The 141614-nt window shown below is 38.4% G+C and overlaps 1 protein-coding gene and 2 long non-coding RNA genes across 4 annotated transcripts; 1 reads left to right on the forward strand and 2 right to left on the reverse strand.

Annotated features, from left to right (window-relative positions):
- Positions 1 to 18574: 18574 nt before the first annotated feature.
- On the reverse strand, positions 18575 to 30129 carry LOC134297863 (uncharacterized). The gene is made up of 2 exons (XR_010004739.1): positions 29699 to 30129; positions 18575 to 25010 (listed from the first exon to the last, which is right to left on the reverse strand). It is a non-coding gene; the product is annotated as an uncharacterized LOC134297863 (long non-coding RNA).
- A 4253-nt stretch (positions 30130 to 34382) lies between these two features.
- plod2 (procollagen-lysine,2-oxoglutarate 5-dioxygenase 2) lies at positions 34383 to 113854 on the reverse strand. Of its 2 annotated transcripts, XM_003226991.4 has the most exons (20): positions 113441 to 113854; positions 87830 to 87921; positions 82152 to 82288; positions 60382 to 60545; positions 57372 to 57484; positions 55956 to 56019; positions 55134 to 55231; positions 54774 to 54875; positions 53928 to 54053; positions 51621 to 51742; positions 49590 to 49694; positions 48490 to 48615; positions 47270 to 47411; positions 46079 to 46141; positions 41821 to 41934; positions 41511 to 41576; positions 40731 to 40835; positions 36468 to 36614; positions 35878 to 36003; positions 34383 to 35404 (listed from the first exon to the last, which is right to left on the reverse strand). In XM_003226991.4, exons 1-20 carry the CDS (start codon positions 113550 to 113552, stop codon positions 35249 to 35251), a joined length of 2280 nt encoding a protein of 759 aa, XP_003227039.2. In that variant the 5' UTR covers positions 113553 to 113854; the 3' UTR covers positions 34383 to 35248. The 2 variants fall into 2 exon arrangements, with proteins under 2 accessions (XP_003227039.2, XP_016852664.2); XM_016997175.2 differs by lacking the exon at positions 46079 to 46141 and having other exon boundaries at positions 113441 to 113853.
- A 146-nt stretch (positions 113855 to 114000) lies between these two features.
- LOC134297864 (uncharacterized) lies at positions 114001 to 115471 on the forward strand. The gene is made up of 2 exons (XR_010004740.1): positions 114001 to 114222; positions 115128 to 115471. It is a non-coding gene; the product is annotated as an uncharacterized LOC134297864 (long non-coding RNA).
- The last annotated feature ends 26143 nt before the right edge of the window (positions 115472 to 141614 follow it).

Consider the following 141614-nt stretch of genomic DNA (forward strand, 5'->3'; position numbering starts at 1 on the left):
TTGACAAACATTTTAGAGGTATACATCAATATAAATGCATGCTAGCATTTCACATGATCGAAATAATACTTTCAAAATCAGACTATGGCTTACACAATTCTAGCAAACACATTTTGATCAGTTAATAAAATAAAAATAAACACAATTAGAAACATATTGACCTCCTTGTATGTACACACTACACTCTCTACTGAACTTTCTGCAGAAATGTGGTTATCTATATGCTCGTAGGCAATTGTAAAATGATTCCATTCCACTACAAAACCTTCAAATATGGTCTGTGCCATAAAACATTCACTAAAATTTGCTCTAGATGTATTAGGACTTCAGAGGTACTAACATATACAATGCATTTTTTGTAGAAACATAAAACCCAACAATAAACTTGTTAACATGAAACTGACTTGATATATTGTCTAGCTCAAGGCTTTCCTAGCAAAACCTGTTAAGAAAGCAAAACAAAGGAAAAGAGCAACATAAATTCTCTATTTATAAAACTGCTTAGTGACATTGAATGGGACTCCAGCGATTTTACAACAATGCCAGCAGAAACATCAACATCTTCTTTTATATTCAGTCCTGCATGTAAGGTTTTTAATGAAATAAAAGTCACATGTGGTTTGATTTTAAGAAAAGATGTGAATAGGCAATGTGGCTGTGCATCAAGAAAGCTGTTACTATTGTGGCTAATATTAATAAGACTTGCTTGTATTCAGTTGAACATATTTGATTTCTCAAGAGTAGACAGTTTCTTCAACAATGATTTAGACATGTCTTTCATCCATTTGGACTGGTAAATGGAAGATTTTGTGAGCACTTTGTTATACTTGCCCTGAGATAAAGTTCCATTTTCTCAATAGTAGTGATAAGCATGATGTAGCATCTATCCACAGATTTAAAAAATCTCTAGTTCAGCAACAGCCACTAAGTTTCTAAAACTACACTTGACTAAACATGTATATGCATGCTAGTAGGAAGACTACTGAAGGTGAATCAGCCTAAGAAACACAAGCCTGGAATGACGTATATGAGAAAATACTCACAAACATGAGCCCAAACTATATACAGTTTGTAAACCTTGGTAGAATTTCGGCTTCTCAACTCCTTCAGGTTTTTTGTTTTTGTTTTGTTTTTAAACTTCATCCCAGAAGCTAGGGTAGCCAGATATTGGACTGCATTTCTCTAAAATGATTGGAGAGGATATCCATGTGCATTCAGAGATACAAAGCAGGAACTAGGCACAAGGGCCGGGTTGCCATATTCCATGTATATCAAATTTGTAATTTTGAAAAGCATGAAAATTATTCTAATGATACAAATTGTTGCATTTCTTTCTTTCACCATATTTCAATTGTCATATCATTTTTATAGTTCTGAGAGAGCCATTACATAATAATGTTTTAAATGCTGAAGTTGGAACAGGCCTATGTCTTATTAATTTTGCAGCTTAAAGGAGCAAGAGGAAGGGAGCAACCTAATCTAGATGAAGCTGAGGTAAGATGTCTATCCTTAGATGACCCACAGAAAGAACTTCAGGCCTGAGGGAATCCAAATATTTTGGTTGCTAACCAGCTGGCCACTTACTGGAAAGCAAAACTTGGGCATTGCCTCCTGAGTCACATGATAGAAGTGGGAAGCCACATAATGTTCATGCACAATTTCTAATACAGTACAAATAATACTAATATTTTGTCATACAGATATATTTCCAATGATATTCTCACCAGATTATTGCCATCATTTTTTCTGATAGAAAAAGTTACAGATCCATTAAAATACCAAAGGAGCCCTGACAATGAGTTCCGTCTGATTCACAGTACACCTGTTGCTTTCACCTAGTACTGTACATTCTAAGCAGATCATCTGTACTAGGATATCTGTCCTCTCACCCAGCTGTAGTTTGTTAAATATTGGTGACTATCAATACTTTTTAGCATTCACATTTTCCTGACCTTAGATTGACTACAATTTATTATTCTCTTTTACTTCTTGATATTCACTCTATTGCTTCTCCCACCATCTTTCTGGATACCCTGTGACTTAAGTCTGGGATAACTCTTACAATCCAACCGCCTAGTTTCTAAGTCACTTGCTGGTTAGACTACAGGACAGTGGGGATAGAATAAGGGAATCTTAGCTATATCCCCATAACTAGATGCAGACTGAGGTCATCTTTCAGGAATATCTCCTAGGGTCCTTCAGAAGCCTCAGGTGATGATGTCATCAGTGTGTGATTGACTATGGAGACAAACCTAAAGGATTCTCTGATCTCCTCCCTTCTCCAAGTGATGGGCCCTTGGATACACTATGGAGGGTGGAAAAGAATACCAACATATACAATGACTAGAAAACACATATGCATGTATAAGATAGAACTACACCTGCATGTGTCACTAACAGTATGCCAGCCTGGATGTGTTAAATGGTGGCATATAAATTGAATAAAACTAGACGTCATATAAAAACGTAAAGGATGAAATACCAACATCAGAGATTTGCAGAGTACATTCTAATTAGATTCCAGAATCCAGCTGCACATATGTATTTAAGTGAGCTTCATCCCAGCATGCCGTAAAATAAATTGGACATTTAAAAAAAGCAAAAGAAAAAAAGCAATATTGCTGATTTAACAAGGGGGAAATGGTAGTTATGTTGCTATTCATTATACTGAATGTCAGTGGTCTGGAAGCTTAGTCTGAAAATAGAAATTATTCTCTACAACTTTACATCATCAAGCATATTGGCTCTGAAAACCTTATGCTTAAAGTTTTGGCATACTGGTATTTTCTGTGCTTGTCAGTCCATGAATAAAGGACTAAAGGCCTTAGCAGTGACTAAATCAAAAGAGGAAAATGAGGAAAAACATCAAACAAGGTGGTCATTTATAGAAACCACAATGAATTGGATGGATTGAGGGGGACAGACTTCCTGAAAAACAGGTAGTTAAAAAGCCCTTTGATTGGCAAAAGACACACAGAACTAATTACAGTACCTGTATAAATTCCTCATGCTACTTCCTATACTATTTCTTCTTAGTTTATTTATGGAGTAATGATTTAGTATTGCCTAGTAGCATGTGAAGGGAGAAACAGAAAGAAAGGAAAGGAAAATAAGCAATATTCTGCTGCTGCAAATTTGGGAACGAGAGGACACACAGAAGAATTCCATCCATATGTACTCAGAAATAAATCTAATTTAAAATATCAGACCAAAGACCTTTCCAGTCTAGCTGGAAGAGTATGTATGCAGTGGCCAAAGGCAGAAGACTAATGTCATTGTGGCTTCTAGGCGGAATTCAAGATTCTAGAAAGATTGTGTAGACAAGAGTATTTCATTGAGTGGAGCTTGCATGAGAGGCAATGCCTGTTTAAAAAGAGTACAGCAGAGAGAATTTCAAGGTTCAAAAGGCCTATCTCTTATTTTTACCTGACAATCCTATTCTACATAGCCTGTGAATGCTAAAGTCTCTGTGAATCTCACATTTTCAAATAATACAGCAATGAGGAAAGGCAAAATCTCCAGGCTTTCAGACAGTACTTCTCCAGTGCCTTACTTCCTTCTAAATCACTTTGCTTACGATATTTTCCCTTGCCAATACTATGCAAGGACATTGCCATTGCTATTCTAGTGTAGTGCACCAATAGGGCTTTAGCCAATGTATTCATCTATAACCCACTCCAACAAAGTAATTTATGAAATGGGACCTAAAACATACTCACCCCCTTCCACCACTTCCTACTCTCATCCCCACCCCAAAAGAAAAGGTAATGTAAATTAGTGAAAGTTTTTATCTCTGTAAACAAATATTTATGTCTTAGAGCATAGTCTGGTTGAAAAAAAAGTTGTTTATGAGCATAATAAACCTGTTTAAAAGTAGAGATTGCACATTTCTACAAAAATTAGAAGCTGCTTAGCTACAATTTATTCTCTTCACTCCTCATATCCTGAAAATCTTTATCTTTACATTATAAGTAGTGAGAGAATGAATGGTATGTCTGTCAATAGTCTGCCTTCAAGAAATCAGTTTAGACAACAGCTCTTCATGATGATCTTAGTAGTTCAAATATGTCTCTGGCTTGTCATATATAACATTTCACTGAAAGAAATATTCTAGCATCATTTATGATGTGCTGTGACCACTATATCTACAACATAGAACCGCTAGCAAAGAAAAGCCATGTTCCTTCATTCTGCTCTGTTAGATCATCATAAACCTCCAATCCTACATTTTTTCTTTGTCAAATTGGTATCTTTGCCTGTCAAGCCAACAGAAACGGCAAACAATGTGACTCTATGGATTGTTCTGTAGACAAATTAGCACAATTCACATACAAGAGAGAGGAATCAGCATGCTAAACAAAACCCCAAGTAAAAAATACCAGAAGCTGAGTGTAGTAATGGATACTACATTGAGGAACAAGCAAGATCAATGGCCACAGAATCCTGGCCAACTATGTGGGGATTGGGAGGGGGGGTAGAGGGATTGGAATCCCTTTGAATAATAATAATAAACTTTATTATACCCCTCCCCATCTCCCTGAAAGGACTCAGGGCGGCTTACAACGTAAATAAATGCAATGAAAAATATATGCAAAGTAAAAATAAACTAGATAATAAGAGGGCATAGCTGGTTAGTTGTTACATGAATAAAAATACTGTGTTTCAGGTCAACTTTTACAAGAAACATATATTTTAAAAGGAAATTTCCATTGCATTAGGCTTGTCTTGTCCTGCAATATGTTCAGAATTCTGTAGCCAACTAGATCTCTGTACATAGCCTGAAAATACATGCATGTTTGTGCATCTAAGCAACTGATATACAGTGGCATTTTTCTGAAAGGAATCTATGGTACACTGATACTTATACTACATCATTAGCAGCTACCAATCAGAGTTTCACTAATGTTCTTTCTTTATACTACATATCTACTCTTGGACTACCTGTTGGCTTGAGGTTCTGGGAGTTATAGTTCAACAAAGTAACTTATTCTCTCACACTGATGGATCAATGTTTTATGGATTTATCCATTTCCTTGAAAGCCATTGAAGTTGGCAGGCACTGCTACATCTGATAATGAATTTCACATTTTAACAAGGCATTGGATGAAGAATATTTCCTACCCTCTTATTCCAAATCTCCAAAGTTTTTAAATTGATTAGATTTTAGCTGTTTTTGTAAGCCACTCCGAGCCCTGGGGGAGTGTTTTTAAGATGTCATTTAAAGATATTTTAAAGATGTTTTTAAATGGTTAGATTTTAGCCTTTCTTGTAAGCCGCCCCAAGCCCTAGGGGAGTGGCGGCATATAAGTTTAAATAATAAATAAATAAAATAAATAACGTGTTTCCTGCTTGTCTAGTCTTTGTATGAATACTGATATTTTCCTGTAACACACACACTCAAATGGACCTGAGTCAAGGAAGCTTGGATGGAACTTAGCAATGTAAGCTACCATGAGGGCAGAGCCCTGTTCACATACAGAAGGAAGAGTAAGTACAGCATGATGAAATCTCTAGATCAGTGGTTCTCAACCAAGAGTCCCCAGATGTTTTTGGCCTTCAACTCCCAGAAATCCTAACAGCTGATTAACTGTCTGGGATTTCTGGGAGTTGTAGGCCAAAAACATCTGGGGACCCCAGGTTGAGAACCATTTCTCAAGGTTAAGGACTAACATATGTCAGGAGGCAGGACTTTTGCCTTTCTGTTGTTCTAAGACACATTGGACAGGTTTGCTTTTTTATTGACTCTCCAAGATGTGCTGGACTTCATATGCAGTCATGCAGATATATAATTGTACACACAAGCAGTTTTCTTATTATCTTTCCAAATTCAAATGTTGTTTAAATTCATAAACATCAGAACAAAGGAATGCTTGCAGAGAATTCTCATTGAAATTGCTTTCCATTTGTGCTTCCATTTAGCCACCTATATGTCCATGGCTCCATTTGTTTACAGCATATATCAGCTGTTTCAGGATTTTAAAAGGTGCTGGAATAGTCCACATCAGAATATAAAATGAAATAACATGTTTTCCTTGACTGCAGGGTTATATAGTCATGCAAATATGCAGAGTTTTCGGCCAAAATCAGGTTTTAAGCACACATTTTAAACCCATGTTTCCAGCTATTAATCCGAATCAATGAACATTTACATAAAAGTCATTTAGCCGCCACCACCACTTTTATCCAGTTTCTTCCACATTTTAGGACATGTGTAGAAGGGTCCTTAGCCTCTCCCTTAGGCACAGGTCATTATTTCCTTGGCTGTGTTGGCCAAATAACAGAACAACTATTACCACACTGATCCTTTACTATCGGTCAGATAGGATGGGGTTTCTGTGAATTGAATTTCCTCACCCCTACTCTACATGTAATGGTAAGGAATAGTGAGCTCTGTACAACTAGAAGAATCCAAAAGGATTTTAGGACCTTTGCTTCTTGCATTTCTGGTTGAGTGTAAAAAACAATTCTTAAAGCAGTGGAAGCTTCATGAGCATCGGCTATAATTTAATGTGCAGACAAAGCATATTTTCAAATACAGTAGGGAAGCCAATTTGTGGCTGCCATTAAACCTGAGTCAGGCAAATAATTTAATGTCAGTTTATATAATGCAAGGTTCAGAAAGGGTTCAAAATCAAATATTTGTCATGCAGCCCAAATAATTGACTTTTATTTGTGAATCATTTCAGCTATATTCCATATAACTTCTGTTAACCTGCAGCTAACACATGTTCCCAAATTCCCAATCATACGGATCCACTGAAGCTTTCATATAGTAATAGGACAGGGATAGAAGCTTTGGATTTGTTCAACAAATATATTAACGATCTCTCTCACTCTCATGCACACACCACCATTCCTTCTTAGCTGAAAATTACACATATCTAGATAGAAAGGTATTGCAATTCTGAAAATCAGATTGTTTTAATAACTCTAAAAAAATAGCTTTATGCTTTGTCAGAAAGTAGAGAAAACACAGGAGTCATCAAGATAGTGTGTCTGTGTTGTTTTAACTTGGAACATCCTAGTGGGGCCATTGAAGTCATACCAAAATATTAGTTTATTCCCGGTCAAATAACTGATACATCAGGTTCAGAGTACAGCTATGCCTAATCAGAAGAATGGTACTATCAATTCACTTATTGACGGACTTTACTATGATAATATTGATCTTTTCTAGTTTTTGCCTGTATTTTTTATTTAAGAACTACAAACCCTAGAATTATATAAGGGGCAGAAACTGGATTTTAAGTGATAAGGCTAATCAATAAGTCCACTTGGACCTCTCTATATAAAAAAGATAAATGTGAAAGCACACAATGAATACTTCCTTTTAGGAAGAAATTCACTGTCTCTGTCTTACAGACTAAGCATTCCTTATCCAGAAACATGAAATCCAAAATATTCCAAATCCCAAAATTGCCCACATGGGTGACGAGAGCATGGCACCATTGCTCTCTGATGGTTCAATATACACAATGTTTTATACACAAAATTATTGATCAGAAATTATGTATAACATTACTTTCAGTCTATGTGCTTTTGTGTTTAGACCTGGGTCCCATCTCTGAGATATCTTATATGCAAATATTCCAAAATCCATTTTTATTTTCCAAAACCCAAAACATTTTTTGCCCCAAGCATTCCAAGTAAAGAATATTCAACCTGTGTTACTGTTTCTTTATTTTATTTGTATCCTGCCCTTCTCTCAGGATGTGACTCAAGCTAATTTACAACATGGGCTAAAACAAGACACAGTTAAAACAAACTATAGCACAAAAATGTTTAAAAATTAAACAGTCCTATTAAAAACATTAATTTAAGGCAGCTGAAAGGACCCTGGAAAGATAGCAATGAAAATAAAACTACAACACCTTCTATTAAAACACCTCTCTTAAACAATCAGTTAACAGCTGGAGCTCTATCTAAAATGAAAACATCTTTGCCTACCAATAGAGAGAGAACAGAAAAGGAGCAAACCTAGTCCTTTCAGTGATATTAAGTTTTATATATTTTGTTAATAAATCAAATTCTTTCTTGAAATAATAGTTTGTATGCTTCAATCCAAGGGGATGCCGATTCATTTGTTTTGTTTTAATTTTGTATTCTACTATTGATATAATTAGATGACTCATAAACTGGTTTACTAGTTAGAATAATAATTTGAAACCATGTTTTTTTCAAAAAGCAGAAAATGATGCAATGTCTGCTGAACTACTGTCAAATACTTGAACTGAGACCATCCACGTCTTACCACATCATCTTGGATTCAACCTCTTACTGGGCTGAAATTTTTTCTTATTCAAAAATAAAGTCCTTTGATTCAATAAAGGTTTGAAGGGTCAGCCAAACTATTGGACAACTCTACTGCTCTGTATCCAATAGGCAGTAACAACAGGTACAATAACATGTCTTGGAAGGTTAACAATCAGTAAGCTGGGATATATAGGCTACTGGTTAAGAGAGAATTTCCTTATGAACTTTGCCCTGGTCTTAAAAGAGTCAGGACTCTGGGGGTACATAAAACTACAACTCCACAATGTGTCAGATAATGATGCCTTGTATTCTAGTAGCTTCTTCCGATTTTATGAGTAGAAATAAATTGGGATGACTTTTAACAATGGGGAAATGATCTCTTTATTATTATTACATATGCCGAAACATTCTGGTAATAAATTGGCTTGATGAAATGGGAAAGTTGGAATCTGGGATTCCATTTAGTTTTAAATAGACTCTGCCAGTCAAAGCACTGTTATGCTTTGAAAGAAACACGTTGATGCTTTTGGCTAAGAAGAGCAAAGTTATAAATGACAATGCCGGAAATTCTTCTGGTCAGAGTGAAGAAAGTCTGGAAAAGAAGGGTTGTAATGACTATGACAAATTTATCTGTTTATAATTGAGAGCTTGCCTGGTTTATTTTTTGTCCTTTTCCAAAGTTATTCCAATCATGCTGTACTGGTAAGCTTTATCCTAAGATAATCTAGAAGCTACAAAAGATTCTAGAATGACATGATATTACTGACTCGCTATATAAAACTCCATCAGTATGATTGGAAAGGCAGATTTTATCTACACAGCCTTGTCAGTAAATATAGAAGTACATAGTGGCTTTGGGAAAGATGAAAGCATTGTGTTCAGACTAAGGCTTTTAATAAAGTCGCATATTATATGTTTGCTACGAAAAATGAATGACAATGTTGGATAGATTAGTGACTGCTTCATGGACCATAGCCAAGGAGCATTTCTCAATGATTCCTCGTCAGCATTAAGAAAAATGACAAATGTGGTTAGCATATTTGATCTATTATTATGGACCCTTGAGAATAATCCAAGTGCTGAACTGTATTTCCAACACAGATCCAGAAGTTGGACAGCACCCATAAACACTACAACAGCCAGAAACACTGGCATCAAAGCCAAGAGTGATTTCCCCCACTACCAGTTGACTTTGCTCTGCTGAGTTATTATTATTTTGCTATATAGATATTGGGACCATGATTTGGATCACTTTTTTGTTCATGCATACATACCTATAACAATCACAAACTACTACCTATGGGAATCCAACTGAATGTTTCCTCATCCCTTCCTAGAGTACTCAGCCTCATCAGATAGATGGGGTGCCAGTTGCCTCGCTTGTCGTAGATGGAAAAAGGCCTGTTTGCTAGCAGCAGCAACCTGAGCTTCCATTGTCAGCTGCGAATCCAAAACGACACCCAGGCTCTTAACGGTAGGCGAAGGAGATAGGGCAGCACCATCAAAGGTGGGTAGCAAATGGGTCAGACCAGTCGAGCGGCCATGCCAAAGAATCTCAGTCTTCGCCGGGTTCACCTTCCACACCATTCCACACCATCACATAGTCTCTATTGACTATCCAGATTATATATTTTTATCCTATAGTGTAATTCAGAAACAAAACAATGATTTATGTGACCTGGCATTGCTGCATCTTATTTTCCCATTATGAGACTTCTGATGTGTTAAGCTTCAGCCTGATTAGAATTTCCTCCTCTCTTTTAGATGTTCAGCTGCACCTGGATTCTGCTTCATGCTTCTTTTAGGCACTTTAAATTAGTGCCAATCATTTCTGAGCACTGCTTCATTATGGGAGGATACCTGCCCTTGTAGATCAGGTATAGGACAGATGGCTTCGCTACTTTGCCACTTCTGTTTTAATTATGTTATGATATTGTTCCAAAATTGTTGCATAATCACTTGTGAACAGAAGTCAAAAACCCATATACTTTGCAAGTAAATAATTACAGAATTTAATGAAATGTGAATGCACCTAAACACTGTCCTCCTAACAAATATTCACTGGTTCTTGAAAAACAGTTTAGGACCATATGGATTAAAAATTCCTCAAAGACATCTGCTGTGTACTGAAGGATACATGCAGCTGTAGAAATGCTAGTGATTAAATGTTAATGTATACATAGCAATTCAAACATTTGCATGTTGTTAAAATATTTTGATTCTTTGAATGCAAAGAATAATTACTGTACATGCAGGAAAGCTTAGCCCAAGCACATATCTAGCCAAATTGTGTATTAAATTTGAAATGCGAGCCTGTCCATTTGCTCAAAGAAAACAGCTAGGATTGCAAGCTTCTAATGGGTTGTATAAAGGTAGCTGCACTGAAATTAACTGTACTGTTTCAGACAAACTGTGATTTGAGGAGTTGCTACAGCACCAGAGAGCATTTTGAAAACACACAGAAGTGATGTAGTCTCGAATCATATGCTTCCTACTTTAGAGGTAGTAGGACAAAAGCAGACACCTTTGCAAGGTTCAAGCCAATGTCAAGAATACTAGCGTCATGCTATTCAGATAATCCATTTGCACAGTTTCTCTTTGTTTGCTTAGAAGGGGGCTTTTATTTCAAAAGACTGAATGAAACAAATTTATTTAAACTTTATTTTTCTGAAGCAAAAAATATTTGAAAATACTTTCAATTTTGTTGCTATACAATGAATGTTTTGTTTCTTCTTCTTGACTGGAATCATTTCAATTGAAATAATATTCAAGAGAATGTTCTCCTTTTGTTGAAATTTAAAATAAATGACTGAATATTGATTTTAAGAGTAAATTTTTAATTGCTAATTCCAAATGTTTGGCCTTGAATTTGTAACAGTCTTCTCAAGAAGATGAGTCAGAGATTACTCTATACATGGCTAGGCATTTATTTATTTCTGGATTGCATTGTACGCCTGGATAATAGATCATCCAAATCCTATTTTAGAAGAACAAACCATGCCTTTGCATGCTGTAACTGAATCCCCAAAAGCTGGCATGATTTGTTTTTATGAGGATTCAGAAGTTCTAGTTCACCACAAGCATGTTACAAACCATAAAGATGGTCAAGTGACATTTGCTGCCATACAGAGCTGAGGCCAATGACTGATGTCATCAGATGATTTCCAAGAGCCCAGTCTTCCAAATTTCCCAGACTATATAGGGTGATCATGTGTCCTAAATCCTATTGCACATCACCTCAGGGACTCTAGCAAGCCAAAAGTTGATTTTAAAAATGCCAGAAAGAAAAAGAATGAAAAAAAAAGATATAATTTCTGGGCAGAAGAGGACTATTTTTTTTCAAGCAACCCCCTACAAAACAAGCAAGTAAAAGCTGTGTGTGTGTGTTTTCAATTTTCAAGGGCTTTATCACACTGAGGAAAGAAATTGCAGCATTATTCATTCTTACATACATGAATTAAATGTATGAAAGTTTACGTTACTACTCAGTGTCTGGCTTCCTTCTGAATGGAAGAATTTTTTCTTGCCTTGGAGAAATTTGTTGAATTTCTCTGCCCACAAAGCCATTTTTGATAAGCCATCGGCATGGAGCTCAAGACATGTCTCAGATGTTTTGTACTATATCATTCCTAGCATGAAGTGGATGGTAAAAAGACCACCCTTGGATCACATGTGTTAGATGGAATGCATCATATATAAAGAACTGCTTGAGAGAGGAAAATGGGAGCATTGAAATTACCATAGAAACCAAAAATAATGGCTTGCATCTGTTTGCTGGGCTTTCATTTCTACAAGTTGGCTTTAGAACATAGGCACTTCTGCTGCTGTCGGAGGGAAAAGCCATCTGGCTGTGCTTGGCCACCCACTGAGTTGCAGTGGTTCCATCACAAGACATTACTGTGACACAAGGTTGCCATGTCATTCAGGAAAGAGGTTTTTCCACTCATTTTTGTGGGAGTGTACACATCAGGTAATTAAAGATATGTAGAAGTAGGAAAGACCACTCAACCTCACATTTATCACTATATAATTACTAACTCAAAAGAGGACATTTCGGATGTAAAGCAACCCAGACAACTTATCTTTGGCTCACATCAGCTAATTTGCTTAGTAATAGCTTCCATCATTGTGTTAACATTTGCAGAAATTAGAAAGGTTATAATGGCCACATATATTGTGGCAGTTATAGCCTTCCTCACTAGTGAAGGGTAGCCTTCCTTCACTAGAGAGGAAGGCCAGCCCTGCCTTTCAAAGCCCAAGTCTTGGCATTAGGGAAAAAAACCAGTTCTACAGAAACCTTATTTCAAACAGACTGAATTCTACACACCAGATTATTAGAGATGTCTAAGCAAGTCCAATTATCTTCTTTTATACACACAACAAGGGAATTATCTGTCCCATTGTCTCTCCTTTAGCATGGCAACAATTCATATGTCAATATTTCATGAATGAAATCTAGGACATCTGTGACAAGCAACATCAGCGTGTGGCAAGCAGAGAAAAGAGAGGCTACAGCAGTTTGCTTTTGCCTGACTCTACCGGTGAGGGCAAGGCTCACCTGACCTTTCTGTCCCCACTGCCTCCAATTTTCTCTTTCATTTGTCTTTGCCAGAGATGAAAATGTCAGTCTGTCCTCAGGTTGGAGTATGTTACTCCAATAATGAGGCCTGTTGGAGAAAAGGATGGCCTGGAATCCACTGGACCCATGTCATCCCCAGAAATGCTTCAGATGCTATCATATAAGTTAGTAAGCCTTCCTGAATCCTTGAACCTCCATTCTTACCTCTGTGATTTCATTAAGACAATGTAATTCAGAAACATACATCCAACAGAAATAACATCAGTGGAAACAGCATATTAAAAGGTTCTTAAAACTACAACAATAAGTAGGTGAACGAAGCAGGATGATTTTGATCAGCAATATGCACTATTTCTTACCAATGGCACTACCTGCATGCTCCTGTGAGGCAAGAAGCCATACTGCAAGCAGCAGTGCCCTTGGGTCTCCCATGTCACACATGCTTTTGCTGAGGAGTCATACTAAAGGTGCCAAATGGTTACTGGGCAACAGCCATAATGATGGGGGTGACAGTAACAGGCAGAGATGTGAAAATTAGGGGGTGAAACATTGACAATTTAGCATCACTAGCAGAAAGTCAATGAAAAAAGTGTAAAGACATATTTACAAATAAACATTAAAAAATGACCACAGATCATTTACATAACTTTAAAGTAGACACTGAAGACACTGAATTGATTTAAGATTTTCCATAACTTGTCTCTGTCATTAATCAAAATGGGGCTTACTATCAAGAAATAAGAAATCTAGGACTTGAAAGGACAGCTATTAACAAACTTTCCTTTCATTTGGATGGGGAATTTGTGTTTGTTATATTCCAATTTTCACTAAATTCAGCTTAATAAATAATACAGACATACAAATCATCTGAAGCACGATATCACTTTAAGTACATAGTATTTTTTTTTAAAGTACGCCTTTAGTTCAGTTAAGATTTGGTTTTCAGGTTATATGTTAAATATTGATTTCAACACATCTGTATATTTATTCAAGCAAGACGGTGTATTGGTTTGGTTATTTTTGCATGGGAAATGCATTTTCCAAAAAGGGATTTCGTATGATTTGCAAAGTCTGCAACCATGTATTTATGTTATAATTTTTAAGGCAATGTCTCCAACTGTTAAACACATAAAACATATTTAGGGATGTGTGAGTCACAATCCTGGACTTTGTAATCTCACACTTTAATAATTTGTCCATGATGTCACTGGTAAAAGTTACCATATTTTATAGCACCAACCTGAGAGGTTTTTTCCCCCTGTGGTCGCTGCATACATGAGACAACTCATTTAAACAAAAGTGAAGAAGGAAAAAGCATATGTTTATCAAATATCAATCTCATTCCAATAATATGTGAGCATAAGCATGCCTACTTGGAAATAAAGAACTGTACATTTCTGTCAGTGCTTGGAAGATGCCATAATGACAAAGAGAAAGCCTTGAAGGCAGAAACCAAACATCTTTGCATTTTTCACTTGAGCAAATACTGCCCTTGAGATGAGGAGCAATATCACACCTGAGTCCATCCACAATCTCTGTATTCATCAGGTGATGATGGAGCCGTGGTGGCACAATGGTTTAAACCCTTGTGCCAGCTAAACTACTGACCTGAAGATGTGAAGGTCTGTGGTTTGAATCTGCAAGACGGAGTGAGCTCCCATCTGTCAGCCCCAGTTTCCCATGTGGGGACACGAGAGAAGCCTCCCACAGGATGGTAACACATCCGGGCATCCCCTGGGCAACATCCTTGCAGACAGCCAATTCTCTCACAAGAAGCGACTTGCAATATATTCTCAATTCGCTACTGACATGAAAAAAATCAGGTGATAGCCATGGAGCCATTATAGGTTACCCCTTCCCATATTTTCAATCAACATGCAAAAAAAATGTAAATATCTGCTATTAGGCACTACACATAACAGTTATGGGTTTCTCAGCAGAAATATGATCATAGCTACAGATCTGGCCCTTACCATGACTCTGTTTCTATGTCTCTTTACCTATCTTACATGTAAAGCACTAAAAAACCTGGTGGTTTAGGCAGGTTTTTGATCAAGATTAGTTTTCACTTGAATGAGATTGTGGTATACTGCTCATCACCTGCCCCTAAGATAGGTATATAAGTTCTCATCTACCCTTAAAATGGATTAAGGCCAGCCTCACCCTGACTAATGTCTCCTGCCCCTTGATCAAAGGCTGTCATTGCGATTGTTTTTTAACTGAAATTGCTGTGTTTTATCTAGGATATATTTTTGTTATATTTTATTGTATGTTGTTCTGTATTTGTATTTGTACTCTTTAAATAAATTTTTTTATTATTTTATTATTGGTGTAAAATGTCAGTATTACATCACACAATAATCTTATCACTTAGACCAGGAGAGGGGAAAAACCCAACAGTTCACATGAACAACCTCTCTCTTCCTCTCAAGCTACGTCATGCACTCTTAGAAGAAGTGGACAAGCTTCCAAAGGGTATTATATGATCCTAAGATCAAAACCTTTTTACCTTCAGAAAGTTTGCTGCATTGTATGCTTTCAGTTCCACCCTCCCCCCCCCTCCACACACACACAAGAAACAAAGGTTAATGTGATTAGGTTATTTGTATTGATCTGCTCCTGATGGTTAAATGAGAGGAGAATTTAGAAAGGAGAACCTATGGACCAGGGGACTTGCTATTGTTGATTTGCATAACAATAAACCCAAAGTACATACTATTATATCTGGCATGAATATCTACTGTTGGCTCTATCACATGTACTATTCATGTACATTAGGTTCCCAATCTGAAATTGGGCAATTAATATCTTACCATCAATATTAATAACTGAATTTCATATTAGTTGAATATTGATTAGTTTACATTTTCTGACACTTTCGAAAGTGCTGTTTTATCATTTTAAGGTTGTCTTTCCCAAACTTCCCATGATACAATCCCCCACATGGCTAGCAAAGGTAGACTTTCAGCATCTATGGTAACTATCAGTTTGGGACAATGATAATGTAGTTTTATTCTATGAAAATCTATCAGTTCCAGTAAACAACTCAATCTTAATTATGAACCCAATATTTGGAATACTATTTTAGGTTCAAAAGTAAACGCCATCTGTTTCAAGCTCTGCCACCGCAGCAATTAACTAATCTGATGTAATGTTCCATGATGGTCCTGGGCATTGTAACCTCAGATGTGGAAGGGACTAATTATGGCAGGGCTCAAGAACATGGAGCCATCAAGATGTTAGGCAGCAACTCTCAGCATCCTTCACCATTGAATGACGTGGCTGATAACTTAACAAGCAGGGAAAGAAAATCTGAAATAGTAAAGTAAAGCAGCTGAAAGAGAAGAATAAGAAGATATAGCAGCCCTGCCCAACTTGAGGCTCTCCAGGTGTTTTGGGCCTCCCTAGCCAGCTTGTTCAATTGCCAGGAATTCTGGGAGCTGAAGTCCAAAATACCCGGAGGGCCACAAGTTGTGCAAGCTGGGGATAGAGGGAGATAAGGAAATAATAATAATAATAATAATAATAATAATAATAATAATAATAATAATAATAACTTATGCCTCAAGTACCACCTGCCAGCAGCAAAGAACTGGTGGGATCACAAACCTGCAAAAGTATTGGAAAATGAGCACGCAAAGATACTGTGGGACTTCCGAATCCAGACTGACAAAGTTCTGGAACACAACACACCAGACATCACAGTTGTGGAAAAGAAAAAGGTTTGGATCATTAATGTCGCCATCCCAGGTGACAGTCGCATTGACGAAAAACAACAGGAAAAACTCAGCCGCTATCAGGACCTCAAGATTGAACTTCAAAGACTCTGGCAGAAACCAGTGCAGGTGGTCCCGGTGGTGATGGGCACATTGGGTGCCGTGCCAAAAGATCTCAGCCGGCATTTGGAAACAATAGACATTGACAAAATTACGATCTGCCAACTGCAAAAGGCCACCCTACTGGGATCTGCACACATCATCAGAAGATACATCACACAGTCCTAGACACTTGGGAAGTGTTCGACTTGTGATTTTGTGATGTGAAATCCAGCATATCTATCTTGTTTGCTGTGTCATAATAAAATAATAAATTTATTTATTTATATCCCGCTTTTCTCCCTCACAAGACCCAAAACAGCCAATCTAGGAAACAGCCAACATAGAAATGGGAAGGCTTATGGGTAGTGCTGTTTGAAAAAGATGTCACAATTAATATTATATTCAAAAGAAAGGTTATTGCTGTTTTGCTTTTGCCAGTAGTCTCTAGTTTATAGGCCCTTCATTCACGCTAATGTTATTTATCTTCTGTAATTTGAAGTACATTTATTAGTTCCTTTCTGGGATTTGCATTTTGTTTTTAACTAAAACAGAAGAAGAAGTTGCTTCCCCATTAACAGCCTAGTTTCTCAGAAAAATGAGACTGTTTTATATCTCATTCTGTGTTAAGGCAAATTTAATATGGATCTTTTTTATTATGTGTCTGCAGCTATGTTAATATTTCAACCAGAAAATTTCCACTTCATAATTGCCCATTTTCTGGAGTTCTCTAAAGGATGTTTCTGAAAGCATCGGAATGATGATAATTTCAGAGTATCATTATCCTTGTTTTATACACACAGCCTTTTTTATATATCTGGTAGTCTGTCCCTAAAATTTGCACTCTGCAGCTGAATGTGATTCAAAGAAAAGAAGGTAAAATGAAGCCTGTGAATCTTCATTCTAATATCAGTGTCATATTTAAGCAGATTGGAGTAGTGGATTAAAGCCTTGTAACTTGAAGGTTGGGTTGCTGACCTGAAGGCTGCCAGATTCGAATCCCACCTGGGGAGAGCGTGGATGAGCTCCCTCTATCAGCTCCAGCTCCATGCAGGACATGAGAGAAGCCTCCCACAAGGATGGTAATAACATCAAAACATCTGGGCGTACCCTGGGCAACGTCCTCGCAGATGGCCAATTCTCTCACACCAGAAGCGACTTGCAATTTCTCAAGTCGCTCCTGACACACACAAAGAATTAAGCAGATTATACCTTTTTAAAAAATGTGATAGTGAAGGCTAAATTTCTGCCAGCACACTACCGAAGTATCTCTTTCCTTTACATCTGAAATTAAATTAAGAGCCATAGTCCTTGAGGTGGTTTGCATATTTCAAAAAAAGGGGCTGAGATTGCCTGCTTGCTCTAGCCAGTGGGAGGACCAACCCTGGTTAGTTATATGTCTTCTGGCTACCTTGGGTTATAGACATGAAAATTATTAAAAACAGATTATACCACTGTTTCCTTTCTAAGTAGCTCAGCATTTCTCCTTGTAAAATACGCTTCCACTATTTTCTATTGAAAAAAATTACTTTTCTGTTGGGCATTTACCTTTACCTGGTTCTCCACAAAATGATGTTTTTTATTGATGGAGTCAATTAAGAGCAGTCAAATGGGAGCCAATACATTAAGTTCCTCTGGATGCCAACTGGCATAGTATTAAACACTTGTTTTGAAGATAAAATGTTTAAAATTAACTCATTTTTCCTCCTTTCATTAATTTTCATATTAATGAATCTACACCTAACCTGGCTGAGGCATTGTTAGTCTTCAATTGTAGTTCAATGTTGCCCTCTTCTGGATCAAGAGAAGGGATAACCACAATACTCAATCTATTTTTAGCCTTAATCATATATGTATGTGACTTCTCTGTGTGCAATGATAGCACTATTAAAAAATAATCAATCCTTTTCTTGATGTACACGATTTCTTTTAGTTACATTAAATGTTGGACGAATTGCACTTGCTGTAGGGTTGATTGTTTAAATATGCCTAGCACATAATCAGAAATGCATGGCTTTCTTGATTAATAGCAAATTTAGTTGAATTTCAAAGACACATTTCAATTTGAAGTAAATAGAGCAGTATTACAAATGTATACACTCTGGAAAAATTACTTCTGAATATGCAAGCAATTTCCCTTCTGCAGGGATGAATCTGCAATTATAAACTTGCAGATCCTGATAATAAGATTAACAAACATGTACAGTAAAAGTACAATGATCTCGTAGGAGTCATGTGTTTGGGCCCTTTATACAGAATGAGCATTACTTATCCAAATTGCTTTATCCAAAATGTATTCTAAATTTCATATTTATTTGAGGATTTAATATCTATATTTGCATATGTGTACATAATGGGGTCTCTTGCAGATTGGAGCCAAACATAAACATGAATGTCATGTATGTTTCATGAATATCTTACACACACAGCTTGAAAGTAATTTTATACACAATATTTCCAAAAATGCTGGGTGTGAAACACAATTTGTGTATACTAAACCATCAGCAAACAAAGGTGTCACTAACTTAGCCAGACATGTGGATAATTTTGGGTTCTGGCATATTTTGGATATGTGATACTCAACCTGTACTTTCCAGGATTTTTTTTCAAGCAGAAAAGATATAGAACCATAAATGTATCTCAAAATCATACTTGAGAAAAAAGAGTTGGCGATATGGCAGCGCAAATATTAAATCAAAATAGAAAGGTCTAAAGAATTATTTTTAAAGTATTTGCCTAATACTGAAAAAACAAGTGTATTGGCCAAACAAATTCCATGTAGAAAGAATTCCTATTAGAAGTGCAACTGAATCTGCAATTGAAAAAATATATTTGCCATACAGATTCTGCCTTAGATTGTTGACATCTTCAGCTAGACAGATCTTGTTGCAAATCATCAGGAAGCATGACGTTTCACTTTGATTTCATATTCCATCGTCTCTACATAGCTGTTCATGTGATGATGTGAGATTGTCATGATAACCACCATACATCATATCTGAGTGCCTCCACATTTTAGTAAAATTACACCAAATGCACAGATTAGGAAAAGAATCTGCTATGATCCATCATGTAAAAGAGGATTAATAAGGTTTTGCATTAAATTTCCCATTGCATTCCCCAAGTTCATGCTGCCCTAGGATTTCTTTTTAATACAATGAATGGACATTCTATAGAGAATTCTTAGTATGCTAATCCCATGACAGAAGTTAATACTATCATGAAAAATGATTACTTGTAAAAATGACAATACAGCCATTTTATATTATGCCATGGTAAGGCTATTTTTGCACAGCTGCCTTCTCATGTCAAACTAAGGAAAAATAGTCAAAATAGGCATGTGAAAAATGTCTGGGTATAGGCACTCACATCATAAATATATGTAGAATATCAGCATTCTGGTTTTTTTAACACCATGTACTGCATTCAATTGCTTAGAATATTTTATGAAATTAGAAAACATCTTCAGACCCATGTGTTTATACATCAAAAACAGAGACATATTATTTCTTCTCCAGTTGCCAGACTGTAACCCCCAACATTCCTCAATAATAACTGGTGGGAGTTGTAATCCATCAATAACTGGAGTGGGGCACTTTGCATACTCCTTCAAAGAATTTAGTCTAAAAATGTCTACAAGATTCAAAACCAAAATGAAAATCATTATAAGAAGGAAGCACCACTGTTTATGAAAAGGAAGAACAAAATAGGGAAAGGGAGAAAATAATAAACCAGGGGTGGAAATTGCCTTAAGTGTTGAACTTCACATCCAAATGTTTTTGTGTGACAAATCAAAACCTCATTCCCACCAGTTTCACATGGAGTGGGCAGCATAGGACATGGAATTAGTGACTTGGATATATGTTCTGTAAAAGACTTTCTTTTGAGGAAATGTAGGTGTTAATAATTGAGTGACTGACCCAATACAAGCAAGTTCACATGAAAATCACCCAGAGAAAACATCTGGAAGTAGTAATGCTGCTGAAAAAGAACATTAGAAGATAAAGCCAAATGTTTGGTTGCCAAGGATGAAAACAATGTTAACAGAAAGGGAATTCTATCTCCAAGTAAAAAAGGAGGATTGGCAACACAGTTACATTCATTACTGAAAGGGAAAATGTTTCCCCTTCCCAGCAGTGTGTGCACAGCTGCTTTAAAAGGATACTTGAGTAAGAAGAAAATACATCTGTTTCCACTGCAATATATTAGGGATAATCCGTCTATCAAATGAAGTGATCACCATATGAAAACACCTGTTGTAACTATCCTTGGCAATTGGACTTTATTTCTTTGGATACAGCAAACATATTTTAAAGATCTTTTTGGACTACAACTGCTAGAAGAGCACATACTGACTTACTGAGAGACGGGTGTATTGGTCTCAAGTTGGAGTGGTGAGTGGTGATATCAATGGCTTATTCTTTCCAGAAGCCCAATGGGATATGTATCCTGAGCATCCTTCTATCACCTCCTATAAGGAGTGAGGATTATATCTTGCAATTAATTCTATTCTTACAACTTTATAAGTGGCTTGGCATGGGATCCAGACCCAGAAAGTAGACATTTGGCATGTTGACAAACCCAACTAATTTAAAGGTTCCCTTGTAGCACTTTGGGACTGTCAACATCTTGGACTACCCCTAGTGTGAGGTTGCCATACCCCCCCCCCCCCCCCCAATGATAGGAGAACAGCTTGATGTAGAATCTATGGAAGCAACTTCACTATTGGTTTATAGTCCAACAAGTGGGCTTATGACTTTATCCAGATGAAGAAGAAGAAGAAGAAGAAGAAGAAGAAGAAGAGGAGGAGGAGGAGGAGGAAGAGGAGGAGGAAGAGGAGGAGGAAGAGGAGGAGGAAGAGGAGGAGGAAGAGGAAGAGGAAGAACTAGTTTATTTGTATCCCGCCACCATCTCCTCCAGAGAGGACTCGGGGCGGCTCACAGAAATATCAAATACAAAACAATATACAATACATCAATAAACAATAACATGCACCAATCGTAATATAAGATTGGTGATGTGCAGCTGAAAACAAAATAAAGTTGTAACTGTATCCTCTCCAGCTATGTGTCTTGTTGTATTTATGATTGCATCAGAGCAAAACTTTCTCCTTTGAATCCATAAGCCAATGATATGTTGGCTGGGAAGTTCTCAGAAATGTAATCCCCAAAGGAACTTTCTCAAGCTCTGCAAATTGCACATTTTTGACTTTACTTCCCTTGTGTGTTATGAGCTCTACTACTGCAATCAGCATATTCAAAAAGTTCCTCAACACAGTTATGAAACAGCACTCTCCCCCACCCCATCACTGAAGTTTTAGAAATGGGGCAGGGAATAAAATGTAAGGCTTTTCAATACCTCTGAAAAGTTTAAAAATAAGATATGATGAAAGTGGCAGATGACTTCTACAACTAGCATCTTGACTTTGATTATTTTCTTTCACAATTTGTTAGCGTGCCAAGGTTCTTAAGCTTTGTATGAAAGAGATGATTGATCAGGCTGTGCAAAATAGACCAGCTGTAGATTTTGAATTCAAAGATGCAATGATGGATACTTTAGAAGCATGAGAGATCATTACTATACGACTCATCAGAAGGTTGAATTCTCTTAAAAATGGAACTGAAGGCATGTCCACGTGGACTTAAAAAGCTCATACTCACCTCATAGCCCCAGATCATACTCACCTCATAGCCCCAGTCACACAATATTCTTGATTGTTCACTTGTAATATACCTTTTAAGGTAAATTTAGGTTCAAGAAAACCTAGCCTTTTACCCGTTTTTCAGAAAATCCAGAAATATTTTTGGCATGTGGCCAGCCCTCTGAGACTGCATCCCATCATTGTGGAGTTGTGGAAGGAGCTAGTGGTGGGCAGAACATACCTGAGAGAGTATGGATGATGTGTTTGTTGGTAACGGGGTTTAAAATCTGGCAGCAGAAGGAGAGAGTCTTTGAGGTGGGAAGGTGTTAAATGGAGCAAGCATGTGAAAAGGATTGTACATGGTGGTTAATAAATATGATCAGAGGGCTTGTTTACACCTCAGGCCTAGTGAGATTAGACCAGACAGCTATGTAAAAAAAAATGCACTCACTTGTATTCTAGTGCAATCAGGCCAAAAAACATACAGCCACTTTTACTTCTTTTAATCTATCTTTTAAGAAACTTGAATTACTCTGGACCTTACTGGAAACTATGATGTCTCCCAGTGTTTTTGAAGTGTACGTAGCTGCATCAGCTTGGATTTGGGGTGATTCAGTTGTCCACACATCAAAATTGCCTTGCAAGAAAGATTAGAGGTGGCAGGCATTTTCTGTTCTCCCAAAAACTGGAAGGAACCTCCTCATGGCTGCTGCCTCTACTCCCTCACCACAGAGCCCAGCCACTTGTTCCCCAGAAAAAAATAAAAGGTTTTCTTTATTCTTGGGTCCTCTGTTGCTGCCTTCCCAGGCAATCAAACAATCTCTTTGCTCAAAGGTTGTGTAAGAAGGCACTTAACCATGTGAATTGGTACTACTTACTCCTTGGGTTCTCTACTGCTGCCTTCTTGTCCAAACATATCAGGGCTGGAGATGGGGTAGTCCAGTTGCCACCACCCATTGCTGATCAGAGTATTTGGGCTGGAGATATGTGTGGACCATCAATACAACATCAAATTGCTTTTATCCTGTAAGTGTGGCTCTAACTGGGTAAACCTGTGGTAGCTCTGTGGCAAATTATGCTGGATTGCACCCAGTTCATTTGTGGTGGTGTGACATCCAGACATGAGTGTCCGGCTTTGTTGGGTCTTTCTCCACTTTTGAATAAGAATCATGGGTTTACTCACTGGAAGTTCAGCTGGAAAAGAGGGAAGCTTGGGAATTTTTTTTCAATTGATGGAGGTAAGAGGTGGGGAGACAGCAAGGGAGAACTGTCAGGGGAAAGAGGTAGTGTATGTTTTTATACTTTCTGTTTCTTGGCCAGGGCCCACTTTCAAAACAAATGTTCCAATTTCAATGAAAATATATCTAATGTCTAATATTTTCTCCTACTTCAACAGTTGTCCAGATTTTTTATGTTAGATAAGACAAATTAGCTGCACGATAGCAGTTTTTACACAAAAAAGGAAAAGCCTACTCCATTTGGATCCTGATCAGGAACAAATTATTAACTGGAATCTTTTTACCCATTTAACTAAATGCAAAACCAGCTTCTTCTTTTTTTGCCATATCAGAAAGTGGTTTGATTCAACAGCTATAAAGTTACTTGATGACTCTTTGACAAAGGGTTGCATTTTTCTGTCCTCTAGTAATGCTGTTTAAAGAATCAGCTGTCCTGGTTTCATTTTGCATGTCAATTGTGGAAATGCTGACTCAGCTTCCCATAATAAAACCTTACAAAAACTTTTCTAAGAAAATTGCCTATATTCAAATAAACATTTAAAGCGTGATTTGCAACATGGGGATATTGATCTCTGCTCATTACCTTATCAGTGAATGTAACCCAGGTTGCTCTTATATTAACTTTGTTTTCAGAAGTATTTAATAATCAGAGTATCCTGAATTATGCTCAAATGCAATGCTAGTCTTCTGCCAAGGAGGGATTTTTACTGTATCAATAACTTTATTGATATTATACAATCTTATCTATATAAAACTATCTACTGATCTTCAGAGGCTTTGGATCACAACTCCCAATACTCTCAGAGGTCATCAAGTTTGATTACCTATCCTTCCATTCAATCAAAGTGATGCATCTACATATTCATTCATATGTTATTCTACAAAAATGTACTAACAGATGTAGAAGACAAAAGTTTAGATTATTCATTTGCCACTACGTTCAATGGAGTACACATCACCATTTCATGTTCTGTAGCTCTTTGTGACAGTAGATAGACAGAAAAAATAGTTTCCCTCTCTCTAGTTTCTGAACTTGTCAAATATTGATCATAATTGATCAAATATTGATTCTTTGAAGCTGAAGGGAGGAAATTTGTTGTATTCCAGATGTAGTTAGGCTGCAGCATCACTCATCAGATGAAATAGCCATGTTTAGATATTTGAAATGATGTCATATTGAAGTTGGAACAGGCTTGTTTTCTGCTACTTCAGAAACCAGGACATGGAGCAATAGATTTAAGCTATAAAAAAGTGATCCCACCTAAACATTAAAAAGAACTTCTTGACAGTACGTGCTGCTCAAATGTGCTGCCTCTGGTTGTAATAAAGTCTCCTTCTTTGGAAGTTTTTCAACAGATTGTATGCATACTCCTGCATTCAATGTTGGACTGAAAGGATGGCCCTTCTTGTTTCTTCCACCTTTGCGATTCCATGATCTCTTACCATTGTCAAACAACATCTGGAAGGTCACACATTCCCCATTCCTAGAATAGGAGCATGTTCGTAAAAAAGAAAGAAAGTTAACTTTCACATAAAATTTGGGGGACGAATTGGACTCAGAATTGGGAATCAGTTTCTTTCTATGGCTACACTGCAACTGAATACATTTGGAATAAGCCACTGTCTCCAAGTTGTTTTACTGTCTTTTCACTGAGCTATTTCCTCCATATGCTGTGTGGATCCAATGCAAAACTGGTCATTCATGTTCTGTTTGTAGACATTCTTAGTAAGTTACTGGTTGAGTTCATGTTTTAAGAATTATCTCCAAAGATGAATTTGTGTGGTTTGCTCTAAATTGTGGAAAAAAATACTTCAGGTGTAAATTATGGAGACAAGTTTTATAAGCAATGGAGTGTTCCTGGAAAATTGGCACACATTTACAAACTTGAGGTGGTGCAAGAGATTCCCAGTTGTACCATTGGACCATTAATTGTGTCTGTTGTGTGGAATTTGTTGCATAGATTGGCTTCCCTAAGACCCAATGTTGATGTTCAAAAGAGCCCAGATGGACAGATAGATGGAAGAAAGAAAGAAAGATCCAGGCCTCATGTAATCAATGTTTGTAGCTTGCTGCAGTTAGAGTACTTCTGCTTCTTCTTGAACGTGTTTTTATATGACATTTAACATACATTTTAAAATGTAATTTTACTCCGTCTTCTTTCTTTTACAAGGGTTCCATTTCTAACTGTAATCTTTCCACTGCTTCCTTAATCTTTCCCCACGTTAATTTTAAAAGGCTATGGAAAGGGGAAAGATGGCATAGTCACACAACCTTTTTCAATGGTAGCACTAAAAAGTCTTTATCTGGAAACAACCGTCACCTAAAAGTTTCCAATTCATCTTTGACTAGGCATCTGGCCAGAATACAAGCAAAATTAGAACCTTGTAACTCTAAGAAAAAATGATTTAAGGTGACTGGTGTGTTTCAGGAAGAGAATCACAATCTTTGAAAAGAGACAGCTTAATAAAAAAAATGTAATGGAGTCACATGCACTGTGCTTTTTTTCTTAGAATCAAACTAGCTGTTTATGTTTTTTCTTTTGTATATTCTTTTGGAGAGAAGTATGCAAATATGTAGAATTTATAACCTGACTTCTCCTCAAAATGGAAAATTTTCTGATGGTACGATCTGTTTCACACTGAAATATGCTGCCTTGGCGTGTGGTAAAGCTATCTTCTCTTGAGGTTTTTATACAGAAGGAGGATGGTCATCTGTTGAAAGTGATTTTATTGAATGTTCAAGCATGGAAGGGTTTAGACTGGATGGCCCCTGTGGTCTCTTTAAACTCTGATTCTATGGACTTCATGCAGCTGGAACCTCAGACCTTTGCTGGTTTCTATTCCTATATGGCTGGGGCTGGGCTGAAGGAGTGACTTTGATAGCAAGCCATTGCTGGCCTCTCTTCCATAAAGCTGTTTCTTTGCACCAAAAGATTTGAAATGTGTTGTCAGCTGTGATAGCTCTATGTAGTTGATTCTAAACAGCTATTTCTACTCTCCCTAACCTTCATCTTCCTGGATATGAAAGATATATCCAAAACAGAGACAGCCAATTGTGGTGGGTTGCTCTTTGAGGGATTGAATGAAACAAGGTTGACACCAAAGAGGTCACCACTTTGGATCATATCTTCTGACTGACCAGGAGTACCTCTGTCTTGTCTGGATTAAGTTTCAATTTGTTTGCCCTCATCTTATGACAAGCACTGGTTTAGGGACAGGATAGCTTCCTTGGCATTTGGTGAAAAGGAGTAAAAGAGTTGGGTGTCATTTGCATATAGGTGGCACAATACTCCAAAACTCTTGATGATCTTTCCCAGCAGTTTCAGGTATATGTTAAACAGCATGAGGACAAAACGGAACCCTGAGAAACCCCAGGAGTTGGCCAGGCGTTCGAACAGGAGTCCCCAGCACCATCTTCTGGGTACAGTTCTCTAGGAAGACAGTGCCTTCAAGTCCCATCCCAGCTAGATGACCCAGAAGGATACCATGGTCAGTGGTATTGAAAGCCGATGAGAGATCCAGGAGAACCAACAGGGTCATACTCCCCCTGTCTAGCTCTCTTCATAGGTCATCCACCAAGGTGACCAAAGTGGTCACTGTTCCATAGCCAGGCCTGAAACCAGATTGAAATGGATTTAGATAATCTATTTCATCCAGACATCCCTGGAGTTGAGAAGCCACCACACACTCCAAAAATGTGCTCAAAAGGGGGAGGTTGGATACTGGCTGATAGTTACCTATTCTAGAGGGGTTCAGGGATATAGGTTTCCATCTTTTGGCAAATTGGAACTTTGCCTGATATCAAGGAGGCATTGACCTCTGCCTTCACCCACTCTGCCAGTCCCCCTCTGGCCTGTTTGATCAAACGGAGGGCAAGGATCTAGAATAGGTGTGGTAGCTCTCACCTCTTCAACGATCCTGTCCACATTCTCAGACTGCACAAATTGAAAGGTATCAATGTGGTCTTTCTTTAAAAAGTAACAGTCTTATGCAGAAATGCATGGAGTAAAACTATAAAAATTAAATGAAGAAGTTCCTAATATGTTGTGCTTAATCTCTATATTATAGTTTCAGTCTATAGGAAATGAATATCGGTTGCTATGTAGTAATTATCAGCCATGAATAAAACTATTGTTTGTTTTACATAGACTAAGCATATGTTCTTTGTTGTGGACAGGCTGCAATTACTCATATATATTTTACATGTCACAGAGATTTTTAAAACTTCCAGTGGAAATTTTCAGCCAGAATCAAATAAACTAAACAAACTCCCTGTTCTTTTGACATGTTTGGCTTCATTTATAAGCAGTCTGCATTCTTGCTAGAAGAGAAATAACCCAACTAGCCAAAGAGAATACTGACAAAGTGCTCCATTTTTATTTTATCATTCTTACACTCCTCAGCTTGACAAAACAAGGTTGATGTCTACCTTCCCACCATGAAAATGATATCATGACAAAATATTCAAAAACCCACATATTTTTCAAGTACAGTAGAGTTCCGGTTATCCGAGTTCCGGTTAACTGAAACTCTGTATTATCCGAGGCGCCGCTGGGGGCTAGGCAGCAGCGTGCATGGGCGCTTCCCTGAGCTGAGTGCTTGTTGTAGGGATGGAGCCCCATCTCTTGGTGACCACTCGCCCCTTGGGAAGCGCCCGTGAGCATTGCTAGGCAGCAGTGCTCACGGGCGCTTCCCTAAACCGGATTGCAGGGAGGGATAATAGGGCCTCCCTATTACCCGAGTAGTTCCGGCTATCTGAAATTGGGCCCGCCCCTTTATCTCAGATAACCGGAACTCTACTGTATTGAGAAATCTGCCAAGGGAATCTTGGACTGATAAGAATCTTTGTGGTTTGGAGACTATTCTGCAGAAAAATTGCACAGGCTTCTTTTGTACAGAAAACAGAATTTTCTTCATGGAGAAGAGCCATCTTTGGGCAGAAAACACTGCTGTCTGTGCAAGATAATATTTTTGTTTTACAAAACAGCAATTCGTAAATTTTTGGCAGGAGAACTTCTGAACTGCAAGTATGTTTTTTAAAAGGCCTGGCTTTTTGAAGACTTTTTTGTAGTGGAAAGAAAATAGCTAAAAACAGTAACTGCTTCCTTTTAAAAGATTTGTGAAGAATTGAATTCCTAGCAGTTATTTCTCTTTTTGCTGAGGGGAATATCAACATAATTTACTCTGACAAAAGCAGTGGAAGAAAGAGTCATTCCAAAAGTGATTTCAGATAGGTGGCAGTGATTTTCCCATTTTCCCCTCTTCAACATTTTGTACATGTCTGGGTTGGGGAATCTATAAGGGTAAAAAAGAAACTGAAAGGGTGGGGTCACAATTGGAAGCTGTCATCCTCTGGAAAACACTCAATTCTGTAACATCCTGTGTATAAAAAGCTCACTTTCACTGTAGAAAATGTCCCCTGGAAGTACCCCAAGAACCTGCTTCCTCAAACCAGAAGCATCTGCTGTGGTGGAGAATTTCACCATGCACCAGAAATTATCAGACTCTGGATCAGTGCAGCAGCTTGTACAGCTATTTTAAAATGAAGATATGTAATGGATGTTTAGGCATAAATAGTGGTAATTTTGCATAAAGCTTAACTAGCTTTGGTGGTAGACACAGCAGATAATGTGGACTAGGGAAGAAAGTGGGCAAGGAAAACTATGGCCCCAAAAGTAATATTGGGCACCAGCTCACATTAAATGCAGTCAGTATGGCCAACAGTCAAGGATAATGAGTGCTGCTGTCCAGAAATCATGTCAACCACAGCTTTCAATGCCCCAAGGTACACTATTTAATTTCTGGAGATTCAAATTTTTATTGAGTCACACTGTTCACTGAGGAGTCATAATTGATGAGATAACCTATCTTTAATAATGCTATTGTAAGAACTAAACAATAATAAATATGTATAAACATGGGAGCATTTTAAGAAGGCCGGTACACAAATAAGACTGACAACTATTTACTTTAGGGATAGACTATACAGCAATTTATGTTGGAGAACATTTTGTGATTCTAGAAACTTAAGTAGTTTCCATATTATAACTCTCATTCTCAATCTCTGGAAGGCTGACCAACAATTTCATTATAAATGTGTTGTGTGTAAATAAACTCCCTTAAAAAGTTCTCAGGGGAAGGGGATATAACATAAGTGGGAAAGGAAACTCACCTAGTTGAACAGTTTTATTGTCATTACTCATCATAAAGTTAAGCTCCATTGTTTACTTCTTCTGCCCTTGTACTTCACAAAATTGAACAGCATTATGAAATACCAACATCTTCCAAGTTAAAAAAAATCCTCCAAAATTCTTCACAACGACAATTCAACTGGTAAGAGTGCAATATGAGAAAAGTTATCCACAGAAAGAAAAATACATGATTAATTTTAAGAACAAAAGTAAATGTTTTATTTTATATTTTATTTATATTAAAAATATTGCTTTAAATTAAACTGCTAATTTTTCATCTGGTAAAAAAACAGGACAGAAAAGTCTCTCCAGGGAAGGTCTTTGAAAATCAGGAGTTGATCTGACTTATGGAATTGTGTTTTATACTGCTGGAACTGTGTTTCATACTGTTGGAAGACACTCTGAGTCCCTTCGGGGAGTTAGGGTAGGTTATAAATAAATAATAATAATAATAATAATAATAATTATTATTATTATTATTATTATTAAATAAATAAGCAGCTTCCCCTGTTTTAGTGTTAAATCAGTTTGCCCTTAATTATATTTGTTAGGGTCATACTTTGTTTGTTTTTTTTAAGTGTAGTTTTTAGAATAGATGTTGGGAGCCTTTAGCCTATGCCTATCTGATGTTTGGGGTTCAATTTTCCACAATAATTCAGTATAGGCAATTATGGGTAATGGTTGATGCCTAAAATAAATCCAAAAGACTTCTAACAAGTTGAAAATGTGCAACCATTAAGTGAACAAAAATGAAGGCCATTGAGCCAGGGAGATAACACAGAGCAAAAAAAGAAAGGCCGAGGAGAGAAAAGAGGCTGGGAAAGCTTCTGTAAGAAGTTTGAGTCCCCAGGAGTCAATTTTGAATTCATTTATCAAGAAAACCACTGCACCAAGCAGACAATTTTGCAATACTTCTAAGTGAAACTGAATTCTATGGAAGAATCAAATATGTATCTATGTTTCTAACTCTGAAATCTATGAGACAACTGTGTAATTTTTGCTGGATTACATCCCTGAATTGGTTCAAAATAAACCAGTAAAAATAGACAGATAACAAAATAGCAATCTGAGCAAAATAGATGTGGTTTCTGAACTATGCTCCTTTTGTGACTTTTTTGGGAGCTTGGTCATGTAATGGTTCCATTCGTCCATTCCTGTGGAAAACATGACCTTTTCTATTGGGTGAAATAAATAGGTTCACAAGCTTTTGAATGTATGATTTTTAAGAGTTTCAAATAGAAATGTGTTTGCTCCAACACTGCAACTTAGCTTCTTTTAGATTTTGAATACAGAAAGCCATTTTTATGTCAAAAACCAATCTGTTTTGCTTTTGATGACATATTCAAGAATAGAACATATTTGAAACAGCTTTTTATTTATTTCTATTATCACTCTGCTCCTAAAGGTTGGGTAATTTAACACTGTCAAAATTCAATTTCTTAAAAATTCTGGGTGTGCAAGTACACAAAAAGTAAAATCTATTTGAAATATGTATAAAACGATAAATATACATAAAAATAAAATATCTGGATTTCACCTGTCAGTTGTCTATCTACTGAACATCATAAATCATATATGAAAGGATAATTGAAGATCTATCAGGTATACCATTCCCAAGAAAAGGGATTTTGACAGCTTTTACTGAGGAGCCAGACCAAACACGGGCATCACCAGACAATCTCTTAGAGACAAGGGCAGTGGCACCATAGCAAACATTTCTTAATATAACACCAAAGTGGGTATAAAAACCCAATTTTAATCATTTTAACAATAAAAATTCTATGATGAGACATTCAAAATGAAACAACAGATAGAGCCAGAAGATTATACTACCACATCAGATGGCCCTCAACAAGCTACTGGGAGACATCAGAGGAGAACTACCATTGGAGCTGTGTCTAATGACACAACAGTACTCAAGCTGAAAGAACATTAATCAGTTGATGTGCCCAGAGGAGAGAGGAAAGTCCAAAGCTGCACAATGTCACAGGGACATGGAATGTGAGAAACATGAATCAGGGGAAGCTAGACATACTGTACTAAGCAAAAATGGAATGCATAAACACTGCAATACTTGGGATGAGTGGTCTAAAGTCAACAAGAATGGGAAATTTTGAGTTAGATAATTACACAGGGTTTTATTCAGGAAAGAAATTGGGTGGCATGAATAGAGAGGAGGGACATGTCACAAGCACTCAAAAGATATAACTCAGTTTGACTAAATCATATCAATATGACTTGGGAAAACCCAAACATATAACCAAGTCATGCTTCAATTACAAAGGCAGAAGAAGAAATTGAAAAATTCTTTACTGGAGTCTAAGGAGAAATTGATCATACGTCAAATAGGACTTCTTGTTAATCCAAGACAAGAGCAATGCAAAAAGAGGAAACATGGCAGAATCAAAAGTTGCAGGGAAACTTGGCATAGGATCAAGAAATGAAGTAGCAGAATGATGGCATTTTGTGATGTCAACAGTTCAGGGCAAACATATTCTTTAGGCAAACCATAAGGTGACTGTTTACATGGACATCACCTGACGGTTGATATAGAAATCAAATCTATATATATAAAAGAGTGATGGCATCAGGGCAGCAGACAAAACAACAAAACTACAAGCCCCCCAACCTCGAAACTTGACAACACAACCCATCATTCACGGCTCTAGGTTGATACAACAAAAAGAAAATAAAAATAAAGTACTAATTACAGGGAGAAGAATAATAGTTTTTATCCAATTGCTGCCAGTTTGAAGGCTAAGCTCCACCCACTTAGTCTCCTAACAACCCACTCAGCCCAGGGCACAGGCAGAGTTAGGTCTCACTTAGGCCTCTTCCACAGATTATCTAATTTGCACTGGATTATATGGCAGTGTAGACTCAAGGCCCTTCCACATCTATATAACCCATTTAGAATCTTATATTATCTGCTTTGAACTGGATTATCTTGACTCCACACTGCCATATAATCCACTTCAGTGTGCATACTAAACATAGACAACCATACAACAGACATTCAATACCACCACTACCTCAACAATTTCTCACCAACACCACCAGACAATGCCACAGCAACGCGTGGCCGGGCACAGCTAGTAGACTATATAATTGAAAGCAGAAGATGAAGTGGCTCTATTCTCTCTAAAAAACAAGACCAAAAGCAGACTGTGGCACAGATCGTGAACTGCTATTGTCAAAAATTAGAGTGAAGCTTAAAGCTAAACCAAACATCATTTCAAAATACAACCTGAAGAATATCCCTATAGAATTTAAAGATAATGTAAAAAGACTAGTTGTTAATGAAGGTTGGAAGAAGCATTTGAAATTGTCGCAGTGATATCACAACTGTAAACATAAATACTAGACATACCGTTGTATGTCTAGCTTATGCATTTCTTGATTTTCAACAGAATGCGAGCCATATCATGGGCAATCACTCATGCCGAGTATGATCATCTTCCAGAGGTAGAGTCTTGGCAGTGGATAATATAATAATAATAATAATAATAATAATAATAATAATAATAATAATAATAATAATAATAATAATTTCTTACCTTAATTTTCCTCATGGCTCAAGGCAGGTTATAACATAAAGACTGTGAAGACCTATTCTGGAGGATATAGATTTCCAGATGGGAGGCAGTCATGACAAGGGTTTGCTTGATGTGCTTCTTCAAAAAGGTCTTGTATTCGTGGCTCTTCAAAATCCATAGCACCTTTGGTAACAGCTGATCTCCTTGCAATGCTCGAGTGTCAGGACTTTCCAGTTCTTGGTGTTTATATCATTTTAAAGATTAGAGATAAAATTATCTTTTAGTCTCTTTTGCTGTCCTCCAACATTCGGTTTTCTGTTTTTGAGATGAGAATAAAATAACTGCTTTGGGAGAAGTGACTGGACTTTTGGACAACGTGGCCAGTTCAGCAATTTCAGTGCAAATGGTCTGCTTGTACCCCACATTGACTTTTATCCACCTGTCTTCCCAAAAGATTTAGAGGACTTTTCAAAGGCAGCAGTGATGGAATCAGACATATATTGTACAATTGGTTTTAGCATCTTATAAAGATCACTTACCTAGCTATAGATTTGAATTGAATTGACAGACACTGTATACATGATCAAGGGAGAAAAGGTTTATGATAGCTATGTATTCCCAGATGTGTAGGGCTTAAATACAAGAATTCTTAATAAAGAAATCTTTAATTTCTTCTTAACTGAAGAGTAGGAAGGCACTACCCAATTTTTTACACTTAAACAATGAATCACCACTCAAGGGAAATTACAAACTAATGTATTTTCCCTACTTCTATATGAGGTCTTCTACTGTCATCATGAAAAACAATCAAATCATTTGACACTAGTATAAGATAGGAAACTAAAATCTTGCCAAATTTGTTCTTGTGCATGAGAATGAGAAAGAATTGCCTAATGGTGTTAATGAAGTCTTGATGGAATTTCTTGACAAGAACAAGTAATTTAGTGAGATTTTTTCCCACAAAATTATTGTAGGAACAAAATCCATGTTCTTGTGCTTCTCTGCGTCCTTGTGCTTTTCCCAAGCCAAATTATAATAATTAGGTGGCCCAATAGAAAAAGTTTTTTTAATCCCAATAATACTTTTTACAAAACAGGGCATTTAAAAAAAAAAGCAAACAAAAAGTTACTCTGTATTTAAGACTTCTTTATTTTTCCACAAGACTTAAAAATATGTGCATGTTAGCATTTCAGGTTTCTTGGTTTCAGCAATTTTTCAAGTCTAACCTTTAAATTACAAACAGTAGGCACAGCAGGAATTATTTAAAACTGATCCCTTAAAAAACAAAGGCAAGTCAAATACCTGATTTTTTTGTAAAAAAAAAAAACAACACCAAAAACACCTTCAACTTTTTGATCTGCTGACACAAAATTCAAGTAGTTTTAAATAAGAATGGAAATTTTGGTTTCTAAGATGTGATGAAAAGTTTCCACAAAAAAAGAGCTGGGGCTTCAATTACCAGACCAAAGCTGGAACAAACATTATTTTTGGAATAACTTAAGTCTAATCAAAAGTCATTTGATGTGCAGAAGAAACTTCTAACTAGACTATTTCTTTTTTTTTTAAAGGCATTGTAACACACCTGAATAAACGGCTTTCACTTTTGCCAATGATGTGCATTTATCTGCAATGCACTTCTTCCTTGGAACACTGTGTGGCTATTAAATATGATAGTCAATATTTGCTCGAAATGTATATTGATGTCCACAATGTTCTCAAATGAATATACTTCTGACAAGATTTAAGTATTGTCTGTGTCAAAAGAATTTCTATCCCTTTATGAGAGAAAGGGAGAAAATTGAAACTCTTTTACTTCACAAATCAAGGCTCAGAGCAGATGCTTCCAAGTGTTTGATCTCTCCCCGCCCCAATATTTGTGGCCCAAAGTAAAGCAGCTGTGTAGAAGCTTCTTTTGTCACCATTTTCTAGGAAAAATATAAATAAGAGTTCATCATAGATTGCCAAACTGGCTTTTTTGAGTTCTGGGAAATAAAATTAAGGGTCAATAAATGATACAGCAATGTATCTTGTTCCTTTCAAAATGGGAAGTCCTTCATGCAAATGAGTAAGTCTTCCAGGATGCATGAAACTCCATCCTTTCCTGGGTGATTCAATTGAGCAGTTATACCTCAGAAACTTACATCCACCTCCCTGTAAGAGAATCAGAGATAAAGTTGTAGCTTTGTGGAAACTGGAAGCAATAAAGTATAAAGTGTTCTGAAGGTTACAATAACTGGCATCAAAATTACATTACGAAATACACATGGTAATTTTGACCAGCATGACATAATATCTGCAACTGACATTGTATTACATCTGAAGCTTTCTTTCATTAAGTTAAAAACTGTTATCCACATGTGTGTTTCTATTGAGAAAAGAAAGTTGTAAGATTTTTTTACCCAAGACAGATTTTGAACTCTGACCTTGGCATCAAAACTATAATTCCTCAGTCCTACCCCAACCTTCCCAAACATGTAGTCGAACCGTTAGCCAGCATGCAAGAAACATAATTCTAACATAAGTTAGAACCATCCTTTAAAATCATAGTTTTCTTGATGTAGTCCTTGATGAGAGGTTTAAAGAGTGAGATGAATTAAGTGGAGGGGAATATGTTCCAAGTTTACCTGAAAATCTTCTTCTACTTTGTTCAGAGCAATGTTGATGGTAAATGTAGATGCGTCATGATGAGGTCTGAGGGAACGTTGTCTGTCAGGACTGTATTTTACAACAAAATTGAGCAGGGCATGACCCTAAAAAGAAATAATGGGACATTTCAAAAAAGGGAGAAAATAGCTTATTCATAAAGTGAGCAATCTATAAAGTCTAAATCCAAAATAATGCTAGTATAATGGAAAGGTCCCTAATCACAGTTGCAGAGATTCCACTGCTGTCCAAGATGTATGCAAGCAACAATAAATGCTATCTTTGTTGGGCAAACATTTCTGCAACAAAAATCGGAAAATGTACAATTATTAAAGGCTTTGTAAGAATGCAATTGGACAAAGGTTTGAACAGATATAGTTTTGCTACATGTATTTATTTGTTCTGTGTAACATCTCTTCCAGCTTCATTAATACTCCTTCATATTTAACACATCATTCCCCATACTTTTTAAATACAGAGCCTGCATGCAAGGACTGTTTGTTTTTCGATATACATATGGAAAAAGTCAAATCCTATCTATTTACATTGTTAAGGAAAAGTTTTAACGTACCTTTGTATAATATCCTGCAAACACTTTTAATGTTACAGGTGCAATAAATTCTCTAATAAAATGTAGCCACACATTTTCTAGCCCAATTTGCTTCATGTGAATGTCATCTGTTGGAACGTTTTCATATCCCCCAGAAATGCGACTGTCCTGCGACAAGAAAAGAATAGAGCTACTTTATGTTGAAATACCTCACACATTTCATTGGACTGCCCCCTTTACATGATAGTATACTTAAAAGTCACAAACACTTCATAAGCAGTACACATTTGTGTAATCCCGTGGTTCCCAACCTTTTTTTGACCAGAGACAACTTTGACAAGGGACCTCCCTCCAATATCAGTACCATAATGGTTACAAATCAGTTTTTGGTCAACTTTAGATTTGGTATGGTTATTTTGGGTGCTAATTCAGAAAATTGCATTGGATAGACCACATCAGCTCTAGTTTCTGATACAGAACATATGCCATCCAGTAGTTGCGATCTGCTTGCCCACAGAAAACCATATTTAATAATCATGAGCTGATGTGGTTTAGCCGATGGAATTTTCTGTATCAGCACCCCAAATAGCCCCAGGAAAGGGCCTAAAAATGAAGAAACCAGGGTGCCTCTGCTTTCAGGTGCCACTTGAAAGGGCTCCACTCAGGGGTAGGGAGGGAGGGAGGAGGAGAATCAGCAGTCAGGAGGCTTGTACTTGCACCTTTCATTGGTAGTCAGCCTCTCCCCTCCCAACATCCCTGTTGCCTTGGCACTAGAAGAGGGTTTGGCGAGACCAGTCACTCTCATTGCAAAGCTGTAGTAATGGCGAGGATGCGGACCATATTTTAGTTTTTGGGAATCATTGGTGGTCCACAGACTACAGGTTGGGAACCACAGGTGTAATCCTAAAGTTTCAATATTCCATTACCTTTCAGCATTATCCCAGTTCACACAAATGAGTAAAAAATTAAGAATATAAAAGATTATTCCATTTATTAATTAATTTACTAATAAACATATATTTTAATATATGTTACATTGATAATTTTTGCTTTAACAGATGACTAAATACAGTTTAGATAATCATATGTTTTTAAGGCCAGAGTTATGCGGATTAACAATATTTTTTCAGATGTTAGAATACTTGTAACACTTCCATATATGTACATAATGGGAAATATTGGATATTGGATCCATGCCCCAACACAAAATTCATTTATGCTTCAGTTATACCTTATGTATCTAAATTGAAGGCAATTTTGTGCATCAAACAAAGTTTGTGTACACTGGACCATCAAAGCAAAGGTGTAAGTACAGTCTTCTCTCTTATCACAGAGGTTAGGTTCCAGAACGACCCACAATATGTGAAAATCTGTGAAGTAGGGACGCTATATATTTATACATTATTTTAGTAGTTATACACTATTTTAAGTCTTTATCAACAAATCGTGTGTTGATAAATCACCTCCTTCTCCTCCTGTTGCCACTTGGGCTCTTTTTCTCTTCCTTCTGCTTCTCCTTCCTCTCTTCCTTAGGCTGTATATTGTAATTTTTTATGATTTATTCATTTATTTAATACATTTATATCCCGTTCTTCTCACCCCGAAGGGGACTCAGAGTAGCTTACAAATTAAATTTACATACATTATATTATTAGCATAGCACAATACTGGCAATAAATTACTATATTGTAATATTATTAGTAATATTACATTTAATATATAATATATAATTAATATTATTATATTGTACTAGCTGTGCCCGGCCACGCGTTGCTGTGGCGAAGTCTGGTGGTATGGGAAATAAAGTATTGAGGAATTGGTGGTAGTTAAGGTCAAGGGTAAAGGTTTTCCCAAGACATTAAGTCCAGTCGTGTCTTACTCTGGAGGTTGGTGCTCATCTCCATTTCTAAGCCGAAGAGCCGGCGTTGTCCGTAGACTCCTCCAAGGTCATGTGGGATGACTGCATGGAGCGGCGTTACCTTCCCGCCGGAACAGTACCTATTGATGCACTCACATTTGCATGTTTTCGAACTTCTGGGTTGGCAGAAGCTGGGGCTAACAGTGGGGGCTCTCTCCGCTCCCCCAATTCAAACCTGTGGCCTTTCGGTCCAGAAGTTCAGCAGCTCAGCGCTTTAACACGCTGCACCATCAGGGGATATTATTTCCTAAAGGTTGTGAATATACAATATTTCTGATTGGTTTTTTTGTCTGTTGGAGGCAAGTATGAATGCTGCAATTAGGAAAAATGATTAGGATGTAATGGCCTTGCAGCTTTAAAGCCTGGCTGCTTCCTCCCTGAGTGAATTTTTTGTTGGGAGGTGTTAGCTGGCCCTGATTGTTTCCTGTCTGGGATTCCCTTGTTTTCAGAGTGGTGTTGTTTGCGATATTTTATATGCTTCTACTGTTTGTGGCCCTGAGAAAACAGAGGATTTGCCAGACTTTGATGATGGGAATACTTTGTTGGGAGGTGTTAGCTGGCCCTGATTGTTTCCTGTGTGGAATTCCCCTGTTTATTTACAGTCCTGGTTTTAGAGATTATATTGTTCTGCATTATTCTAGCCCAGTAATTATTTCATATTAAAGTAGAATCTCACTTATCCAACATTCACTTATACAATGTTCTGGATTATCCAACGCAGTCTGCCTTTTCATAATCAATGTTTTTGTAGTCAGTGTTTTAAATTCATTGTGATATTTTAGTGGTAAATTTGTAAATACAGTACAGTAGAGTCTCACTTATCCAACATAAACAGGCTGGCAGAATATTGGATAAGCGAATATGTTGGATAATAAGGAGGCATTAAGGATAAGCCTATTAAACATCAAATTAGGTTATGATTTTACAAATGAAGCACCAAAATATCATCTTAGACAACAAATTTGGCAGAAAAAGTAGTTCAGTACACAGTAATGCTATGTAGTAATTACTGTATTTATGAATTTAGCACCAAAATATCACAATATATTGAAAACATTGACTACAAAAATGCATTGGATAATCCAGAACATTGGATAAGCGAGTGTTGGATAAGTGAGACTCTACTGTAATTACTACATAGCATTACTGCGCATGGAACTACTTTTTCTGTCAAATTTGTTGTATAACATGATGTTTTGGTGCTTAATTTGTAAAACGATTACCTAATTTGATGTTTAATAGGTGTTTCCTGAATCCCTTCTTATTATCCAACATATTCACTTATCCTGCCGGCCTGTTTATGTTGGATAAGTGAGACTCTACTGTATATTGATAATCTTCTATTATCTGCTTAGAACTGGATTATATGAGGCCCCTTCTTCACAGCTGTATAAAATGCACACTGAAGTGGATTATATGGTAGTGTGGAGTCAAGATAACCCAGTTCAAAGCAGATAATATAAGATTATAAATGGGTTATATAGCTGTGTGGAAAGGCCTTGAGTCTACACTGCCATATAATCCCGTGCAAATTAGATAATCTGTGGAAGAAGCCTAAGTGAGGCCTAAATCTGCCTGTCCCCTAACTGAAGCCTGGCTGTCCCTTGGCTGGTTGCTAGGCAACCAAGTGGGCAGAGATTAGCCCTCTAAACTGGCAGCAATTGGATAAAAAAAATTATTGCTCTCCCTCTAATTAGGACTTTATTTTTCTTTTCTTTTTGTTGTATCAACCTGGAGGCATGGATGATGGGTTGTGTTGTCAAATTTCGAGGTTGCGGGGCCTGTACTTTTGTTGTTTTGTCCACTGCCCTGATGCCATCACTCTTTTATATATATAGATTATTAGTATTGTATTACAAAATAATATTAATATTATATGCATATACAATATATTATAATATTATATATTATTGTAAATTACATTGTATATATGTATACATGCATATATGTATGTGTTTATATTATTTTAGAGTTTATTGAAAAACCGCAAAACAGCAAATCTGCAAAAAGTGAAATGCGAAGTACTGAGGGAACACTGTATTCCACCGTGTGGACAAGTATGGATTTTGGAGTATTTTGGATTTCAGAATTCCAGATAAGTGACATTCAAGCTGCAGCAGTTATAAAGGCTCGTTCCCTCTTTTTTAAAAAAAAAGAAGAAAGAAAAGGATATAATCATTCACTGCAACAAATAATACAATTCAGTTGAAGCTCTTGTATTTCACTATGTAAATATATGCTACAGTAGGTTGGCACTTACGGGGAATGGCCACAGTACCGTCCAGGAGCCCAACCCTCCATGAATCAAAGGATCAAATCAGCAATAAACTTTCTAACTGTTATATAGACATAGAAATCATGCTTACATGATGTCTTCCACCAGACCATTGTCCAAAATGTTCCATTTCCTCTACTAGTTCATCACAGGCTGCTTCCGAAAATATAGGAAACCAAAATACATCTGGGCATGGCTACATGCAGAAAACATAAACATACAGACTCTTACATAACAATGTTGTGCTCCATTCTGAATTCAACAAGGTTGTCACACTGCTTGCAATTTCTAGCTTGAATTTTAAGCAGAACAGAACATATGGGATCCTTGCTTCATAACTATTTCAACCAGATGCACTCCTTTTTTAATGTGATTTGTTGTCTTTAAGCTCATGGGTTTAATAAAAATGTCATGGTTTGGTTATTCTGTATAACAGACTTGGCCAGCTACAGAAGAGAATCCTTGTGAAATCTCTAATTATCTGAAAGGAGAAACCATGTCAGTGGCTGCTTGGGTCAGTCAGTATTGAGCCGTTTCCTTTTATATGCCCACAAGTGCCCACACCAGTATGTCACACCATCTTTCTGGTACTCTCATACTGAGGAAAAATGACATTTTCTTTCCTTGTAGTGTTTTTTTTTATCCCAGAAGGATATACACTATGATACATGTTGAATCTCTGCTAAACATGTGGCATTTTAGAGTCAAAACAAAGAGACATACTCAATTGTTACTGGTAGGTTAACCAAATTTGGGCAAGATCATTGGGAGATGTAGGTATATGATACACATACATCTCCCTGTTCAGGATCCTGGACCACAGTTTGAAAATTACATTTTGAAATCACTGCGAAGCAGAACTAGTGCTTACCTGTTCCACTATTTTTTCAGTGAAGATTTTTGAATAGTTGGGATTTATATAGACTTCCTTCCAGTCCTGGAAATAATTATATTAAGAAAAATAGGTTGTTAGAACTGTTTCTAAAATGCAAATAATTGTTTGGAACACAGAAATTCCCTTAAACCAAACAAGGTAACTATTAAATAACCATTAAGGCTTGAAAAAAAACCCACTGATAGATATTTATATTTAATAAGCATTTTGTTATCCATTTCAATATAAAAGGAATAGGTGCTTTTAGAAGTATGAAAATAATTTTATTGCATAATCAGATACATACCACAGGATTCTCAAAGATCTGCCAAAGGTCATTGTTGTAGTGGGATATGTTGTAGTTGGCAGTTGATAAAAGTCTCCCAAATTCATGTCTGTTAGTAATGTACATGAAGACACCCTACCACCAGACAAAAACATCCTCATGTTAGTAATGATTTTTAGAAAAACCAAATAAGCAATGGAGTTGGATCAAGAAATAGTAACATTTTGAATGAACTAAAACAGGATATGAGTTAGTAATGGCTTAACCTAATTTCAATTTATTTTTCAGTGACCTACATAACTTAGTTTTGATTTAGACTGTGTTGTTCAGTTCTAGTCATTCAAAATTCATTATCAGAATTCACTCTCCATCAACTTATTCCCCAAATCAACACCAACCTATAGGAAATACGTTCCCCTTTATCTAAAATTCCAGTTCAATAAACTAGAAACACCAGGCTTCCATATGTTATGGATATGCAAGTTAAATGGAAGGATCTGATTCTATATCAGATTTCTACACAGAGCTCTGAATTATGCCTTTAATATCTATCAACTGATAATGAACATCAATCATGACTCATCCACAATGAAATCCTGGTGTTTCTGTCTATATCTTTTTATGTAGTCATTTTACGACCAAAACACCTAATAAATAACTATTTGAAAGATAAGAATGCTAGAAGAAAAGAAAGTCAGCATCAGAATACTATGGACTTTTTAAAGTCTTCTTTCTTATGAGATGTTTTGATAAGTTGACCTCCAATGAAAATGTTCACCTCAAAATTGTTAGTTTGATGAGAAGGATGAAACCTGCAATCCTCTGTGTAATACTTAAATATGGAAGATCGAAATGAAAATTATAGCAAAAACTAAATAATTCAAGAAAAAACAGAAGAACTGTGCAAGTTAGTGGAAGAGATATAATATTCTTTTCCTGAATCAACTTGTTTTCAAAGTATATCTAAATTTTCAGATACATTTTGGTCATGTCTCAGTTATATGGCTTTTCATGATATGTTAATTAAAGATGTTTCAAGATATCTGGCAGTGGGAGAAGATAGAGGTTCTGCAATAGTTTACTGGATGACTGAAAGCTACTTGCAGTCCAGATAGCACCCATTCCAGACCTCATATGGATACCTTCTAGTCCAGTAGTGTCAAACCTGTGGCCCTCCCAGAATCCCTGGTCATTGAACAAGCTCGCTAGGACTTTTGGGTTTGGAGGCCCAAACATCTTTTTTAAAATCATACAAGTTGGAAGAGACCATGTGGGTCATCTAGTCCAACCCCCTGACATGCAGGAAAAGCACCATCAAAGTATCCCTGACAGATGGCCATCCAGCTTCTGTTTAGAAGCCTCCAAGGAAGGAGCTTCCACCACACTCCGAAGCAGAGAATTCCACTGTTGAACAGCTCTTACAACCAGGAAGCTCTTCCTAATGTTCAAGTGGAACCTCCTTTCCTGTAATTTGAACCCAGTGCTTCAAGTTCTAGTTTCCAAGGCAGCAAAAAACAAGACTGCTCCCTCTTCCTTATGACACCTCAAATATTTATACATGGCTATCAGGTCTTCTCTCAAACTTATCTTCTGCAGGCTAACATACCCAGTTCTTTAAGATGCTCCTCATAAAGCATGCTTTTCAGACCTTTAATCCTTTTAGTTGCCCTCCTCTGGACACCTTTCCAGCTTTTCAATATCTCCTTTGAATTGTGGTGCCCAGAATTGGACACAGTATTCCAGGTCAGGTCTGACCAAAGCAGAATGGAGGAGCAGCATGACTTCCCTTGATCTAGACACACTACTACTTTTGATGCAGCCCAAAATCCCATTGGCATTTTTAGCTGCTGCATCACACTGTTGGCTCATGTTCAACTTGTTGTCTACTAAGACTCCAAGATCTTTTCCACATGGATTGTTGTCGAACCAGGCAAGATTTGGTAGCTTTCATTTCATTTTTTTCTGCCTAAGTGAAGTATCCCTACACTTCTCCTTGTTGAAATTAATTTTGTTAGTTTTGGCCCAGTTTTCTAATCTAATAATTTTGAATTCTGATCCTGTCTTCTGGAGTATTAGTTATCCCTCCCAATTTGTGGTCATCTGCAAACTTGATAAGCACGCCTTCTAAGCTCTCATCTAAGTCATCAATAAAGATGTTGGCCTAGCACAGAACCCTGCAGTACCCCACTAGTCACTTCTTTTCAGGATGAAGCTGAACCAGTGGTGAGAACCCTTTGGTTTGGTCACTTAACCAATTTCAAATCCACCTAACAGTAGTATTATCTAGCCCACATTTTAGTAGTTTTTTTTGCAAGAAGATCACACAGGACCTTGTCAAAGGCCTTACTGAAAATATGATATGCTACATTCACAGCATTCCCTGCTATGGATGTAGAACCCAAAGGGCCACAGGTTTGACACCTCTTGTCTATTCTAAACACACCAGTAAAAATAAAGGAAATGAAGACTGCAATCTGTCTTGTATCAGTCGTATACCTGGCAATGAGGGAGTAGGGATTCATTTATGGTTTTAAAAATCACTCAACCTTCTAACGTGCAACTAAAACGATGGCAACTTTTGCAACTATTTGACAATAAGTATCTCTTCCATGTTGAAATGCCGTCTTACTACTAAATATATTAAACATGTTCTCAATCAATACAGCATATTTTAAAAAAATACTCAAAGCTGCATTACTGAAGCATTGTCAACAGTTGTTAAATTGTGTATTGTGTAATTATTTCTTCCTTAGCAGAAATACACCACATCACTGAACAGTTTTATGCTCCATTACTTCTAATGGAATTGCATCAGCATAGAACTGGGGATCACAGTGGTAAAACATGCTTCTGATTGTGGGTGTATTTCAAACTGTCACAGTAGTTTAGGAACATACATTCCTTGTGAGTGATGAAGGGAAACCACCTTACGTTATATTACTCTAAGCATGGGAAAGTATGAGTATTCATCAAAATGAGAGACTAAAATGAATGGGCTCGGGCTGTGGCGCAGGCTGGAGAGCAAGCCAGCTGCAACCAGCTGCAATGAATCACTCTGACCAGTAGGTCATGAGTTCGAGGCCCGCTCGGAGCCCATGTTTGTCTTGTCTTTGTTCTATGTTAAAAGGCATTGAATGTTTGCCTATATGTGTAATGTGATCCGCCCTGAGTCCCCTTCGGGGTGAGAAGGGCAGAATATAAATGCTGTAAATAAATAATAAATAAATAAATAAAAATCATGGGAACAGCATACAGTCCTTATTGAGCAATTGTTCTAGATTCTAAGGGTGAACAAAGGAGAGAAATGGGATACCTTAGCTTTAGCACCATTTAATTCAATTCTAACTATGCAGAGCCCATTTAATTGTATTTAATCAAAGTATTTTGTTATTGTCTTAGAGAACAGGAAAGGAAGATCACATATTTTGTGCCTTCAAGTTGCCTGGATATCATAGAGTCTTCTTAAGCAAAGGATACTCAGGCAGTTTTGCTAGTTCATTTTGCCCAAAATATAGCTTATAGTTCTATATTTTTATGAAGTAGCAAAAAATAAAATTATTTCTATAAAAGCTGTATATAACTAACTGCTAAACAAATGACTATATGCAGTTATTGCTAAAAGAATAGGGGAAAAGAGAGAGAGCCTTCCCTTAGAAGACCTATACTGCATTCTACTTCAATTGCTCTCAATTAGATTGCTATACTGTACTGTACAAGGGGCTGCCTTAGAAATGTTTTTGGAAAATATAGCTAGTACAAATACAATGGCCAGGCATTCATGTAACACTGGTTTTACAAGAATTGCATTGTCTTCCGAATTGCCTCCAAACTCAAGTATAGTGCAGGATATCTAAAAAACTGACCTACAAAGGCATCTGAATGGCTGATCCTTAGGAGGCCCCATACATTTCCCACTATGCTGTGTAGATTAGCTGATTGGTACAAGTGGCAGGGCTTTCTCTGTAGCAGCATCCCAGCTGTTGAATCCTTCCAAAGGGAGACCTATTTTGCTTGTCCTTCCATTCTTAAAATTAGTGATGGCTGCTCTAGCTGCATTTTGCCATTTTAATTGTCTTTTTATTGTTTGTGACTTTAGAATTTTTTTTTAAAAAAAGAAGTTTAGTTTGTCTGCAATGGTTTAAAACATGTATTTAATGGATTAAATGTTTTCATCCATTGTACACTGCTTCAGGGATCCTGGTGGGTTGAGAGGCAATGAACAAATGCCTTAAATAAATAAATTAAAATGGCAACAAATGAATAAAAAAGAATGCAAAACCTTTGGGGGTCTGAGCATATGGAATGTCTCCGCAGAAGGGGAGTCTTTTTCCCTTTGTAAGGTCTAAAATGAAGGAGGAGAAGCACCACATCAGTTGAACTGACATTGTTCTTTTTTTTTTTTTTTTGCATTGTTAAAGCTGAATTAGGCTCTCACTGCCATGTTAGATATAGAACATCCTTTATTGAAAAGCGGATATTCCAATGGAATCTTTAGAAACAGCATGCAGCTCCAAGCAAAGCTTATCATATATGGGTTAAAAAAGCAGGATCAGTCAGCTCCTTATTGGCTGCAGTAATGAGCACACTCACAAGCTCATTCCAGGTTGTTTCACAGCATGAAAGAAGGGGAGGAGGAGGCTTTCCCCCCTTGATGAGCCACCAAGTCAGATTAGTTGAACATGAACACACAGTAGCACAGACTGAAATAATTGATGCCAGGAAGGCTGAGAACAAGACAACGGTGATTGGGCTGTTCCGCAGAAGGAGTACGAACAAAGGGAAATCATGCCTTGTTAAAGGAGAGAATAAACTTTAATACTTGCCAACTTTTCTTGTTCAATTCAGCAAAAATATTTTTTCAATGCTATATTCTCTGGATATAGCTGTCATATGTTTCTGCTCTGGAACTAATGTAAATATCAGTACAAATACAGATTTACACTTGTATTGCAGTGATATTCATACATGTTCTCATACCTAATATCCATTAAATGCTGCTAAAGACAAGCAGCATGTTTAGTAAGACTTAATCTGCCTTGAAATTTTATGATGTGTCGTTTGTGACTTTATAAAGACTTTATAAATTCCAAAATCCAACAATGTGACATCAGTGCTATTGCGTTTCTCACATAATACCCTATACTGCTTTCATCAACCCAAAGAAACTTCTTTTAAAAAATCAAAATACAATATAATTCTAATTGCAATTCAAAATAGGTATAATAAGTCAAAATCTAAAAAGTAATTTTGCATTCAAAATTAGGCAGCATAAAATATTTATGACTGTTGTGTACGTTTATGTAAAAGAAACTGTGCATTAAGTAAATTGCTGCCATTGTAACTTTGGGAAGAGATTTTTTAAAATCACAAAATCATTGTCAATCACAAAAATTGGCTAGTACTTTTGATATTAAAGAAAGAGCAAAAATCAAAGTGTAGCAGGACATTTTCAAAGCAACATGCATCTTACCATTTCCCTGGCATTCCTGCAAAGAGCCATGTCAGAATCCAATCTTTCACGAGCAAAATAGTTTTTCTCTTTCATCTCAGATCTGAGGGTCTGTCCTTTGATCAAGTATATGTTAGCCACAAAAGGGACATTCCATAAACCTCTGTGAAAGAAATGGACATAAGTGTCACATTCACATGAGCAGGCAGAAGTTGAGCAAGTTTTGAGTGAGGCATTTGGCTACACATAGTTTGCCACTCCTCCCTTTATTAATATAAGGAACTAAAACAGGTAGTCTTGCATTCACTACAGCATTTTATTTCTGAAACTATTGATTTTGGAATAAGTCAAGATATTAAGCTTGTACTATGGGACTGGCTGCACAGTGTGAACTCACAGGGAGCTCTAATACACATTGTGGTAATTCACTAGAATGGTGTATCCTGTCAGGGATATAGCTTCAGAATCATATAATTATGAATCATAGCCTCTGATGCAGAATCTCAGCCATCACCTGTGACAATTATGAAGATATCTTTACCTAAAAGCAAAAAAGGAGGAGGAGGACAAAGAGGAGAAATAAAGTTGAAACTTTTCTGAGAATGATCATACTTGATGCTCTTTGCTAAAAGAGAAAGCCAAAATATAAACATATAGGGACAGCAGAGAAACCTGATGAGAGAAGGAATACTGAAGAAATTAAATACAGATAATGTCATAATGCTAATGTTTTTTTTAAATGCTACATTTTTAATGCTACATTCATTAAAATGTGTTTTTTTCCTCTCTTTTTTTCCTTTTTTGTTTAAGACAGTGAAGCAGGACGAAGGGGCTGCCGATCAACACAGCCTTTTACACAAACACAGGTTAAAATTATAGATCCTTGTACCAAAAGATTATTCCCATTTCAATTGAGGATTGGAAACCATTAGTGAAAAAGAAAAGAAAGAAAATTTCAACATAAGGATATCAACTGTCTAGAAGACAATGCAGCTCTAGTGTCTGAGCATCTGTTATTCATAGGACTAGATCCAGTTTTCACCTAAGCTAAGATAGAATTCCCCTTTGGGACTCACATTGGTGTTGATTTAAAGGTTTCATTAATTTCAGTGTGTCTATTCTAGTAGGAACAAAACTGGATTTAGCCTATATTCAGTGGTCAAAAGACAAGGGTGGAGTTAGGTTGCTAGCTAAATACATTTCCATATGTGGAACAACTAAACAACAGGCATTCAACTTACACTCTGTTTCCTTGGACAATATCTATATAGTCTTCAGATCGAGCATAATATCCATCAGCACTTAGTGCACCCCAAAAATTGGACCAGAGCTTTCCATGACGCATTACAAGAGGAGCAATGATCTTTCTGTTTAAAAAAAATAGTTAAATTGGATGTTAGTGACTGCTAATTCTTGATCTAGAAAGGAAGTATAAGGTTAAAGGGTTTTTAAAAAATCTGTATTTGGGAGATAGAAGAGAAAGACAAGGAAAAAATAACACTGATGTCACAAAAGGTATCTTTATATTCCCCACTCATAGTCACTGCCTTGTGAGATGTTCAGAAAAGAATGGAAATTTCTCAATCTGTATTGTTTTTGCTTATAGACACTTATAACCACAGCCTGAAGTATGCAATATAGAAATACTCAGAATGCAGCAACTGCAGGGGCCATATAGGTCAGTGGAAAAGTACACGATCTTAGACTGTCTGGCATTTCCACTTAAAAGTTTCTGCTGAAATGACAGGGAAAAAACTTGACAGGATCTTGGAGAGCTGCTAGAAATCTAAGCCAACAGTATTGGACAAAATGGATCTATGGCATGCTAGATACTCAATGTACTTGTGGGCTGGGAGGCGATATAGAAATATTTCCAATAAGTAAGTATGTGTGTGTTTGTGAGTATGTGTGTGTATTACCAGTAAGCCCAATGACTAAGTATTATACATTTACCAGAAATACGAAAGATGATAAGATGGTCCAGGCATCACATCAAAGAGTGTATTAATATTTACCTTCTTAAATATAATCTTCTACTGGGACTCAAATAAAACATTTTCCCACACCCCTTCAGTTCTGTGTGCCAGCTCAAAACAGTTTTGGAGGGTTTCCCAGCCCTCCAGAAGCAGTTTGTGAGAGGAGGTATGTACAACAGAGAAAAAGGTTTTAGCAAATTCCAGTGTTCTGCCTATAGCAGTCTACTTCTGGATACTGCTCATAAATATTTTTCTTTGACAACAAATCTATTTCAATAAATTACTAAGAATATTGACACAGACATGGAAACAAATACAACACTGGACTTGGTAAGGTTCCTTTTCTTCACCCACTTTAAACATACCTGTTTTGTTCTATGAGGATTTTTAATGTATCTGGGTTTGTTAAAACAACATCTGCATCTATGCTGAAATAATAATCACATTCTTTATTCTGCCGACAGATTTCCCTTGAAAAAGAAAAAAGTCATTACCACATGTCCACTTACATACAGAGTTGTTTGTTAGCTTTAAACAGATGGTTGTATTGACATATAGATTATCTGAGTTTCAAGAATTGTCTTTGATTAGATACTTAAATTGACAACTTAAATATTACGAAGCGGTTAATTTAATGACAGGAGACAGCTGGAATTTCTACCACAGCAATATATTTTTATTGGTTTTGTCTGTTTGTTTTGAAAACAGCTTTCAGTTGATTGAGGAAATTTAAATAAATAGAATAAATTTTAAATACATTGTATAATAATCCAAGTAACATTAATCCTGTTCAATACAGCTTGTATCCTACAAACAGAGATATGTTTCTGCATAGCTTCATCAACGTCTTCATTAATATAAAAACACTTAAAACAACAATTTATCATTATGATTGAGCTGGAAAACTATGTCAAGAACAGAGAGAGTGATAAATCCAAGGTCATCTGGGAGTCTTTATGAAAGATGACTAGATCCCAAGTCTCCCAAGTCTCCCAAGTCCCAGACCAACATTTTTGCTGCTTCATCACATTCAATGTATCACAATCGCTCTTCATGCAGCCACAAAATAATTATAAGTAAACTGAGATGTCTTTTAATCCAGATAACAGAATATTATCTTTTACTGTCTGCTGAACTACTTTGATTACTGAATATAATGCATTAAGGAGAGGACACGGTTCCACGATCTGATCAAGAAAGCTATTACACATTAGTAAAGCCCCACAATGAGACAAAAAAAAATATGTATGTTTCTGACCTAACACATATTCCAAGTCATACACAGGTAAAAATTATTCTTCAGTGTTTGTGAAAGAGGAATAAATTGTTGGAGAACCTAGGAAATGTGTAGAGGACACATTAGTCAGATATGAGTAAATGAAACTACAGGTAACACTACTGTGAATAACAGGGCAATACCCTATTTTCCATTTGGATTACTGCAATACTCTCTTCATTCTGGCTACACTATAATGAAGCACTGCTAGAGTTCCAAATGAAGTCTTCAAAGATTCAAGATTATTCAATCAAATCTCTCACAAACAAATCAAGGGTCTCCACCTCTCCCACCTTGGGCACATGGAAAGTAACAATAGATCAGTGATTCTCAATCTGTGGGTCCCCAGATGTTTTTGCCTTCAACTCTAAGAAATCTTAACAGCTAGTAAACTGGCTGGGATTTCTGGGAGTTGGAGGCCAAAACACCTGGGGACCCACAGGTTGAGAACTACTGCAATAGATGATCCCAGAATCCTGCCAAAAACATCTTTATAGAAGAAGCTTTGATCAAATATCTACAACACCTCAGGAAGTAGGTTGTGATTGCAAATAGAACTTTTTCTGGAGGATCTAGAGCGATCTTACCAGAGAAATACAGCTTTTGCATATTTAATTGGTATTTCGATGTAAGTCAAGACAGTATTATTATTTTGAACTTTAAATTGATGATTTATTTCATTTCTACTGTTCTGCTATTTTATTGCTGTTCCTCCTGCTACTTTTATTGTTTTTATTGTTACTTCATTATTCCAATTTTTATTGTTTTCTTAGAACCTTCAGCTGAAATGTCTTAAGTAAACTTTAAAAGACGTAATGACCTTAGCAGAAAGGCCGATGAATAATCTACAACATCTGTTCTGTTTAAACAAAAAATTGTATCATCTACAGTTTAGAAACATATGTTGAAAATCTCAATGATGGATCATTACATTCCGGCCAACAAGAAATGATCCTTCAAATAAGCTCAGACATTGCTCATAAACAGAATACATAGCTGTGACACTTCATAAAAGATTTGTTACTTGTTTATACTAATCAGACACCTTCTACTCAAGAGCTATGGCTAGCTTTATGTTAACATACACATTGAAAAAATGAATTAATAAAAATAAAATTACATTCCCATGTTTCTAGCATCAGCTTGACTCAGATTTTCTTCAGGTCCAACAATTTTTATAGTTTTTATCATATTCTTGGCTTTTTCCCAAAATTTCTTGATATGCTTTTCATGATAAACTTCCTGGAAGTGTTAAAATACAGAATTAATGGGGAACAAGTATTACGGTGTAAAACTAAACATGCTATAAAACAGACCAGTGCTATCCTGCAGTTTAACAGATAGCAAATTGTAAATATGAACAATCATCTTTGAAATCTGGTAAAAATGCATGATTCTTGATTCTCCAGGTTCTCTTTCAAGCTACACGATGCTACTTGGGGTAACCAATATGGGTTAGATGTAACCCCTTCCTGACAATGTTAACTCAAGTTTCAGAGAGAAAAAACAATAAATGGGTCTAAAATCTACAGTGGCTATAACAAGCATCTCCCAATAATTTTACCTGGTTTGAACCCATGAACTGCACTTCTTAAAACTGCACATACACAAATAATTTAAGAAGGCACTTTATAATTTAAAGTGAAGGTATATTATAATTTAAGAAGTTGACTTGAAGGCAGAGAGCAACAACGCTAGTCTAATGCTTCAGTATTAGAACCCAAAATTGGACAAATGGGCTATATATAAAATTACCATTTTTCTCACATCAAAATTATGCGAGAAAAAATGATAAGAAAAATGAAATGCTTTGCAGTATTTCTAGATAGCATCAATTGGTTTGTATTCTGATCTGAAACTCAAAAGGAGGAGGGGAAAAGAAAACAAGTTAGACATGTCTTATAATTGCAAAAAATGCTATGATAAACAGCAGAAGCTTTTGCACATATGGACAAACAAAAAAACTCTGACAACTTTGAAACACTATACTGTGTAATCTAGTCCAAAATAAACCTGTATTTTAAATTATCTACTTTTTAAAGCATTGTTATCAATTTCATTGACTGTCACTGTTTATTATTTGGACAAACATATAGAGCCACATCATCATTATTATTTATACTGAGCTTTTTCCCTCCAAAAAGACTCAAAGCGGCTTACAGTAAAACCAATGCAATACAATTTAAAACCCCAAAAACATACAAACATTAAAATAAAATGAAATATTAACAATATTAAAAATAAACAGTTAAAACTCTTAAAACTGATTCAAAATTTATGCACAGCTATAACCACAGCACTCCCAGATTTGATCTTAAAAACCCCATTCTTGAAAAGTCTGTCTGAATAAAAAGGTTTTAGCCTGCCACCAGTATGACAGCAGGCTTCCCTTGGCAAGGAGTTCCAGAGTTGAGGGGCAACCCCTGAGAAGGCTCTCTCTTGATTCCCACCAAAAGTGTTTTTGATGCTGGTGAAACCAAGAGAAGGGCCTCTTCTGAGGATCTCAGGGCCTGGGCAGGTTCATAAAGGTCCACGTGATCAGCCAAATATCCAAGAAGACATGAGTAGATTTCTACTGTTGTCTTACTGTATACTCCTCTTTCTAAAATGTTAATGAAAGTGGTAGAGAGTAGACACATCTGACTAATATTGAATATTGATTACGTTTGGGCAATGGATTCCAATAATAAAGGTTGCCACAGCCAATCTTATAATTCCTCTGTTGAGGTCAGTGAATGAAGCTGTTAAGTCAAATAGACATTTGCACAGGTCTCTTTCCACAGTTACAATTTTCCTTTTCTCTCTCTAATAGTGGCCATAGCAAACCATCTGATTGTTTACCTCTTCTGACTTTTCCATTCTTAACTAAACAATTACCTGAAACATGTCCTAGCTAAAAGAATCAAGTCTCATGGCAAGACATGGCTATGCATATATAAAGAAAATGTGCCAAAGTTAGATAATGCATGCAACCAGAGGGCAAGAACAATCTTTAGGTTGTGGAAAAACAGAAGCTACAGTGGAAGAGGAGTTAGAAAACCCTAATCTGTATGTGGAGAAATCCAAACTGTAATCCACACAGAATGTACTCAGCTTGACATAAATATCTCCAGTCTTCCCATTTCCTAGCTGACATTCTATGGTCCAGGAACCTAAACAGCTGCAACTGAAGAATTATTTGGCTCGCTATCTAATATTTCTGGCTGTAATTTAACCCCAGTCTGAATTTGTTAACACCAAATAAATGTTTCAACCTAGTTAAAGAATGGAGCAGAGCCTATATTTCAGGGAATATGGGTGAATAGGCCCTGCTATTTTCGATATAATAACAGACTATTTAAACATTTAAGAACTCCATAGTCAAACTATACCATTTGATTGACACATTTACTAACTAATATCTACCACATGGTCATAAAGTACTTACATTATTGTGAATGAAGAAGCTAAGCTTTTCCTTTGCATAATCCAGAGTCAACAATCTGTCTAAAAATCTAGCCAGGAAAGGAGTTGGTTGTTCAATGAAAACACCAATTATTACTGTTGGAGTCTCCTACAAAAATAAAACATGGGCAAAAAAGAAAAGATAAATGCAGAGTATTTACTTCACAGTCTGACACAGCATGAAAGAACTTGCATTTAAGCAAAATAAATCAAATTATGTATCTTGGAAAACATATTGCCATATCTTTTTCATTTAAATTTCCTACATGTTTTTACACTGTATAGAAATTTTAATTGCAGTTTTGAGTTACTCTCACTTTCCTATTATTTAAGCTAAGCCCCTTTCTTTCTGGAAGGAAACAAAGAGTATGCTATTTCACTTGCCCTTTCATTCTTCATTCTCTGGTGATGGTTCTGTCTGTCCCTGCCTTGATATTCTGCGTTATATGGATGTGTGGAAGGGCCCTTAGATGCATTTGAGTTAAATCAAACAGAAACTAGATTCTAAAAATCTATAGGAAAGAGATGTGGGGCTTAGGCCCTACCAAATGCAGCCTCACTTTCCATCAGACTCAGAAAATAGTCTTTGGTCCAGACTGATGACTTATTTCAAACATCTCTCCAGAGGTATGCCCTTTAATATTTCCCATGCTATACTTTGGGATGAATAGTGATGAGAGTTAGATTAGACAGCGGCAGGATAGAATGGGTTGGTGAAAGAAGAGAAGAAAAAAAGAACCAGAAGCGCACAGAGCACTGGATAATGCAATCATCATTCCCATACAGCTCTGTTTGTGAAATAATTCAGCATCATGCAACTTATACTTACAGTCAATGTAGCTAGATCTAGTAAATCTTTGTTACAGGCAATACATCCCGTTTCACGAGTCCAGCCATTAGGGATATAGTTTCCAAAATAATTCAGATTAAGCTGGGTTGGAGGAAAAAAACTTAAATCAATTCAACATAATAAACTCTGCAGCTTTTTGCTAGACCCACTTCATCAATCTCTGATGTGTTCACTCAGATGAAATGAAAAGAAACTGGGTAAATATGGTGTGTGATGCACTGTGTCACCTATCACTATACCTAATCTTCATTCTGGTGCCAAGATAGAGTTACAGCACACTTGCATCTCCCTTTCCTTACATTGAAAAGACTCAACTGAAGGAAAGTCGCTATCACTTACTTTAGTCGGGCCGTTTCCATGAAGAGTGACTGGCAAAGTGTCATACACAGAATTCCTAGCTCTGGCTCTTCCTTCTTCAAATTTCAGAAGAACTTCATCTGTAGCCCACCAGGAAGTTAATAACAAATCAACTGTAGTTCGCTTAAAGAAGGATGTCACAACATTCTTTGCATTTGCCTAATTTTTAAAATAGTGTCCTGAATTTCCTGTCACTTAAACCTACAATCCTTGTGCTGCTTACTTCACAGTTCTGGAACTTATTTTAAAAAGTACCAAGCAATGTAAACTTTTAAAAGAATAATAATCCATCTGTCCCAAGATCCTGTTTATTAAAAGGAATCACCTGCTTTCTCTGTACTTTGAGGGACTGGCTGACTTTTTCCCAACAATCTCTTGGCAGGTCAATGCTATTCTGATGCTGCTTTTTCCCAGGCTTGCTCTTGAGAAGTGTCTAGAAGCAGCTTTCTCTCATCTCCTCACCCCACCCCTATTCTATTTTCATTTCTCCCAAGGAGAGAATTTAAAAAATACAATGGGAGTCATGAAAAGCAATTTAGTTTTCCAGAGTCAAGAACTATATAATGTCCAATGTTCACATATATGCAGGATTTCTCACTTTTTTTTAGTGTTCTCTCTGAAAAAAGACAATGTGGGAAGCTGTGCACAAGACAAGTTATTAGTCATTGACCATTGCATATGAGGTATAAAGTACATTCAGACTCTTCAGTCAATGATGCTAAATATAATGCAATTCAGAACTAGCAAGAATGGAATCTGATGGACATTCTATTTATCACTCAATAATCTTTTCAGTATACATACCAACAGCTCCATTTAGAGTCTGGAAAATGTTGCACTTGTGATCCAAGGTAATATTAATACGTTCCTAAAGTAAGGAAACCACATGACAAATGAGGCATTATGAAATCTGGGATCATTTTAAGATCGTTTATTACGTGACTGGTCTGTTGATTTCAATTGAGCAAAGAGAAATAAATGTGTGGTTCCCTGAGTAAATCCCTGGAAAGCCTTTTAAGAACCTATGTTTTCTGCCAAAATTTTAATGCTTCATATATATCTTCACAATTCAACATGTCACACAGATTTATCCCTCATCAACAATTCAATGATTCATTATTATCCTGTTTACATGTCCACAGCACTGAAGATTTTCTCTCTGTTCCATAATCCAAGCAAATGAAGTTCATGACTTCTCAAAGAATGCTGATTTGGCACTATGTAGCAAGAAAATATCTACTAAAAACTACTAATATATTAGCACCTTTTAAAAAATCAGACTAAGGACACATATACACATACCATTAAGTCTGAGCCTGGTCCAGAGTAGCAATACTCCACACCAGCAATGTGGGTGGCTACATTGTCCATTTTCATTCTGCCGATGTGGCAAGGTGGAGTCCAGACTGTCTAACCAGTAGTCCATTGCTAAAATTGAACAACCACGGAGCTCTGAGAGAGCATCTTTGCTGATGGGCAGGAGCTCTCTAGAGCTTCATGGTTATCTGCTGTGGCAGTGCAAAGGAGACTCACTCCATCCCCCTTTTCCTCGAGTGCCAAGCATAGGCAGAAGATGATGGAAGTACCAGTCCATGTGGACAGCAGACAGATTGGAGCCAATCCAGCTGTCCACACTCACCCAGAAATACTCTGTAGTTTTGCTGAAACTCCAGAGCATTTGCTGCCTTTGCATAACAATGGATAAAACTGGGTTAATCCTCTGAGTACAGAGTAGACAAGCTGTTAGAGATTCTAATATCCTACAACACTTCATAGAGAATTGTTTTCCAGGGATATACTCAGGAAACCACTCATTTATTTGTCTTTACTCAGTTAAAATCACCAGACCAGTCATGCAATAAATGTCAGAGTGTCTAGCATAAAGATATCTAAATTCTTTAACCTAATTGTTCTAATCAGAAGAGTGCAGGTAGATCAGATAGAATGGTATGTACCTTGCTCCTTTTTCAAAAGCGAGCAATCCTTTTCTACATGAACTCTTCCTGTAGAGACATTTCTAACTACCTGTCCTATGGGAAGGATCTTAATAGCTTATTGTATGTTGATAAAAGTTATTCTTTTTAAAATGTGTTGTTATAATAAAACGTTTTAAGTATATATATAAAACAAGTAATGAAGATAAGTTTCCTGAATATTCAGATATCAAGAACGTAGATAAAATACAGGTGAGAAGAATTTTACTGATAAAGTTCTACATACCCTCTTCAAGGGATCAATATATATTTTAGTATAAAAAAGCTGGTCATCATCATTATCTTGGAGGTCCCACTGTTGTACAATACTGTTTACTGATGGAGAATAACCAATAAATCCTGAAACATACAACAAAATCAAATAATCATGAATGAATCAAACATATAGATCAACATTTCAACTTTTAAAAAGAGTGTTTCTATCTATTTTAGGCAATATCAAACTTTAAGAAAACTTGATAAATACCCTTCAACTCTTCCGATAAACCTTCATATAATCCAGTTCAAAGCAGATAATCTGGATTTTATATAACTGTGTAGAAGGGGCCTGAACATTTGTCATGCCCCAAAACATCTGAAGGCACCAGTTTACAAGTGGAAGGTTCTGCTGTAGGAAAAACTAGGTAATTATCTCATTAATTTTCCATCCAGAGATCTCAGTGTTTCATGGCATTACCAAAATGTGTCCATATGTCTGCATAAATTTTAAAGAATTCTTCCTTGTGACTAGAAATACACACATATGTATTGATACACTTACTGGGTGTAGATTCTATCATAAGAAAAATCAGACTCAGAGAAAAAGATCAGCAACATACAGCTTCCACACACACACACCCCATTGGTTCTCAAAGTAAGGAAGTAATTAATCTTCAGCCCAGAAGAGCGATATAATGGAATGCAACCAACAAAGAAAGGAATGTGAAGCATGATCTTACACATGTCAAACCAGAAATTATTCCCACACTGTCCAATGGGACTTTTTCACAATTAGGATTTCAAAAATCTTTTAGACAAAAGCACATTCTGAGGGCACCTTAGCTCACAGCAGGCACTGAACCTGCTTACCCTAAAGTAAAAAAGTGGGGAGGGAACAAAGGTATGATTGCAGTGTTCCCAACACTCAGTAGCCAAATGTATTGTATTGCATGGCAATGCCAGGCAATTAATCTGGATAGAAGTCTTTGTGCAAAGAAGAAATGTTTTAGCACCATGACCTGTCCATATTTTAAGACCTCAGGAGCAGGTTGTCTACATACAGTTCCTAGTAAGACATGAAAGCCACCTGCAAAAATCATTCAAATCAGAGGGGGTTTTTTTATGTCAAGAGCAGCTTGAGAAACTGCAAGTCGCTTCTGGTGTGAGAGAATTGGTCATCTACAATGACGTTGCCCAGGGGACGCCTGGATGTTTTGAGGTTTTACCATACTTGTGGGAGACTTCTGTCATCTGAGCTGACAGAGGGAGCTGATCCATGCTCTCCCTGGATTCAAACTGGCAAACTTCAGGTCAGCAACCCAACCTTCAAGTCAGCAGTCCTGCTGGCACAAGTGTTTAACCCATTGCGCCACAGGGGGCTCCTAAATCAGAGGTGATATTCCTTTAATCCAAAAGCTGCATTAAAATCCACATAAATTACACTGCAATGTTAAATTTCTGTGAAAATTTTCATTTTTATAATGTACAAAACCTGAATGCATCTTGCCTTTCTGCTGAAGAACAATAACATTCCAAAAAGGGGATATTACAAAACTGCAAGTGAGCTAATTAAAAAACATCTCTCTTCAAGTTGATGAGAAGCCTGGTGCTGCCCTCAGTGGGTGATGGGGGACAAAATCTATGCCCTAGATCTGATTTAAATAAACCATTAAATGCCAAGCTATTAGTTTACAGAATGCACAATAATCAACATATACACAAGTTCAGAGAACTATATTTGTGCCTTAAAATCCTGTGTAAGAGATAACTTTGTTAGTCCTACAAATATCAGGTACTTCACAGACTTTTGTCTCTGAAAGCTTAAGAGGACATGTCTGTTGGGAACTTAAGAAAAGAGCTTTATTCTCTCTTTATTCTCCCTTTCCAAAAAGAAGAGTGATTTAAAAACAATTTTAAAAACACAAAACATCTCCAGACTCTACTCAAATACAAGTCCATAATCACTCAAAATCTTGTCTCATGTAAGCTTGTTTTGTGCTACTCCTGGCAGATGGATTCAGACCAAATAATGCCAGTTACAAGAAAGGATATGACAACTAAATGTTAACAACTTCTTGATGATAAGGGCTCTTCAGCAATGGAACAGAAGGCCTCAGATGATGATGGACTTCTAAGCAGGGGGATGATGTTCACTTTTCAAGGATGCCTTCTATATGGCTTTGTAACCTTTGCAATCCCTTCCAACTCCATAGTTCTGTGAAACTATATATTATCAGCATCTTCTCAAAACACAGAACTGCCCTCCCTTTTGCCCATTTTCTACCATAGCAGAAAAGCAAAAGGAAAGTTGAAAAAGATATAAAGCAGCAGGGCTTCAGCCATTCTGGACAGTGTCCTCCTCTGAGAGGATGTCTGTTGTATTTGTGGGTTCCATTTAACAGGCTTAATGTTTTGTGGGTTGTGCATTACTGCCCATTAAAATTCTTATACTATGTCTCAAAGCACCACTATGTCAAAGGCATTAAAATAATTAAAATGATGGTGTCCCTTTGGCTTCCCTATTAGTGATTTCATTGTAGAGTTGGTTGTTCAATATTATGGAGGCCCCAAAATGGGGCAGGTGTCATTGATGGGCTTCAGAAGCTTTGAAAGACATAAATATGAAGAAAGTAAACTTTTGAATAGGGCAAGAAAACACTGGCTGAAACACTGGCCATAATGCTGATAAAAGAGGTTAAATGGTTAGTGCAAAAATTGCTTATATCCAATTATTAGTTTCACCAAGGGTAAACTTGCTGAATATGTTTTTCTAATGTCTTCTCTTTTTCTTTCTCCTGCTCCTCTCTGAATCCATCTTTTATCTGTGCTTATCCTAATAGTCAGGGGAGAGGAGCAATAACACCTGACACCATTACTAATCATTTTGTACTTACTACATTTTGAAAATATCTACTATTACTACAAATTTAAAAAATGCTCAAAATATGTGGCAGTGGGAGGTCAGTTTTCTCCATAATGGTTATAATAGTCCCTTAGTTTGTTATTGTTGTTGCTGTTGTTTTACAAAAATGTCTTACCTCCTGCATTAAGGAATCGTTTCCCACTGCGAACAACAGGGTATTTGTCCGACAATCTTTTATCAGGCCATATTAAGCCATCTGCTGCAAAAACTACCTTGTGATTTGCTTGTTGGAATTTCTTCAACAATTCTTCAGGTCCCGCAGCAAATATAACATCGTAGCTGAAGTTTAAAGAGAAACAAGTAAGGCAAACATTTCTAAACCTAACCAAGAAAGTAGGCATTCAAAATAAAATAAATACACCTTACTTTTCTTAGAGAGGTAAACAGGTAGGTAGATTTAGCAGTCTCACATTCAGAAGCTATTTCAGATGCAGTTTTTAAATTTAGAAGTAGGAGGTAACTCCACATAATAGCAGGTTGCTCATTTAGTCATTTAAAAAGGTCTGCTTGTCATTTTGCTATTGGCATATACAGCAAGATGGTTGTGTTTTCTGACAAAAACCAAAGCGGGCTTCCCCAATCAGTCACCTCTTTCTCAATCAGATCAATACAGAATCTCTAGTATTCAGATACAAAATTATGCTTGTACGTCAAGATTATCCCACTGTGTGGTTTAACCCCATGAGCCAACAAAAAAATAACATTTCATACATCTTTCCAATAGGGGAATCATGGACTTCTAGTAAAAAATACTACTGTCATTATCTATATCCTGCCACTCATAGATGCATTTCAGAAGTATTTATCACAGAAGCAGGCTTCCGACCAGTGGAGGTAGTGCGGATCAGATGGGAACATTTAACATTTACATATTTGCTATGATACCTCAAAAATCTAGAAGATAGTTCTAGACATTTGCAACAACTCTGGAGTAACAACTCTTATCCTCTTTCCATTTTTTCCAAAAAAAAACAAAACCCATTCCTTCAAGTTTTGATACTTAAAATGAGTATAACAGAACATTCTCACACAAGTTCATTATCGTGAATCCACAGAATATTTACAGCAGAACCTGATAAATTAGCCTTAAACTAGCCCAAGACAAAACCCATTCTAAAGCATTATAGACTTTAAAGGGGCTTGCCTGCATGACTCATTTATAAGATATCATTTCAAGGAAATGAAAATTATACTGTAAGCTTATAGAACATGGCGCAAGTGTCCAAGCCCATAACTTTGACTTCATTTCTTAAACTCACAGATATTATTTTTTTAAAAATGATCCTTTTAATCATCATATTTTGATATATGAAGGTAAGGTGCATCAGCCTTCCTGTAAACCATGATTAAACCAGAACACTTTAATAAATGAGAACTTCCATTTTTATCAGAACTCGGGATCACAGTTGTATGAAAATAGAAACTATAGTTAATAAAAGGTTTCTTGGGATAATCATACTTTCCTCAAAAAGGCTGCATGCAATGGCAAACTAAGTGAAACAATCTTACAGATGACAATTCAACTGAGATTATTCCCCACTATTGCCTTGGAGGTAAAAGCCTGGTAAAATTTGACCTACAATTTCAAGTAAACATGAGAGATCATTACAGGGGTTGTTTTTTTTCCAATAGGGTGGGATGGATATGGGACCCACAGACAATACTTTTCCCAGTAGGTAAAGATAAAGGTTTTCCCCTGGCGTTAAGTCCAGTCGTGACCGCCTCTGGGGGTTGGTACTCATCTCCATTTCTAAGCCGAAGAGCCGGTGTTGTCCGTAGACACCCCCAAGGTCATGTGGCTGGCATAACTGCATGGAGCGCCGTTACCTTCCCGCCGGAGCGGTACCTATTGATCTACTCACATTTACATGTTTTCGAACTGCAAGGTTGGCTAACAGTGGGCACTCGTTCCACTCCCGGGATTTGAACCTGGGACCTTTTGGTCCGCAAGTTCAGCAGCTCAGCACTTTAACACACTATGCCACCAGGGGCCCCACTTTTCCCAGTACTGCCCAAAAATAAAATTACATTGTTCTAATACTAAATCATACGCTCTTTTAGGTGCTTCCAATATACCACAGGCCTGTACTATTATAAAATCTAGACCATAGTTTAAACTCCTAGTGCTCTTCAGATATTTTGAACTGCATCTGCCACAAACCCTGACCAACGCCAATAATGACTGAGCTTTGTGGGAATTATAATTCAGAATACATGGAAATCACTAAGTCATCTACCCTTGTTCTCAACATGTTTGATATGTCACACTCAAGTTACACTTTTACACAGCTGTTCCAAACATCTGTTTCAAATGCTACAATATTTTAATATTCCTGCCTGGCACTAGCTCACACAACCATTTTCAGAGCCTAACAAATCATGCCTTATGCCCTCATACATCCACTTTTCATAGCCTGACAAATCAGGCTTTATTCCTTCAGCAACAAAGAGTGCTTTTCATGAAATACACTCAACTCCACATTGCATGCTATTCCAAACTATGACCTTATTCTGGTGTTATCAAAATGGTGCACTGTGTCCCAGTCAGATATATTTGAGAAGAAATGTTTAGGTACCTGGCATCAGGTATATACCAAACACTGTGATAGCCATTTGATAGAGAGCAATATCAAGACAAAAACACAGTGGTCTTTGAAATGGGTTGCTTATATCAAGGTATTTATTGCAAAAATTTGTAGTGTTCTTCCTTTGCCAAATTGAATTGCAGAGTAAACTATATGTCATTTTTGTTGCCACCATTCAGACCAAGAAGGTATTGTTACTAGAATTAGTGCAGGTCCTAAGATACAGTGCCATATCATTGTTAAAAGCACTTTTCTTCGGCACCTAGAGAGCTCTGTCAGTAAATAAACACTGTTAGAATTATTGAAGTACTGTACAAACACATTAAATTAAAGAGACCTTTCTCAAAGAACAGGAACATGTTATTAACTTGATCCCACTCAGGGAAGTGACTTTCTCTACCACTGTCATGCTGTCTCCATCTAATGACTACCTTCTTTGCAATTGCAAGTAAATAAAAAGTTGCCAATCAAAAAAGATTCAGATAATGTTAGCTTCCTTTAAAATTATGTAAGACGTGCAGCAGCACCTATACAAAGGCTAGTAGAAAGCTCATGAACATATCATTGCTCTTAAATATTTTAAAAATGACATCATTGCATATTAGTATATGCAGCTCCTTTACATTTTGAAGTTATTCAAAAATTGGCTTTGTTTTAGATTGATCCAAGTTGCCCCTGTGCTCTTCAAGCATTTTATGAATATGGAAAGCAACTGCTCAAGAACATTTACCATTCCTCCCCCCCTCCCCCCATTCATCTTACTGTTTGTGCCTTCAATTAGTTTTGGACTTATGGGTATCCTATGGCAAATCTACCACAGGGTTAGGATTGACAAGTTTTATTCAGTGTTGGTTTGCCATTGCCTTCCTTTGATGCTGAGAGATTGTGACTTGCTAAATGTCATCCAGTAGGCTACCATGGCTAAGAAAAACTTCAAAAAGCCCTGGTCGCCAGGACCATAGTCCAATATTCAACCACCTATACCATACTGCTTCCATTAATTTGCCAGACTACCTTCTCTTGTTGTTGATATTCCAAGCTCTTACACGTGCCCGTGATCCAGAGTAACCCGCAGAACAATATTTATTTTATTTATTTATTTACAGCATTTATATTCTGCCCTTCTCACCCCGAAGGGGACTCAGGGCGGATCACATTGCACACATAAAGGCAAACATTCAATGCCATGACATAGAACAGAGACAGAGACAAGACGCAAGCACCGGGCTGGCCACGAACTCATGACCTCTTGGTCAGAGTGATTTGTTGATTTGTTGCAGCTGGCTTGCTTTCCAGCCTGTGCCACAGCCCGGTCCTGCCATTCAGGTTTGCAGAACAAAAATACAGGAACTGTACTGATCCCAAGAGATAAAAAAGTAGTATTTACAATGGTCGATCACTTACAGAAGTCCACAGTCATAAACAGTCCTTTCTCAGTCCAGAAATCTGCTTCAGAGAAGAATACAGTCCTGGTTCTTCACCCTCCTTTCTAAGCAGCAAACAGGCCTCAAAATAGCAAGGCCTCTCTAGCAGTACTCAGTCAGCACTGAAAACTTGTCCAAACTGGTTGTGCAGTAGCAGACAGAAACAGCATCCAAATCAATCCCCAGGTCTTTGCAGGCTCAGCCAATCGGCTTCATGCACTTCTAGTTAACACACACAGCACAGTCCCTTTGCAAACCATGACATGTCTCTATCCTTCCTCTTAATTATTTATTTTGATCATTTTTATATATTTATGAATATGGACTCAACAAAAATTTCAATCTACAACAATGCTAAGTTCAAAGAAGGTGTGCCGCATCTACTTGAATCTAATGCTCACCTTTTTTGGCTACATAACAGTGATCTTAATGCCGAACCAAAAGGTGACTCTGCTTCAGGAGGTGCATCTAGAGCTCTTTTTTGAGGGCTGTCACCTCTAATTAAATGACCCTGCCTCAATGCTATGCAATCCTGGGATTGTAGTTTAGTGAGGCAGCAGCATCCTTTGGCCGAGAAGGCTCAAGACCTTGTAAAACTGCAGCTCCCAGGATTCCATAGTACTGAACCAAAGCAATTAAACTGGTTTCATTCTACAGCATAAATGCACTTCAAGGTTTTCTTTTCCATCACTGAAAGCTTTGGCGTTCTAACACAATTGTTAATAACGAAGGAATTCTAAACAGGTAGCAACAGTAAAGCATGCCTTTTTGATCAAATTACAAAGAGTGCATTGTTTGCTGCTGCGCATTACATTTGGCAGCAAAAACTTTCAGGGTTTTGAAAACTGAGGTGTGCATTAAATTCAATGGCACATTAGACTCGAGTAAATGCAGGCAATTCCTTTATCTTTTCTCTCTGTTCTTCACTGCTCATCTATCAGACTCTATTCTCGTCTGCTCCAAATGAGAAATCTTTGTTTCACTGATGCTCTTCTTTTCCCCCTTTTTGCTGCTGTCATTAAAAACTTCCCAGGCAGCTTGTTCCGTCCCCCAGGACGATGGTTTGCCTTACATTTTGTTTCAGCCTCTGGCTGCAAAAGCCCAGGAAAAGTGGCTTGGAGTCTGCAAGAGCTGGCTGCAGTTTTCTTTGCAATGATTGGTCAAAGAGTACAACATCTTAGGACCGCCCTTTTTTACCAGGGTCTAGTCTCCATTTTGGAGCCTCATTTTGGCTATAGTCTTCCAACGTGCTGCAGCTGTGCAAGCTAACTGGGACAAATCATCCTCAAAACCAGGCCAATCTAAGCCTATCCAAATTAGATAAGTATTGAATTATACTGATCTGGAATAGGAAATCTAGTTAGAGGAGCAGGGTTATTCCGTCGCTTCTAGAACTAATCTTTGCTGTAAAGATAGGGAAGGAAAGAGTTTCTCCTTCTAATATAGACAGCGTGATTAGGGTATAGTGGTTTTATAATCACCTTTGCCTTCTGGAACCAGGGATAATTCTGTAACTAAAACCTATAGAAATTTGTTTCATTTTCTGTAACTTTAAGATCTGTGCCAGGTTTACAACCTTGTATGAATAAACATCCTTTTTTCTTTGAAGTTTTCCAGACTCAGTCGTTCAATATTTTTAGGACAGCTTATAGGGATTTGCAGTTCGCCCGGATAAAGGACGGCACGTTTCAGCTTTATAGTTTTTTTATTGTCTGGCGGACGGCACAGTTTTGAGGACGATCAGCGGTTTTCCGCTTGAGCTAGCCTGCACGGCCATAGAGACTTTGATTTTGTTGGTCTGTTGCAGTGAAGCTTGCTGCCAGGCCGAAAGGCAAGTGAGAGAGTGGGGCTCCATTCCTTCAGCCTCTGCAGTATCCTGCTCTTCAGCTCGCGTGTGTGCGCGTAGCCCTGCGGCTGTTTCTGCAATTGCACGGCTGTGCAAAACCCAGCAATCTACCCCGAGCTCCTTCGGTGGCAGGTATCAAGCCGCGGAGCACCAGCAGCAGTCTTTGGGCTCACACGGAAGTGGTGAGTCCAGAAGCACTCGGCCGGGACAGTCGCCCGGCGGTGGTGACCTGCCTCATGGTCCGGCGGTGGTGACCTGCCTCATCGTCCTGCGGTGGTGACCTGCCTCATTGACCTGCGGCGGTGACCTGTCTCATCGTCCTGCGGTGGTGACCTCCCTTCACAGCGGGGAGGAGGTGTCTCTTCTCTCCTCCTTTCCAAAGCCAGCCTCGGTGCTCCTTCGGCGGCAGGCCTCGAGCCGCAGAGCACGAGGTGCTTGAAAATTTGGCGAAGTCGCCATTTTGGCAGTTTACGTCACTCGGGCAAGGGAGGTATCAAGTGGCAAGTTGCTGTCAGTTGGCATTTTGCAGCTTGCCCACCAAAGTCTGGCGCCAAAGGTCACAATCTTTGTAAAGTATAGTTACTTAGTGATATATATTGCTATGGTTAAGTGCTGTGCATTGTATTATATATTGCATTTGCTTTTATTGTAAATTTACTTGCAGGTATATTGCATTTGCCTTTGTTGTAAATTTACTTGCTACTAAGAATATATAATGTCTATGCAATTTCAAGATGATACAGATGGTATATCTCCTCCTGAGGCTGAAAGTAGGAATGAAAGGCCCCAAAGGATAAAGCACCCTTCAGCCAAAATGCTAGCCCATCTAATAGACGAAAAGGAGCTCCTCCATGTGAGGTTAGGTTCGGCATGGGAGCGCATCACAACATTGATGGGCAGAATAGAGAGCTTGGGTATTACAAGGGTGCCATCCATATTACAGACAGACCTCGAAGAGACCTTCGGTCTTTGGAGGGGTTTAGTGTCTAAGATAGTCCAGGTCCTCAAGCGCATTAACGCCAAGGATTCAGAGTTAGAAATAGTGAGTGTTTTAGCTGACACTAATGAGAAAGAAAATAGGGTGAGGGCAATCCTAGCTTCCTTATGCAGCCATGAGACCAATCTTTTAAAATCACCTGCTGTGGCACTTAGTCTTAAGTCCAACCGCTCTAGCCAGGTATCTAAACTAAGGGAGCGTGCATCGTCTAAACACAGCCACGCTAGCAAGTCTTCTGCTGCTGGGAGTGCCATCTCTTCCCTAGCTGCCTTGCACATTAAGGAGGCTGCACGTCTGGAGCTACAGAGCAAGGTGGCGGAGGCGGAAGCTGATGCAAAAGCAGCTGACCACACTTTCCACCTTAAAGAGGAGGAACAGCGACTCCAAATAGAACAGGCCCAAAGGCAATGTGAAATAGAAATGCTTAGAATAAGGATGGATGCTACTGCCAAAAAGGTAAAAGCTGAGACTTTGGCCAAGGTCCTAAGTGGGCAACTCACAGAAGAAAATGTAAGTCAGTTGCCAATGCAGGACCCTTCCTCCAAGGTGCTTGTGCACCTTAATAGTTTAAACAGCCAGCTTTTTGACGAGGAACATGAAGACTTCTCCGTTCGGTCAGAACAGGGCCCTAAAGTTGCCTTCGGGCTGCCGGAAGTTCAAAGCGTCATAGCGGGGAGCTCCTCTTTGCTCAGTTTGCCTGTGCCTCCTACTAAGATTCCCGAGCAGTCAGCCAAACCATCAAAGCCTATCACCAATTGGGCCCTACAAGCAAGTCCAAAAGGAACCATCTGTCCGTCTACAGATGATGCCTTCCCTCCAAAGGGTCAAAGGTCGACACCAGGAGCATGGGATTTCTCCCTGCAGCAGCCAACGCCACATAAGACACCATCGACACCAGAATCCCAACTCGTCTCGATCCTTAGAAGTCCCAAAAGAGACCTCAAGGACAAGGGAGTCGAAAAGTTTTCAGACAAGCCTGAAGAGTTCCTTCTCTGGAAGGTTACCTTCAAGAGGGCAATTAGAGACTTAAAGTTGTTGCCTAAAGAAGAGCTGACCCTGCTAGGCGCCTGGTTGCGTCCAGCATCATCTTCTCAAGTTAAGAGAATATATTCAGCCCATGTAGCTGACCCCGACAAAGCCTTGGAAAAGGCTTGGGACAGATTACATCATTGGTATGGAGCTAGCACGGAGATTGAAGCATCTCTAATGGACAAGCTGCAAAGGTTCCCAACCTTAAAGCTCAAGGACTGCAAGCTCCTGTGGGACCTCAGTGATCTTCTTGCAGAGTTAGAGTCGGCCAAGGAGAATCCAGAGTTGCCTGGACTGCAGTGCCTCGATCAGCATCTGTCCCAGCGGCAGATTCTGGGCAAACTTCCCTTCGCCCTGCAGGAAGACTGGGGAAAACAGGTTTTTAACTACAAGGAGGCCCATTCTCAGGCGTACCCACCATTTTCCCATCTGGTCCAGTTCATCACCAGAGCGGCCAGGGAAAGGAATGATCCACAGACGGGCCTGCCCACCTTATATCAGGGGATCCATCCAGGGAAGGCACCTGAAGTGGACAAGAAACCACCTAGAGAGGCCAATAGACCTGTCAGCGTAAAGGCAGTCGAAACTCAACACAAGACTGACAAAACCAGGTCAGAAGTAAAAGAGTTGCTTTGCCCTATTCACCAAAAGCCTCACTGCTTGGCCAACTGCAGGGAGTTTAGTAGAAAGACATACAAAGAAAGACAACAGCTAGTTCAAAAGCAGGGAATCTGCTTTAGATGCTGTGGAGCAACTCCACACTTTGCATCCAACTGCAAAGAAATCGTCAAGTGTGAGAAATGCAACAGCCTCAAGCATTGCACCGCAATGCACAACTCCAATATCATCTCCCACCCCAAAGAGAACGCTTCACCAAAAGAAAAGTCAGCAGTCGAAGACACCGACAAGCCAGCCGTACCAGAGATGCAGGTGGAGGTTTCAGCAGTCACCTGTACAGAGCTGTGTTCTGACTCGCAACAGTTAAGAGTTTGTCATCCTATCTGCCTAGCGGATGTATATCCAGCCAAGAGCCCTTGGCTTAGAAAGAGACTCTATGTGGCCCTGGATTCACAGAGTGACGCCTCCCTGGCTACTCTAGAGTTCTTCCGCATGTTTGACCTTAAAACCAAGATGGTCGACTACACTATGACTACGTGTGCAGGAAAAAAGAAGTTGCAGGGTCGCATAGCATCTGGCTTTGTTGTCTCCTCTTGCGACCAGAAGAGACAGTTCAAGCTGCCAGACCTGATTGAGTGCTCCTCCATCCCTCGGAACAAAAAGCAAATTGTAACTAAAGAAGTTGTGGAGGCTCATCCACATTTGCGACGGTTAAAGAATGCTATACCAGCCTTTCAGCCAGATGTGGACATTGCCCTTTTGCTTGGCTCGGACTGCCCGAGCTTGTTCTGTGTGAACGACCAAGTTAAAGGACCTCCAGGTGTACCTATCGCACAACAATTGCCATTAGGCTGGACAGTCATAGGCCCAGTGTGCATAAACAAGATGCACCCACCATCGTCGTTGGACTCCAATCAAGCACAGGTGCTTAAAGGTGGACGTCCTACACTTGTGCGCAGTTGCCTAAGTCACACCTCAGTCTACTGCCAAGGAATAACTCCAGAGTATTCCTCCACCTTCAAAGTCTCTGAGAGAGACGAAGCCATAGCGCTCTCGAAAGATGAGCAAAGGTTCTTGGACAGTATGAATGCTCAAGTCTCACGAAGTGCAGACGGAAATTGGGTAGCTCCTTTGCCCTTTAAGTCAGATAAGCCCACTTCGCCAAACAATAGACACATGGCAGGGAAAAGACTCTGGTCCCTAAAGAAAAGAATCCATCATCAGGGTAGAACTCTAACTGAGGCAGCCCTTAGAAACGAAGGTCTGTGGGTAGTTAATGCCAAAAGGTTGGTCAACAGTTGTATTTTCAAATGTGTTAAATGCAGGTGCCTTAGGTGAAACTGTCAAAATCGGTTAATAGCAGAACTACCTCAGGATAGGACTTTGACAGACCCCCCTTTTTCCCATGTGGGAATTAATGTGTTTGGTCCTTGGGAAATTGTTACCAGAAAAACCAGGGGTGGTGTTGTAAATAATAAAAGATGGGCGGTTTTGTTTACTTGTTTGTCAAAACGAACTGTCTATACTGAGGATGTAGAGGGAATGGACACTTCATCATTCATAAATGCCTTGAAAAAGTTTATAGCCCTCAGAGGGCCAATTAAGTCAATTTGGTCGGACTGTGGCACCAATTTTGCATGTGCAGACCTTAGCCAACCACTTCTGGAAGAGGTGGAAGGCCGAATACTTAAGCCAGCTTCCAACCAGAAGACTCTGGCAAACCCCAAAGGACAATGTCAAGGTGGGAAACCTTGTGTTGCTAAAGGACAAAGACTTGCCCCGCTATACCTGGCCTATGGGCATTATACTAAAGACCTTTCCTTGCCCTGACGGTAAGGTTAGAAAAGTTCAGGTAAAGACTCATAGTAAGGACAAAATGTCTGTCCTAGACAGACCAACCAGCAATCTCGTGTTGCTTGTCCAAAGTGTGTAAGTTTTATACTGTTTTATTGTTGTGTATACAAAGGTGTTTGTATGTTTTTGAGTGGTAAATTCCCACATCCTGGGAATTTAAGCGGGGAGTGTTCCGTCCCCCAGGACGATGGTTTGCCTTACATTTTGTTTCAGCCTCTGGCTGCAAAAGCCCAGGAAAAGTGGCTTGGAGTCTGCAAGAGCTGGCTGCAGTTTTCTTTGCAATGATTGGTCAAAGAGTACAACATCTTAGGACCGCCCTTTTTTACCAGGGTCTAGTCTCCATTTTGGAGCCTCATTTTGGCTATAGTCTTCCAACGTGCTGCAGCTGTGCAAGCTAACTGGGACAAATCATCCTCAAAACCAGGCCAATCTAAGCCTATCCAAATTAGATAAGTATTGAATTATACTGATCTGGAATAGGAAATCTAGTTAGAGGAGCAGGGTTATTCCGTCGCTTCTAGAACTAATCTTTGCTGTAAAGATAGGGAAGGAAAGAGTTTCTCCTTCTAATATAGACAGCGTGATTAGGGTATAGTGGTTTTATAATCACCTTTGCCTTCTGGAACCAGGGATAATTCTGTAACTAAAACCTATAGAAATTTGTTTCATTTTCTGTAACTTTAAGATCTGTGCCAGGTTTACAACCTTGTATGAATAAACATCCTTTTTTCTTTGAAGTTTTCCAGACTCAGTCGTTCAATATTTTTAGGACAGCTTATAGGGATTTGCAGTTCGCCCGGATAAAGGACGGCACGTTTCAGCTTTATAGTTTTTTTATTGTCTGGCGGACAGCACACAGCTAATCTAGAAAAAGGCAGGGCAAGGAAGACTCATTAGAGACCATAGTGCCAATTCATTATAAGGAGAGGAGAAAGTGACTCCCTTCTTTCCATAACAAGAAGCTTTGGCAGCACTCTTGAAGGAATATGGATCCAATATTTTCATAAGTAGAGGAGCAATGAAATAATATTTAGGAAGCAAAATATTCCAAGCACCATGAGGAAAAAATGTGAAGCTCAATCCCTCTCTGGTGGAAGTACTAATTCTCTTATATAGTAAACATGAGTGATTAGCTGAAAAATAACTGAGCATGCAATTTGCCACATTATGTTCAAGCATTCAACTGATCATGCCAGAAAGATAAAGTACAATCCTTCAGAAAAAGATTTAAAGCTGGTAAATATTTTTTGAAAATGGAATTGACCTCAAAAATGTACCAATGAGCAGTAATATGATTTGAAGCAAGAATGAGAAACATTGTTGTTGGACTTCAACTCCAATAATTCATCACGTTTTGCTTGTTACGGCTTATGGGAACTGCAATTCAACAATGTTCAGAGGCCCATACATTTCCTGGCCCATTTTAAATTTAAGGTATTTCCTGAGAGGGAAAACCAAATGCAAACATTAGTTCATGTTTTACCACATTTAAGAAATAATAAACAATAACTGAATGGAGTCCTGTCAAGGCAATTTGTGAAAAAAAAGATTTTGGGAGTTAACCAATCTGAATTAATTTTATGAAAACTACCAGGAGCACAACTGCTGACTTACCAGTCATTTTGGAAGTCACACCACCATGAAAAGGTTCAATTGCAAAATAAATGGCTTGTTCAGAAGTTATATGACTTAGCTAGGCTTTTCCAACTTTTATACTTTAAAATAAAAAATTCTTAATAGGGTCAGCATCCTGAAGATAGGAGCCTCCGGCGGCCTAGGGGATAAAAGCCTTGTGACTTGAAGGTTGGGTTGCTAACCTGAAGGCTGCCAGGTTCGAATCCCACCCGGGGAGAGCGCGGATGAGCTCCCTCTATCAGCTCCAGCTCCATGCAGGGACATGAGAGAAGCCTCCCACAAGGATGGTAAAACATCAGAACATCCGGGCATCCCCTGGGCAATGTCCTTGCAGACGGCCAATTCTCTCACTCCACAAGCAACCTGACATGAAAAAAAAAATCCTGGAGATATTGAACGAATGGAAACTGCCAGCTCATGGGAAGGAACCAAAATTTTGGATGAAGTTTCCATCCTGAAGGGAAATAAATTATCTTCCCTTCAGGCCCCTCCTATCCATCATTGATATTCACATGGGGAACCTACACTGAAATTCCAAACTAAGCAGAGGGAAGAAAATGTTTGTATAGTGGCAAAGGAAGCGGAGAACATAAGTATTCGGGTTCTGAAGCTCTCTTTAAGCCCTCAACCTCCACTTTCTCTCACACACAAAGCTAAACTACAATGCTTTCAGTGGGAAGTGAACTTATCACAGAGTTTCCCTAGGGAGGGAGGAAGATGGAAGAAGCCAACAAATGATTTCACTGTTACTTCTTTGGAAACAGAATAACAGAATTATAGAATCATAGAGCTGAAAGACACCACAAGGGCCATACGGTCAAATCCTCATGTAATTAAAGGAGTGCTGACAGATGGTCATCCAGTCTCAATTTAAAAATCTCCAAAGAAGGAGATCCCATCATACTTCAGATAGTTGTCAAAGAGCTCTTTGGTTCTTCTTAGGTGGCATCTCTCTTTGAATAGTCTGTATCCATTGCTCTGTGTCCTAGGATGCATCTACACTGTAGAATTAACAGAGTCTGACACAGTTTGACACACATTAATTGCCATGGCTCAATGCTATAGAGTACTGGTGCTTCACCAAATACCGTATTTACTCAAATCTAATGCTCATCTTTTTTGGCTAAATTACCTTCCCAAAATTAGGGTGGGCATTTGATTCACATCATATGGACATATTAGCGCTGAGTAAAAGCAAAAGGATCTGAACCTGGAGCTCCTATTTGCAGGACATCATCTCTAATTTAATGGCCATGGCTCAATACTGGGATTTGTAGTTTAGTGAGCAACTAGCATTCTTTGGCAGCCCCCAAAAACCTACATTACAGCCCCCATGACTCCATAGGATTGAGCCAAGGCAGTTAAAATATATTCCTTCTATAAATAAATGCACCCATTCCTGAAAGTTTTGATGTTCTAACACTTTTGCTTTTAAAGAAGGAATTAGAAACAGGCAGCCAGTGTAACACACACCTTTTTTGGCCAAATTACAAAGAGTGTATCTTGCCGCTGCGCATTACATTCACCAGCAAATACTTTTTTGGTTTCAGGATTTTGAAATTCGTTGTACATGTTAGATTCAATGGAGCATTAGACTCGAGTAAATACAGGTATATGATAGTGTTGTGCATTTGTATGAAATTGCTTCCTGTTTGTTTCATTCATATGGCCCCGTTTCCGTATCTGTCCGCCCCTTCTGAAACCAGCGCCCATCCGAATGAGCTCTTTTGTTTCATCATCTGACTGTACAAATGCATTCGTCCCATTGGCGGCAATGGGTGGGCTCTCCAGGCTCCCCTTCCACTCAGTATTAGGGCTAGAGGGGTGAAAATTCTGAGACGTTTTACTCTCGATCTGCGGAGGAGAGCTGAGGTTAAAGGCAGGTCTTAAGGTACCACTGATCTGAGAGGTCTCCCCTCTCAATATGCACAGGAGAACTGAGCTTAAAGACTGGACTTAAGGTACCTCTGATTCTGAGAGAGCTCCCTCTCGATATGCAGAGGAAACCTGAGATTAAAGAATAAACAGGCTGCAAGGAAGGCACTGAGGCAAGCAAGAGGCAAGAATCACAGCCGGCAGACACGCTTCCAGGGAGTGCAAATGGAACTTTCATTTCACTGTATCACCTCTGTGGGGAGGGGTCTGCCGTACCGTGCAAACACACTACAGTTTAGAAATGGTTCTTCTTTTCTGTCTTGGGATTGTGCTCTTAGGTTGCAAAATCAACTTAACAGCCTCACAGAATGAAAACATAATAATGCTCTTGGGACAGGCTCTCCTTTCCTTGGAAATTCTCTTCTAGATACAATGGTAGTCTTTGTTCTTTACATGGGCCAGTCTCTCTTGCCAGATACACAGAAAACAAATAATTAAAGATAGTGATAGAACTGGCTACAATTCTTCTGAATTTACTGAAATGCTTAGCAAATGGAAATGCTTAGCTGAATACTGAAATTGTTTGCAAATGGATTGGAGAGGGGTTGTTAACAAAAAAAGACATATAACTATTCTCTGAAGAAGGGATTGATTCGTTCATGGCAGATTCTCAATTGTGAAGCTTAATAGAGGATAGCTTTCCCAATGGCTTTACACACAAAAAACTAATATTGTGAATTGCTTTCTGTGTGTGAAAAATTAATTTACAGTGGACCAAGTTAAATGCCAATCCTGCAAACTTTGCTTGCTATGGAATCAGATATATTTATTTATTTATTTATTTATTTATTTACAGTATTTATATTCCGCCTTTCTCACCCCAAAGGGGACTCAGGGCGGATTACAATGAACACATATATGGCAAACATTCAATGCCAATAGACAAACAACATTCAGTTTTAGACAGACAGAGGAATTTTTTTTTAACATCTTCCAGCTTCACGATTTCCGGCCACAGGGGGAGCTGTTGCTTCACCGTCCATTGGTGGCTGTTCTTCCTCTTCTTTTCCTCGTGAGCAGTTTTATGGTGTTGTAGATTAGTTAAATTAGCCTCCCGCATAAAGCGTCCCTAAATTTCCCTAATTGACAGATTCAACTGTCTTTCGGGGCTGCTAGGTCAACAGCAAGCCGGGGCTATTTTTTTTATTTATTTATTTTATGGTCGGAGGCTTAACCCGACCCGGGCTTCAAACTCATGACCTCTCGGTCAGTAGTGATTTATAGCAGCTGGTTACTAGCTAGCTGCGCCACAGCCCGGCCCCAATAATAATATAAATTATTATATCTGGTGCCATAACAAGTAAGCTGATTTTCCAATAAACAAGTACAAGGGATTTTTAGAGGGATGCTTTAAGATTAAGAATCCTACACAATGCAGCAGTTATTACATTATATCAAAAGTAGGGGACTGGTTTGCAATCAAATGGGTCAAATCCAACTAGAAGGAATTCATATACAGTATATACAATAATTCAAAAGATCTTATTAGAACTGGAAGCAGAGAAAAAAGCAGCAGAAAAAGTTTTTAAAAAGCAGGCAGCATAAATGATGATGGAGGTGAGGAGGATGTCATTTTTATCTGCTACTAGAAAGAAACTCTCTTTTGGCACCTTAAAGACTAACAAGTTTTATTTGGCATAAACTGACACTTCAACAGTTGCAAGGTTAAGGGGGTTGGAACTACTCTCTATGAAAAAAGTTAGAATATGTTAATTAAGTTAGAAAAAAGTGAGTAAATGCAGAAATTATAGACAAATATAAAAATATTCAAGATTTCAAGCAAGTGCTATATTATTAGCATATCATCCTAGCAATCTAATACTCAAAGTGGCAGATGAGGTTGATTGGAAGAATTTGCTACCAAAGTGATAGCTACAAATGTGGACAAGGGAAATGGGCGAATTGGGTTAGCAATTGGAGGCTGTTGTGGTGCAATGGGTTAAACCACTAAACTGCAGCACTTGGTGATCGGAAGGTGAGCGGTTCAAATATGCGGATAGAGTGAGCTCCCGTCGTTAGCCCCAGCTTCTGCTAACATAGAAGTTCAAAAACATTCAAATGTAGGTAGATCAATAGGTGCTGCTTCATTGGTAAGGTACCTTCAGTGGTAAGGCTGCCACATGACCTACCTAGGTGTCTGCGGACAACGTTGGCTATTTGGCTTAGAAACAGAGATGAGCACAACACCCCAGAATCGGACTCGATTTGACTTAATGACAAGGGGAAACCTTTACATTAACTTTTTACTACCAGAAGCATTATATATCTGTTTTAGGAGAAGGCAAGCAGGGTATGGAGATAAGATGTTGGACACATGTCCTGCTCGGAGGGTGTTGGGTCGGGTCACTGGTAACTGTTTAATTATTCTGGACTAAACAGCCTTGACCTCAATATAAAGGCTGAAGTCAGAAGAATTAAGATTGGGCAGATGAAGAGGCCTTGGATCCTACATCAGAATTATGGTAGATGGACAATAAGGCAGCAAAAGACAGCACAGTGTTGTGGATTAAGACTCTGCAGCCCAGGGTTCAAATACCTATATGGCCATGAAAAGAACTGATCAAGTCATGCTCTTTCAGTCTCAAAGGAAGGAAATGGCAAGCCTCTTCTGGACAAATCTTGCCAAGAAAACCCCATGACAAGCTTGCCTACAATAACAAAATAATTCGATTTAGCTGGGTTTGGCAACCTAAATTTATGAGGGTGCTTCTTTGAAGCTCTTTTGAAAGCATGTTTCAGAAATGAGGTGGCATAACTGAAATAGACCTCTCTCTAACAACCACTTGACATACAGCTAGATAACAGCCTGTGAAGACTGTAAATAAGCAGTCTGGAAGGATGTCATAAGGAAGAGGGATCAGGCTTATTTTCTGCTGCCCTGGAGACTAGGACTCAGAGCAATGGGTTCAAATTACATGATAGGAGATTCCACCTGACCATTAGGAAGAACTTCCTGGAACTCTCTGCCTCAGAGTGTGGTGGACGCTCCTTCCTTGGAGGCTTTTAAATAGAGGCTGGATGACGATCTGTCAGGAGTGCTTTGATTGTGTTTTTCCTGCATGGCAGGGGGTTGGACTAGTTGGCCTATGTGATCTCTTCCAACTCTATGATACTATGACTCCAAGTTAAATAATAAAATACTGCAACTTTTGAAATATAATTGATTGCTCTTGGAAGGGGGAGGGATAAATGAAAGCCAGAGTTGATGCTTTACAAGGGGAAATGGCAAAGACTACTCTAAGCAGAACAGTGAGTATTGAGCAACTATAGGGAACTGTAGCTTGCTAAAGACATATAAAGTTACCCAGTTGGTTTATAGAGACCCCCACTGTTTCACTTTCCCCAACATTTGGCAGAAAGATGAATGCGGAAAGTGTGCCTTGGCGTTCCTCCAGATTTTATTTAAAGTCACCCTGTACCATATACAACCTCTCTTGCAAGCTCGTAAATCCAGATCTTGGATTTAAAGCAGGATGCAAGACAGAACATCTTCAGGGAAAAGAGAAAGTGGTGGCCAGGGGAAAGCAGTAATTTGCCTCCTTGCAGAGTCACAGCAGAAACTTTCAGCCTGTGACAAGAAACAGATGCACTGCTTTCCCAGACATTTTTCACCACAAGGCAGAGTGACCTAATGTTATTTCTTTGCCTTTTTTCTGTTCCAGAGCAGGAACATATTCAGGCATTCAGACAGTTTTGATGTGGTAAAAGTGGCAGCCATATGAAAATGGCTGTTTACAGATTCAAATTACATCTTTGTTATTCACTATAATTACTACTCATTAATTAGCCTCTTCAAAATTCTTTCAACATTAATTTGAACTTCCTTATTCTTTTTTCCAAAATTCCTATTTATCTTAACACTTAGAGGTAAAAATACCTATCAAAGATACTAGAATTAGTGTAGGCATGAATTCTTGTGCCATGCTTAGTATATCTGAAGTACAACCAAAAAATGCTTTGATCCTCCAGCCATCAAGAATCCTGTATTTTATCTGTCTGGGTTTTCATGGTCTACATCATGACTAATAGTCTAATATTAAATATAGTCCAAGAGAGTTTTCACCTAATAACAGGTCCAGATTAGATAACTGTGTCAGACATACTGTGGAGCTGGGAGTTCAGGGGAGGAGAGGTTTGAAGAACAAAGAGAACTTTGGCTAACAAGGAGAACTTCTCAGAAACAGCTGTAAGCACTAAAGCCAAACAGATATCAGCAATATTATATTGTCTCGGATATGCATCAAGATATGTCTCTTTAAATAATCATCATCATCTTCTTCTTTATTCTTATATCCTGTCTCCATCTCCCCGAAGGGACTCGGGGCGGCTTACATGGGGCGAAAGCCCAAACAAATACAATGAGGAACATAAAATACATCAAACAACAGCAAACCATGCACAAAAAGAGTAAACAGTAACATAGAAATAGCAAAATCCTTGGTAAAAACATATTAAAATACAGTGATAAAATCATAAAAACAACTGGGCGAAAGTGCACTAAGTGTTTTTTGTAAACATGAGGTAGTTAATAAAGTGCTACAAAATCATAGAGGATTTGGAGTGGGATTGAAATTTTCACTTGATTTTAAAGTTCCCTAAAATGACTCAGGATAATCTCAGAAAAGAATCACCCAGAGAAGATGCAAACAACTCTGTTGTGAGCCCCAAAACTATCTCTTTCCAAAAAGTGTTATTTGGAATTTTAAAAATATGTATCTTAAATGCACTTAGAAGATAGCAAAAAGAAAGAAAGAAAAGAAAAGAAAAGTCTGAATATCCCTTATTCGAAATGCTGCAAAATTATTTAAGTTATGCCACCCCTGAGCTGACAGGAACATCATATGTTATGGGCTAGAGTAGAGTGCTATATATGTCTCGATATGATGGCTCATGAACTTGAATATATACTGTAGTTGTTTTTCTTGATCTGTTTATCCTATTATTCTTATATTATTGATGTACTCTGATTATTGTTTATGTGATTTTAATATGCTGTAAGCTGCTTTGGGTCCCGTGAGAAAAGCGGGATATAAAGATTTATCATCATCATCATTAAAATCCAAAATTGTCCTCATGAGTGAATGACATAGTGATACCCTTGCTTCTTGATGCAAACTGTGTTTCATACACAAAATTATTAAAGCAGAGTGCATAATATTACCTTAAGGTTATGCATATAAGATATATATGAGACATCTCCTAGGGCTTGTCTATATGGGCAAAAAAATCCGTACCACAATGCACCATTTGCAGCTCCCGCATCACACAGTAACTTCTGTTAAGTATTCCCTGGGGGAGGGGAGGTGTCTTTAAACCAGCTCTCCTTCATTTTAGCCAAAGTCAGGGGATACACTGGAGTTTACGTGCAATTCAAGTCTTTTCCAGGGCGATCTGGTCCAATCTGGTGTCCAGAAAGACATCGCTACCATCACTCTTTCCTCGCAATTGTCAGGTTCACCATGTGCTAGATCTGGGGTGATTTCATGCTGTTCTGGATCCCATTTACACCAGACTAACCTGCCAGGTGGAAATGAGCCCTAAGATGTCTCATTAAATGTATACAAGTATTCCACTATCAAAAAAGTACAAAATTCAAAACACCCCTGTTCCCAAGCACTTCAGATCAGATTCAGATTCAGATCAGATTCAGATCAGTTTTCATGGAGCCATTAAAACTGCATTGTGAAAAGCTTCAAGAATGAAAATGTGGTTCAAAATGTTACATGATGTAATTGGAGACAATAAATAAATCCAAATTCCATCAAATGTTAATGGGAATTGACTTGGCAGTGAGAATGAACAGGAAAGAGATCTATGGTCATGGTGGATAGCTTAGCGAAAGTCTTGTCCCAGACTACTGCAGCTGTGAAAAAGGTTAATTTTATATTAGGGAATTTAAAGGAAATATTTTGCCTATAATATAATACTCTCATATAAATCTATTATTGTGATCACTTGCAATGATACTATGTATAGTTCTAGATACAATATCACAAAAAGAGTGTTGTAGAATTGAAAAGGTACTACAATTAGCAACAAAATTGATCCAGAGGGCAGCTAGACCAACTTTTGAATTTGCAAAAAAAAAAAAAAAAAAGCAGCACAATGTTTGGGCCTGTTAACTTAAGATGAGGGGAAAATGATAGAGGCACAATATGAAGGTTAAAAATGTTCTTATACTAAACACCAGGATTATGCAAAGACACTGAATGGTGTGAAGACAAAAAGAAATACATTTTTATAGAGCACATAATTAACTTTGCACTTTGTTCTTTTATGATCTGTAAAATGTGCCCAATCTCCATGTACTGGAAATTATGTCATCACACAGTTTTAAAAAAGAATCCCCTTCAGATTAGATCAGCCCCCTCCCTCCTAGCCTTTAGAAGAAAGATAAAAACCTGGCTGTGGGATCAGGCTTTAGTGAATAGGTCAGTGCAATAACAGATCTGGAAAGATGGAATTGATTATGGAAAGGCCTGGATTATGATTATGGGTGGCGTGATTTTAATGTATTGTTTTTAAATGTTTAATATGGCTGTTTTTAACCTAATTTAATTTTAATGTCTGCATTATATGTTTTTAAGGCATTGAATTATTGCCTCCCTGTAAGCCACCTTGAGAAAGGCAGGGTAGAAATAGAGCAAATAGTGCTCAGAGGCTGCAACTGTAGGGATGTCACTTCCCATGTAAGTGAGCTGGCCCAACAACTATTCCTTATCATCAAGTCCAAGGTAACCCAAAGGAAAATTAATTAAAAACATGGAGTTTTATGTTGTTAGATCGACTTTACTGCAGTGGTGGCTGAAAGCTTCCACATAGTGGAGTAATGAATCTGCCCTGGGAAAGGGAAAGGAGCTATACAGATTGCTGAATCCTAAACTGAAACAAGATTATGGGCTTCCAATATCTTCCAATAGTTCTAGGACAATCTGGAATGGATTCACCACCCCATTAACATGGCAGCCACCAGATCTCAATGCTTCTATTGGACTAATACTACACATGAGAGTTTGGTCAATATCACTTACCATATTACTCGTGTATAAATCAAGCTTACCATTAAATCAAGGGCAGGGTTGGAGATTAAAATTATAGATTTTGAAATAATCCACATATAAGTTTCATATGACAGAGAGTGAAAAAATCAATACCCCACAGGTCTTCAGCCTACACCTGGTCACCAATATAGTTTCCCTGGCCAGATATTCAAAAATACCAAAAGTGGTACTTCAATGGGCAGAGTAGAAGGGGCCAATGCTTATTTTAGGACTTTATCCCACACTGTTCTCCCTTGTTTCTAAATAATTAGAATAAATTGGAGGTACAATTTATTCAAATTTATGGAAAGGAGCCCTTCCCATGACACAGGGGAACTTCCTGTCAGCTCTGCCATGTTTTGTTAGGGAAACAGTCCAAAAAAAAAGGAAGGGGTGAGAAGACAGTCAGTGCTGTTCCCTATCATGCCCAGATAATGAAGTGATTCCTTTTTATTATGAGTGTTAAGGTACAGTACAGGCAGGCCCCAAATTACAAACATATGACTTACATGCAACTCCTAGTTACAAACAGGGGTGAGATTTTGGAAAAGAAGAAGATTTGGGAACAGAATCAGCAAATATATCAATGAAACAGAATTCCATCTCTGTAGCTGCATCTGACATTGCAGGAAGTCGGTTTGGTATTTTAAGTACTATTTATTCCTGATAAGATTGATTAATTCATGATGCAAGAATGTTTATTTTGGGCTGTGTGTCTTACAGCCTGTCAAGTCTCTAGATAACCATGCTGTGCCACATACAGCCTAACAACCTTCTAAGTGGAAACAGACACTCATTTTTCCCAGTTAAAAACTAGGGCAGTGGAAAATATTTGTACATTAACAGACTGGATGGCATAAGAGATACTAAATTTTCAAAAGCTTCCCACTGAGTAAAAGCTAAAACAAGAAAGCTGACTTACCAGTCAACATACATAACCACCAAATCTTCCTGGTCAGCATATATATCCAGTGCAGATTTCAACAGACGTACTTTCTGGCCTCCTCCAATTGAGTTTAAACTCTTTCCTCCTTTCCACTTTTCACCTTCACCTAGGATCTGGAGATGGGAACAAGCAATATCTCAAACCAGATACTTTTACACATAGAAATTCTGATTTCAGACCTGTGTAGACTAGTACTAGCTGTCTAGAGTTTTCAGGCAAAACTTTCCAAATTCTCCTACTTAATGGTCTAGCTAATTAAAACATTGAACAGCAATTAACTAACTAATGCATAAAAGGGCACTTACACCCCATCACACCATCCAACCTATAATAAACGGGAAAAGGAAAAAGAAAAATGTATTATTCTACCATTACAAATGCAATAATTTTATTACAATTATATAATAACAATAACTATAGATTATATAATTAGATTTCTTATTGCTCAGAAAACTCCATAAACAGTTTTTAATCTTTCAAAAAAATCCAATTGGGGTTTCCTTTAAAACCAACATTAGTTTGGGAATCTGGCTAAAATCTGTCATATTTGGTGACCTATCTCTTATCTGTAATGCCTAGCAAACATTTCTGGTGACATTACAAAATCTACCTATGAAGAAAGCATTAGGAGACTGTGAAGAGGGGCTGCAAAGGAACGGAATGCATTCAAAGATCGAGGCATGCCACTGTGAGATTCAGGCAAAGCTTTGAACTGCTGCAGTCAGAGCGAAGTTGATTTGAGTTGACAGAGACAAGGACTGGAGTTGAAGTAGAAAGATTTTGGGTGGTGGGGGAGGGGGTGTTGAGAAAGACATGAGAACTGCCTTTAGTTTAGTGGAGCTTAAAGAATACAAAGCTGAAAGATTAGATTTAATATATTTTTCTACTGAGTTTAATAAACCTATCCTTGTTGTTTTAAACCTGCCACTGGCTCTTTATCATGCACGAGAAAACTAAAGAATCATCATAAGAACACAGCAATTCAGTCCACATTTAAGGGGTCACACTGAGACCCAGTAACCCAATCCAGCAAGGGAACAATTGGGAGAAAAGGAGATGGGTAAATGGCAGGATTTCTTGGGGTTCAAACTTTAGGGCCAAGTGATCTGTTACATACCTTTGTAAAAAAAATTGAATTAAATTAATGTAATTAACATGTTAATCATAGACCAATAACTTTTTACCTCTACAGGTCTACCAGAAATGGAAAAGGAACTTGACAGTCACAACACTAATTTAAACATTCTTAGACATTTCCAATAACTTATTTGGTGCCAGATACCATATATATGTTATTAAACATATTTAATTTTAGATGGTGTGGTACCTAGTTTGAAAGTAGTTATAGTCCAGAAACTTCATTTGTGTGGTTGCCGCAAACTATGTTTAATTGGCTGAGACCCTATGAGATATTCAATGAAAAACTATAGCAAAACATGCTGCGGATTTAATAAACCTTTTCCATGTTTTTATGATAGAAGCAATTAGGAAATGACATTTATAACCCAGGAACAAAAATCATGTTACATAGTGTTATCAAACAGTTTGTATCTAAAAGAAAACATTTGCATAATTCTAAATATTCAGTGATATTAAAAACACCTCTTACATTATTCCTTGGTTTTCTTTTTAGCAAAAATCTTCAGAAATATTCTAAAAGATATGTTACTTAATCGGGTAACATATCTTTCAGGTATTGATGGATTTCAGCTCTCATCAACCCTTGCATTCTTAGCCATTGCTAAAAGATGATGGTAATTGGGCCCAACATCTGGAGGAAAAGCTGTTATCCTTAGCTTAAACCAGCAGATCTCAAAATGTGCTCGGCAGAGCCCTTGGGACTCCACAAAGCATTCTGGGGGATTATGCAGTTTTCTCCTCCCACTTCAAGCTATTCCTCCTCTTCCTGCTCCTCCCCTCTCCCACCTCCTTTGACGCCAGAAGCTTTTTTCCCTCATCTCCTTTGCCCTCAGACTCTTTTCTCTTGCCTTCCTTGCTTCCAAAACCCTATTTCTCCCCCACCACTCAGGGGTGCTTTGTGCTTTTCTTACATGGCAAAAGGGGGTTTATGTTGCTCAAAAAATTGCCTGTGCCTGATATATACATTACATATAACAAAATAGATAATATATAAACCTTCCTTGGGGCTCCACAAGAAACATTTGCTTCAAAAAGGACTCCACAGCTAAAAAAGTTTGAGAACCCATTGTTTAAACTATCCGTTCATTCATGCTAAATAGGACTAGGATTAGTAAGGACTGTCAGGCTAATGGAGAGTCCGGCTTAATTGAACACAACCAATCCAGAACTTCAAAAAAGTTATTTTTTGGACTACAATTAAACATCTTGCAAACATTGCCAATATAACTACTGAAAGAATAAAAGTTATCAGTTAAATAAGGCATGGGCAAACTTCGGCCCTCCAGATGTTTTGGACTTCAATTCCTAACAGCCTACCGACTGTTAGGAATTGTGGGAGTTGAAGTCCAAAACACCTGGAGGGCCGAAGTTTGCTCGTTCCTGCGTTAAAGCAAAACATACAAACACCGTTTTGTTGCAAACTGGATATTAAGTTATGAGGAACTGGAAAAAAGCCAAAATCTTTTGCTGCTAAGAAATTGATGTTTCAAAAATATGCAGCTGCTAATTGAGCACATGAGATCAGTACTGAATGAGGCAATTAACCTGACCTTTTTCAGACACTCCAATGCCCAACCCTTTTTAGCCTCCTACTTAAATTACTGTTCTTTCAATATTAATCTCATTCAACACAGTAAGAAAGCACTATTTTGAAAAGATTTCATAAATGACGCAGAGTAATGGCAATATGAAAGACTCCTCTGGAAGCACTTCTGGCATATTTTGGAAGGTAGTGCCTTGAAGACGCTTACCTCTCTGAGTTAAGCATGTTTAACACACTACTTCTCTTTATTAAAAACAAGTTTAAACAAAAGAAACCACGCCTCTTTAAATATCATGCCCTCCAACAGTTAATACATATTAGGTGAGCATTTCACTTCCCGTAAATTTTCCACATTCAAAGAAGCATTGAGCAGAATGACTTCACCCTAGTGAGAGCCTATTCCCAACCAAACCATAAGCCAGCCATTAATTTCAACCACATAAACTATTCAAGGGAAATAAAAGAAAGCTTTATCATTACTAAAGCAAGATAAGCACTACCAGTTTAACAAAATAGTAGCAGAAGAAGGATGGGGTGTAGAAGAAAAGAACAATTGGTTGAAGAAATTATCAAATAAATGTTGATCGTGTCTCTGTTGACATAGGAGGAATTGCTTTTTTTCTTGATTCTTGGGAAGAAAGTAAGTATTCCAAAAAATAAATAAAACTCATGCTAAAATATGGCCACTGACCAACAAGCCAAAGGCAAATAGCAATATTCAAACTTGGCAAAGAAGAATACTGATGAAAAGAAGGATGTAGATAAAGTGAGTCGCCAGAAGGACTGAACTCAACTGCTGTTTTTGGACTTCTGGGAGGCATCTGTTAACCATGATAGAAACAGAATGCCAAAAAAAAAAAAAAGGAATTTTTCTACAAATCAGTATAGGCCTCCTTACATTCATATAAACTGGAAAGTTTTAGACAGGATGCATGTGCCTTTCTTTTTTAATAGCATCTTCAAAGTTTTTTCTTCTCCGTTTCCTCTTTCCTTCCTAAGAATACTGCAGATCTGATTGCTGGACTGAAGTGAGGAAAGTTACTTTAGCATATTTCTTTATTGTTCAGGTAATTTCTATCCCTCTCAAAGATGCTTCACCCATTTATTAATGTGGATTAATTATCAGCAGGGGAGAAGAAATATGGCAATTACATTTTCCCCATAACTTCCTTCAGACTTTCTTCATCCCCAGGGTTGCTTACAATTAGCTCTGACATCATCCACTCATGGAATTATCATCATCCACTCATGGTATTATCAATGATCACAGCTCTTTTTCCCCATCCTCACATTCTAAATCAAAGCCTCTCTCCTAAAAGTGACATTTGGATATACAGTCTCACTTATCCAACATTCTGGATTATCCAACAAAGTCTGCCTCCCACCCAGATCCACAACTGTTTCTCTTGGAGGCAAGGACTGAACTTTTTACACATTTAATTTCTGACAATGTTGTTACTGTAAGTTCATTTTATGCAATTCTATCTTTACTTAAAGTCAATTTGTTAGTAGCCAATGTTTTTGTAGTCAATGTTTTCAATACATTGCAATGTTTTGGTACTAAATTTGTAAATACAGTAATTACTACATAACGTTACTGTATATTGAACTGCTTTTTCTGTCGACTTGTTGTAAAACACAAAGTTTTGGTGCTTAATTTATAAAATCATAATGTAATTTGATGCTTAATAGGCTTTTCCTCAATCCCTCCTTATTATACAACATTTTCACTTATCCAACATTCTGTTGGCCCATTTATGTTGGATAAATGAGACTCTACTGTAATAAACAAGTGGCAAAAAGCAAAAATTACACCTTTAAATACATGTTGTTGCTGTTTCCACATGTTAAGTTGGTTTCTTCAGGTTTTCAAATCCCGGGAGTCATTTTACAATATACAATTATAGTGTTGTATTCCACTTCTATTACCATGGTAACATTTGTGCAATCCTGGGATTCAGGCTCAGGAAGGTACATATTCAATATTCTCTGTCAATTAGCTTCAGTGCCTGCCCAAACTGCAAACCCCTAGATTCTATAGGATGCAGACATGGCACTTTAAAGGATTTTATTGCACTATAATGGTATAGTATGAATGAGACTTTGGTTGGGAGGAGACATACATTCAACATGCCTCAGTTCACAAAGAGTTACACAGAAGTTAGGAAGAGTGGTCATGTTGGCTGAAGGATTCTGGAGCTGCAGTCCAACAAAGTAACATTTCCATGTTGTGGTTGAGAGAATAGCTAGCAAACATAGGCCTGTCTCTTTTCCATGCATTATGTCTCCAGATAATGACTATGTGGAAATTGTGGAGAAAAATGAGCATTGACTTTGCTTTTGGCTTGCTCCAAAGGAAAATTGCCATTTTAAAAAATAAGAAACACAATTTTATTACACCATTGTATATAATAGATCTTGAGCATCTATAGATCTATGAATCCACAGGAGGTCCTGGCACCCAACCCCAGCAGATTTGTAGCAGAACTCACAGCTGCTGAACAAGTAAAAGAAGACAGGATTCAGCCAAAAAGAAAATAGAAAGATGTCACATGTCAATACGGGTAATGGAGGAATTTTCTTCTGAAGGAACAGAATAAAAGGATATCATTTTTGGTTGACAATAATAGCGAAGAGAAGTTGAATGGAAAGAGGAAGATGTAATATTTACACAGTCTGTGAGTTCACCTTGCCAGTGCTTAAATTCATACGCCTGTGGAATATTCTCTTAATGTAAGGGAAAGACTTCACCATCTGGAATACTAAGAGCTAGACTAGGCAAAAATTCTAGCAAATTTACAATAGGGAATAATTCAGAGCTGATGAAAGTAAGCAGAAAGTGACCCAAGAGGTATTTTCCATGACTTCATTCCATAATAGTTTCATTTTACTATAGCATAATTGTAACACACACAGTAATACAAAGTAAAATGTGTTCAGTGTTCTGAAAAGTCAGAAGAAAACACAGTACCTTCACTGTATAGTTGAAGTGCTTTGCGGATTGCATGAATCGGTGAAAGCCATCTGTTTCCTTGGTTGCAATAGTTAGAACTAGTAGCTTATCTGGTGAAGGAAGAAAAAAGATAGAGAATTAGGTTTTCAATAGAGAGTAGGCTTCCCCAACCTGACATCATGATACTTTTAACCACAAATGAGGAATCATATGGCTCATGAACAAAAGTGGCATCCTAGGAGTTTGGTGCAGCATTTAGGATTCCCACTGACTCCCTGCCCAAGTCCCTGTTAGTTTTCAAAAGTTTTTGTCCACAAAGTGTCTTTGAGACTGAAAAACGCATTTATATAAAGAAAAGTCCCTTTTTCTAAAATAGCCAAAAAGAAATCCCAGAACAGAAAATGAGACATCATTATTTCCAATAGCAAAAACAGCTGCTGGGACAATTCTTTGCAGCACCCCAGAGTTCCACAGACGCCAAAACTGGGTACTGTGGCTCTTTGTTCACCTGATTAAGTAACATACCTTTTGGATCAAAACCTTTATAACCTTTATAAGGCATGATGCTCAGTGAGCAAGGTCTAATAATGTGACTTATCTTAATAAGAGGCATCCTGATGACTTGAAGTGTTTTTCGAATTGTACAATTAACTTTACTTACTCCCTCTTCAGCTGGAGAAAATACCACCACAGACAACCACTAATATATGTTTACTAACCTATTTATTCCATTTCCCTATGATAGACACATCCAAAACAGATGACACTAACATGTGTATCTTTCATCTTTCCTTGAAAAGATGCCTACTGAAGATTGGCTTGAATCAATAAGTATTTCATAAAGAATCTCCGAGTACTGTAGAAGCCAGTCACTCGGTCGCAACCAATTACAATTAACTATTTATTTATAGTTAATTCCTTTCCCTAACAATGAAGGTAATGTTAAATTAGATTAGAAATCAAACTCTATTAGAGTGCTAAGCAAGGCTGAGCAGGAACAGAAGAGAATAAGAAGAATCTGGTTTCAATTTTGTAGAAATGACATAATGAAGAGAGGAGGGGAAAAAGAGGTGGAAAATCCACAAATGATCATGTTGTTATCTTTGAAAGGTTATAATAGGTGAGTAAGAAATTAGAAGGCTTTGGGTCACTGAGACACAATTTAACGCTGTCACTGCTGCTCTCTCTGAAGCACATTTAACTCTTTCGATGCTGAACATTTTTTTGCATTTCCAACAAGGATGTGATCTCACTAATCCCACTAGTGATGGAAGCATACTGTGTAGTTGAAATGCTGGCTTATGCTATGCATTTTCCTCTATTGTGATATTGGACTTAGAATCACATCTGTATCTAATTGGGGTTTTTTCAAAGTATGGCAACTTTTTAAGTTCTGTATTGAACACAGGAGCAAATATAATTTAAAATATCATATACACCATTGTCAAAATCAAAAGGCCAAATGAGAACCTGAAAACATACTTGTGAAATACATTTGTAAAAATAATTTTCTCTGTCATATTATTGAGGATTCAAGATACTATGAAGTTATGCCAAAATCACAACTTGGCCTTCTCTGTGTCCAAGTGCTGACCCAAAATCTTGGAAAGTCTCAGCCTTTCAGTAATGGCCTTATAAGTCTTTGAATATCCGCATAAATAGGACTGAAGCCATTTGGAAGCCCTTCAAGCCCATAGAAAATTATATATTTTTAGTTTGCTGGTTTTTATGGCACAGAAAGCAAAAAAATAAGTTTATGTCTTAAAAGTCTGTTTCAGGCTAGCTACTATGTCATTGTTTCACATTTTATCAGGATTAGTCAGTTTAAAATGCATGTTTCTTTTAAAGCCTTACTTAAAAATCTGGATTACTGCTACTAGTAGTGGGAGTGTTTTATTATCAGGCAGAAGTTAGGTCCACACAACAACAATCTTTACACACTGCAAGAAAAATGGGGCTGTGTTCTTAAATAGGTACCATTGCAGCCCTTAGCCTTTCCACTCCCCTCCTTTTCCTCTTCAAGACAGTGGGTGGATTGTGCAAAGAATTGGTGGGGGGAGCAATCATGACAGAAAGAAAATCCCTTAGTTCCTCCACTTTTGACCTATGAGTAAGACACATGTAGTTTTTGAAAAGAGATCACCATATAGTAGAATGGAAAATATGATCACCAAGTAGGCGAAATTCATTCCTCACTAAATGTTCCTTTACAAACTATTTCAATGTGTCAGCAACTGCAGAATTTAGTGATGAAAAAGATATGTTTTACACACAGGCTTAACAGTAGGAAAAGGCTACAGTATAGCCAACTGTACTAAACCAAATGTTGCAAGTTTGATATATAATTGGAACAAACATGAAGATGCTACTTTGATGCAGAAAACCCAAAACAAATTATCACAAATGTGTTTGCACTGGATAAGATTGCTTGATTCAGAGAATGATGGCTTACCATGCTATGCCAATTAAAAATGACCAGAAGAGTGATAATGGTACTGCAACCATTATCCTTAATATCAGTCTGCTCTTTATTATGTACAACAATCTGAGAAAAAGAGTGTGTGTATAACCAAACTGTAGTCCTAGACAAGTGCCAAGTCAACCAAGGATTAATGCAATCAGCTGGGGAACATGGCCACACAAGATCACGAGACCCTTGCCCAACAGGACTTTGCAAGAATTGGGAAAAATTGAAAAGTCTAGAACTTTTGGAACCAAAGTTTTGAAAATCATGCAAACAGAAAAGCCCAGACTCCTGCCTTTCCTGTAGTAGAGAGCCTGAGACCAGAACACAACATTAGCCAAAACAGAATAAGACTTATGCAGAGCTACATCTTTCAGGGAAGAGGTAGGGTTATTTTTTTTAAGTAGATATCAGAGCTATTATTTTATTCCAAAACCTATTTGGGGCCTTTTTTTAAAAAATCTGGAAGTGATTTCCAGCATATGCTAAATCTCCCAGAATAAACTGAAGTCTTAGGAGCCTCCAGTGGCTCAGTGTGCTAAAGTACTGAGCTGTTGAACTTGCAGACCGAAAGGTCCCAGGTTCAAATCCGGAGAGCGGAGTGAGCGCCTGCTGTTAGGTCCAGTTTCTGCCAACCTAGCAGTTCGAAAACATGCAAATGTGAGTAATCAATAGGTACCACTCCAGCAGAAAGGTAACAGTGTTCCATGCAGTCATGCCAGCCACATGATCTTGGAAGTGTCTACGGACAATGCCGGCTCTTCGGCTTAGAAATAGAGATGAGCACCAACCCCCAGAGTCGGACACGACTGGACTTAACGTCAGGGAAAATCTTTACCTTTACTAAACTAAAGTCTGTTAATATATGTGTTTAAGGGATCTTATTGGTCTTGTGTGTTATCAATGTGCCATGGCAACCCTATAAATGATAGGCCTTCAAAGACCTGTCTATGTAGGCATTAAAACCCAGACTCACCTTGAATTGGCTCATGGCTATCTTCATAATGTTCCAAGAAATACTGCAGGGTAAACTGATTCGGAACTGACGTTTCCCCACTTTAGTAAAAAATTGGGAGATACTACATACAGTAGTTTGTAACTCTGGAGAATCCTTTGGGACACTGTGAAGTGTTGGTTCAGGGGAAAGTGTCTGTGTTGTGGCTGTTGCTCCTAGACAGCTGCAGTGCTCCTTCCCATCATGCGCCCAGTTTTAATATCAGGAGATGTCCCCACTCCTTCCTGGTTATGTGGGTGCCTCTACTGATTTCAGCACATGGCACTCACAGAGGCCAGGAACTCACATGGAGCTCTTAGGCCGGTTGAGTATGGGAATATGGAAGGTGAAATGATAGTCCAGTGGTGCTGATGTGATCTCAGCTTTACTGGACCACGTCGATTCCAACCCACCAGTGTACAGATTCAGGAGGGTCTGTGCGGCTGCATCTGAAACCAGTCTCGAACATTTCTTCTCCAGAACTGGCTCTAGATTTAAAGTAAGGGTGTGGTTTAATGAATACATCGGTAATGTTTTCTACTTCTTTTTAAGATTTGCCAGCATCTTTTAACAATAAATAATTTATTTTTATGATATCCTTGAAGTATGGTAACTTTATAGTCATTTTAGCTTTTAATGAATTCAAGCTTGATTTTCACTGACACATTTATTTGTCCTTCTGTCAGTTCAATCAACGGGTATCATAATGAGATGAAACCCACATAGGTTCTGCTTAATATTCAAATTCTGTACAGACAATGAAGTATGGGGCATGAACTCAAAATTAGCTTTCATATCCTACTATCTCCACATTCTGCATGCTTGAGACACAATGCGAATCAGTCCTACCTTAAACTCAAGAATCTCAGAAATAACTGACAATCTACAGAGCAATTCAGAATTCATTTCTTCGTAGTTACAAAGGTCACAAATCCCAAGCAATCTTGAATCTATAAGAGGGCATTTTCTACAGAATCATACTAGTTAATGGAGCTATTATCTCTCAGTGAGTTGAGCTTGAAAGCTTATAAAATATATTTCAGCCTTAGTACTTCTGTTGCCATCACCCAGCTTAAGTCTATTTGGCAACGAGTGATTGCTTGATGATGATGATGATGTAGGGAATGCTAAGAATATATGCATATTCCAAAAGACTAAAGAAATTACTGTGATAGTACTTAAGAACTCAGTGAGTTCACAGAAATTCTCCCCCCAGGCAAAGTACATATTTTCATTCTATTATGTGTCTGGAATAACAGTGTAATAATGTGGTAAATTACAGCTAAATTCACTTTCCCAGAATGTATCGCCATACTTGAAAACGAGGATCACCTTTGCCTAATGAAATGTTGGGAAAATATTTTTCTAGTTTCATGTTAATTACATGCTTTGTTTACTCAAACTGATCTCACATTACACATTTTTACCAAGTAATACCACTCAAGAAAAAGCCATACTAAAATGATATATTAAACCTTAATTTGTGTAAAAAGAAGAGAAAAAAAAGCTTTCCCCAATAGCAATTCAATTTAAAACAACATTTTGTGAAGTCTACCTTTCAATCATGCTATGACAACATCAACCACCCACATACATTCTACCATAACTGACTCTAGGGACCCTGTTCAAATATCCACCAAAGAATGTGCATGAATGAATTGTCATTAGCTCCATTCTTAACAATATGTTTTAGAATGTAGGTTTTATAATCTAGCAGGCCTTCCCAGTGGGAAAAAACACAAGGGTTTTTTTTTCAAAAAAAAAATCATTATCTTTTTCTTTTTAAACTTAACAGAGTGACTCCAGGGCAGGCCTGCACAGCCTTTGCTTATCCAGGTGCTTAGGTGTCCAACTCACAGAAGCCCTAGCCAGCTTGTCCAATGGTCAGGAATTCTGGGAGTTGAAGTCCAAAACATCTGGAGGACCACAAGTTGTGCAGGCCTACTCTAGGGTCACCTCTGGTAAAAGATCCAGTAGAGCCACCCTAAAGGATTTAGAGATTCCTAGAGAAGATGTATTCATCAAACCCAGAATAATCAAACCTGTTAAAGTAAAACCCACAAATTTGGAAGGCTAGCTGTATACACACTGGGGATTGTCAGGATTCCTGTCATCAGCAAAAGAGTCATGGGACCATAGGAATCCCAGCACAACTGAACAGTCTGCTGTAGTCCCAAGTCAGTCTGGTGCTTTATCTCATAGGCATCTCACCTGTGTCTCACCCAGTAACACAAAAGAAGACAAAAGAAACTCAAGTATTTGGTATACAACTCTCAGCCTTCTTAGAGCACTTCCAGACAGTAGAGTGGCTTTTAGTCCCCACACCTCCTCCTAAACTGTGCACTTTCCCCAGGCAATGTCTAGATGCCCTTCCAGTAACTTCCAGGAGGACACCGAAACACCCCCCTAACAAAGGCCTTAAAATAGAAGATAACTTACCCAGACAGGGTCCAAAACGTGTGGGCTCACTCGCTTTTACTGGAGGTGTTCAAAGAAAGCCTCTGGTAAAATCAAATTAATTTGAGACAAAGCAGGAAAACCCTTCCTTGTCCTGAAAGAATTTGATACTTGGTAAGACACCCCTCAAGAGCCACGGTGGCGAAGTGTGTTAAAGCACTGAGCTGTTGAACTTGCAGACCGAAAGGTCCCAGGTTCAAATCCCAGGAGCGGAATGAGCGCCCGCTGTTAGCTCCAGCTTCTGCCAACCTAGCAGTTCTAAAACATGCCAATGTGAGTAGATCAATAGGTACCGCTCTGGTGGGAAGGTAACGGCGCTCCATGCAGTCATGCTGGCCACATGACCTTGGAGGTGTCTACGGACAACACCGGCTCTTCGGCTTAGAAATGGAGATAAGCACCAACCCTCAGAGTCGGACACGACTAGACTTAACGTCATCCTTTACCTTTTTTAAGACCCCCCCTCTCCTGGCGTGTGATTTCTACATACCAGGAAGACTCTGGCAGGATCTTAATAGAAGCCGGGTAAGTTATTGTCTATTTAAAGGCCTGGGGGAGGGGAGGGGGTTAGTGCCCTCTGGGTTTTCCGGGCTCATAGAGCCCAAAAAATCCAAGAGGGCTGTGTTGCTTGGGCCTGGAGATTGCGTGACACCCAATCAACACTGGGCCCATACTTGGAAAGACTCAGATCAGGATGGGCCATTAGTCAATATAGCCATTTATAAGGAATGCTGGAAATTGCTTTTTAAAAATATCTGGAGGATCACAATTGTGCACTCAGCAAAAATATTGATTACATCTAAAGATTGTTTCAATCCTGGATTATCCTCAAAATTGAAATAATATAAAATTTGGTGGACAAAACATTTGTTGGCCCTTTTTGATAACCAGAGCATTGAATAACCTCAAAGGATCCTAAATAATTCAGCATAGAAAGGAACAGAATATTTAGGCATGGACCTGAAACAGAAAAGAAGGATTTGGCAAGGAGCATACAGATTTAGTGCTGAACCCCAAAAAGTGACTACTTGGCTCTCGCTCGGTATTGGGCTTTGACACCATTTTTTTGTTTGCTCATATGGGGAGACACAGACTTTCAGACAGTCTGGACCTTAGCAGTATAAGTTTTTTTAGCCAGCGGTGCACTTTGAACTGTTCCAAGAAGAGATAGATCTGTAGCCAGCAAAGCTGTTTCAACATTATATGCTCTACAACCAACCCTGGTTGCAATTTTGCCACAGTATTTTAAATCATCTGAAGAAGCTTCCAAGAAGCAGTGTAGCCTCACAATGAGTGTAACATAGTAAACTAAATGGGAAATCATACATCAAGGATCAATCACAGCGATAGCATTCCAAATCACCACCAAAATCTGTGCCTCCAGCTCGAGTGTGGTTGTAAATCTCAAATCTACAACCTGAGATTTCAGGGGAGCGTAACTCCATCCAACCCAGGATAAATTTCTATCCACTAATCTACTTTCCAATTTACTACAACAGCTCTGACCCCATCTATTCAGCCATATAAAATCCAGATAATCTCCTTTGAACTGAATTATATGGCAGTGTAGACTAATATAATCCAATTCAAAGCAGATAATCTGGCTTGTATATAGCTGTGTAGATGAGGTTTCTGTCTTGCCTGCATTAGGCCTCAATTTGTCTGCTCTCACCCAGTCCATTATTGAAAGCAAACATTTAATAACAATCCATAGGCATCGGATTACATAAGGTTTTCTTAGCCAGATTCCCTTGAAACACTTCAGTTCCAAAAGAGGCTGCTAAAGGTTTCATAAGGCTGTGACTGGGGGGGGGGGGGGGAATAAACAAACTGTTGAGCTGTAAATATAGTAAGTTCAATGTAAGAGCTCAGGATAAACGATTGAGAAAGGGGGAAATCATAGAAGCTGATGAGATCCACTTGTAGAAATTCTTCATCACAAAACTGCTTCCCTCTCTGAAAGAAAGTTGCTTCTGTGTGTGTGCACACACTTTTAAATCACCTGTTGGTTTATGGCAATTCAATGAATTTGATAGTGTTTCCTAGGAATCCTCACAGGTGGTTTGGGAGCCTTTAAATTGTGGGTTCTGACCCCAAATTGGGTCCCGTCAGTTCAATATTGGGGTCTCCAAAAACTGGCAACAGTAAAAGATTTCTGAACACCACCTATTTCTTCAAATCTGTTAGCAACAACATAAAGTGTTTACAGTGGACTGAAAACATTCAACTGTACTCCACGAAAGGGAAAATCAACTGTTTACCAAGTTTTGTAAATGCTGATTTGTTTTCAGTAAATCTTTGATTTTCATACCCATTTTATATCTATATATCTGGGGACACACACATTTGTTGGCTACAAAGTGGTTGCAAGTAGAAAATGTTTAAGAAATCCTGGCCTACAATATCTGGTATTTCTTGGCAATATCCCATCTACATTTCAACCCAAGCTGACCCTGCTTAATCTACAAGCTCAGAAGGGATCTAGTGCCTTTAGAGTATTCAGGCAAAGTTGTTTCTGATTAATAGCCTCTATTTCACGAAACATATGTGTATGTAATAGCACATTAGCATTCCTAATGCTAGAAACTGATCTTTTGAATGTATTTCTAAAACCCAATTGTATTAATTAGTTATCAATCCATTGTCTTCTCAGTTAAGGATAAAATATTTTTTATAAAAATCCAGGCAGCTACCCTAGTTAAGGGATATGTTTCCAATTTTCCATATTTTAAAATTGGAAACACATTCCTTAACTAGGTTAGCTGCCTGGATTTTTTAAAAAAATATTTTAACCTTCCTTCTGATTGACATGGAAGCAAAACCAGACACTTACTGTGAAAATATACAATATGTGACTCATTTATTCCTTTTAAAACTGCCAATGTGAGTGCCCACAAAACCTAGATTAGAAAGTTCTCCCTGCTGCAGATCTAGGGATGTCAGTGGATCAGTCTAAGTCTTTTCTGCTGGCAATACATTCATTTTCTAAATGCAAGGGGATTAGATATTGCCATGGGCTCCTGCAAACAAATACTTCTCCCCAGCAGACAGACATCCACATTTTGACTGACGCAGCTGGGGACTGTATCATATCCAGATATAAAACAGCATATTTGAATTTGGCATATCTAAGTTTGTTTGAGGTTGGAAAGAAATGCCTAGCAATGTAAGAGATTTTGTTTCTACTTTATTTAATTTTCCCTTATTTTGTTCCCTAATATGTGGCATATTTTATTTTCCTCAGCCCTGTAGATAATTTTACTAAATTGCTGCTTGAAAGTGCAGGGTTTTTCCTAGTCTGCTGCATCAAATTTTCTCCACGTGGACATTTGGATCTGGTACACCAGTCTTCCTTGTGAATATGATCAGCAAACATAATAGCCCCTCCAAGATCAGTAGGTTTTCCCTAACTACAGTCACCAAGCCTAACCATGTCCCTGGGAGCTAAAGAAGTACAAATAAAGAAGGTGCTGCTACTGGCTTATCTTCAATGCAGGGATTAGGGGATCAAGAAAGCTTCCATGGGCTGGAGGTTTCAGGCAATGCCCCTTTCCTTTCAATGTTAGCCACACCCCTGCTACATTCTTGAATACATCTCATGGTTTTTGCACATGACATAATATATGGTGACAGATATAGACTGAATTAATCCAGTGCCAGTCAAAAGAACAATATTTTTTTAAAAAAATCCCTCTCCCCTTGAAGTCATCCCCAGGTACTCAACTTAGCACCCATGAGATCCTTCAAAACTAATTATAACATGTTATAAAATGTTGGTAATAGCAAATTCCACACTCAGCAAGGTGCTCTGTGCAGTTGTTATAAGAACATGCTCCTTTTAAAGAACTACAGAACACCATATTTATTTTAAAGTGATGCAATGAGCAACAATGGAAACCCAACATGGTTATCCAGGAGGCAGCATATTTTTTTTAAACTATTAATAAATATACCAATAGTTTATGTGATGAGTCCAGCCAAGGAGATACTTTTGCAGCAGTGGTACTCAACCTGGAGTCCCCAGATGGTTTTGACCTTCAACTCCCAGAAACAGCTGGTAAACTGGGTGGGATTTCGGGGAGTTGTAGGCCAAAAACGTCTGGGGACCCACAGGTTGAGAACCACTGGGCTAAAAGAACACACATTTTCCAATCATGAAAATTAAATGCAAAGATCACTAATATTCTGTGCAAGAAAAAATATTTCCAACTAGACTGACTTACATGTATTTGTTCAGTGATAGGAATGTGAAGGTTGAAGGCTGACTTTAAATTCATGTGTGTTCTATGGTCATAGGTGGTATCTTCTCTCATTTCCTGAAATCTGACTTCGGTATATACTTAATGTCAGCATGAACTGTTGAGAGTTTATTCAGAATTTTACTGTAAGCAGTTTAATTAGCAATAAGCCAGGGATTCAAGGCCTCAGTTTAACCATTTTATATTGCAATGACTTATCAGATATCTTTTATTTTCCAAATAAGCTTTTTAAAAAACCAAATATCCCACAGAGTGGTCTGAAAGGCAAGTATCATACAGATTCTACTGTTGTGTGAATATTTGTTCAAGCTCAATGCATTAGCCTACATCCAATTATTAGTCCCAACTAGGACAAACCCATTGAATCAATAGTGTGCACACATATGCCTTTAAGTCACAACCCCAAACATTTCACAGATTTTTCTTAGGCAAATAATACTCAGGGGTGATTTTGCCAGGTCCTTTCTCTGATATATAGCCTACAGCACCTAGTTTCATTGGCAGTACTAACCAGGACTAACCCTGCTTCAATTCTAAGATCAGATGGGATCTGTGTTCTCAGGGTATTTAGGCTGCTATTGAAAGCTGAAGGCTACATTGACATTTCTGTAAATCCCATTGATATAACAGATTTACTTTAAATGGGATTACCAACTGGATTTAGGCCCATGTGTCTGGTCATTTGTTTTTTGTTTTTTATCCCCACCCTGCAAAAATAGAGAGGGGCTACCAGAATTCTTTTCTTATCAACTAAATAACAAATGGCATTTTTTCCAAGTAAGAAATCAAAATATTGGCTTCATGCCCATCTCTGATTCAGGCATTCTTGTTTTTCTATACAGTTCTGTGTAAAACATGAGAATAAATTCCAATAATATCAAAGTCTAAATGACAAGATTTTAAATCAAGGCATTTTAATAAAACAAAAAAAGATTTTCTGGCATGTGCCAGAATGTTTGAAAATAAATAATTGGCATGTTAAGTATTTAAATGTAACACATAGATGTTTGAATTTTCAGGCTAAATATAGGATATATATGTGGATACATACACAAAATAGCTAGCTTTTTCACACATTTGTTAAACACTACTGCCATTATTGAATCTAACGTTCAAGGTAACAGATGCTCCAGCTATACACAGATAAGTTCATTTGGAAAGGTAGAAGGAATGCGTATAAATATACTTAATATTTTTTAAATTTCTGGATGTAGAAAGTGATGGTTTTTGGATTTTCTGCCTCTTGCTTCAAATGAACATAGCAGAATTATGTACTCTCTATCTTGACTTGGATGGTAAAAGAGCACCAACCTTAGAGTGCACATCAAAACCAGCATCTCAGAAACACCTGTAAAAAGAAAGCTAGATCTGGAGGGGCTGACATAACAACATTTCTGCAAATCAAGGCTGAGAATAAATTTTATTTATATGATTAGAAAGAAACAAAAGAGTTTCAGATAACCTATTAAACAGCTTCCACTCAGCCCAAAGCCAATATTATTAAGACTGTGATGCATGGCATGGTCCCTGAGTCAGTATTACAAGCTACATCTGGGATAACCATCAAGCAACCTTTTGCTCTAAAACAAATCTCAGTTCTTCTGGTGCAAAATCCCACAGCAACAGAGCAGAGAAGAACAATATGTGGCCTTCCAGATGTTAGCTTCCATTTCTCTTCACTTTCTTAAGTAATGGTGAGGGATCCTGAAACTGTAGTCAAGCTACATCTGGAGAAACACAAGCTTCACATCCCTGCAGGAGAATATCATATGTAACACATTCAATTCTTATCTGTCTCATTGTAAGCCCACAATGTATTATGGAAATTTCTACAATGTATGTGCTGAACTTTCATAAGAATCAAAATTGATGGTTTCACTACTTACAACTATTCCAAATACAGCTTTAAATGCTGGTTCACATACCATGCCAGCACCAGTAGTAGGATAAAGCATGGTTCTTTCTTTCTTTTGGACATGGACCAATTGAAAGAATAACTTCTAAAAACACACCCTGAGTTCTCAACATCATCCACTTAATTTATTCGATGAGAAATTGTGTGGTCAACATTTAAGCCCCAAATGTTGCTAGGTACCTTGCCAAATTAGACAATGCCTTCCTTTTCCCCATTTAGGCATACAGGAGTAATGGTGCCGAGCAAAGGAAAAGAAAATAAGCTACATTTCTCTGTTAAACACTGCAATTACTTACACACTAGTAATTTAGATCCCACATGAATTGCATCATAAAACCCTGTACATACTACTTCTACAGGAAATTGAATAAGTCCATATGTGCAACAGCCAACTGGGTGTTTTCATAACCTTTTGTGCTTTCAAAAGCCACATTCATAAAATTCACAAAAGTCATATACGTACGTATGAATAAAAAGCTGCCTTATATGGAACCAGACTGATCTCATATTGTCTACCCTGACTAGTCATCTTGCCATGGAGCTGAGACAGTACTTTGTTAAGATCAAACCTTTTAAACTGAAAATTCAAGAAAGTGAAGCTGCGGTTTGTGACATGTTAGCAATATATCTTTCTATTGAGTTACCAGCTCCCTCCACACAGATAAATATCTAAGTATGAACAATGAAATTTCAACAGCATTTTCAACAACAAACAAAAACTCTTGTTTGGTCAATTTTATATTCAGTTATGAGAAGGGGGAATGGGACTATTGGTTAGATCAGGGGTCCCCAAACTAAGGCCACATGCGGCCCATCAAAGCTATTTATCCGGTCCCTGCAGCGGCGGCAGCTCCCTCCTCCTCCACCGAGGAAAAGCGCACACCTTTCCAACCTCCTCCCTCACCTGGTGTGCGCCTTCCAAAGCTTTGCATGTTTATAATGATATTTTAATTATTATTTAATTAATAATTAATTATTATGGGGTGCTTTGCCAGTGCTTTTGGTGCACAAAGGCAGAAGGGGGTTGGACTAAATGGCCCAAGAGATCTCTTCCAGCCCTCTTTATTATTATTGTTGTTGTTGTTGTTGACACAAAGACACAGTATAACACAGCAAACGAGATATATATTCTGGATTTCGTACCACAAAATCACAAGTTGAACACTTCCCAAGTGTTTGGGACTGTGTGATGTATTATTATTATTATTATTATTATTATTATTATTATTATTATTATTAACATTGAGGCTGGGTGGCCATCTGTCAGGGGTGCTTTGCTTGTGCTTTTGGTGCACAAAGGTAGAAGGGTGTTAGCCCAACTCTCTCTTTTATTTTTATTATGATTATGATTAACATTGAGGTTGTATTTGTTCCCATTTGGGTTTTTTTTTTTACTTCAAAATGAGAGATGTGCAGTGTGCATAGGAATTTGTTTACAGTGTTGTTTTTTTTCAACTATAGTCCGGCTCTCCAACGGTCTGAGGGACTGTGAACTGGCCCCCTGTTTAAAAAGTTTGGGGACCCCTGGGTTAGATAGTTCCACAGTAGACCAGAGAGTTATGTGATCGTGACAGGAATAAAGAACTGATAATAATTACTTTACTGTCCTTGAATAGTGCCATCTACTTCAGCATTTGATTAGCTTCACCCTGCAAATATGGAAAAGCTGCAAGTTTCTGCCCCATAATTTGAATTTGCTGTTGTGTGACTTTCAAAGTGTTTCTGACTTACGTTGACTCTTAGTCAAACCTTTCATTGATTTTCTTGGCAAACTTTGTTCAGAAAAGGGTTGTCTTTGCCTTCATCCGAAGCAGAGATAGTGTAACTTGTACAAGGTCACCCAGGCTGTGTCCATAGCAGAGCAGAAATTTGAACTCTAGTCTCCAGAGTCATAGTCCAAAAGTCAAACCTCTACACTGTACAGGTACCCTAAATGGAATTTACTATCCCCGTATATGTGTATTTAGCATCGTAGCCCAAAACTATCTGAAACCAAATTTAAAAATAAAATTCTGTCATAGCTAAGTTTAATTTGAACTTGAGCTGGGCCAATACGTAATTTCTTTATGGCAAAAATATTTTACGTATTTGCTGTTGAAAAATCATTTAAAAATGTATGACTACTTCACATTCCCTCATAAATGAGAATGTAATCTAACCAGTCTTTATTTCAGAAAAATAACTAATACTTGAAATACTGGTAAATTTGAACAATGTCTATAGTATGCTGTTACATACTTTGAAGAGGCTTTCCATTCACCATGGCTGATGTCCAATTGCTCATCCGCACTTCAAATATAGTCATTTAATCACTGGAGTTGACATAAATATTGATGTACTGTTCAACAATTGATTCAATTGCTTCTCCAGCCAAACAGCTGGATTCAGGCCATGGTATCATACGGCTGTGTTCATTCTTAATTCTAGCAACTGGCTTTAATTTTAAGAAGTGAGCAGACTTTACTAGTAGAGAAAGCTTATTGACCTTGTACTATTTTTCTTTTACAAGACCAGCTCTTTAAATAGAAGCAGTCAAACAAGGAAACTCCAGAAAAATACATTTTTTTTTTAGCATCCAGTTTGTTTACTTTTTCAAAAATTGATTAATTTTTTTTCCTATGGAACTTTATTTCTCTTTTCCCTCTCACATTACCACAACATAAAACTGATCAACAGCTGTAACAAGTTTAATCCAATAATTAAACTCGGCAATAGCACACCCAATGGAATTTTTAAATTTTTAAGAAATTTTATGTAATGTGCATAATTTTATGGCTGTACTGTGCTAAGCTATTGTTTTAAATTAGTGTTTTATATAAGTTATGTTACTGTGCTAGGCTTGTCCCTGTGAAAGCTGCCCCGAGTCCCTTCGGGGAGATGGAGGCGGGATATAAGAATAAAGTATTATTATTATTATTATTATTATTATTATTATTATTATTTACAAAAGTCTTGACTTACGAAGTTCATATTGATATCGTGAATCAATTCAGTGTAGGACCAGAATTTACAGCAGAACAACAGAAAAGGACGTTTGTACTTTTAACGTGTGTAAAAGAGGAAATTTCAGGAAGCAACACCTAGCAAAAGTCCTTTTCTGCACAATTATTAAAGCCACAAAAACCCGGTCCTGTTTTTCCCTCAGTAAGTCTAGTAGGGAAGACAAACAACTGGATTTGGACCAAAGTAATAAATGGGTCACACCATGCTTTGATACTTTTTAGAGATTAAGTTGTTTACTAAATAGAATATTTAGTTCCCAGGACATTTGCATTCTCAGGTCAAAGTCAGAATGCTCTCTTTTCATCCACACTCAGCAGATCTGGAGAACTACCCAGGTATTAATGGACTATGGTTTCCATCAGTCCACACTACTGACAAGGCTGGATGGGGCTGAGAGGAACTTAACCCAATAATATCTTAAGATCCACAGATTTCCAGTCCAGATATATAAAAACTGAGCAGACTGGCAGTTGAATCTTATTTACCATTGGCATCCCCCATCACAGGTCAGGGTACAAGCCTATTTCCTGAGAAACAGAGTTGCTGCTATCCCACCCACAATACCTGTTGATGCAAATGTTGCTATCTGCCTTGAGAAAGCAGAAGGGGAGGATATGTCTTATAACTGAACCACATTCATACACATAAGATATATATTTTTTTAAAAAAATTGAAACTTCTGGAAAAGCCAGAAGTTCACTATGCTTTCAACACTTTAAGGATCTTTCTAACGGTATTGGTTGCTGCTGCTGATATGTGTCTTCAAGTAAACGGATTAATGGCAACTCTGATGTAAGTTTTTTTGGCACTTTTTGGATTGCCACTGCCTTCCTCTGAAGCTGAGAGAGAATGATTTGCCCAGTGATTTCCATGGCTGAGCGGAAATTTCCCTGAGTTCTAATCCAACACTCGAAGTACTTCACTACACTGGCTCACTTGTGATGTTATTATGGAAGGCCAAGTATTTCCGCTAGGAACACACTGTTACTTTGAATGGGCCTGGAATAATTAAGATCAATTGAATTTTAAATGTCTCCTTTCAATTTAAAGTTGCCATGCCTGCAAATTTGTATTACATTAAAATGGTTCACAATGAACTAGATTTTAGATAATGTGATCAAACAAATGATAGTTTAAACAAGTAACAGGTATATTCTCTACAATAAATATTTGAAATTATTTAAAATGCACTGAACATAGAAAGCCAATGTGAATGCTTTAGAGAAATGTAACTGCTACTTATTAGAAATAACATTAAAATTAAATTAAAATTAAAAGGAGCCTAATGAGCAAAACAATTAGGTCTCTTGATAATAAATGGGATTGGGTTGGGGTGTGTGTGTGTGTGTGTGTGTGTGTATGTATCTCAAGAGAACTGATTCCCACTTATTCAAGATTCCCACTTTTATGAGCAACAGGTTGAGAGCAGTAGAACACATAACATTTGTAAAACCATTAGCAAAAATGTAAATCCTGAAATTATATTAGCCTTCAAATTACTTTGAATGTTAAATTCCAAAACAGCGATACATTTATGACAGAATGGGACAAGAAAATATGCCTAGGCATAACATTGTACCATAATTACTATCCATAGTCTGTAAATGGAGAAAAGTTATGGAGGTTACAAAGGAAATGTTGTGAACCAATTTTTTATCTAGATAGATAAAGGACCAATGACTCCTTATAGGCTGTAGTTTTGTTAGATTCCTTCTCAGGGGTATCTTTTTCACTGAAATCAAAATTAAGTAGTAATTGCTGTGTGGTATGTATCTATTTTAATGCATAACACATTGGTGGAGTGTGTTGTCAAATGAAAGAAACATGCACCATGCATACTCATTTATTTTAATTGCTTGCGGATAAAAGAAAAAAGCACCCAGCTGTAAAAATTATTTTGACAGCAACCTGAATTATAATGGTTAGATCGGAATTGGAAACACCAAGAAAATTTGGGACACATTGGACAATGCATTTCTTCTTAATGCATTCAGTGGACAACAGATTTTTATAGCAAAGTAGAGGTTAAAAATCACATTACAAAAATGTGTTGTGGTCTGTTTTCTATCCTTACTCTATGACTTCCCTTAAAAAGAAATCTAAAACAATGATACAGGGAGAGGTTGAAAAGTTACTTTTCCAGACAATTATTCAAGTTATGATTCAAAATGTAACAATTCCAAGTTCTGGCTATGGAATGGATTGTCCTTTTAACTCTCCCACATCTTAAGGCTTGGGGGTTGAATTTGCCAGAACAAAAGATTGGGGTGAAGGTGGAACAAAAAAACAAGACATGGGAACTTCATTGTTCCCAACCCTGGACCATTTGTGAAATGTCCTGTTTTGGAGCTTGCTGCCTAGAGCTACTGATAGACAAACTTCAACCTGCTCTCCAACTAATCAAACACAGTGAAAACCTTATAGTCATAGCAGAGCCTACTTTCTGCCTCCAACACACACACAAACTAGCAAGGCTTATATCTGTAAGGTGAGACTTCTGGAAAGCACATTTTGCTCCCACAATAAAAAAAAAAGCATTCACATTGTTATCAGTATTGGCATGAACCCTGAATAGTGAAATGCAATCTATACAGACATCATTCTTACCGGATTTTAAAACAGCTGACAGCAAAGATAGGAATGCTAAATAACTCAAGGCAGCTTATCTTAGCAAGGATTAAAACTGGAGTTTACAGTTAACAAAGTCTGCAGTGTCTGGAACCCAGAAACAAGAGGAGTTTGCAAACCAGGAGCATCTACTCTACATCAGTGTATGTTTTCTTAGTATTTAAATAATTAGAATCTACTCTCCAAAACTCTTTTTGATACAAAAACTTTGACTCAAACAATTGTTACTAGTATAAAATAACCAACTGTTTTCAAATCATGCATTTATCATAATCAATGCACAAGGAAAAACTGATAGGCCTTCAGTCTTTCCAAATAATATCTTTATTTAAATTGTTATTCATTCCTGTGCTGTTATGTATTCACTTCTGAAAATTCCAAGATTTAGGACAGTTTACACAACCATTATTTTTTTCCCATTGACATCAGTGGGAAAAGAACACATTTTAGCTGCGGTTTCCCACCATACAGGCATCTCCTACTTATTCAATAGGTCAGGGACCAGGAAGATGTCAAAAAGTAGATGTGGCTGAAAAGTGGAACCATGGGGTTTTTTAAGTGTATAACTGCAATGCTGAGTCAACTAAGAGATAGAGAGAGCGAAAAAGCATGCAGAGTAGATTTAGAGAGAAAAACAGTGTGCTTAGTAAACTAATAGGGGGGGAAATCACAGCATGATCAAAAGAGTAGACCCAGGATTGAAAATGCAGCAAATGGACATAATTTTAAAAACAAGTCACTGGAAAGTGAGGGAAGCTAGTACATAAAATCTATTCAATGTATGTGTACTCATCCCTAAAATCCATTGTTTTTTTTTGGGGGGGGGGGGGCGTGAACAGGTCACGCAGTCTGATATTCAGACTGGACATAATGTTCTGAGCATGCAAGCTCAGGTAGAAGAAAAGCTGTGCACATACTCAAGGGTTTCTGATCTTTACATCATGCTTAAGAGTTTATGGTCACCTTTCACAAAAGTCTGTTTGGTCTGAAGAAATTACATGCTATTTTTCAATGAGGATGACTTTCATACTACAAGGACTCTCATACTATACAGCAGAGAGGTAATTGCCTTAAAAACTTCACAACACCTCTTTAATGTGTCAGCTGTTCCAAACATAAACAGTACCATAAATTGTGTTGCCACTGATACTTACAGTAGTAAACAATAGGTTGCTGTAATCATACGCATTACATGCAGCAGTCCAACTTAATATCTGTCAACCTTTTATCCATGACAAGAGGGAATCTGGGTGATGACTTGAAACTTTGGTTCATCAGCAGTACTGCATGGTTTCTCAAATAATTGATACATTGGGATTGAAATGTGGACTGTATGACACAAATCTACTGGTTTAATTGACATTCTGACTTTATCCCGATATGGAACCCAGCTTGCTCACAACATCGGTTAAAACAAAATAGTAAAAATGAAACAAAACCATCCCCTTAAAGTGAATATGATAGTTAAAACAGTATTAAACATTTATATGCTAAGATCACAATGGTAAATACTTAAATAAATATTAAAACTTTCTACGACTGTGACAGAATCTTGCGCCAACAAGCTATAGCTGCTGCAAAAAAGCTAGCAACTTTGGCAGTAATTTTGGGGTGTTGGTCAGTTAAAAGATAATCAACATAAAACCTTACAGATATCCCTGGTAAAAAAATTTAAATTGGATTTATAAAATGTTTTCTGAGGTCTCGATGAAAAGAACAGTACAACAAACGGTGCCCCACAGTTTCCACTGCCTCAGCCTTACAGAAACATAGGTTTCCATTGTATGGTAACTGTCATATTCAATCCTGGGTTTTAACTATGCTTTTGACAGTGTTTCTTAACACCTAAATGTTTATGTTCCTATTCTGATGCTTGTTCATTTTTTGGTGCTGGTCATTAACCACAATAAACATTATATATATATATATATATATATATATATATATATATATATATCCTCTTAAAATGATTTTAAATATTGTAAAACAATTTAAAAGCACTGAAAACAGCAATAGTAATGAAAGTACAACAGGCCCTATTTAAAAAAAAACCTTGCAAGACAACCAGTTAATAATCAAAAGTCCATCTAAATAAAAAGATTTTTGTCTGCTTGTGGGAAGGAGCGCAGAGAAGGGTGCAACCCAGTTTCAATATTATAGGTTTTTTATTTTAAAGCTGTAGGTAGTACATTTCTTCTGATTCCACCAAAAATTACTTCCAACTGTGACTTCAACCCCATGGGCCTGGATCAAGCTAAACTTTTTTTGTTTCATGCTCTCACTTTTCTTTTACAGAACAGAACCCCTTTCTGATATTCTAGATGGCAAAGCCCTCAGGCCAAAATGTGAGACTAGCAAAGGGTCAGGAGTTGTGTATATAAATATAAAATATGTATATCTCAGGAATCTTCTTTTTTTTGCTCAGAGAAAGTAGAACAGGAGGGGAAAGTGATTGTGATTTTTATTGCTAACATATGTGAAAGAAAAGAAGGATCTATATGACATTAGCAGGAAATCAGCTGAGGAGAGGATTTGCTCATGGTAGCAGGGGAGACAAGGCACCCCTTGGTCAGGGCACATATGACTTGAGCAAAGATCCAAGCCACCACATCCTTTCATAGAGTCTTTGCAATCCTGCCGAAGAAGCTTGATTTTTGTGCCATTTTGAACTTAATCTGCTTCTGAGGGAATCCTCATTCTTCAACCATTTGTCTCATCAAATTAAAAACAGGAATTGCCCTCCGTGCACATACACATCACTGTCTTATCCATTCCTAGTGTTTTAGGTCACTACTTCTTACCACTACCTCCTCTCATGCACCCTCATCACTCATTCAGGTCAGCTGCTGGTTTTCTTGAAGCTATCCAGAGCTCCCTTCTTCCCTTTTTAATGTCATTTGACTGGGGGGTTTTTTGTATCCAACAGGCCCTTTATAAAACCTTCCCAATGTGGTTCTCAAGTCTTAGCTCTCCCTAAACTATACTATCTAGGCCAAAAAAAATGCTGCCCAAACTGTGGTCCCATAAAATTAATAAAACATACTAGCTTCTTGACCAGATCCACCAAACAGGCAAGAGCCTGCTCCCAAGCAGGAAAAAACCCAAATTTTGCAATTTGGTAATTTCCCCTTACCACAGTTGGCTCTGGGAGGCTTATTCCACCAACACATAAATAGGCTCATGATGAAATCATGCATCCATTCATATATTCTCCATCTGCCAAGATTTGGCAGGAACAGACTCAATTAACCTGTCGTCATACTTTTTCAGCGGCTCTTAAAATGTCCCAGTTCTTCCCTCTCTCCTCCTCCCACTTTCCTTCTTTCACTTCAGCTTACTTAAATTTTCCAAGTGCAAAAGAAGTTTGCTCTCAAGTAACTCAGCAAGCGAGAAAGGCAAGGAGGGGCACAGTCTTGCCCTTTCCGGTAAGCTCAGGCTAAAGCAAACAGCAACAGCCTCTCCTGGTTTGTGTGGTCTTCCCCACTGAAAACGCTTGCCATCTTGACCACACTCTGATGTTGTTCGGCTGCACGCATGTCCCAATTTTCATCTGTGAAATGTAGGAGGGCATGCCTTCATCACAGTCCATTCCCCACTAGACTTAATAGGAATTAATTCTAATGATCTCATCAGATGGGCAAAATTGCCCACCCTAGGACAAATCGACCTCACTTCAGACACGGAGCCTGTCAGATCCCATCACATAATGTCCACTGGGGCTCCATGCTTGAAGTGAAGTTGAACTGTCATAAGAAGCAGCACCAAAAACATGGGAGGCTTCCCGTGTTGCATAGAGAACAACAGGGGAAGCCAGGCAGTGACAGTTCCCCACATCCCATGCCGGATTCGCCATGGCGAATTCCCCCGCTATTGCCCAGATCGGTGACCTCAATGTGATGAAGTCCTAAGTAGACATGTATGTTTCTGTTACGAGACATGATAGAGACAGACTCAAACTAACATGGTAATGATTCAGCATCCTTAGTGCATTCGGACCCTTGAACTGGTATCTTTGCACTAGGCTGGAAAAGCAGAAGGACAAAATATGCTGTGCCACGAAGCATGGTTTGTTTGTTTTTAGCACAGCAACCTATTTCATTGTTTAACGTGTCTATTTAATACTTCAATTTAAACTAATACAAAGTATTACTACACAATGCAAGTCACTCATGAGCACCATAGTCTGGAAAAATAAAAGAGAAGTTATGTCCACAGAAAGGATGTGCATTCCTGCTTTCATTCTTAAGTCATTTTCCCCCTGAAAGTTTTTGGCTTTAAACAATGAAAGCAATTTTTAAAATATTTCCATTTTCAGCAATGATTTTCCTTCTGTGTGGCAAAAGATATAATGTGGATTTTTAAAGCTGTTTACTACATTAAAGATGTGAAAAAGACTCTGAGCTATTTTTTATTATAACCACATGAAAAAGTCTCTTATTTTGATAGACTTTCCATGCCTGTAAATAAAGGCAAAGGACAGAATCAAAGACCTATTTTTGGTACAGTTCAGGCAAGACATATATGGCAAACTGGAAACCTGTTGTCTCTTTCAAATGAATGCCAAACATGTTTTAGACTGGGCAAGTTTTATTCATGTCCTTTTTTCTTCTGTTTTAAACATTGGAGATTAAATTTCGCACTGCTTTCCAGCTCTTTCAGACAAATAGGATCCAAGGAGCTGTATTTGAACAAGTCTGGGTGGGAAATCTATGCCATAATGGGGAAAGTAACCACTGCCAGAACAAAGGGGAAAAAATTCAAAAGTAGCAGTTCCAATGTCCAAGAGGCTATATTATCTGGAACTCTATGTTTATCCATAGGCCAAGTCATATATTTCAAATGACATGATTACGGCTCAAATTTTAAATACACTTGTTAGGAACTCGGCTCCAGAAAATATAGTGGGAGTGAGTTCCAAGTAAATACCCACAGGGTTATTCAGTAATGCATTGGAGTGGAAGAGCGCTTACAATAGAGATGCCAAAGAAGCAGGATTACCTCTCCTGCCCATGAAAAACAAGGGATTCCCTTATGAACTGCCTGCTGGCTTAGAACTTGCATTTCTACATTTATGCTACTTGTATTCTCATGCCAAAGACTATGCTCAACAATGTAAAAACCCACTCTTTGGCACAGACACTAAAAATCACTTTAAATGTTATGACTTCCATATGTGAATAGCTGTCCTATGCAAAAAGAATGTGTGAAAGTTATCACAGGGGATCATGCACACACATAAACATTGCTAACATCTGGGCCATATGCAACAAATTTCACGAGGATAAGAACATCCTGATATTGCATCTACACCTGAATTTCATTTTCCAATATAAAGAAGATTACATGTACAAAAAGCTGGCCATTGTGAATGAACCCAGAAATTAGTGCAGTTTGATATTGCTAGGGCTCCATGCTTATAATTCTGGAGTTTAGACCAGGTATAGGCAAACTTTGGCCTTCCGGGTGTTTTGGACTTCAACTCCTGGGTTCATTCACAATGAACAATCATTTCCCTACTGGAATTCCTAAAAATGGAGTATTAATAATGTTATCCAAATGAACTAGGAGCCGGAGTGGCACAATGGGTTAAACCCTTGTGCCGGCTGAACTGCTGACATGAAGGTTGTGTTGCTAACCTGAAGGTTACCAGTTTGAATTCGCGAGACAGAGTGAGCTCCCATTTATCAGCTCTAGCTTGTGGGGTCATGAGAGAAGCCTCCCGGCAGGATGGTAGCACATTGGGGCATACCCTGGGCAACATCTCTGTAGACGGCCAATTCTCGCATACCAGAAGCGACTTGCAGTATGTTCTCAAGCCGCATCTGGCAGGATCAAAAAATCCATTGTATAGGGATGTTGCAAAGTCAGCTTGAAAGATTTCTTGCTTTAATTTTTCCAATGGTGGGCCAAGAAGATATCTTCTGAACATTTCTCTTCTACATGAAAGTTTCAAGGAGTGGGACAGAAAGGAAGAGAAAAAAAGACAGAACTAGAAGAGTCTCACAGAATCAACTGTGGAATTGTTAATCAATATAAAGGGAAATGCAATTGATTGAGTGACTTTACAGGAAGAAACAGGCAAAATGACCTCTGAATGTGTTGTCGAAGGTTTTCATGGCTGGAATCACTGGGTTGCTGTGAGTTTTCCAGGCTGTATGGCCATCTTCCAGAAGCATTCTCTCGTGACATTTTTCCCACATCTATGGCAGGCATCCTCAAAGAAGCTGGTGCTGTTTGGTAAAGAAACCTGCTTTAGCTGTAGGAGGACTTTCCCAAAGTCTGCAACACATTGTCAAGACTTTCTGATTGTATTGTGGAGAAAGATCCTTTCTGCATTTATCACTTTTTAAATAACTTTTTGTGTCTTAAGCAAAGGTTGCCCCAACTTTGGGCTGTGCTTTGAATGGCAGTTTAATATGTGGATATTAGCTCATCTTGGGCTCATCTGCACTGCAGAATTAATTAGTTTAATACCACTTTAACTGTCATGGCTCAAGTCTATAGAGTCCTAGGATCTTCATAATAACCTCTGAGGATGCCTGCCATAGATGTGGGTGAAACGTCAGGTGACAATGCTTCTGGAACATGGCAATACAGTCTGGAAAACTCACAGCAGCGCAGTGACCTCTGAATATTTTTCGCCTAAGAAAATAGAACCCCGGTGGCGAAGTGTGTTAAAGCGCTGAGCTGCTGAACTTGCAGACCGAAAGGTCCCAGGTTCCAACCCTGGGAGCAGAGGGGGCGGCCACTGTTAGCTTATGTGTAGGCATCGAATTGTTGCCAATTTTGTATGCCGCCCTGAGTCCCTTCGGGTGAGAAGGGCGGGATATAAATGTTGGAAATAAATAAATAAATAAGCTCCAGCTTCTGCCAACCTAGCAGTTCGAAAACATGCCAATGTGAGTAGATCGATAGGTAACGGCGAAGGGAAGGGGAAGGTAACGGCGCTCCATGCAGTCATGCCGGCCACATGACCTTGGAGGTATCTATGGACAACGCCGGCTCTTCGGCTTAGAAATGGAGATGAGCACCAACCCCCAGAGTCAGACATGACTGGACAGGGGAAACCTTTACCTTTACCTAAGAAAATAGAAATCCATAGGGAGCTTGAAGGCACACCCACACACAATACCTCTCAGCCATGCACAAGCAAAGGAAACACAGACACTTCATCAGAAATGGGAAGCACAGAGAAGTTCTTACAAATTGGAATCTCAGACAAAAAACATTTTGTCTGAGATTCAGAAGGGAACGCTGCCTCACTTTGTCTGGTACAAAGTAAAAATCTGATTTTCAAAAAGTGCCTTGCAAGTAAAGAACCTCACCAAACTCTCTGGGAATGAAATAGCCTCTCTTTTCGCAACCCCGTGTATGCAAAAGGAAATCAATTTCCAGATTAAAATATGCAAACACAAAGGGGAAGAATGAGAGCTTTTTAAACATGTTGGCAAGAACTGGATTCTTTTCCTCTGTCTCATGTTCGGGGAAGGGAGAAGGATGGATTTTGATGCTGAGGTTCATGTCAGACTCAAACTCCATGTTCCCTGATAGAAACTCATTACTAGGGCACATCTGTAGAATTAATGCAGTTTGATACTGCTAGGGCTCCATGCTTATAATTCTGGAGTTTAGACCAGGTATAGGCAAACTTCGGCCCTCCGGGTGTTTTGGACTTCAACTCCCACAATTCCTAACAGCCTACCGGCTGTTAGGAATTGTGGGAGTTGAAGTCCAAAACACCCGGAGGGCCGAAGTTTGCCCATGCCTGGTTTAGATCGGCACAATCAAGCACTCTGTACATGCCAAGAGACACTCTGTTGCTTATTTTGGGGATAAAATATAGAGAAGCCTGGCTCCGCTGAAAGGAGAAGAGGGAGAGCAAAAGGAGGGGGCTCGAGGGATCCGTTACCTGTGGGAATGGGCGGCCGCTCGGGCGTGGGCTCCGCCGGGTGGATGAGCTGCAAGAGATGGACGACGAAGGCCAGGGCCAGAGCGAGGGAGCCGGAGAGATTCCTCGCCATGTTCGCCCAGTAGATCAGCAGCCCCGAAGCAAAAACCTTTCTCCTCCGGAGAGTTATTCGCTGGCCCAGCCCCGCGGCAGGGTCTCCCCGACACTCTCCCTGACGCGCAGAAAGAGATCCAGGGGAGAAAGAGCCCCCTTCCAAAGCCCTACAACACAAAATCCCACTAGGATCCACTCGTGGAAGGGTTCGCGGAGGGGAGTGCAGCCAAGTGCGGGAAGGAGGCGAGGAAAGACGCTTGCTGGTCTTCTCGGCTAAAGGCCCCGGGCAAAGGGCATCCTCGGGGCGAAAGGGCGCCTTTATAACCCAAGGAGGAGGACCCGCTGGAGGAAGATCTGACCCACGAGGCGAGAGGAGGAGGAGGAGGAGGAGGAGAGGAAGAAGAGGGGAAGGGGAGGGGAAGCTAGCTAGCTCCCTCCCTCCCTCCCTCCCACGCTCCCCCCTCGCGTCCCACGGCAGCGCCCGGAGACATGCCGCGGCCAAAGCATCATCGGGTGTCCTCTGCACATGCTCGGTGGTTGCCTGAAGCCCTTGCCCGCACCCGGAACATGCCTTGTCGATTCCTTAGGACGCGTCTCTCCTGTGGAATTCATGCAGTTTGACCCCGCTTGAACTGCCCTGGCAATCCCATGGCTCAAGGCTATGGGATCCTAGGAGTTGCCATTATTTGGTGAGGCTTCAGCACTCTTTGCAGGGAAGGGTAAAGACCTTGGCAAACGACTGCTCCCATAATAATAATAATAATAATAATAATAATAATAATAATAATAATAATAATAATAATAATAATAATAATAATAATAATAATCCAAAATTACGATCTGCCATCTGCAAAAGGCCACCCTACTGGGATCAGCACGCATCATCCGAAAATACATCACACAGTCCTAGACACTTGGGAAGTGTTCGACTTGTGATTTTGTGATACGAAATCCAGCATATCTATCTTGTTTGCTGTGTCATAATAAAATAATAATAATAATAATAATAATAATTACATTGTATGACACAGCAAACAAGATAGATATGCTGGATCACAAAATCACAAGTCAAACACTTCCCAAGTGCAGATTTTCATTTTCAGATGATGCGTGCAGATCCCAGCAGGGTGGCCTTTTGCAGTTGGCAGATCGTAATTTTGTCAATGTCTATTGTTTCCAAATGCCGGCTGAGATCTTTTGGCACGGCACCCAGTGTGCCCATCACCACCAGGACCACCTGCACTGGTTTCTGCCAGAGTCTTTGAAGTTCAATCTTGAGGTCCTGATAGTGGCTGAGTTTTTCCTGTTGTTTTTCGTCAATGTGACTGTCACCTGGGATGGCAACATCAATGATCCAAACCTTTTAATTTTCCACAACTGTGAGGTCTGGTGTGTTGTGTTCCAAAACTTTGTCAGTCTGGATTCGGAAGTCCATAGTATCTTTGCGTGCTCATTTTCCAATACTTTTGCAGGTTTGTGATCCAACTAGTTCTTTACTGCTGGGAGGTGGTACTTGACACATAAGTTCCAATGAATCATTTGGGCCACGTAGTTGTGTCTCTGTTTGTAATCTGTCTGTGCGATTTTCTTACAGCAACTGAGGATATGATCAATGGTTTCGTCAGCTTCCTTGCACAGTCTGCATTTTGGGTCATCAGCTGATTTTTCGATCTTGGCCTTAATTGCATTTGTTCTGATGTCTTGCTCCTGGGCTGCAAGGATCAGGCCTTCTGTCTCCTTCTTCAGGGTCCCATTTGTGAGCCATAGCCAGGTCTTCTCCTTATCAGCTTTTCCTTCAATTTTGTCAAGGAACTTTATTATTTTATTTTTGTACCCCGCCTTCATGGGGCCAAGCCTGGACAACACAGTTTAAAATGTAATACGTTAAAATGCATTACAACAATGTAAGGTAAAATAAAACAACAAAATTATAACATCTTTTTGAAAATCAGACACACTGCAACATTTTATGGCTTGCTGTCCTCCCCTTTCCATCTCTCACTCTCTTCGAAATCCTTAAAAAACTTCTGTAAGGTAAAATCTGTTTTTCTTTCTTTTCCCCACTCAGTCCTATTTTCTTTCCTACAATTATGGTTCAGGATAGGCTTACCAGATTGATAACAAAAAAAAAAATTGGGTCGAGTGGGACTGTTGACTTTGATGTCAGAGGGACAATATATCTGCTCCAGGTTTTAGTCTGAACTTCAAAAAAGAAATTTGAGGTGCTGAACCTGTTTTGGATCTTCTTTAAAATCCAGATTAAAATTTAGAGTGAATTCACTGCTCATATGTCATAAAAGACGTCAAACCAACAACCAATATCAATTTCACTTATCATCATGGGTGGGTTGGCTAGCGCAACAATGGTTTAAAGCAGGGGTCCCCAAACTAAGGTCCGGGGGCCGGATGCGGCCCATCGAAGCCATTTATCCATTCCCCACAGCACAAGGGCAGAAGGGGGTTGGGCTAAATGACCCAAGGGGTCTCTTCCAACCCTCTTTTTTATTATTATTATTATTATTATTATTATTATTATTATTATTATTATTAACATTGAGGCTGGGTGGCCATCTGTCAGGGGTGCTTTGCTTGTGCCTTTTGGTGCAGAAAGGCAGAAGAGGGTTGGACTAAAAGGCCCAAGGGGTCTCTTACAACCCTCTTTATTATTATTATTTTAATTTATAACACAGCAAACAAGATAGACATGCTGGATTTCATATCACAAAATCACAAGTCGAACACTTCCCAAGTGTCTAGGACTGTGTGATGTATTTTCGGATGATGCAGATTCCAGTAGGACTAAATAGACTAAATGGCCCAAGGGGGTCTCTTCCAACCCTCTTTGTTGTTGTTGTTGTTGTTGTTGTTGTTGTTGTTGTTGTTGTTGTTATTAACATTGAGGCTGAGTGGTCATCTGTCAGGGGTGCTTTACTTGTGCTTTTGGTGCAGAAAGGCAGAAGAGGGTTGGACTAAAAGGCCCAAGGGGTCTCTTCCAACCCTCTTTATTATTATTATTATTATTATTATTATTATTATTATTATTATTATTATTTGTAACATTGAGGCTGAGTGGTCATCTGTCAGGGGTGCTTTACTTGTGCTTTTGGTGCAAAAAGGCAGAAGAGGGTTGGACTAAAAGGCCCAAGGGGTCTCTTCCAACCCTCTTTTTCATTATTATTATTATTATTATTATTATTATTTATTGCTCAGTAGCCAACTATAGTCCGGCCCTCCAACGATCTGAAGGATCGTGAACTGGCCCCCTGTTTAAAAAGTTTGGGGACCCCTGGTTTAAAGGATAGGCTAATAAGTAAAGTGCATAGGTCATATGGCAGCAGTGAGGATAACACCAATAGTAAAGTGCAAGGACAGATTTTTGGTCCCATCTAGAGGATTGTCTAGAGGATTCTTTGTCCCAAAGAAAAAGAAATCCAAGAAGGCAAGATGGTTGTCTGTTGAGACATTGGAAGTAGCCCAAGAAAGAAGGAAGGCGGAAGGAAACAGCGATAGGGGGAGATACGCCAAATTAAATGCACAATTCCAGAGGTTAGCCAGGAGAGACAAGGAACTATTTTTGAACAAGCAGTGCATGGAAGTGGAAGAAGACAATAGGATAGGAAGGACAAGAGATCTCTTCCAGAAAATCAGAAACATCGGAGGCAAATTTCAGGTAAAAATGGGCATGATAAAAAAAAAAAGATGGCAGGGACATTACAGAAGCTGAAGAGATCAAGAATAGGGGGCGAGAATATACAGAAGATCTATATAGGAAGGATAATAATATAGAAGATAGCTTTGACGGTGTGGTGAGTGAATTAGAACCAGACATCCTGAGAAGTGAGGTTGAATGGGCCTTAAGAAGCATTGCTAACAACAAGGCAGCAGGAGATGACAGGATCCCAGTTGAGCTGTTTAAAATCTTGGAAGGTGATGCTGTCAAAGTGATGCATGCCATATGCCAGCAAATATGGAAAACACAAGATTGGCCATCAGATTGGAAAAAATCAATTTATATCCCCATACCAAAAAAGGGAAACGCTAAAGATGGATGACTGCTAATGAAAACCAGGTGCTGTAGGCTATATTTCAGAGGAAAGAACTGGCAAAAGGCCCTATGATCATTCCTTAGCTAACAAAACCCTGTAAAATTCATGGGGTTTCTATATGTCAACAGGTAACTTGAAGGCACATATAGAGACATGCACAATCTAAGGGAAAGGTAAAGGTTTTCCTCTGACATTAAGCCTAGTCGTGTCTGACTCTGGGGGTTGATGCTCATCTCCATTTCTAACCTGAAGAGCCTGCGTTGTCCATTGACACCTCCAAGGTCACATGGCTGGCATGACTGCATGGAGCACCTTTACCTACCAAAAGGTCAGTGGTTCGAATCCGGGAAGTGGGGTGAGTTCTCACTGTTAGCCCCAGCTTCTGCCAACCTAGCAGTCTTTAGTGTGTTGTTATTATCCCGCTCTATATATGCCTCCCTGAAAACATTTATTGAACTACACACAACAAAGTATTGCCATAATAAATATATACATATCATAGCAGAACATCAAGTAGGATGCCTCCCTATACATAGGAAAATATGGATTTTCCATGGATACATAAAACTGCAGATATAATAAAGGATACATAGAATCATAGAACTGGAAGAGACTACAAGGGCAATCTAGTCCAACCTCCTGCCCTGTGGAAACACATAATAAAAGCACTCCCAACAATTGATCATCTACCTCTGTTTAAATAAAACACGTTTAGAGGCATAATTATAAATATAATATATAAAATATAAAGACTTTCTGTATATATTTCAGATTTCAATATTAATGTCAAAAATACGTAATATTATTTTACATAGGATTTGTGCTACATTAGAACAGTAAAGGCAAATAAAATAAACAATATTAAATAACCAAAAAAATAAAATAAAGTGTAAACACTAAGCTAATCTGGGAATCTGCTATTAAAACACATCCAATTAAGTCTTTTTAATCAATGGATTCTGCAGCCACAGATTCATCCATTCATGGCTTGGAAATATCTTCTTTATTTTGCCATTTTGTATAAGGTACATTATTTTACTATGCCATTATGTATACTGGACCTTGGGTATACATGGTCCCAGCAGATAACAAGGGCCCACTGTTACTTTATTTTATCAATCATCTTTAAAAGAGAAAAATCAAAATAGTACCTGTGGATGAGACACTTGCTTCCTTAGAAGTTGATTTTTAAAATCATGGTGAAATAAAAGTTTTTAAAAAGTGACTCAAACTAGTCATTGGTTGCAAAGAAAATCCAGAGACAATGTCTTTTTCCTTGCATAAGCACACTGGAATCAGACACAAGTTGGGAACATGCCACAGTTCAGAGTATCAATTTACATGTAGTACCAAAACGATCTTTGTCTTTTCTGGGAGATAAAAGAAAAGGTTTGCCATCCTCAGTCACCAGAAGGGAATTGTGAAACTTGCTCCTCCCAGACTCTCTCAGAAAAAAAAGTAGTTGCTAATCTGTCAAGTAGGATACCCACCCCATTGGAAAGATGGGGTTAAACGATAGTCTGACTTTTGTTTCTTCTCCTTGCCATAATGGGAGATGGGATTTATTCCAGTTTTCCAAGAATATTAAATTGCACCAGTATTTCAGAAGGGCTGCATCTACATTTTTATAGACAAAAGTGGGATTTGGAACACCCTCCTGATTTATACTGCTTCCTCCCACAGATCCAGCTATAACTATTTTCTAGAGGTTAGTCCAAAGAACAGGGTCATGAACTGGAACAGGAGATTCAAAATGCAAGGCTTACAGGAACGTGACTTGACAATCCAAAATACCCAGGAACAGGAACAAGAACTGGAAGAAGACTCAAGATACAAGGCTTACATGAAACAAGAGTTCATGAAGCAGAGATAATCCATTAAGGTGACCATAGCAATCTCAACTTCGTATCCTGCTCTAAAGCCAGTTTGAAATCAGTCAAGGAAGATTGCCTGAAGTTGGAAGGCAACTGTCTTCTCAATCATTTTGCCCAAATAGGAAGGCTGGAGATTGGTCAGTAATTATTAAGGTCCAGGGGATCCAGGGAGGACTTTTTCAGCAGTGGTCTAACTACTGCTTCTTTTAAACATGATGGGAAATTCCCCTCCCTGAGAGATGTGTTAATAATTAGTTGTATTTGAGATTGAATTGCACCTCCTCCCCGGATGACCAGCCAAGAAGGGCAGGGATCAAGAAAGCAAGTTGTCCTCATTACTTGCCCCAGTAGCATGTGCACATCAACAGTATTCACCAATTGAAACTGACCCAGTGTAATCCCACTCACAGAGTTGCTGGACACCTCGTTGTTGTCCTCTGCTCCAATGATAACATCTAAGTTGGCTCTTATGTGAGAGATTTTACTGAAGAAATTGTTATTAAAGGCACCACTGTAAGCTACTGAAGGTTCCAACAATGGGTTCGGATGAGAGGGCATCTGAGTTAAGCCTCTCAACATCATATGTGCCCGGGCTGTGGCGCAGGCTGGAGAGCAAGCCAGCTGTAACCAGCTGTAATGAATCACTCTGACCAGGAGGTCATGAGTTCGAGGCCCGCTCGGAGCCTATGTTTGTCTTGTCTTTGTTCTATGTTAAAAGGCATTGAATGTTTGCCTATATGTGTAATGTGATCCGCCCTGAATCCCCTTCAGAGTGAGAAGGGCGAAATATAAATTATATATATATATATATATATATATATATATATATATATATATATAGAAAGAGAGGGGGAGAATCATAGAATTGGAAGAGACCACAAGGGCCATCCAATCCAACCCCCTGCCATTCAGGAAAACAGATCAAAGCACCCATGGCAAATGGCCATCCAGCTTCTGCTTAAAGAGAAAGAAGATGTTGATTTCCTTTTATTTTGTCTCACAATCGAGATTAGGACAATGAAAACTAACATAATGCCAATGGTGTATAATGGTGCACAAGGTTTATTGCCCGCTCTTCCGTTTGTCACCATCATAACATATGTTGAATGCTACCAACTGTATTCTGTTCTGACTCAACAATCTTTGAAGTGGGCATAGGAAATACACTCACACATTTTTACTGTGAATTACCTTTTTTAAAAAAAATACTTTTGAAAATTAAAAGTTCTATAATATTATTCTGAAATAAAAATAACTTCAGTATTACTTTCTAGCAATTGAAAATTTTGACAGCATATTTTGGAGTTGTCTGCATTCAATGTCTGGAATTAACTGAGCTGTGTATTCATTGTGGAGTCTTTGGATAAAACAAATTTTCTATAGAGATGTGTTTTGTGTTATGGGATGTTCAGGAATATCACCCAAAAGTATAATCAAGGTTTGTTGTCTACAGAAGTAAACTGCTACAAACTTGAAATACTATGATTGATGTCAGGAACATGGAAAGCTTGTTAGTTGTCTGCAACTTTATTCAAGAATATTGGAATACCATTCCCTATGAAGCAAAAGCTGTTGCCAATGCAACTATGAAATATCTGTCAGCAATCATTTGGCTAGCCGTGGAGTCATTTCTTTGGAGTCAGATCTCTCAAATACGATTTATGATCTTTAAATTTTAGACTTCTTTCCAAATGCTCGTGTAATTCTGCATATAATTTGCTATTTTCAAAGGCTGCAGCTGAGCCAGATAGGTCATTTGACATTCTGGATTGTCCTAAAAACCCTCTCAGGTCAACTTATATTGTTTTAGATCTTGGCCGCTAAATCAAAGCTTACAAGAAAATGAAGCTTTTATTACATAATGGAACTACATGCTAAAAGAAAAGCCCCCAAAACAGCATTGAATGTGTTGAAAGCAACATCTAATGTGTTGCAGACAAATAAACCAACAACCAGTGCATTCAAAAGTATAAACACTACTAATTTAGTTGTATTAAAGAAAGTGAAGTTGATGGGAAGTGTGCATTTAGTCTGTAGAATTAATAAAGTTTGACACCACTTTAACAGCCATGGCTCAATTGTATGGAATAAGGCCCTTTTTAGCCTTCTCTGCCAAAAAGTGCTAGTGTCCTTACCTAACTACAAATCCAGGCTTCCATTGCATTGAACCATGGGAGTTCAGGTGGTGTCAAATAGCATTAATCCTATAGTGTGGATACTGCTTTAGTAACTCAAAACCCTGCTTAAGGAAATAAGTAATTGATTTAATATGGAGATTTGGGAAAGAAGACCTGATAATGCATATTGCCCCAGAACCAGTGCCATTTAACAATAACTCTGATACCAAAAGCAACAAACTGAGGGATTTATTCTCTTAGAAACTTTTCAGCCAACTCGACTAGTGTCATTAAGACTTCTGGTGCATGCTTTTAATGAAAGTAAAATCCATGGTGAGACTGAATCATGGATTTCAAATGCCAGAGTAAAGCCTGACATCAAACTGTTTAATTTTCTAATTCTAGTACACTTTGTGCCTCGTGAATACAGAAAAGAATTCAAGTATACTGTGATCATGGACTTGTACATGATGTACTTGCATTATAAACCAAATCAAGAACAAGTCAATTGAAGTAATTGCACATTTATCACAAACAGGCCTTCAATAAAGACATTTAATCATATTACTAGCAAAAATGTGATTAACGGCCCGTTTATGCTTACCACATCCAATGAATATAAGCAAAGATAAAGGTTTTCCCCTGACATTAAGCCTAGTCATGTCTGACTCTGGGGGTTGGTGCTCATCTCTATTTCTAAGCGGAAGAGCCGGCAAGGTCATGTGGCCAGCATGACTGCATGGAGCACCATTACCTTCCCACCAAAGTGGTACCTATTGATCTACTCACATTGGCATGTTTTCGAACTGCTAGGTTGGCAGAAGTTGACGCTAACAGCGGGAGCTCCCCCTGCTCCCCAGATTTGAACTGCTGACCCTTCAGTCAACCAGTTCAGCAGCTCAGCGGTTTAACCCGCTGTGCCTCCAGGGGCTCCTATTCCAAGGAATATAGCACCCTGAATAGAAATTGTTTCATGATGCAAAGCTGTTCATTTCAAATTTTCATATACAAAAATCTCACATGAACCCCAATTTTGTGGAATAATGTAAAATGGCATAAAATACAATGCAAATCAAGTTGAGAATTATATTTTGTTTTACAATATAGGCTTTGAACTAGATGCAAATGTTTCTGATTAGCTTCCATCTGCATTTCATTGTGACATTAAAAAATCATGTAAACTAGTTGTACACTTGCTTCTTCATGATGTGTTAAAATCAACTTAATGTGGTATTTATTTAGTGGGATTCCGTAGGCATCTGTGAAGGATTTTTCCTCCTTCCAAACAGAGCATGGGTGCCAAAACTGGTTGTGACATAGTGCATGATGGGCAACCCCCTTTTCTTTACTTTTAAAGGGAAACATAGAGTATTTGTTTTTATTTCAGCAATATCACCAAAAACAATATTCCTTCAACAGAAAAATAAGCTATTGTAGAATTTTGCAGATGAGCATGAAAAGATTTGTATTTCTTTTTGGCGGGATCTCTGGAACAAAAGGACCTATTATTAGATAACTGTGAAGCTGCAAAATGTGCACATCACATGGCTTTGCCTATACACATCATTCCTCCTCCAGAAACCAAGTTTGCCATGGCTTTCTGCCAAATGTATACACAACGCTAAATGTACTGGTCAACAAAACTGTAACTGTAGCTATAAGAACAGGAAAAGGCTATCAACAAACAGAGTCAAGAAATAAAACTTTCTCAGAGATTGCATGCTTCTGAATATTAATCAGCAGTTATGTTAATGGGTTTCCTGGAAACATCAAGTTAGGTACTGTTGGAAAGGACTAAAGAAAAGATATCTCTAGTACAATGATTCTCAGCCTGTGGGTCCCCAGGTGTTTTGGTCTACAACCCCCTGAAATCCCAGCCAGTTTACCAGCAATTGGGATTTCTGGGAGTTGAAGGCCAGAACATCTGGTAACCCACAGATTGAGAATCACTGCTCTAGTATAATAAAGTTAGAAATCTGATTCTTTTAAAACTGAGAAATACTTTAATCATGGATTGAGAACCTAAAGCCTCTCCCACACAGCTGAATAAAATCCCACATTATCTGCTTTGAACTGGTATATATGGACTATATGTAATATAACCCAGATCAAAACAGATATTGTGGAATTTTCTGCCTTGATATTCTGGGTTATATGGCTGTGTGGAAGGGCATCTAGGGCATCCTGTTAGATTGACGGTACAGTCTTCCACGTTCATTGTGGTTAGGAGCCTGTACAGGACCACAAAAGAAGTGAAAAACTATGAATAAGAAAACTGTTCATTTTTTACCTGAGATAACATTTCTCTCGAAATATAGGTCTTCCATCATGACTTTATGGTCAAGGTCTGCTAGAAGCTAACCATATATTTGCACTGGATGACATAGTGAGATGTTTTCTCTAGGTCCCCCAGCTTGTCCAGAAGAAGTTTACCACAGAATCACATTGGAAGACTGAGGTTGTATCTGCACTGCCTTATATCCCAGGATCTGATCCCAGATTATCTTCTTATCCCAGATTATCTGGCAGTGTAGACTCATATTATCTGGTTCAAAGCAGATAATCTGGGATCAGATCCTGGGATATAGGGCAGTGTGGATCAAGCCGTAGAGTTTCCTACAGAGACCATTTTGAACAAATCCATGAATAACCAAATCAGTAAAGGTTAAAACCACAAATTACCTTTAGTCATGATGATGGGCTGTGATGGAGGTCAGATGTTGCATCATCTTGAGGGGCAAAGTAGCCCCAGCTCCTGCCAACCTAGCAGTTCCTCAGCCTTCATCATTTAGGTAATGACAAAAGAAGATACAATTGATATAATTATTTTAAAATTGTAACTGTCAGAATGCCTAAGCAAAAGATGAAACATGTCACAAGATATGAAGGTGCACCAAGATCCTATTACAATTTATATACACATTTTTAAAATTTGTTATTAAGGAAAGGTCCCAAGAACCTGAGTTCATGAGAATATCAAAAGTCTTGAGTTTTCCATAGTCTGCAGTGAAATCAAACTCCTTAGATTCCTGCAAGACACTATGGGGAACATTTTTAAAACAGAGAGAAGTAAGAGTCATGTTGTTGGAAGATTACATGTGAGTAAAGAAGTAAAGAGGAAAATTTCCATTTCACGCTTAATGGATGCAGACTTAATTGTTTCTTGAACTGACATTTTTGCAGCATAAACCTAAGCATAGTTATTCAAAGGAAAGTCCTGAAATGAAACTTGGCTCTTCGGAATTACACTTAGAATTACAGCACTAGAATCAAGGAAGGCTGAATCAGCCCTACTGAGACGAAGACCTATGGTTCTGCGGAAGTGTCGAGGTTCCATAATTGATGCTTAGACCACCAAAGAAGCCTACAGGAAGTTTACTGTTTAGATTACTCCTGGAAGATTAAGTGTTGTATATATAATATGTAACTCTACTGTATAATTCATACACAACAATGCCAAGAACAATCTCCTTGCAGGTCCCATGGGAAGTGGCTAGAATATAACCAACTTTTATATTGAGTGCCTGAACCTAGTTAAAATGCCCATTTTTCCTGGGCATTCTTCCTTGTCCAGTAAAGCAACGTATTATGCTCAGAGACATTAATCCACACTACAGCTCAAAGTGGACTATTAGAAAGAGTGAGCCATTGCATATTACCCTAAAACTTTCCAGGTCAGAAGACATCACTTTATCAGCATCCTCTGGTGCAATCTTCAGCATAACGTTGAAGTATTTTGGACTACATCTCCCATACCCTCCAATATTTCATGGATGAAAACCAGGATACCAGTGGCCAAGCAACAACCCAGTGTGGTCAATTAGACCACCATTATTAATGAGGAAGAACGCATAAGCTAGGGGAGGTTGCAAAAAATTGCTTTCCCCCAAGCTATTGCAAAAAGCAAGATCCCACCCTCCTTTCCTCTGCCCTCTGCTGAATTAACTGAATGTAATTACTATGTTCCTGGTGGCACAGTGCGTTAAAGCGCTGAGCTGCTGAACTTGCAGACCAAAAGATGCCAGGTTCAAATCCCGGGAGTGGAATGAGCGCCCGCAGTTAGCCCCAGCTCCTGCCAACCTAGCAGTTCAAAAACATGCAAATGTGAGTAGATCAATAGGTACCGCTCCAGCGGGAAGGTAACGGCGCTCCATGCAGTCATACTGACCACATGACCTTGGAGGTGTCTACGGACAACGCCGGCTTTTTGGCTTAGAAATGGAGATGAGCACCAACCCAAGAGTCGGTCACGACTGGACTTAATGTCAGGGGAAAACTTTTACCTTTACCTAATTACTTTGCACTTTGAACTCTACTTGCAGAAATTGAAGTGAGGTGAGGACAGAAAAGGGAAAGGGAGGAGGAGAGAAACTAGGATGGGATGATGGAGCATTAACCAGGACTTCATGATTAAAGGGAGGCTGTTGGAGGATAAGAGCCCTTGACTAACATAATTGCTGTCTGGGAGATTCTAAGAACTGTAAAAACAGAGTGCCCTGATGTTTAATGTCCCTGTACCATTGGAACCAGCATTAGGTAAAGCCCCTTTAAGAAGCACACACAGCTACTCAGAGGTTGAGTTCAGCTATTCTTTGCAAAACTTTGGAAGGCCTCTGTGTGTTTCTGAGCCAACTTTTCTTCTCGGCTAAGTTTTTACAAATGCAAGCAACTTTTATGCATTTTTACAAATGCATAGCAATTCATCCAGGACCTTGAAAGGCTTGGCTTTGTCTGCAGTGAACTCAACTGCATTACTGGATGTGATTTGATCAGGCAGGATCTGGCCTTTCTAGGCATTTCCCAGAGCTTTAATCTAGACCTCCCTGGGAGCTATAAACTGAACGAGGTCAAGACACCAGATAGCTTGGAAAAGATAGCATATAAGACACTAAACACCTCAAGTTGTTATTATTTTGCTATATTATATTGTGTAAAAAAGAACCATGTGCTAACTGAGCCCTTGGGGCTTGGAGAGCCAATCTCTATGGGTTTCTCCATTTACATCACTGAAGTGATGAGTTGGAGAAAAGCCTTATCTTGCTTGAGGCTCACTGCATGTGGGCAAAAATCAATACTGGTTGCATCCATGCTGAAATAGCCTCCATTAAAAATACAGGCTTATCCAAAATGCTTGGGAAAGAAAGTGTTCTGAATTTCAGATTTTTCTTGGATTTTGGAATATTTGTATATACATAATAAGATACCTTGGAGATGGGACCCAAATCTAAATAATAAATTAATGTATGTTTTGTATACACTTTATAAATGCATAAGTAAAGGTTTCCCCTGATATCAAGTCCAGTCGTGTCCAACTCTGGGGGTTGGTGCTCATCTCCATTTCTAAGCCGAAGAGCTGGCATTGTCCATAGACACCACCGTTCTACAAAACTGTTTAAAATGTTGAGCTGCCCCATTGGTGCAGCAGGTTAAACTGCTGAGCTGCTGAACTTGCTGACTGAAAGGTCGATGGTTCAAATCTGGGGAGCAGAGTGAGCTCCCGCTGTTAGCCTTAACTTCTGCCAAACTAGCAGTTTGAAAACATGCAAATGTGGTACTCACCTGCTGCGTGAATGGGGCACCTCAACATTTTAAACATTTTTGCATAAAGTTTGTATATATTGAGCAGAAAGCAAAGATGTCACTGTCTTAGCCAGCCATTTGGACAATTTTGGATTTTGGAGTATTCTGGATTTTTGCAATCTGGATAAGGGATGCTCAACTATACTACTTGTGGGTGCCAAGAGAGTGGTCAAGCAGAGTTCCATCATATCTTAAGGAGGCAGTAATAAGATGATTGTTTAAAAGCCCTCACTGGATCCCAAAGTACAACTACTGACCAGTTGCCAACATTACATTTTGGGGCCAGGTGTTAAAATGAGTTGAAGCCTTTAGGTGTTCTTGGATAAGTTATCTATAGATTAGAGACAGTTTTCTCACCTTGGTGAATGATCCATACCAAGATCTGGATAGCGAGGTAGTGGATTTTTCAATTGCTTTTGCTGTCATTGAATGTGGTCTCTTGGGCTGCCATTCTGGGATTGGACTTGGAAAGATAATTTTCCTGTTTTTGGTCTTTCCTGGAGTGTCACATTAGCTGCCGTCCAGGGGCATTTCTCAGGTCTCTGTTCTGTCTTCTGTACTTATACATGCCATTGGTATGCTGATGTCATCCAACTCTATTACTACTTTCCACAAAGAAAGCTATTTTCATTTTGAACTAGTGACTGTTCTCACTAGAGAACCGGAAGAGGGGAAAACAAATTGAAACTTTAAGCCACACAAGGCAGAAGTGCTTCTGGTCAATTGAAATACAGATCAGGGAACAGAGAACAAGACTGTATGTTTAATATTTGTTTTAGTATGCTTAGCTTTCTTGAGTACCAGGTATGAAGGGGAAAGGCAGCATAACATTCAGTCCATCCATCTATTCAATCTTGAGGAAGTCAGTATCAAAGGAGAAGTTGAAGAGGGAATGAGAATAGAGATTTTAAGATACAGCCATCATTACACTAATAAGGAGATCAAGTTATTTAAATATTACTGGAATATAGAGTCTGGAATACAATGCATCAAGATACTGTGATCACAGTAGTAGGATCAAGAGTCTTCAGCAGTGGCCTCTCTGGGAAAATGCAGTATTACCTCAAAATTTGCTTATGAAGATCACTGAGGGAAGCAGGTTTTCTGGCTGCATGCCATAGTGAAATAGCCTATATTTATCTCCTAGGGAGTACACAATTAAAGAACTGCTAAGCAGCTCAAATTGACATATTAAGGGGAATTTATATTAAAAGACCCCCTAACTGAATATTTTATTGGCACGGGCCTTCAAGAAAAAGATGGAGTTTTTATCCCATTTCCAAGAGTGAAGAGCTTTCATCACTTAACTCCCCCTTGCAAGGCACTGCACTTATAAAATATTAAATATGCAAACATCTTCGTCTGGCAGAGAACTAAATTCATCAAAATTAAAGTCATATTGGGAAGCATGAACATTTAAGCATGAGTAAGGATGAGTGAATAAATTGATTTCAGTTCATTTTGGGTTCCAGTGTATCCCATTCACATTGGCTGAATGTAGACCCAAATGCAGGCCAGGTTTATGCTTTCTCAAGCTCACAATATGATTTGAGAAAGGACAATATATTTGAAAATGAATATACCATATTTGGAAAATATATATAGAATGTTGTATATATCTGTGTATAAGTTGACCTCATGTATATATTAAGGGCAGGTTTTGGGGCAAAATTATGGGATTTGATATAACCTGTAGATAAGTTGAGGGTTCTTCGAAAAGGGGAACGCACCAAAGCCACCTCCATTTTCCTACCCACACATTCAAAAAGGGAAGAAATGGTGCTATAGTAGAGAGAGTAGAGGGGTTTGGTGCTTCTTAGGTTCTCCTGGGATGAACTAAGCTCTTGCCAATCACCACTTCATGCAGAGAAGAAAATGATTCCTTTAATCATATCACTCCATTGAGAATTGTATACAGGCAGTCCCCAAGCTACGAACAAGATAGGTTTTATAGGTTTGTTCTTAAGTTGACTTTGTTGGTAATTCGGAACAGGTACATTTCTAAAGTATAACTCCAGACAAAATTGGCTTGTTGTAGAAACAAGGATTGATGAGAAAGCTTCAGTGTAGACACCTTTTCCCACGATAGTTCTTTCAGAAGCGAATTTCCCTTCCAAAGGGTTGATTTCTCTCATTTCCTGTTGTCTCACCCCTGTTCATAACTGTGAGTCATTTATAAATGAGATGTTTGTAACTCGAGGACTGCCTGTACGCTGCATTTTGAGGGAGAAAAGGAAATGAGAATGTTCAGGTGAAAGAGGAGAAGAGAAATCAACAGAAGACACTGTGATTACATTACCAGGATGACTGTGTCTTCCAGAAGCTGAAACTATCCTGCTTATTCCTGAGCTGTAGAAGTGGCACTAAGAACATCTTATTTCCTGCCAGGGACGGATTTCTCTATCTTTTTTCTACCATTGCTCTGTCTTAGCTGGAAAAAAGACATATGCTAACATAAGTGAGATTTCTGCTAGCGTAAGTCATTAACACAATTTTAGCAGCAAAAATACCAACACCAACAACGTTTTACAGACTAACAAATGTTTATTTGGCACAGTTGCTTGTGGCCTTCACATTTTAGATTTACTGCCTCATCACACTAGAGCATGAATCCACTTTAAATCTGGTTTCTGCCTCCTGCCTCTGGGGTTTGTAGTTTGGTGAGGCCCAGGACCTGTCTGGCTGAGCTGCTTAAAGCCCCCTCCCTAAAGTGGATTTAAAGTGGATCCAAGCTCTAGTGTAATGAGGAAGTTGATTTGTATGTTTTTACCAGTATGCATTTATATGAAAAACTAAATGTCAGGCAGGCAATTAAACAAGTTTGTTCTGCATTATCCAACAAGATTTTTCATGCAACTATAAAGCAAACCAATTTCATATTCAAGCATAACTACGATAAAATATTGGTAGTAAAATGTACAAAAGAGTCTGACGTTACAGCTTGTCACCAAACAGGTTAAAATTTCGCTTTTTATAAGGGCTAACTTGTTGGACACATAAAAGTCCCTTCCTGCTAATAAAAAAAATCAGGTTCTTCGGAGATCATACTTCTAAAATGAATAGTAAGAGGGTCAAGATGTTAAGTTCTTACATCTAAATATAACAAACATTGCATAAAAATTATTAAAATCTTCCATTTTTATAGATATATGGGTATTGTCAATGTATATTGGGTATGTCATCATATCACCCTTTAACTTCCATTAGATGCAAAGTATTCAGTCTGCATTTGGTTAAAAGTGTTTTTAGGTCATATGAGCAAGTAGAGCCTGAATAAAGGGGGCATTTTCCAGGATAAATAGTAAAGTTCTTATGTAATTTAAAAGAGTGGCAGTTAAACACTAGTGCAGGTCAAATGTGCTTCTTGGCAGACTTGAAAGTGCCCCTTTGAATATATTCCCCAACACTGAAAATGCGTTTTAAAAGCCCTGCATTTTAAATTGATTGAAATGCAAACATATGTGAGTACGCACTTTCCCCCAGTCTTCATGGTATGCCAACTATAGTCCTGCTTTGGGTCCTATCTATTAACAATAGGTAGTGTTTAAATTCGGAGCCCTGGTGGCGAAGTGTGTTAAAGCACTGAGCTGCTGAACTTGCAGACTGAAAGGTCCCAGGTTCAAATCCTGGGAGCAGAGTGAGCGCCCGCTGTTAGCTCCAGCTTCTGCTAACATAGCAGTTCGAAAACATGCCAATGTGAGTAGATCAATAGGTACCGCTCCAGCAGGAAGGTAACAGCGCTCCATGCAGTCATGCCGGCCACATGACCTTGGAGGTGTCTACGGACAATGCTGGCTCTTCAGCTTAGAAATGGAGATGAGCACCAATCCCCCAGAGTCAGACATGACTGAACTTAACACCAGGGGAAAACTTTACCTTTACCTTTAGTGTTTAAATCTGACATCCAGGTTTGGTTATTATTATGCAATCAGAAAAATGGTGCTTTGTGACTCCTGTTTGACCCCTTGGCCATTGGCCTGTGCGGTCTCTCAGGGATCTATTCTGTCACCCATGTTGTTTAACATTTACATGAAACCACTGGGAGAGATCATCGGGAGTTTTGGAGTTTGATTGCCACATTTATGCAGATGACACCCAACTCTATTACTTCTTTCCACCAAAAGTCAAGGATGCTGTTCTGGTCCTGAACTAATGTTTGTCAACAGTTATGGACTGGATGAAGGCAAATAGATTGAAATGAAATCCTGACAATACAGAGGTACTCCTGGTCAGTTATAAGGCAGATAAGAGTATAGGGATCACAGGGTTGTTGTATGTTTTCTGGGCTATATGGCCATGTTCCAGAAGTATTCTCTCCTGACGTTTCGCCCACATCTATGGCAGGCATCCTTAGAGGTTGTGAGGCATGAGGCAACCTCATGAGGCATGAGGCAATCATTGCTGATCCTGGAGCCTCAGGTGTTGGTGGTGGCCAAAAGTGCCTTTGCACAATTAAAGTTTATGCCCCAGCTCCCCCTGTACCTTGAGATGCTATGGTGGTACATGCCTTAGTTACAGCTAGATTGGACTATTGCAACGATGATCTTATGTGGAGCTGCCTTTAAAGAGCATTCAAACGCTTCAGCTGGTTCAGAGATCAGCAACCAGGTTACTAACGGAAGTGTCTTATAGGGGGATAACAACTCCCATGTTGTGGTAGCTCCACTGGCTTCCAGTTTGCTATGGGGTGAAAATTAAAGTGCTGGTCGTTACCTTTAAAGCCCTAAATGATTTGGGTCCAGACTACCTGACCAACTGCCTCTCCTCATATGAACCTACCCAGACACTGTGTTCATCAAGGGAGGCCCTCCTCTCGGTCCCTCCCTGTTCCAAGCCTGGCTGGTAGGGATGGGAGAGAGGGTCTTCTCTGTAATTGCCCCTGCCTCCGGGACTCGCTTCCAAAGGAAATTAGAATGGCCCTCCTTCCTTTAGAAAGTGACTAAAAACTTACCTATGCTCCCAGGCATATGAAGAGCCAAATATGTGAAGATCTGGTTTACCAAATAAGAACTGCTTTATGGATATGGCTTTTAAGTCTGGCTATGGCTTTTAAACTATGGATATGGTTTTAATCCCTGTTTTATTGCTGTTGCATAATGTGCTTTTTTTGGCTTTCATTATGATTAATGTTTACGATTGAATGTTTATATTATTTATTTGTTTTGCTTAATTTATTGTTTATTATTTTATATTGTAAGCCACCCTGAGTCCCCATGTGGGATATAAATAAAGTGTTTGTTTGTTTGTTTGTTTGATTGATTGATTATTCCAAGAAATAGACCAACTAATTTCAGCTGGGAAATATTTACATAGCCAATCAGGTTTGGGAGAGATACTTTTCTGAATCTCTTGCAGATATATTTCTTTGACTTAGAGGAGATGCACAAATAGCTTAAATCCAAAATGCATTAAATTTATTTTTAGAATCAAGTGTTTTTTTAAAAAAATATGTTCTGGGATTCTGCCTGTCTTTTATATCAGCTGCAAAATGACATGGATGGGTAATCCTGCTCTGGCAGATCCTTTCCACTCAGTTATTGCCAGGAAGACAACCAATAACGGAGGAGACTTTACTTAGGCTTTTAAACATTGTCACAGTGACATGTAATGAAGGTAAGGGTCTCTTATTACTATCATGGTAATAAGGTGGGCCCTTGGTACCCACTGAAGCTCGGTTCTAGAATCCATCATGGATGCTCAAGTCTGTGAGTGCTGCAGTCCCATTACATACAACGATGTAGTAAAATGGCATCCCTTATATGTAACAGCAAGATCAAGGCTTGCTTTTTGGATTTTAAAAATGTTTTCAAGCTGTGGAGGGCTAAATCTGTGGATACAGAATCCATGGATATGGAGGACTAACTGTTAAAAAAGGCCCCAAGTCTTATAAAATGGCAGAAACAAACAAACAGCATTTGAACAAAACTTGAAAATCTGAAGAAATGCTTTTTTTTTTAACAGGAGCATGAAACGGTGAAATGCAAGAACCACAGGAAAGAAATCTCTGTCGCAGTGGTAAACTACATCACCTCGGTGCTATGAAGATTCTTTGAACAGATGGAGAATCTGACATGTCTGGTAGAAATCAACAGGTCTGTGTTGTCTGGGATGAATCACTCTTTATGCATCTCCACTAGTGTAATAATCTGTGGCTTTTACAGAGTTGCAGACATCATTCTTTTCCTCTTGCAATTCATTCTACTATTTCAGCTTTCTTCCACTGAAAATCTCAATTTCTCCTACCCTCAGTGTTTCAAAAGTTAGTACAATGAAGCTATATCATTGGTTGGTCCAGACAAATAAGTACAGAATATTTTCCAAGCTTGGTCTAAATGCAGTAGTCTCATTAGTCTAGTTTGTTTTGAGATTTTGTTTCCTATGACCCAGGAGAAGCCCTTATGACTGGATCTTTCTTTGGAATTTCACGGCTTTGAATTAATATCCCATGCCTGTTATCCTAGTATTAAAAAAAACATTTTTATTTATTTATTTAAACTTATATGCCGCCACTCCCCTAGGGCTCGGGGCAGCTTACAAGAAGGCTATAATCTAACAATTAAAAAACATCTTTAAAATATCTTTTTTAAAAATCTTAAAAACACTCTCCCAGGGCTCGGAGTGGCTTACAAAAACAGCTAAAATCTAAGCAATTTAAAAACAGCAATAGCGGAGATCAAAAGCCTGCCGAAACAGGTGTGTCTTACATGCCCTGCAGAAGACTGATAAGTCCCGCAAGGCACTAAATTCTGGCGGCAGAGTGTTCCAGAGTGATGGCGCCACTGATGTAAAAGCTCTACGTCTAGTTGCTGTTAGGCGCAAGGTCTTAAAACTGGGAACTTCCAATAGATCTTGGTCCTCCGAACGGAGGGATCTCTGGGGTTGGTAGGGGGTGAGGTGGTCCCTCAGGTACATTGGCCCTAGACCATGTAAGGCCTTAAAGGTAAGCACCATCACTTTGAAAATGATCCGGTGCTCAATTGGTAACCAGTGCAGCTGTAGCAGGATTGGTGTTATATGACATCTCATCGGGACTCCCGCAAGAAGTCGAGCAGCTGCATTTTGTATCAACTTGAGCTTCTGGATCACCGACAAAGGAAGGCCAATATAGAGGGCATTACAGTAGTCCAGTCTTGAGATGACCGTGGCCTGGATCACTGTAGCTAGGTCATCCCTTGACAGATAGGAGGCCAGCCGACTAGCCTGCCGCAGGTGAAAGAAGGCGGTTCTACTAATGGCGGAGACCTGGGCTTCCATCGTCAGCAAAGGGTCCAAAAGGACTCCCAGACTCTTTACCAATGATGATGGGCATAGCACCTCACCATCCAGGGTAGGCAACTGGATATCCCCACTGCCCGGTCGACCAAGCCATAAGATCTCCATCTTTGCTGGATTCACCCTCAACCTGCTGGCACGCAGCCATCCAGTAACAGCCTCGAGGCATTGATGAAAGTTATTGGGTACAGAGACCGGTTGGCCTTCCATCTTCAACATAACCTGAGTGTCATCAGCGTTCTGGTAGCACTCGAGTCCGAAACCTCGAACCAGCTGAGCAAGTGGTCGCATATAGATGTTAACAGGATTGTTGCAATTTTGTGCAGGATTGCAGAAAATAATGGTTTTCTCATATGTGCAGGTTGACACTAGTCCATACAAGCATCAGTTGGAGATCTGCCATGGGTTTCCTTGAGGTGTAGACAACACTTTTTAAAGAAGAAAACTATCTCTTTCATACATAGTCCAGGAAAAAAAGATAAAAAGCTGAAATAATTGAAAGTTTAAATCATTTTCTGTTTTTTCCCAGTCTTATGGAAAAGAAACCCTCAAAGATTATTCAAAAGTATTTCATTACGATGTTTTTAACCTCCTCTCCACATGCCTTGAATATGCATTATTCATGTGTCTGGTACTAAAGAGATGTTCTCCCGCTGTCTCAGACAGAAAATTTAAGGGCCTATCAGAAAGAACAAGGCTTAAAGAGATTCATCACGATTTGGCCAACTGTGCAGCAACATAATGTGAAGGAACCCCTAATAAACTTAAGTATCAAAGATTACAGCCTCAGTATGAAATGAAGTGTTAGGCTGCTTGTTTTAAAAGCCTGATTATAACTGCTGCCATAATTGTAACCTTGCTGTCTAAAAATATATTTGTTTTGTGTTAACTGTTCCTTTAATCCTAAACTTCGGTCAGACATTTTCATATAATTGATGCCTAGACATACTATTGTGAGGATTTGTTTACTTTTTTGGAAGTGTATGTGGATGGTATTTGGAGCCTTTTGTTAGCCATTGTCAACATGAAATACTTGCAATTCCAGCTTTGGCTTCTTCCAGATGTTGCCTTTAGAATGCAGTCGCCCTTTCTCAAAACATGGATCTTAATGGGTGGAAAAGTTCTAACATTTGCATCCTTCCTTTACTCTGCCATAAAGAAGTTTCAACATTTCTCAGAGACAGCAGAAAGATCATTTATTTTCTTCCAACCCCCCCCCCCAAAAAAAACCCCTCCTATAACAAATATGCCAGCTTTCCAACACATCTGTCACATCCAGAGGAGCCATCTAGAGGAAGGACATAAAGCACAGGGTGTCCTCCATTTGTATTTGTTCTTTGTTTACCCACTGTTTCTTCCACTTTTTTCTTATCGTCAAAAATATAACAAAAGACAAGACAGAACACTTTGCACCATGGCTTTTCATTACTGTAGTAACACCAGGAGCCTTCTTTTGGAAGGATTGTAGATACCTAATCAGGACTTTATATAACTGAGGGCTCAGGCTACAATCCATTATACTTTCCTATTTACATTAGAGCATTCAGGTGTAAACAGAAGCTAAAGTTAGATTACCTCACCTTTTTCACATTTATTTTCCGATTGTTTTGGCAGCATATAACTGCCTCCCTACAAATCCTTTTTGAAAAAGTTTGCTTGAAGCCTATTTAACCACCCAGCTTAATACAAGTGTGTTGCTTCAAGATGCTCTGACTTAACTAGATTTTGGTTTTGGTTATTTGTTTTCTTAGCTCATTTTACAGACTCCCAGGTATAATTGATGCCCCAGGAACAAAAGATTAATGGTGTTCATTATCAAGGAGTACTAAGGCTATAAACAGCTGAAAGTCGATTAATAGCATAAAATGGCTTCTGAAATTACATAGAAAGATATTTTTGTTCACTTGATTTGGGAACAGATGTAACACAATGTTGAGACTGAGATGAGGCAGCATGGCATTGCCTCATTAATCTTTTGTTTGGATTATACCACACAGTTGAGTTTCTTCTCTCCTTCCGTGCCTAAAGGAAATCATGCTAAATCCAATATGGGATTGTATAAAACTGCCCGAGTGTTTGGCATATCTTCTGGAAGTAACATCCAAACGAATAATGTGTACATGCATTAAATGTATGGGTCACCATAAGCGTATGGGCAGCTTGAACATACACACACACACATGTGCAGGCTTCTGTATGTGGTAAAATGATTGAGCATGACTCTGCCTCAATGCTTGATGGGATTGGAGATATTGGCATGCATTGCAGAGGGGGCAACTCACAATGTTCTCTGAAGGAACAACATGGAAACAGTGGTAGCCCATGAGTCAAGCAGAGGAGATGTCCTTCCCCCCAAAAAGGTGGAAAACAGCTCCCCATTTGCTCAGTCCACTAGCCAGCTGTGGATGGAAATGGATACTAGACATTGCAGCCATGGCAAGAAATTCCACATGTGGAGAGCCAAAGACCCCTGATCAGAGCAACAACCAGGGCCATAGCCAGAAAAAAAATTGGGGGGAGGGGGTTGATTTTTTTTAGTGAATCATGAAGAGTAGTTCCATAACACAAAATAATTTAGAAATCAGGCTCCATCGATAAACTTCAGTGGACACTCAAGACAGATAAATTTCAGTGGACACTCATGGGGATTTGGTTAACCAGTTAAAAATCATGAGTAAACCAGGTTTTTTTAAAAAAAAAAACTGAAAAATGGGGGGGGGGGGTTGAACCCCTAACACCCCCCCCCCCCCCTTGACTAGAGCCCTGGCAACAACATATTCTTATCACAATGACTGAAAACAAACATTTGCTATGTCTGAGGGCTCTTTTCCCATTTCTTCACAAAGATCATTGCACAGGAAAAGTAGTCTACAATTAAGTTTATCATCCTGCTGAAGAAAAAGAGAAGCCCTTGAGACAAAGATGAGAGAATCAAAAGCTACTATAAATGGACAAAGGAACTTTTCCTAACAAGGAAGAGAAAAATCACTTCAGCTGTATGAAGCTGTGTTTATAATAGTTGTCTAAACTTTAGCTGGTTTACAGAAACCTTTTTTATGGCACTATAGAAATGCCAGGACTTAAATGATACAATGTACATGTCGCTTGCATGTTAAAGAGAGAAATAGTAAAAGTATGCTTGCATGTCTTTAGCTAGCTTTTGAACTAGATATGAGTTTACGAAGCATCTTTGAAATTTTAGCATCCTTGATGAAATTGAATATATTATAATCCTGTCCCAGGACTTAAACAAGTTTAGTGAAAAATCAAAGGAAAAGTTACTCAAAATGTGAATAATATGCAGAAACCTTTCTCTACCTCAGTGGTTCCCAATCTTTGGTCCTCTAGGCACTTTGGACTTCAACTCCCAGAAATCCCAGCTGTTAGGAATTGTGGGAACATAAGTCCAAAACACCTGCTCTACTCGGTGCCCTCCAGATGGGTTTGAATACACTCCCCATCAACCATGGGCAATATTGATAGCTACCAGGTTGGAATATTTTTTGAAGATTGGGTTTAAGTTCTTTCTACATATTCATGCAAGATCCCATTTGTAAATACTTGGGGGGGGGGGGTTATAACTCCTTTCTGTATTATGGCACTGACAATATAAAGATTCATTTTAATTATGTGGAAATTGGAACACATTAGTAAAGCTGTACATAATATAATTTTTCACAAACCTAATTCTACATTGTTATTATTATTTTATTGTGTACTGTTTTTCTACCTTGAATCTTTCTTCCTTGAGCAGCCAAGTTGTAGGATGCTTTTAATTTTAGGAAACCACAACTGCAACTTTGTAATAATCTGCATCTTTTCCATTTTGGCATCTAACTTAGATTGTTTTTTTAAAAGCAGGAAAACTGTGGATGGTCTTATTCACTGTGTTTTTCTGTTTTCTAAACAAACTGGGTGACCAGTTTCTGAATCTATTCATTGGAAAGAAGCCTGAAGAAACAGGGTGTCTCAGAAGCATTTTAGAAAGCTTAAGCCATTCAATGTGCCCCAAATCTCTACAACATCTGGCTGTCAAAAATGCATCTGGAAATATAAAAAATATACAACTCCGGGAGCGTGAAGTGTCTCTTAACATACATAAATTAATCATTATTGCTCCCACTTTAATATAGAAGCACATTGTTATGGCACATTGAGGGGAAAATGTTAAACAAGCTGAATTAAAAAAAAAAAAGCAAGACAAGAAAAGACATCCAACAGAGTTACATTCAAGCTATCAACCTTGAAAGCTGGATATAATCCGCCTTCGACAAATATGTGCTTGAACTTTGTTGCACGTACACCATCCACACACTTTTTCCACTTTGGCTGCTTTCCCTTCAGCCAGTTTTAGTTGTCTACTTGGAGTTGACTCAGCTTAAGATTACTTCATATTTTAAAGAGGAAAAGCTGCTGCTTTACAAGTCTGTGATTTCCAGCCAGACTTCCAGAGGCCTCAGAATAGGGTTCATTCAGGGTCCCATCAACATGCCTCAGTGTGATGTCTGAACTGGGTCAGTGTCCTTCATGCTACTGAATGAATACGTTGCTGGAGTGAAAGCTTCATAGTGCTGAGTAGCCAGAGCCTGGTGGCAGGAGAAGGTTTCATTTATGAAATGAATTGCATCCTTCTCTTTCTCCTTGTTTCAATAAAATATAGAAGTATTTTAGCAATATTTAGATGTCCGGTGTTTCACAGAAGAAAACCAGAACATGTGTAGGCAAGCAACATCAAAGTGTGGATAGGATGGAGACAGTTATTTATAAAGAAGAGTATACAAGCTTAAAGAAGCAGCAGCAGTAGTAGTTTGCTTTTGCCTGGGTTTGCAGGGAAGGGCAAGGCTGTGCAAAAATGGAAGTAAGGCAATGACAAAAAGGGAAGGGAGTAAACTGGGGCATTTTAAAAAAACAATGGAAAAAGTGGAATAGTATAGCATTTATACAGATTGTTCCTGTCAAATTAGGACAGTTGAAGGGTATGTGTATACACATAATTGCTGTGTTTATTTGAGAATAAATTAGACTCTTATGTAAAGGGCTGCTGTGATTTCAAAATCACTTCGATTGCAATCCTAGACCTGCTTAACTGGGCACAAGCCTCTGTAAAATCAATGGAAATTTGTAAATATGCATAGGACTTTACTGTGTCTGGTGTTCGTTCAATAAATCCATGTCTACTAGTCAGATATTGCAAGATGCTGTATAATGTACAGTTCCAACAGCTTTCATACAACTGTGAATTAAGTCACAAAATGCAAATGTGTGTTCATTTTAGTTGCATTTTTCAGCACTAGTCGGGATTTTAGAAGATTTAGGTAGGGAGAAAGTTTGTTTGTTTTTTGCTGCTGAACTCACAGCTGCCCTTGTTCCCTAAGAGTTTGCTCAGTGGAAAGGGGCACAGTAGTTCCTTGTTTGCATTCAACAGTCTGGCTAGTATTCCTTTTCCCACCTTGGCAATAAGCAGAACAGGGGGAGGGGGAATTAACACACAGCACTACAAAGTTGTCCTAATGTAGAGGATGGTTCAGATTTCCGAGAACCCACTTGTTTTTGTATACTCTGAAAAGGTGTTACTGGGATAAAAAATCTTGCATTTAACCAGTAAACCCTCCCTCCTCTCCTGCTGTTTCTCACATTTATAGGAATGTACATTTTGATAAAATATGTTGTTGAAGACAACAAGAAATAAGTTTACCACTTCTTACCTCACTAAAAGAGAGTCACGTAAAAACCCCAACTCTACAGAGTTTTCAAAGGCTATTCACAGTTTGGGACTGATACTGCAAAAAAAAAAATACATGGAAGGTGGGGACTGCCAAATAAATGGCATTTCCTGAGAAGAAATGTTTTTTTCCATTTAGAAATCTTGTTTTCTGCATATAATTTTCTTCTGTCTAAAAATGTGTTTTCTCTGCAAACAAACATAACATTTTTTTCTATTTTCACAAAATAAATTTAACCTGCAAAGTTTCTTGCCTACGTAGAATTTTCAACACACAAGAAATCTGTTTCAGGAACAATTTACATACATATACATATTACAAGAAGTTCCCAAGTTTAAAACTTCTGACATATAAATGACTCATAGCTAAGAAAGGAGGCAAGGCAACAGGAAGTGTCAGAAATCTCCCCCTCGGAAGGGAAATTTACTTGGAAGAGTGAATTTCTCTTCCAAGAAATTCACTCTGGGGGAAAGGTGTCTCCACTGGAGCTTTATCACCAATTCTTGTTTCCACAACAAGCCAATTTTTTCAAAGTCCAATTCTCACAGGGACAGAAAGTGGGGTGAAATCTTCTGAATGGGGGCAGAAAGCAAAACAAACAATACAGAGGCATTAACCCTTCCCTATGCTATATCTATCTCTATATATGTGGCTGGAGTTAATCTTAAAACTAATGTCTCAAAACTAATGTTTCCCTCAATCTGTTTCAGGTGAGTCACGATACACACATCTCATTCCCTCCAACTGTCAAATGCCCTGACTTGGAATGGGCAGTCTTGCTAAATTATGTGCCCCATGTTTTCAGATTATTTTTTTTTAAAAAAATACCAATTCCTGATCCTTTTCAACACTTTCCATTGGTGTCCTTCGTTTATTTTAATTTCTGCAAACTGAGTTCAAAGAACAAAAGAAATTTGCACTCAAAGGAAAAGAGGAGAGGGCAGAATTTTGCCATTTCCTGTAGATTCAGTCATAAGCAAACAGTTGCAGCCTCTTCCAGCTTGTGTCTTTTTCTTTCTTAAGAGGATTGCCATCTTAAACACACTTGAATGTTGCTTGGGTACACATATTTCACTCATAAAATAATGGAAGGGATGATACGTAGGGAGCATAAGATTCCTAACAAGTTCTTTTTGTGAAGTGACTCAACATGAGACAATGTAATTCAGTGTCGTGCTAATGTGATCCCTCCTTTCATTGAATGTTTATAATTACGGAAACTGTGCAAGAATCTGGTTTGTCAAACGTTTAGAAGCCTGATGCTTATCTCTTATCCATTCAGTTGGCCATACGTGTAAGAACATGTAGAACTCCACAAATCAATTTTTTCAACCTCTGGCCCATCAGTCTTAGTGATATGGCAGAAGCTTACTGACGGTTTCCCCCGACATTAAGTCTAGTTGTGTCTGACTATGGGGGCTGGTGCTCACCTCAATTTCTAAGCTGAAGAGCCGGCGTTGTCCATAGAC

This window comes from Anolis carolinensis, chromosome 3, assembly GCF_035594765.1.
Source record: "Anolis carolinensis isolate JA03-04 chromosome 3, rAnoCar3.1.pri, whole genome shotgun sequence".
Taxonomy (NCBI): domain Eukaryota; kingdom Metazoa; phylum Chordata; class Lepidosauria; order Squamata; family Dactyloidae; genus Anolis; species Anolis carolinensis.

Bases quoted from the DNA above. Each gene is read 5' to 3' on its own strand.
- plod2 (XM_003226991.4), bottom strand. From the start codon at position 113,552: ATGGCGAGGAATCTCTCCGGCTCCCTCGCTCTGGCCCTGGCCTTCGTC. The intron at 87,922-113,440 runs GTAACGGATCCC...TTCCTTCACCAG, and splicing joins GCGGCCGCCCATTCCCACAG to ATAAGCTACTAGTTCTAACT. The intron at 51,743-53,927 runs GTAAGTACTTTA...TAACACTTCCAG, and splicing joins GCTTCTTCATTCACAATAAT to GAAGTTTATCATGAAAAGCA.